The sequence below is a fragment of the Ambystoma mexicanum genome, chromosome 2p, assembly GCF_040938575.1.
Source record: "Ambystoma mexicanum isolate Mex_15411 chromosome 2p, UKY_AmexF1_1, whole genome shotgun sequence".
In the NCBI taxonomy this organism is placed as follows: Eukaryota; Metazoa; Chordata; class Amphibia; order Caudata; family Ambystomatidae; genus Ambystoma; species Ambystoma mexicanum.
The window spans coordinates 519,100,231-519,244,409 of NC_090923.1; positions in this window are offsets into that span (position 1 = coordinate 519,100,231).

The window sequence follows — 144,179 nt, forward strand, 5'->3', positions numbered from 1 at the left end:
AAGGGGGGGAGGGGATTGCCAGAGAAAAGTGATTACATTGTTTGGTTGAAATCATATTGAGTATTTTCTGTACTGCATTCATTGAATATTGCATCCACCTGAGCTTACATAAAGCATTCTGTACCACCTTCTTCTTTTGTTCCTATTCACCTGTGTGCTATCTTATCCATTTCATGTCAACTCCTTATTGATTATAGAGAAGTGTGTTAGTGCCAGATTCTCCGTTGTTAATCTTTATCATATCAGATTAAGTGTGCTATTCAATTATTAATTTATTATAAGGTGTGATATATACATCTCTTGTTTAAATTATCAAATAAACCTTTTAACTTGCAAAACAGAACTACTTCTTGGCTCAGTGGGGTCAGGGGGATTCCAAGAGAAGGGTGTTATATAGGGGTAGTCATCCAGAACGCATGAACTGGACATAAAGATATATCAATAAGGGTTTTCATTCAGTATTATCGACTAGGCGTTGACTTAGCTGTAGTGTTGAATTGAATCCTCTTACAAAGTGGGGGCTCGTGCCGGACGTTTGGGTTAGAATACCACTTGTGCAGCTTAATACAGTGTGCTAACTGACGGGATACATACATCCAGTCGGATCACCACACTGCATCACGCTGTGAAGCATTCCTCAAAAGGGACACTCCAAGAAAAGTTCTGTTCTGCAAAAATAAAATACTAACTTCTGTAAGTCAGGACAGAGACCAATCTCTAGAATGACGACCTTAGTAGACATGAAAATAGCCAGAGAGCACTTCTTACATAAGTTATTTGTGAGAGGTGAATGGGCTGAGCAGGGCCAGGAGGCCTGGTTGCAGGCCATCACGCGACAGGCCACTGAAACAGGGTCAGACTTATGGAGAGATCAGGGTCCATTACATGTGGCCCTGAGTGAACTATATATGGCTCCTAAGGCCAAAGATGAACACGACAAGATTGTTAGGATAGCGGCATATTTATATTTATATATGGGAGCCATACAGAATAAATGTGCTGAAGGCCATGATCTGGCAAAAAGGCAACAGATGGCGTTAGAGAAGGCCCAATCTGATCTGGACTCTTCTGAGCAAAGGCTGCACAGAAGCCAGGAGTCAGAAAATGAGACCAGACAGTACATCACTAAAATAAAGGAGGATATGGATGTGCTGCAAAAGGAAAAGTCAGAACAGGATACCAGATTTCGGGCCTTGCAGAAGGAACACCAAGAAGGTTTGGACTCCCTACTGCAAAGCCAGAAAAAGCTGGAGCAACAACTGGACTTCAACAGGGTATGTGCTGAGCAGGTAGTCACCCTGCAAGGCCACCTAGATAGGGAAAAGGCAGAAAGCAATAAACTGATTCTGAAAGACCTGGATACCCAGGCAGAGTTTGTTGAAGAGCGCCGGAAAGCTGGTGCCCTTCAAAGGCAGAGGGAAGACCTGGCAGCACAGATGCAGGCTCTCAGTCAGGAAAGAGATACTTAAGGCCTGGAAGTCTGCCACTTAAAAAAGGAAATTGAAGAAAATCACCTGGCCCTCCAGGGGCTGGGTGACCTCCAAAAAGAAAACCAGAACTTGGTAGAGCACACCAGAAGGGTGGAAGATGCTCTGGCAAGAAAGGAGCAGGCCGGTAGGGATGGGACTCAGGAGGTAAACCTCCTGCAGCAAAGACTGGCCCAGTTCTCCAGGACCAACCAGGAAGCACAGAGGGAAAATGAGGCCCTCTGTCAACACAATGATAGTCTCCAACAACAGGTAGCGATGCAGGAGAGACTGATAGAGTCTAGTAAGGCCTTGACTGATGAACTGAAAGCACAAATGCAGGCTCTTGCATTGCAACAGGGAGCAGGGGCGGATAGAGATGAGGTCCGCTGGGAAAGAGAGACTCCTGACCATAACCTCAGGAGCCCTAACACCAGGGGCCTTCATCTCTCCCAGTCCCTGGACTCTACCACCCCCATGTCCCCTGGCGCACATGAGCACAGGGCCACAGGGATGGCAGATTACTATCCAGCTAAAAGTATGGGGCTCATAGGCCAGTACCACTCAGGAATGGAGGGGTGGGCATCCGGGTATGGGCACCCAAGTACAGTACAGTTCAGTGGGGAACCCCAGGAGAGTAGGCCCATTAAGGGCATCCTGAAAACCTCTGCCCAGTTAGGTCAGTGGAGGGGGTACCCATCAAATCCTGGCAGCAAGGAGGAATCTGAAGACTCCTCTGAACTGCGCAGGACACAGGAGACCAAGTCCCCACATTCTGCCAGCCATTCCCAGGCTCGCAGAATCCGGGAAAACCTGGAAGAACAGACAGGAACCTGTGGGAGCAGTGCCTCCGAGTCAGAGGATGAATGGACAAGAGTTACCCGAACCAAAAAGGCCAATAAGGCAAAAAGGGCCTTGCTTAAGGACCCCTTAAAGCAGATTAAGGCGATCAGGAGCGTCATCACGCCTTACCATAAGAACGCTAAGTATTCTGTTTGGGAGCACTTAGAGTTGTTTGAGCAAATGATGGAGACTTTCCATTTGAAGGACAGCCAAAGCTGTATTCAATATGTAAAGTGGACCTTCTCCCCGGAATACTCCAGTTTCTTTGCGGGGCTGGAGGACCAAAATCATTTAAGATGGTCCACCTATAAGGCGGCCATCTTGAAACATTTTTCCATTCATAGAAATCCTCAAGAGGCTTGCAAGGCAGCCTACAATTTGCAATGTGGGGAGGATCAGGCCCCACAAGAATTTGTGCAAGAACTGAAACGTGCTTTTGCGCAGACCACCAGAAGGGTGCGCACAGACAGTAGAGAATTCATCAATACATTTTTTCATGCCTTGCCCAAATACATAATGACCCAGCTCGTGAGGGATTTTCACGAGAAAAGATTTTTAGACTGGGTCATTGAACAGGCAACCCGGATCTATGAGGTGCAGAAACGGGTAGATAGCAAAAATAATGCTCAGAAAAACCCCAAAGCCAACAGCACCCCTGCTGCTGCCAAGGTGGCAGAGGTAAAGGTCACCCCCGTTTTAGAGTTGGAGATGGGGGGGCCTAAAAACCTACCTGCACCTAATAATGCTAGGCCCAGAAGGTCCTCGGGCCAGTCACAGACAGGGAGCCAGGGAGGCAGCCCCACAAATGGGGTCCCTCGCTCTCCTGATTATGTAAGTCCCCGTTACAAGGGAAATCGACCCATCCTGGGTTATGTGTGGACTCCTCCAGCCCAAGGGGGGGGATCCAGCCAAGCACCTAACCCAGGGAACTTCCCTCCTAACTTCCCACAGGAGGGCAGAAATTCTCCAAACCCTGGGCAGAACTTTTTCCCCAGGTATCCACCCAATTTCCAGCCCCAAAATCCTCCACCCTTCTTTCCCCAATTCCCTGAGCCCAGACCACGGAATCCGGGAGAGGGGAGGCCAAGGGTGGAGGGGTACCCAAATCTTCCCAACCCGGGGTATTACCAGAGGAGGGACAGCTACCCTTCCCAGGAGCAGCCCAGGGGAGAAAACAGGGCCCCGTATCAGCCTGAGCGGGTTTCCCAGTTAGAGCGCCAGGTTCAAAACATGGCGCGGGATCTGGGTCACATACTGAGGGCTCAGCAGAACCCTCAGATGGGCGTGCCGGCGCAGAATGCACCCAACTCTGGACCTGGTGCTCCAGAACAATGACGGGGGCAGCACCCCGATAACTCACCGGTTCCCAGGGAGGAGGCACAAAGGGAAGGGGGGTGTAAAGCCTTGGAGGAAGCTTCCTTCCTCACTTGTAAACAGCCCCTGGAAACCCAGGAACCGGAAACAAAATCTCTTGCCCCTGAAAGACTGCCTCCTAAGGAGCAGAGGGGGGGTAGGAGAAACAAAAGACCCAAACAGACTCAGTTTGAGGAGGAGGTACAGATCTTCCAATTTGAGGGAGAGGGATCCTCAGAGGATCCTGAGAAAAGGATCTTCTCCTTCAGAGAGGGGGGAACTCCTTCCAAAGAAAAATGGGTCCCTAGGAATGCAAATCCAGACTGGGGAGATGTGGAGACTGAGCTACCGCCGCCCACCATCTCCTCCCAGAACCAACAGCAAGAAAATCCCCGGGTTCAAACCCATACTGGGGACTGCCTCCAAAAAGGGGGGGCGGCCCAGAACTGGAACCAGGAGAACCCACAATGGCTCTGATCTCCAGTTGCCAAATTTTTCTTTCAGATTCCCAAGACTCTCCACAAAATTCTGCCCAAATCTCTTCGCTAGCAATGTCCAAAACCAGAAAGTTAGCCCACCAGTTGTCCAAAAATGTACATTACCTGTGCCCCCTTGAGGAGAAGGAGGGAAGATATTATGCCCCGGTACAAGTACAGGGGCATGGTACAATCTCGGCACTGGTGGACACTGGATCTCAAGCTACCCTTCTGTCCAGAAGGGCCTTTGACGAACTGAATGCAGGAAGGGGAGAGAATTACCAAATTCCTCTCACCTCTCTTCCGGGACAACTACAGAACTTTGACGGGAAGGAAATTCCCGTTGAGGGGACTGCAGACTTGGACATTAAAATTGGGCGACATAAGTTGAAACACCCGGTCATAGTTGTGACCCCGGAGGGCACCCCTTGTTTACTAGGGAATGACCTCCTGAGAAGGTTGTCACCCCTAATAGATTGTGTAAACAAGGTCCTCTGGACCCAGACTAGCCGACCAATAAAATTAAAACAGAGTGTCAACCATGTTAGTTTAAACGGCACATGCCACATGGTTGAACAAAAATCTGACCAAGTAGAATTTCACTTCCAGAACAACCAGATTCCAGACGTGACAGTAATAGCAGTAGGACAACAGACTAGTGATGGGGGGTCCTCTCTATTTCTGAAAATCAACCTTCCTTCCAGTTTAAGGTGGTATTCCACGCTGGAAGGAAACACTCTGAAATTCTATACCAATCCACAATCTGAAACTCCTACTCCTATAGTCCAGAAAGATGTGAAATCAGCTCAGAGCCTGGCTGATATTCAGCAAATTGGAGAGCAGTTGTTCATCCCTGTTCAGTTAAATGATGGGAAGGACTCTGTTCTCGCTCGAGTGTGGGTGAACAATGGTAAGAGCTTCATCAGCGAAGCCATGTTTCGCCAACTCCCAAAAGATCCAGCCATTCCCACCTTCAAACTGATAGACAAATGGGAAATGGACCTGGAAGCACCTAATTCCAAACATCTCCTGCCAAGCAGGTGTATGCTCAAAATCTCCATTGGCAACAAGAGCATAGTCCACAATTGTTGGGTCGTGCGAGACGTCACTGCCGCCTTTTACTTAGGCAGTGACATTCTCAATCGCTTTGCCATTAGTTTGGACCTAATCAACTTCAAAGCTTTGTCCCGATTAGCGGATAATCCCATGGGCTTTGATGATCCAGAAAAAGCATTTAGGTCAGCTCAATTGCTACCTTATGCAGTTGAAATTCAGATCAAAGAGGAAGTCACCATCCCAGAAAGGACCCGACAATTCTCCCTGGAAGTGAAAGTTAAAAGAAGACAAGAGTTGAAAAACCCTGATGCTTACATACATCTAAATGCTTCTCTCCAACAGCAAGGGTTGGGGGTAAACCCAACTCCATTAGTCAACATAGAACATGACACCATTCCAATAGAGGTGGATAACAGCGACTTAAAGAGTATTACTCTAGCCGCAGGCACCATTATTGGAATGGCGGTTGATGACCAACATTTCTCCATTGATCTTGAAAATGAACTGTTAGGGCCAATCCCCAAGGACTGCTTTGACAGTGACAGTGATGACAACACAACACCAGACAGGATTTTTACCCGGCATGGGGGGAACTTCCTGGTGTACACTTCCTGCCCCTATGGTAAGGAAGATGTGACTTGTGACTTCAGGAGGGATGAGGTGATTTTCCAAGTCCATGAGGGCTGCCTTTCCCACCTGAAGCCTCCAGTCCAAATCAGCACTCTGACCAGGGACTTCTCCACCCAGCTGGAGGAGGCCGCTGAAATAGCCAAACCAGAAGTCTTTCCAGGCTTCAGGCAGATGGTGGAAGAGAGAGTCAACCTAGCTGATGCCTGTGTGACTCTGGAACAAAAGCAAAAGTTGAAACAAGTTTTCTTGGATTTCCAAGATCTCTTTGCGATAGACTCATATGACTGTGGGCGCACTGACATCCACACAACAACAATCCCCACGGACCCTGGCATGACTCCAGTGTTTGTGAAGCAATATCGCTTGCCTCTCGCATCAATGGAGTCCCTTATTGAAATAATTAAGAACCTTGAGTCCCGGGGAATAATCCGTCCCATCCACAGCACCTTCAATAATCCGGTGCTGGGAATATTAAAGCCAAACGGCCAGTGGAGACTCTGTGCCGACCTCAGGGAGCTCAACAAACGGGTCCATACTTCCCGATGGCCTCTTCCCTACATTGACCAAGGGCTGGCCCAGATTCAGGGGTCACAGGTATTCACTGCAATAGACCTGACCAATGGATACTGGACCGTGTCTGTCAGCAGGGAGGACCAATACAAACTGGCTTTTACCTTTGGGGGCCAACAGTATACATGGACCCGGACGCCCTTCGGATACCTTAACTCCGGTAATGAGTTCAATATTTTCCTACATAAGGCCATGCCCGACCTGGGTGCAAGGGGTAACCTGGCTTATGTAGATGATGTCCTCATCAAAAGTTCATCTGTGGAGGAACACATAGCGGAGATCCGTTATGTTCTGACCCAGTTGAGAGCCGCCGGAGCAAAACTTTCCTTTCAGAAAGCACAGTGGTGTAGAACCCGTGTTATTTTCTTGGGGCATGAGATTACTCCTCAGGGTCTCTGTCCCCAGGAAAAGAAAGTGGAAGCACTTCAGAAACTGAAAGACCCCACAACTCTGCGGGAACTAAGGAGCCTCCTTGGACTGACTAATTACAGCAGAAAGTTCATTGAGGGCTACGCAGAGATCACCAGACCCCTGATTCATCTCCTGAAGGGGGGGGTCAAGTGGGAATGGGGTCCAGAACAAGCCGAGACAGTAAAACAACTCAAAAGAAGCCTCTCACAAGCGCCTTGCCTGGCTTACCCTGTCAGAAACAAGGAGTTCTTCCTGGAGACGGGGTTCTCTAATACGTGCTTGACGGCAGTATTATACCAAAAGCATGACAAGGTCAATAAAGTAATCTCATATGCGAGCAAAACTTTATCCTCTGTGGAGGAGAAATTCAACGATTGTGAGAAGGCACTCCTGGCGACGGTGTGGGCATTGAAGAATTACCGCCCGTTTATCCAGGGGGAGCACATCATAGTGGAGACTCCACACCAGCCTCTGCAATATCTCCAAAGTGACAGAATCCGGGCCGGAAATGTGAGTAATTCCCGAATTACTTCCTGGATTCTGTCAATGCAAGGCTTTCCTGTGGAAGTCAGATATGGCCAAAACAAGAAGAGTCCCCTCGCGCAAGGTCTGGCTGACTTGCATGATTGTGCCAGAGAAAACTGTCTCGAGGACGAGAGTCTAAAAATAAAGGACAACACGGAGGCATACCTTAATTCCCCACACAAAGTCTTTGAAGAGGACAAGTGTGAGGGAATGCCCACTGTCTATGTGGATGGATGCTCTTACCATGTTGACAACAACGGGGAGAAAGAACTGGTGGCTGGCGTAGGGAATGCATGGGTGAATGAGTCCCCAGAACCCTCCGCTGGATACAAAATTGGTCCCCGAAGTAGTCAGGTGGCAGAATTGATGGCTGTGCATCAGGCCATCCTCACTGCTGTCCAGCATCAACTCCACGAACTGGTCATAATCACAGATTCGGATTATGTACGGAACGGGTTCGTGGAGCACCTGGTTAATTGGAAAACCAGAGGCATGTTATGTGCTAACAACAAACCCTTGAAACATGGGAAGTTGATCCAAAACATTGATGATCTGGTCACCTCGAATGAGATGACCATCTATTGGAAAAAGATCAAGGGTCATTCCAAAGTAGAGGGACCAGACAAAACTGGAAATGACTTAGCTGATCAGCTGGCCAAAACCGGGGCCATCCAAGGGGATCTAATTGAGATTGAGTCCCTATTGGGGGAAATCCAGGTCACTGCTATCACTAGGTCCCAGACAAATGTCACAACGACCTTTCAATCGCCCAATGGGGTAAGGAGACCCCTGATGCTGATTTGATTACAGCTCAGAAGGGGGATCCCATAATTGGTAAATTTTACCAACACCTTGAGGACCCTGAGAACTTTCCCCTGATGGATACCGATTACATTGGGAAAGAGGACCTAAGAGTGTTGATGAAATGTCCAAAAATGTTCCGGATCCAAGACGGTTTGTTGGTAAGGAAATCCAAAGCTGGCCACGATCAGTGGGTGGTTCCTACCTCATTCCGAAGCCTGATGTTAAGTCACGCCCATGATGCGGCCACCGCCGGTCATAGGGGGTTTCACACAACATTGGAAATCTTAAGAGAGGTTGCATACTGGCCACACATGGGGCAGGACCTCGACCAATACTTGAAGGGGTGTCTTGTGTGTGCACAGTTTCAGCCATCATCCCTCACGCACCGCGCGCCTCTCCAAAAGAGGGGGATGACACTGCCATGGTCAGATTTACAAATCGACTTTGTAGGCCCTGTGATTCGCTCTGCTAGGGGGAATAAGTACATGTTAACTGTGACATGCTTGTTTACCAAGTGGGTGGAATGTCTCCCAGCCCCAAATTGCAAGGCAGAAACCGCAGCTGCCCTGATGATTAACCACATCTTTTCCCGTTTTGGTCTACCTCAAAGGATTGAGTCAGACAGGGGTAGCCACTTCACCAGTGAAGTAATGACAAAGATGTGGGAGATACTGGGGGTCAAAAGGAAGTTGCATATTGCTTACAGGCCAGCTTCTTCTGGGGCAGTAGAGAGATATAACCGGACAATTGTGAGCATATTAAAGAAGTTTGTGGCAGATTCTGGGCCAAGTTGGGATATCCGATTACCTCTGGTCCTAATGGCTATCAGATCTACCCCTTCATCTGCAACCAAAATGTCACCATTTGAGTTGATGACTGGACGCAAGATGGTGCTTCCCCAGCATTTGCTCTACAGGACCCAAGAGCAGACACTGATAAATGCCTCCACAACTCATGAGTATGTGGAGAATTTAAGGAAACACCTTCAACATGCTTTTGCTTACGCTCAGCGGAATCTAGAAATATCGGCTGATAGCACGAAGACCCACTATGACCTGAAAACTTCCAGGAAGGAATATCAGGTGGGAGACCGGGTCTATCTATACAACTTCCAAAGGAACCAGGCCAAGCAGCGCAAATTTTTGCCTACATGGAAAGGACCCTTTGAGATCATCGACAAGATCTCCCCTGTGGCCTACAAAATCCACATCCCCAAAGGCGGTTCGGCAGAGGGGGAAGACAAGTGGGTCCACATAAACCAGTTGAAATGTTGTCATCCCAGGCACACTCTGCAACAACTGGAGGAATCCTCTGGAATCCTAGCGGGTACTGTCTCAGACTAATTCAGTTCCAATCTTAAAACATACCACATCTAGTCTCTAAAATATTGTGATTTGCATGAAACTGTCTCTTAGTTATACTGTTTTTCTTTTTTCAAAAAAGAATGTAATGTTTCGTTATGATGAAATGCATATGCTGCCCCACTATCTCAACAGTGGTGGAAAAACGTCTATGAGTAGGTATTGCCGCTCCTTCTTTGTCGTCCTAGGAGAAAGAAGACCTTGAGACTGGCCAAGGAGGATGATCCGGAGACCGGGAACGAAGATCCAATGGGCCCAGTGGACCGCCCAATATTCACATCAGGACCGGCGAGGAGAACCCATCGATCAGTACCGGATGGAGAAGAAGATGCTGAACTGTGCCATCTACAGAGTAGGAAGAAGATTATGCGGACAGACCGGTGCGTGGGTCAAAACCCTTGTGCACGCGACTCCCCATCGACTCAAATGCAAAGTGCAGTCGCGTGGGGGGGCTTGTTGGGTGTCTTGACCCACGTGCAAGTAATCATGCTGCAACATTTGGTGCTGTGGGCTTAGAAAATTCAAGATGGCGGAAAACCCACATGTGCGCCGAAATCCAGGAAAGCTGCGCAGTTTGTGCGCCCACCAAAATGGTTGCCTCACTTGCCACCCACCAGTGCGAGAATGAAAGGCCGGGTTGCCATGAGGGAAATGGGTTACCAAAGGAAAAACAGTAGCGCCGGTTAGCTTCAAAGCGCTTTAAAACCACCATTGGACTACCCGCACAGTAGTCTGAAACCATTGGGAATGGCAATGCTGATTGCCAAATGCAACTTAGAATTGTGGGGAATTCATTTGTTAAATCCCAAAAATGGGTGCAGTACCAGTACTCACCACTATCCAAAAGCCGGCGTTTTAAAACCACCCTGTGTTTCTCTGAAGGCAGGCTCAAAATGCCTATTTTCAAACATTACAATATGTGCAAAATATTCACTGAACACCAGCAGACATTTGGCAGAATGGAGTTTTGTGTGCCTACAAAATCTGGGAAATGAAGAGCCCAGAACAATGCTTATAACAAAACTGGCTGAGCTATGGAGTCAGCAGTTTAAATTGCACTGGATTTAAAGACACTAAAATCGAAAATGTTTAGATTAAATGAGTGACCTATGTTTGGTGTCACATGCCTTTGTAACTGTTGAAATGTCATAGTTTTGCACTTAGAATCAGCATTCTAGCTGCATGTGTAAAATTGCAAGTTAATTTAAAAAGCAACAAAAAACATGACAGTTAGCTGAAAGTCTGGCTTAAGGAACTTGATTTTGCTTGACAACTACCCCCATCAGGAGTGAAACTTGAGTCACAGCTGTGTTCCCAGGACTATCTGCCTTTTTGCTGGCCACACTAAGAATATACCATCTATCTGATAATTGAATTACCTGTGCTCTGCAGGAGAGTGAACAATGCAACTCCCTTCACCCAGGCAGAGGGTTTATTGAGAGGATCATAAATGGCTTCCTCTTGAACAATGAGCCTTTCAGGACCCAAGCAAATCTTATATTGCAGGGGTCGTAAAAGTGGCTTACTCTTGGCAGAAACTGGGAGGGGGAGAAACTGGAGACAGAAGCTGGCTTGGCAGAACTGGATAAACCAGTATTTCTACCTTGTGCTGAGAGGAAACCACACCCCTTTGGAGCCAGAACATAACTTTAAAAAGATGGATCATTCATAGAGCGGACATGTGAAAATGTTATAAATGATACCATAATTCTTGTGATTTTTCTGCCCACAGTTTAAGAGGTTTTTAGAACCGGTGGTATGTTCAGGGGGGTGTCAGCGGAAAAGTGGATATTACTCTAAATGTATGCATGTTAAAAATCTGAAACTTCATCAGTTAATGTCCATACTCCCTGCGCACATGTATGTAAAGTTGGGTCAATGTCAGAAATTGAAAAATCAGTTAAAAAGTCAATTATGTGCCATTTCTGAATGCAAGCTCTTAGAAACAACAGATTTGGACAGAGACATGGCTAAATTCAGCCACACCATGTATATGTAATTTCAAGCAACTGTGTAACTGTGAAATATGTCTTTTGTTATCAAATATAGAATGTGTGCAATCTGACAGAGGAGTGTCCTATCTGCAAGCCATAAAACGACATCACTCTGACACAACTTAGCTTCGCCAATCAAGTGAGGAATGGAAATTTGACCAATGACAAGTGAGAGGGGCAAGTTTAGTTATGACCAACATACCCACCCACTCTCAAAACACATAAAAGCAGACAGACAGGACAGATAGGGACCTTCAATTCCATTTACTGCAACACGCTCTGCCGGACCATACAACATCCAGAGATCCAGACTTCAAATTCATCAACCTCCAGAAAGCCAAACTAGAGACTTCAATCTATCCAGAACTAAGAGACCAGACCAGAGAGCGAGCAGTTCCAGAGACCAGACGCTGTGCCCAGAGAGAGACCAGAGCCCAGTCTAAAACCCTGACCAGATCCGTGATGAGGCCCATTTAATTCAAGAATATAGTGTGAGTACCCAGCAGAACTGTGTAGAACCAATCTCTTAGTTTAAATTCATCTAATTCAATCTAATTAACCTAAGTAGAACTGCCTGATAGCTCCAAATCTGTCACCTGTCATTCTAGCTGCAAAATCTGTCACTTGTCATTTTGAGCTTTTAAAATTTCAAATCTGAAAAACGACCTTCACAAAATCGCTCATATCTCCGCGACCGTTTGTCTTAGAGACTTGCAGTAACTTTCATTTGGAAGCCGAGATCCTAGGCTTTCCTAGGACCCCAAAACGATAGAGATAGTCCTTGTGGTTCCTCTGTAATAGCGCTCGGCGCATCCGCGAATTTTGCCGCGATTTGCAAATTTCTTCACGTGTAAAAAGACAGCAGTTTTGCTTTTCCTTGCCAAAAACTTCGTTTACCTGCTAGTTACTACTAAAGCATTGTTAAGGTGATCCTGAATTCATAGAGAGTAGCTATCACTCACCCTGAACCTCTGAAAGGGAATTAAAAGCATTTAGCATATTTTTCAATTCATTGCCAGCACATATAAAGCATTTTGCCTGTGTTTTCAAAACTCCTATCTGTTTTCTGTAGTGTAAGCTTGCTGGGGTGAACTGAATTACAGTTGATTGCATTTCTGAGAACTGTGTGATTCCTTCCATTTCCTTGCATTGCATCAAGGGGGGGAGGGGATTGCCAGAGAAAAGTGATTACATTGTTTGGTTGAAATCATATTGAGTATTTTCTGTACTGCATTCATTGAATATTGCATCCACCTGAGCTTACATAAAGCATTCTGTACCACCTTCTTCTTTTGTTCCTATTCACCTGTGTGCTATCTTATCCATTTCATGTCAACTCCTTATTGATTATAGAGAAGTGTGTTAGTGCCAGATTCTCCGTTGTTAATCTTTATCATATCAGATTAAGTGTGCTATTCAATTATTAATTTATTATAAGGTGTGATATATACATCTCTTGTTTAAATTATCAAATAAACCTTTTAACTTGCAAAACAGAACTACTTCTTGGCTCAGTGGGGTCAGGGGGATGCCAAGAGAGGGGTGTTATATAGGGGTAGTCATCCAGAACGCATGAACTGGACATAAAGATATATCAATAAGGGTTTTCATTCAGTATTATCGACTAGGCGTTGACTTAGCTGTAGTGTTGAATTGAATCCTCTTACACCTTCTGCCTTCAATCATGCCACTATCATCCCTATATTGAAGAAGCCTTCTGCTAATCCTATTCTCGCTTCAAACTTTTGCCCAATCTCACTTCTACTTTTTTTCTCTAAAATGCTTGAACGCTTAGTCTATTCTCAGCTCTCAACCTTTGTCACTACCCACTCTCTCCTTCCCCCTTCTCAATCTGGCTTCCGCCCCAAACACTCCACTGAGTCTGCTCTTACCTTTGTCCTTAACTCTCTCCTTACTGCTCGCTATTCTAAGAAATCCTCTATCCTCATCCTCCTTGACCTCTATGCTGCATTCGACACTGTCGATCACCCCTTACTTCTCAATACTCTTTCCTCTGTTGGTGGCAAAGGTTCTGTCCTTAATTGGCTCTCCTCTTACCTCTCCCACCATACTTTTTCCGTTTCTTGGGGCGGACGAACGTCTACTACCTTCCCTCTTGATTATGACGTTCCCCAAGGCTCTGTTCGTGGACCCTTCTCATTCTCTCTTTACACTTCACTCCTTGCCCCTATCATATTCTCCTTCGGGATTTCTCACCATTTTTATGCCGATGACACCCAGCTGTTTCTTTCCTTCTCTTCCTTCACGTCTGACCTACATCTCAATCTCTCTGCCTGTCTTACTTCCATTAAGAACTGGATGTCATCTCAGTATTTCTCTCTTAACACTGACAAGACTGAAGTTTTATTCTTCCCTTCTAACACACTTCCTCCTCCCTCTCCTTCTATTCTATTTCCCCCTTCTAATCTTCCTATTTCCAACCATGCTTGTAATCTTGGCATTTACTTTGACTCTTCCCTCTCCTTTACTCATCATATCTCCTTCACCTCTCGGGCATGTCGTTACCATCTCTTTAACATCCATAAAACCCATCCATCTCTCACCTTTCATGCTACTAAACTTTTAATTTCCTCCCTAATTTGTTCTCGCCTCTTCTATTGTTCTTCTCTCTTCTTAGGTCTCCCAGCTTCCCATCTTGCCCCTCTCAAATCCCTTTACCACTCCACCATCCGCACCTTCTGTCTTCTCTTCCCTCACGACTCCATCTCCAACGGTTATAGGTGAAAGGATCGAATTAAAAGGATCGAATGACAAAAGGGTCGAATCAAAAGGACCGAAAACAAAAGGATCGAAAAAAAAAATATATATTTTTTTACATTTTTTGGGGGGGGAGTCCCCCAACACCCGTTTTTGTGTTTAAAACCACTTTTCTTACCTATACGGAACCCCCAAAAAATATATATAATTTAAAAAGAAAATTTGACCCTTTTGTTTTCGGTCTTATTGCATCGACTCTATTGCATTCGATCCTTTTGTAGTCGAAACTTTAACCGGACACCATCTCCAACTCCCTTTCTCACTTAGGTTGGCTTCCTTTCCACTCCCAACTTAAATGTCACTTCCTTTGTCTTGTCTGCAAACCTCTTCACGACCTTGCTCCTCCTTACCTCTCCTCTCTTCTCTCATTCTACACCCCCTCTCGCTGTCTTCGTTCTGCTGATCTCTTCTTACTCTCGGTCTCCCCTCCCCCTTGTGCCTCCTCTCGTTTCTGCTCTTTTCAGCTCCTTGCCCCCTTACACTGGAACTCCCTACCTTTTTCTATCTGCTCTTCTCTCACCTATTCCTCCTTCAGCTCCTCATTGAAATCACTCCTTCATTCCCCTCCCTGACATCCTTCCCCCTCTCACCCTTCTCTCCCTTCCTCTAGTACCCTTTTTTTTCTTCTCTTTATCTTTTCCCTTCTCTTCTAAATTCTCCTTCCTCCTACTATTCACTTTATTCACTATTTTCTCTCCCTCTTCCCTCCTTCCCCACCCCCTTCCTCTCCTTTCCTCTTTTCTCATGCAAATTGTTCTACATGCCGATGTTCTGCTTTGATTCATGTTTACTGTTATTGCTTCTACTGTTCCATGTTTAATGTGTTCTTGTTGTTAACCGTAAAGTGCCTTGGATTAAGGAGCTATATAAAAAAATAAATACAAATACAAATACATTGTTTCAGTATGCTCTCACATGCTATCAGATTAAACATGCCCTCAAATGTGTCGGATTTGTTACCTGTGACTCAACCGCTTAGATATTTCTGGGACTGATATGTAAACGCCCCGAAAGTTTGACTCCCGTTTTTGATGAGCTCTCTAATGCTCTTGAGCTATTGTTCTGGGGTTTTGCAGAACGTCCTCAGGACTGCAGACTTCATTTTGGAATAGATAGGCCTCTCCTCAAGAGTCAATGGAATAACGACTTCAATTCCAACTTTCAGTTGATGGCTCATTAGTGCTTCCTTACACAACTCCTCTTCTTCCTCCAGCTTCCTCCAGCTTTTTGAACCCTCCTCATATGGTTGGACTAGGTCATTGGGGAAGTGGGGCCTAGGTTTTCCTTGGGAGCCACCTCTGGAAACACTACCCTCCCCACTAGAAGTGTTGCTGGTTTCCTCCCAAAAGAAATGTCTCCCTGCCACCTGTGCTGCTCCAACTGGTGGTCGGCATTTCTTTAGCCTTTGTGGCTAGTGCCCCAGGCCCATTTTACCTCCTGGTCCTCCTGCACCGACAAAGGCAACCCCTTGCCTCCCCAGCACCCAGAGTCCAGCACACCCTAACCCACTAACCCAAACCCCCACCCCATCCCTCACTTACCTACTCTCAATGGTTTCTGACCCATTATCCTTAAAGACACTCCCTTTACTGTTTTCAATGGTGAACCCCTTTCCTTGCCACAACAAACGAAAAACTATTAGCACCCTCAATGAAAACCCTGCAGTGCTAACTGCAATGCTGCCCACACTTCGGGAGGATAGGGTAGTAACACCATGTAGCCCGTGCTGAAGCCACTACGTACCCCCAAACATGTTGTAATGTGTGTCTGAAAATGAGCTAAAACATGGCACTGGTGCGTGGCCATTTTAGACATTCACTTCCAAGCTGAAAGTCTATGTTTCTGTGAGCTTAGTTAGAAGGCAGCCATGAGTTCTTCAATGGTTGCAATATTATATTATGAAGCAGATGAGCTTACTATGAAGGATAGTTGTTGTATTGTTCGCTCAAGGATGGGCCAAGAGGGGAGACAGCAATGTGCAGGTGCATTGATAAGGGGTGCTGGGAACAAGTGCACGAGAGACGAGCCAGGTTTTTCCCCTACTGTCTTGATTTTTCCGCTCTTTGCCTCCCATGTTTGCTGTCTGTCCCACAGCCAGGGACAGTATTCAATTTATGAGGGGTGGGATTTATCCCCCTTAAGAAAAGAGGTATCCCGATGAGGAGACAGAGAATTAGAATTCTGGGTAATGAAGTCCCGCTGAGAGGGTTAGACGCTCCGCTCCAGACCCCGTTAGTACTTGTGATCTCTCTGTCTACCTGCCTCAGGACTGGGTATTGTTGTTGTGGCTCAGATGAAGTTGTCTCCTGCAACTGCACTAACGTTAATATTTATCCTTTGTAGCTATCCTTGTTTATGTGCCTATCTATAACCAATTGCATTTATCCCATAGTTATCTGTGTGCTTATGGATTATGAATAAAGGGGCCTGTAATGATCCCATTATATTTCAACCCTTGCTCTCAGTGTGCTTCGTTGCCTTTCTGAGTCCAAAAACTTTTGGTCCATGTAATAAGGTGAGTACTTCTGAGGTCATTACATGTGTACGAAAAGAAAAACACATGTGGGCAGTCACTATAGACATAGCAATAGCCTATATACACTCTAACATTCCTTTGCCTTTGCAGATCTTGAACAAACTCAGAAGGACCCATTTCACAGTCTTGATGGAAGTCAAAAAGTATGGGAAGAAACTAGGGCAAAGATTATTATGAAAATATGACTTACTAACTGTGAACACATTATGCTGATGTGTCTAGGCTTAAATTATACTCATCCAGTGGGAGCCATTTAAAATATGATCTGAAAATATTCACAGAATTTTGCCTACAATTCAGCACATCCTGCATTAAAAGGACTCGCCACATCCTCCAATTCCACAACAAACTTGTAGCAGTATTTGAGAGCCTGTCGTATCGTATCATGTTTTTCTAATAGGAAATGTCAATACAATACCAAGTATTAAGTCAATAATATGGAATTGCAATAAAATACAATGCAAATACAATGTTGCATATCATGCAAATGCGGACAACACGCTAGTCTATATTAAGGCCAATGACCTAGATTTTAATTTGGATCATCTTGCTGCAATTCTAAATGAGGTGGGAACCTGGATGTTGGATAATGAAGGACTTGCCACATCCACCAATTCCACAAATAACTTGAAGTGGTATTTGAGAGCCTGCCTTATCATGTTTTTTTTAATAGGGAGTGTTAATACAATATCATGTGTTAAGTCGATAATATGGAATGGCAATACAATACAATGCAAATACAATGTTGCGTACCATGCATATGCGGACAACACGCAAGTCTATATTAAGTCCAATGTGGGATGTATTGACCCACTTTTGCACTGCTATGCTGCATCATTCTGATATGATGGTGCCAGAAACAGAAAAATGGGTGAAAAACCCTTGTGCGTACCAAAACCCCTGAAAATTGTGCTTTTCAACGCACAAAGAGATGGCTGCCCAATCTGCCACGCATGTTATCAGTGGTGGAGCAGAGCTCTCACTACTGAAATGTGTCACTGCGCCCCACAACAATTGAAAGTGGAGTGCAGAGGAAAAAGCAGTGCTTTGCTAAATGAAACTTCAAATCTTGCTTTAAAATCACCTTTTCTTTGCTGTTGAAACTTCAGAATGCTGTTACAGAACACCTTCAAATATTCAAAATTCCTGCTGGGTGCTACAATTCACTTAGATTAAGAAACCATTGTGAATTTACAAGGTCCTGAAAAGCTGAGAGCATAAAGAGATTTCCACAGCAAAAGTGGCCTGCCTGTGGATCGGTCAAAAATCTCTGTGCAGCAGAGGGCTGCTGTGATGACAGCTGGCAGGGGCCTGCCTGATTAAAATTTAACATGTATAAACTGAAAATCGAATGTTTGCAATCTAAGAGACCTGTTACTGATAGTAACCCATATTGTGCTTGTTTGATCCCATGGTTTAAAATCTTGAATGAGAACTCCAGCTGTATTTGATACAACAAGTTTGTTTTGTGCTAAGGAAAAGGCCACAGAATTTAACAGTTAATTTAAACCTGGCTGAAGCTTCAGAACTTGAATAACAGGTTTTTCTCACAGAAAGAAAGTCTTTCCCCCCAGCAGGAAATCACGGAGAAGTATTAATTACAGGGTAGGAAAGAACCTGGTCTGTAAGTCTAGAAATTACCCTACCAAAGCATAGATGGTATATTCAGTTGGCCGTTAACCAATCACATCATATGCCCTACATCGCCAATAACAGAATCGTCAGTATAACCATAGAGCGTCCATTTTGTCTTTAGATCTGCCATTTGCTTTCCTTGCCTTTCTGTTCAAATGCTTTGCAAAATGTATTTTATTTCATTCTGCTCTAACGCAAAGCAAGGCCACAAGTTACATATTGAGAGTCCGGCCCAGACAGAGATGCCAAGCAGTACAGAAATATATTGTTTTCCGCCTTCACAAGCCCTTGAAGGCGAGCAGAGAGGCATTTAATCACCAAGCCAGGTGCCAGCCGGTCTCACGGAAACTGCAGAAACAGGCCATTAAAGGCATGAATTATACTTTTCTAGCGGCCCTCCTATTAGATCAGGCTGACCCCTAGTTCACGAATAGAAACTAGACAATAGCATGCTTTGGAATGTGTCTCTCCTATGAACACAGTTTGTTCCCTAAACAAGGGCTTTATGTTCTCCATAACAAAGAATCATGTCTGCTCACTGCAAATTGCAACTGTTGCTAAACAAAGTAATATAGATTAAGAAATACCGTGTCATATTTTTCAAAATTGTCAATCAACGAACCCTAACTCAAGAAGATACATTATGGGCGGTTTTGATGTGTCACAAACAGATTGTACGATTGTCTTTTTGTATATATGTTACTGTTGAACAATACTCACTCTATTGTGTCTCACGAGGTCTGGGTGACACATGTTGCGAGACGTGAGACCCGGTCGGCTGACTGAGAATATTTGCTTCGCAATAAACCCTAGATTTTGGGAATTGAACCTTGTGTCTGTCGTATCAGTTCATGTATGGTGATTGTGCCTTATTTCCTTGTGCGAGGGTCTTCAGGGCCTAGCAGGTCTACAGAGGCAAGAGGAACAATGACAAGCTGCAGCTCAGGAAATTCAAAGTGTGAAGACAGTCGTAAATGGCCTCTGCAAGGAACGAACATGAGGGATGTCTCCTGGGCTTCCCGGGAGAGACCGGGGGTGGAGCCAAACAACCATTTGTTGATTAACCAGGACAAAGAACACATTTTAAAAAGACTGATAACTTTCTATTTAGAATTGTGAAAAATATAAAAATAACACAGTTGTTAATTTAATTTCTAGAGGCATGGGTGAAGAGGCGCCAGAACTATGAGACATGTTCTGGACAGCAATGGCAAGAAATGTGATTTTACGCAAAATGTATTTCTGCTAGAATTGTGAAACTTTATACACTTATTCCTATGTTAAACACACACACTTGTAGAAAATTAGTTATAAATTGGACATTGTGTTCCTAGTGAAAAGGGCAAAATTCTGTGAAAAGCGGAGATAAGCTCCCACAGCTACGGGGTTTTGAGGAATAACTGTTATGTAAAATATGTAATCTGTATATGTGATTTTTATAGAGGTTGCAAATGTGGAAATATGCATTTTGCCAAAAGTAGATTTTGTGTTCTAGGGGCTAGGGGTAGATTCTCAGCCTCATAAAATCACACCATAAAAATGACACTCTGTTTCTCTCCTCCTGTCAAGGCAGAGAGTAGACTTTGACCCAATCACCTTTCAAAGGGGCAAGCTTAGGCTAAACTGGCACACACGCCCCCGTTACGATGTCATTTTATAGCATAAATAGAGACAGCTCACCACTCATAAGGACAGACAGATTCACTCACTATCCTGATGCTGGCGGAGCACCCTGCTGCTGAACTCTACATCTTCCTTGCTCCAGACTCCAGAAACTTGGCAAAGAAAAAAGGCTATTGCATAGCTGAACCATTCTCAGCTAGGCCTAAAATTTCAGAACAGAACCCCACAAGCCTAACGGGAAGCAACATAATATAGCTGGGCTATGCTGTTACTGCTTTCCTATGAAAATAAATATCCTCAGAACGAAGAAGGGCAGATCCGATCCAGTCCTGTGCCGTGCTTTGACGAGAGCACCTTGCTGACCCTGTCCAGTCCTGTGCCATGCTGTGACCAGAACGTCTTGCTGACCCTGCTGAGTCCGATGTGCCCAGCTGTTTTACCTGAACCAGATCCAAATCCCTGACCAGAACTGACAGTCCCATTTAAAAACTTAGCTAGTGAGTATAAATAGGAATAATTGTGTCACTAGCATATCTACTTGCATAGTCTTATCCCTATCTTAAACCCATCCTATCTTGTATTCAGAACCTGTATTGTTAAAACTATCTTTGCGCTGATCCTTTCTCATCTGAAGAAGGCAAGTTTCCTTAGCAGGCAGTCACCCTGATCAAGTGACTGTGTTTCTCTGTGGTATTCATTTTGTTCATAGTCATCCTCTAGTGTAAGAAAACCATTTGTCATTTTAAAAGCGCGTTCCGGTTTTCCATTCTTGCGCCTATCTCGAAAAAACAACCTGTCTTAAACATCTGTAACTCCCTCAGTTTTTGTGATTGAAACAAAATTTCAACTTGTAGCTAACATCCACAGCTTTCCATCGCACCTAAAACCGCATTCTAAATCAATGCGATTCTCCCGTTATCGCGAATATCGCAAAGTGAAAAGTTTGCCGCAAATTTTCATTGTGGGAAACTTGTACACGTGTAAAACAGCTTTTAATTGCTTCCGACTTGAATTTTAAGATATCAAGTGTTTTCTTGGGATTAAATCATTGATTGTGTTTGTGTGCAACTATCCAAAGTGGCTCCCATAAGAATTTATAACAATTTCAGCAATTTTGACTATATTTGGTGTTTTTGCCCAGTCCATCCTAAAGATAAATTTAAAAGTCATTCTGACAGCTTGACAGTCAATTCTGATTTCTCTTGTGTTTGAAAGGGGGAAAGTGGGATTGATATTCTGTATGAATTCCTCCATTCCTGAATACCTTCTCTCTCCTCCTATCTCTTTACATTCCAATTGGGGGTTGAGGGGTGTGCAGGGGGAACCTCTAACCACAGTGCTATCTGATCTGAACCCACACAAAAGTATTTCTGTGCTGAATTGTGTTGCTCACTACTTACTCCTTGTGTATTAAAGAGATTATTCAGTATTACCTCACCTCATTGTTGATCATTGTGTACCTCTTAAGACATATTGTGATTACATTTTAAATACATAAATAAATATTTACCTTTGCAAACCAGCCTGATTTCTGGTTCAGTGTGACGGGGGTTCCAGGAGAAGGTATATCGTTCAGAATAAAGAACTTTTAGACAAAATTAAATAAGGATTTCTGTTGCGCACTACATGCTAGGCGTTGATTTGGGTGTGTGCCGGATTGAAATCACTTACACCAATGACCTAGATTTTAATTTGGATCATCTTGCTGCGATACTAAATGAGCTGGGATCCTGGATGTTGGATATTGTGCTGCAGCTAAACCCAAACAAGACAGATATTATTTTATTTGATCCTAAATGTAAAATTGAAGAAATAAAACGTTTCCATCAGGCCCCCATAATATTCAGCATTCCTATGAGCATTGTCCCTAAAAAAGGTTTTATAATGTATTATTTTTATTCCCGGCACGACCACAGCCATGATGCTCAAATAAATTGCTTAATTCAAAAATGTATTATTGTAATCCCCTATCTGTAGGTATACACACATTTAAAATTGAAAAATCTCAAACAATTAACAATGCAGCCATTTGGCTTATTTTTCAGCTTCACAGGCAGGGTTCAATCACCATTTTTCTCAAATCCCTTCACTGGCACCTTGTGAAGCAAAGGATTAAGTTTAAGATGTTATGTTTGACGTTTAAATTCCTTGATGGCATGGTCCTACTCTATCTCCAAAACAAGATCCTTTGCTACAATATTGAGAGATTTTTAAGTTCAAAGAACAAAAACATATTTATGGTGACTAAGTCCGGAAATGCAGCTAGACGTGATCATAGATTTGCAGTGGTCGCTCCTAGATTGCAAAAAGCTTTACCACAATTAATTGAAAAGATAGAAAACTTTCTTCAGTTTTGGAAGGCGTTAAAAACCTGCCTTTTCTGCTGATTTCCTCCGCCAACCGTGATAATTAAGATGGAGCAAAACACCTTGAAGAAGTTAATTCTGCCTGTGGCATGTTACAAATGACCATTACAATGTCATGTGGGATATGGTAGACCTCTGCATGCAAGAACAGTATTTTAATAATTATATACACCTCAGCGGGGAAGGCCCTGGACCTGCAGGGCATTGTAAACGGGATTGCTTGTTTAAATCCTTCACACAATCCTTTATAGAAGTAATGTCCTGGGGGTCCTCTTCCCATCCCATCAAGCATCTGGCATCTATTAACACTTCTCAGAGACAGTGACAGAGACAAAAGGAAATCAGGCACCTGAGAGATTTTTTCAGCATTCTTTATTAAGTGTAGATACATGACACACTCTGGAAAAACACTCAGCAACACTTTGCTTTCAACATGCATATATAGGCTATTTGGATTGTGCAGCATCCGTATGCAAGTGAATACCTTGGTTAGAGTATGTTTCTGATAGGTCCTCTTAGCCAGAGAAAAATTCTCCCTTCACTATGATTCGATGGCTTATCTGATGCCCACTAAGCCCACATTAGCATAGTTAGCATACACTATTTTCTCTGACTCACAAAGCTGATAAGCTTATTTTTAGACTTTGATGGACACATTATGACAGTTCTCAACTCCTGCCAAAAACCCCTTCATTACATCAATGTCTACCCCTTATCTGATTTACGAGGTCCTGCCAAGTTAGCGTCTTATACTGTGGAAAAATAGAGATACTGTATTATATGGTGCCAATTAATACAGCTGATCTTGCAAAATAGTCTGCAGAAAGCATATTGTGCCCTTTGCATTATGAATATTGTCTGCTTTTCCTGCCAAGTTCCATTTTTGTCTAGCAGACCCAATTATCTCACTGTGAGATGCTGCCAAAGTCTATCTCTAATGTATCAACCTCTGTTTCTTGTCAGCATGAGTCAAGGTTTACCACACCTGGCTTAAACCTGGACACCATTTTCTGCTTGAGTTATCCATTTTGAAATGTATTCATTCTTCAGGGAGCTATTATTATATATATAAGAATTTCTCACTTTGTATCCATCATTCATTATATATCCTTATGCATCTATGGTATGTGTGTGATATTTAAAGCACCCTTCACTTCCTGGGTCATTCTAACCCAAATATAAGCAGCGTCATGTACACTTTTACCTTAAATAAAGGCACTATAATCCTGATTTCTGCAATAATAGAACCATTTCATCTGTCTATAATGTTATCTATAATCAGTTAAGGGGGGAGGGGTTGGCACTTTCTATACAGTAATATTTATTTTATTTCTAGCATTGGTGGAAGGGGATTTAAAACAAGCATTGGCAATGCTAACTGTTTGGGCATGGCTGTACGTATCGGAATGCATTTGCCAGGCACTAACGTAGCAGTATTTACTTTTACTTTACTTTAAATTATGTTTACCGTGCAACCCAGAAAGACCCGGAGGCATATGGGCGTTGGAGGAGAAAATCCTGCCAAGAATGAAACAAGACATACAACATAGAACGAATATCCCTCCACCGGGCAGTGCCTGAAATCCAGGTGGGACAGTACTAGTTATATCTCAGGATTAATTAAAGAGAGAAGGCATTCAGTTTCTTCTTGAAAATACTTAAGGATTTTACACTTCTGAGATCTGGCAGGAAAGAGTTCGAAAATCTGGGTGCTGCTATACAAAGTGCACATTTATTGACTTGGGATTACTTTGCTCTTAGAAAAACAAGCATTTTGGTGTTGACTGGTCTCAAATGTTTGACAATGAGCTTCTTAATTAACGTTTCTGCCAGTCATTGTCGGTTCAAACCCTCCAGGCATTTATACACTATTGTTAGCAGTCGGAAATGTATTCTAGCATCCACAGGGAGCTAGTGTAAGCCCTTCTCAGCCTTTGAGACATGTTCAGGTTTGTTCAACCCTACTATAGCTCTAATAGCACTGTTTTTTATGACTTGGAGTCTTGCGATTTCACCTTTGTTGACGCCTGTCAGAAGGTTACTACAATAATCTACCTGAGAGCCTTGGGAAAGATGTGGACAAATGTGGGAGAGTAGTCTGATATAATAAGATGTTGTTGCCACAAGGCTGTTAATTTGCGCTTTCATATTTAGGTACTGATTAAGGAATACTCCTTTATATCTTCTGTTTCGTAGCGACTTTAAACTCTGCTTTTTCAAACTAGAGGTATTCACCTCTCCATTTTAATATTCTGGGACTAGTCCCAATGATCATGAATTCCATTTTCTCATTATTTAATTCAAGCCAACTTTCCCTCATCCAGTGCTGAATTAGATCATACATCTTGTTGATAGCAAGCGTATCATCCCTATGATTCCAAGTTAAAGGGACGATGGGCTGCATATCGTCTGCATAGTTGGAGAAACATATGTCCTTGCTTTCTAACATTTGGAAAAAGGGGGCAGTAAACATTTTGCATGAATAGGGTGACAAACATGCTCCCGGAGGCACGCCATATGGCAGTGGGGCTGGAATAGCCTCCCTGATGGCACTACAGAACCTAATGGATCTATTCTCCAGAAAGGAGTGTACCTAGGCTACCGCATCCTTACTGAAATTCACCACTTCCTCTCTGTAACAATAGTGGGTGTTCCACCAAATCAAAAGTAGCTGGTAGGTCCAATGCATTCAGCAACATTGTTTCACCGTTGCTAATGTTATGCATGAATTTAGTCTAGAAGGGAAAATTCAGTAATAAAGCCCAGTCTGAAACCTGACTGACACTGCTTTGTCAAGAGGTCTATTATTTGCTGATAGGGCACCCTATTAACTTGCTATTGATGGTAGCAGATGCAAAATAGTGGCAGTAAATGGGCATCTAATAGCAATGCCTGACAAATGCCTAATACCTATATACAAGCCAAAGCTGTTGGACAGTGAAGAACAAGCATAGTGCTTATAAAACAGAGTGGCTGATACCAAACATGGTTAAGACATGTTTATTACACCAGTAGCGTGTTTACAACTCCATTTAAGTAATTAACCTTCAGAAGATGGGTTTGAAAAAACAATGGCAGGCGCGAGTGCAAAGTTTGATGGTATGGGTTAATTAAAGTGAGCTCAACGAGTTCCCTTGAGGAGTTGTTTTGGGTGTGGAGGGGCAGGAACTGAGTGGGAACGGCCATAGGGATTAACATGGATAATGGCAGGCAATGGGTGGGCAAATAACCGAACAAAACCTGCAAGCGTTGTGTCCCTCCTCATATGCCATCTCTCCCAATCTGCACATTAATGCAATAGTTTTGGCTTAAAACACCACCTAGTTGCCCAAACTAAAAAGAATGCCTTGCTGCACATTGGGGGCTTGCTATCCCCATAGAACATGCAATAATGAAGTGAAACATGCTGCACTGAGCCCCCTGAAGTGTCTTCCACGCTATATCTTTTTTTTTTAAATGCCTCGATTATTTTTTCAGCTGAATCACCCATTTCAAGTGATTTGTCTAAACTCATATCACAAAGTCATTTCATGTTAACCATAAACAGTTGCACCATGTATATGATCGCTGCATACTGTTTAGTATAGATTACTCGTATTATGTATTATGTATTTTTCTCTGTCATGTACCATAACTTGGAATTCTTTTGTATTGTAACTAAGAAATTGCATATTTTTGTAGCACCCAGATACTCCTGGGTGAGGAGCGCTTTACCAATAAATAAACAAACAAACCAGGTCATTTCAATAGAGGAGATTCCTAAGAATATGTGATCCTATCATACTTTGATCAGGTTTTAGCAATGCACAGTTGCAGTGGCAGAACATTTCTGAAGGCATCTTTTTAAGAATCATACTATTACAAATATGGTCGTCTGATGACGTATTCTACCATTTTAAATGTGTTATAACCTTGTCATTGTAGTTGTCATCCTACATAGAACATAAACACAAAGCCACCTTTCCCCTGACGACTGAACTTACTTTATAGCATAGTTGTCAAAATAGGCGCTTCTCTATTCCCACACAGGAACTGGAACACCACCTAGTGGAGAACACTGCGGCTCTCCAGATGTTTTGGACTACGACTACCATGAGCTATCATCCTTGACTCTGCCTCTTGGACTAACGGGCTCTGTGATCCAAAACATTGGGCAAGTGAAAGACTGCAGACCTCTTCATTGAAGTATGCACCCTGTAATAATTTGATATAATGCTACTTTTCATGCATGTGAATTTGAATATGCATTCTATTTAAAATCCACTCTTCCTTTGCTATAGCTCTTTCTCCGGTGCTTTCATTTCTGTTATACATAATACATGGCTATAATGGGTCATTAAGTTAGAAAAGGAAACGGAAAAAATAATAAACCAATTAAAATTAATCTACAGGAATTGATGCTTAAACAGTAAAGAATGTACAGCTATATTGGAAAAACCCATGTAGAATTAAAATGGGTAAACACAAACATGAAGAGGCCTAACTAATGGGCCTGATTTACAAAACCACTTTTGAATGGGAACACCCAATTGAAAAGGGCTTTGTAAGCAGGCGCACTGTCTAATTAGATAACATTGGAAAGTGTCTATGTAATTTAGTCGTTATGAATGAGGCGTAAGCTCAGGGTGAACCTAGACAGCATGTCAGCAAAGAGTAAGAAGGTAATGCGGTCAAGTTTAGCCCAAAGGGAACAATAACACATTTTTAAAAAGTAATCAGTCACAGTTGTGCTACAAAATGTTAATGGCTTCATGTGAACTCTCTGGGCCTGATTCATGGAAGTGTTTTATAATGGCGCAATCCCATAGGAGAACCTTCTGTGAATCAGGGCCTCTGTCTGTTCTGGAATCCTTTTGCATAGGTTCATTCTTTTCTGGTACTGCCACAAGAAATGTCCGGGTGTGATTAATTTTCCTCGTTCCATTTCCACGCCTAATCTATACATGCAATCGTTTCGCTATTGCTCCTTGCTGTGTAAGCAGAGGACGTTTTCACGTCAGTCGTTATAAAAGACATCGTCAGACCTTTCTTAGCGTTCCTTGAAGCCAGTCTTGCTGTCCGCACAGGCCACTTTCAGTTAGTGCTTCATCATTTGAATTTACTCTCAGACTCGGACTGACCAATGGGGCAATAGGGAAATGCCCGAACCAAAAACACAAAATGCTAGCATGGGCCAGGTTAAGTTGCTGTTTCCATAGGAAGAGCACTTTTTGGGCGGCTTATACCTCCGCTCTCCCTGGACGGATCCTCACCAACCTTTACAGAAAAAATATATAGCCCACTTTGAATGTTTTTGCAAAGTTTGGTGAGGGTTGGTCCAGGGGGGGCAAAGTTATGAGGGGGTCCCAAAATGTCTTTTTTTCCCATAGACTGAATGGGGAAAAAACTTTGCTCACGCCTACATCCCAAACCGCTGGACGGATGTTCCCCAAATTTGGACCAGGAGCAGCGGCTTGGTCCCAAAAGCGTGGTGAAAATCTGTCCAGTAGTTTTTTTTTAAATGACCAAAAAGTAGGTCACAAAAAATGAATGATATCTATGTTCAGTCCGCGGACACACTTCCCTGTTCGCTCCACGGACTGGGTCCTGATTGGCTGGACGATGCTCGCTGATTGAGTGGTTGAGAGCGTGTGGTACATCAGATTTTCTGGGCATGCCCGCCATCTTGTATCCGTGGACATCCGCGGACAGCGCAGTGAAACTTGGTGGAAAAATACTATTTAGTCAAGTGTGTTGTCGTGTAAGACTGTTTGGGGAGGGTGGGGGAGTAAGAGATGGGTCAAATGTTGTATTTATTTAGGTGGCAGGCACCCCTGTTGGGTTCGTTCTGACCGCGGACAGCAGCGCTGTCCTTAATGTCCGTAGTTCATGAAAATGGGGTGTCCTAAGGACACGGTACCGGTCAGTACAGTTTGCATGCAAGTCGAAACTGTTCTAAGAGTACATCAAGTGTTCTACGATGTTCGTAAATAAACAAAATGGGGGTGTCCTGAGGAAGTACGCCTGTCAGTATTGTTCGTAGACAAGTTGAAACTGTTCTAAGAACACACGCAGTGTCCTGAAATGTTCGTAAATAAACTAAATGGGGGTGTCCTGAGGACGCTATTCCTGTCCGTATTGTTTGTAGGGAAGTTTAAACTGTTCTAAGAACACATCAAGTGTCCTGGGATGTTTGTAAATAAACAAAATGGGGGTGTCCTGAATATGCTACGCTTGTCCGTATTGTTCGTGGGCAAGTTGAAACTGTTCTAAGAACACACGCGGTGTCCTGAAATGTTCGTAAATAAACGAAATGGGGGTGTCCTGAGGACACTATACCTGTCCGTACTGTTCGTAGGCAAGTTGAAACTGTTCGAAGAACACATCAAGTGTCCTGGGATGTTCGTAAATAAACAAAATGGGGGTGTCCTGAGGTAGCTACGCTTGTCCGTATTGTTCGTAGGCAAGTTGAAACTGTTCTAAGAACACATGCAGTGTCCTGAAATGTTTGTAAACAAACAAAATGGGGGTGTCCTGAGGACACTATACCTGTCCGTACTGTTCGTAGGCAAGTTGAAACTGTTCTAAGAACACATCAAGTGTCCTGGTATGTTCATAAATAAAGAAAATAGGGGTGTCCTGAGGACACTATGCCTGTCCGTATTGTTCGTAAGCAAGTTGAAACTGTTCTAAGAACACATGCGGTGTCCTCAAACGTTTGTTAATAAACAAATGGGAATGACCTAAGGACACTATACCTGTCCGTACTGTTCGTGGGCAAGTTAAAACTATTCTAAGAACATTCATATTGTTCGCGGACATAAAAAGTGCCCATATGGCATAGTTAAAATGTTTGATTCCATGGGTGGGATCTATGGGTGTGATATGCGGCAGTGGTTGCGGCCAGGGCCTAGAGTCTTGGCTGCATGGCCGTACTCTAGGCCCTGGCTGCAACCACCGCAGCATATCATACCCATAGTTTCTTATAACTTCCGCACCCAAGACCAAATTTATAAGCAATGAAGTTATAAGCTACTATGGGTGTGATATGCTGTGGTGGTTGTGGGCAGGGCCTATAGTCTTCTAAGAACACATCAAGTGTCCTGGAATGTTCGTAAATAAACAAAATGGGGGTGTCCTGAGGACGCTATGCCTGTCCTTATTGTTCGTAAGCAAGTTGAAATTGTTCTAAGAACACATCAAGTGTCCTGGGATGTTTGTAAATAAACAAAACAGGGGTGTCCTGAGGACACTATGCCTGTCCGTATTGTTCGTAAGCAAGTTGAAACTGTTCTAAGAACACACGCGATGTTCTGAAATGTTCGTTAATAAATGAAATGGAAATGACCTAAGGACACTATACTTGTCCGTACTGTTCGTAGGCAAGTCGAAACTGTTCTAAGAACACTCATATTGTTCGCGGACATAAAAAGTGCCGATATGGCATAGTTAAAATGTTGGATTCTATGGGTGTGATCTATGGGTGTGATATGCTGCGGTGGTTGTGGCCAGGGCCTATAGTCTTGGGTGCATGGCCAAGACCAAATTTATAAGCACCGAAGTTATAAGCCACTATGGGTGTGATACACTGCAGAGGTTGTACTTATTATAATATACTTACTGTTCGGTTTGGTAACTGGAGTACATATATTCCTTGTCAATTTCTTTGATAAAAAAAAAGATCATGTTAGTGTTGGTACTTTGTAACAAATTATAACATTGAATAATAGACATTTTTTTATTTATTTTGACCCTCATATTTAGTAGATTACAAACCAGTGTACTGTGCAATTTGCCCAGTTTTTGTGTTTGTTGCTAAAATCATTGGGTCTGTGAAAAAAAAAGTCCATGACGGATTAAAAAAAAAACTTTTTTTTTATGCTACAGTCTATTTGTTTGTTTTCAGTGTTCACTTGTTTCTGGCTCTGTTGGCTTGTTGCAGATTTTTGGAGCAGTTAGATACCTGTTGGCATATTATAACTGTCTATTTTTTGTTATAATGTAGTGGTATTGATTTATCTGTTTGCCTATTGCAAAATCTTGTGGCAGTTAAATACCAGTTGCTATATTCTAAATATGTTTTGTTATAATGTAGTGGTAAAGTTTTATATGTTTGGTTATTGCAAAATATTGGGGCAGTTAGATACCAGTTGGCGTATTCTAACTGTTTATTTTTCGATATAATTTAGTGGTATTCATTTATCTGTTTAGTTGTTATAGAATCTTGGGGCAGTTAGATAGCTGTTGGTATATTCTAACAGTTTATAGTTTTTTAATTGAAGTTTTGTTAATGTTTAAGTACAGATTAGTTATTAAATGTTGGTTTTAAGAAGATTAAATAAGCATTTGTAACATTTGCTGGTAATCTCTGCTTTAGAGTAATGGTACTATCATTACATTCGAACCATCCACATTTTTTTTTATATATATGCAGTGTAGTGACCTGCATTGGTTGTGGCTCCTGTGTGGTAGATTATACCTATTGTGAAAGTTTTCTTACCAAGTGATACTTGACCATGTGTGAATCCAGTCAGCTTGCAGTTGTTTTTGGTCCCATCTGCATTGTAACGTAGAAGCATCAGTATTACGTATTTACTATGTGTTTGTATTAGTAAGGTGGAGCGATTCTCCGAATTGCAGATAGTACATAGTCTACCATGGTTTGCATTTTGCACAATTTGCTGAAATGGAACGGATTCACAATTAGGTATGGATACATACACAAAGCGCTCATTAGGGATTTCTTCCTGTGTCACATTGTTGCAGAGAGTGCATGTATGTTTCGACATGTATGAAATCTGCAAGATTTCATTTATAGGTATGTTTTTGTTTTCCAGTACTTGAAGTACGTACATTAGAAATTCTTGTGGATTTTCCTGTGAGTTTATAGTGAATTTCACCATTCCAGCACAGTAGTCCAATTGTTGTCTTATTCCATGAATACTATACGTGTTGTCAGGATTGTTTGTTGCATTTCTATGAAGTACTAACATTTGCAAACACAATTGGTCTGTACTGTGAAGGTAAATGTTATCAACATATGGTGGTTATTGAAAAGAGAATATTCATTGCTACATTTGCGTAGCAACTTACACAAGTTATATTTGAAAATTTAAATGGACCAGATAGGTCTGTGCCCAAGTCATTTTTTCGGAATGTGTGTTGTTTCTTTGAAGAAGTACCCGAGTTACTTTGAGTAATAGGTTCTTCTTTGGTTGTGGTAATTGATGAGTTATTAGCTTTTTTTACTCTCTTTGGAGGTTTTGCAGTGACATCCTGTTGCATTTCTGTTTGAATTAGTTTTCTTTTACAACGTTTTACTTTTTGTGGAACAGGATATGTTTTTAGATGGGGGGTGTATAGTGAACGCCGGCTATACACGCCGGCGCTAATAGCCCTACCGCCAAACCCCCCGGCGCTATTAGCGCCGGATCACAGGTTTGGTTGAAGGGTTATTGCCCATTCCCCATTGGGCCCATTCGGGAATTCCTCATTCCTTATTGGGCCCAATGGGGAAAATTTGCGCTACTACCGCCGGCGGATTTCCCGCCGGCGGTTATCACGCTGAAAATCAGCAATTTTGCTGCGGATTTCCCCCCAGCTCAGAGCTAGCAGGACATCCCCCAAAGCCATGATCTGGCGGACCCTTAAATGCGGCGGTAATAGCGCTACTGCCACATTTAAGGGTTACCGCCAGACTCCTAATGAGGCCCTTTGTCTAGGGTAAGACCTTGTGATTTATGAATGGTGACTGCGTATGCAAGAGTTAGAGAAAATTGTTCTCTGCATACATACATGTCTTTGAAGAGAAGGAATCGAGCTGTTGAGCGTCCTATCCTTTTCACTTCTGAAAGTTTGTCAAAGAGAATATTGACAAACTGAATGTTGTTGTCATGTATGTATGTTTGAAAGCCAACAACTGTACCCAGTGCTCCATTAACTACTCCTTGATCCATGTCAAGGTTACGTTTAAGCATTACTCTACAATTTAAGGATAATTTTAATATTTTTTCCAACCCAGCTGTGTTTTCTAAACTATTTAGTCTTGTTGTGGCTTGCTCACACATGGGTAGTGTCATACCATGTATGTCTAGTTTATCTTTGGTGCTAATTTCCATTATTGGTTGCATTTCTTTATTTAACATTGTTTCATTGAATTTGAAACAGCCTGCAAGAGTTGGCATTAAGGCCATACAATTGACATTTTTGTGCGCTAATTGTTCCATAACATCAGTAGCACATGCATTATCGCCATAAAGTGCATGAATGTGCCGGGTTTTCAACATTGCTTGTGCTTCTTGAGATAGTATACCAACTCTAATACTTTTTAAGATTTTGGCATAAGTGAGATCTGCAGATTGCCGCATGTTTTCTGTTAATTCTCTGTATTGGAAATGTTGCCAAAGGTTGACATTTCCTATGCTGCCAACAGTTTTACGGCAGAGTTTGTGTCCTAAGGTTTTAAAAATAGATTCACCTTTCACTGGTGTCAATTGATGAAGATCTCCGAAAACAATAATGTGTTTTCCTCCAAAGAGCTCTTCATAGTTTGTTTTCAGTACTTCTTGTAATCTCAGGTGAATCAAAGCCAACATTAGGTTGGAGCCCATGCTCATTTCATCTATTAGTAGCATTTTCATTTGTTTCAACACTCTGCGTAGTTTCATTGCAGCTTCTGTAGAAAGTTTGTAATAGTCTAATTTGTTTTGGTGTTCTACTGGCAGGAGTAGTAACCGGTGTAAAGTGACGCCACCTATGTTGTAAGCAGCTATACCTGTGGGGGCAGTGGCAACAGCAGACAGTTTGTTGTTTGCCACTTGTTGAAGGAACTTGCTGATGATTTTGATTAAGAATGTTTTGCCTGAACCAGCTTCACCACTGACGTACCGTAGTATAGGTTTGTAATTTTGGCAGCTGCATTCTTTATTTTCATGTTGTACACCATGTGCAATTTCTTTTGTTACTTCTTGAAAAATACTACGCTGCTCATTGTTTAGTTTTGATTGTAGTATAGTTAAGTCTTCTTTATCTTCATACTTACACATGGTGTTTTCTACTTCTGTCATAGCTAATTCTGCCTCATTTGCTATTAGTGGCTGTCCCAGTGGTTCTTGGCTTCCTGTTACAGAAAGTTAACTACTGTCAGGAGTGTCCTTATCTAGTTGGGCCTGGAGTTCTTCTTCGTGTTGCTGTTAATTGTGCAACATTCTTTTGTAGTGTGTAAAGTTTACATCGGTTATAGTGCTTTCATTTGCTTTGAAAGCGTCTTCGTAGGAGTCATAGTAATCTAGTATTTATTCTTCTTTTCTCCATGGTTTAAATAGTTGTAGCAGGGACATGTAATATAGTTCTTTATGTTGAGGAGTCTTTAATGACAATTTGTTATGATTAATTAAACTTGGTTTGGTGAGTTTTACTAAGCTGCGTTCACAATTTGTCACGCTGTATCTACCTTTTATTTCATCAGGTTTTATATTATTTTTGTATGTGAAGTTTTTGGGCTGTCGTACAGACACATGGTTTCCAAAGTGGTACTTCTGTTTGGGTAGTATGTGTCCAGCAAATTGTTTTTCAAAATGTCTTGGCTGTTGGGATAATTTTTGGCTATTGTTTCTATGTCGTCGTATGATTTGAGAACTCTTTTTCTAGATTTAGCAGGACCAAGACTTAGCCATACTATATTTTCAGATTTTCCATACAAAGCAGTAACGGTTAAACGATCTGCTGCTTCATAGGAGCCGCATTTTCTATGGTAGAGCATTTTTATGCCCAAGCTGTACAAATTCTGAGACAGTGTTTTGTCTGATGACAGGTCATTCCAGAGGTCTTGAAGCACTGTTTTTTCTGCTTTGGTTAAGTATGCTGTAACATATGGTGCAACTGCAGTGGAATTGTCTGCAATGTACTGCACATCTATGTTTGCATTCAATAAGGGGGCAATGATTGCATTGTAATCATTGATATATTTTGCTTCTTCTGTTCTTTTTATGTAATATGTATTTTTAGGCGATTTACCTTTAACACTAACAGGGTAATTCATAGAATTTCGCACAAAAGTGGCGCACGCGGCTGGCGCACAGTGTCATAGTGCGATACACTGCGCCAGCTGCGTGCGATAAAATCAATTTCATCGCACAGCATATTCATAGATTTTAGCCTCTAAAACCAGCCGTGGCGCAGAGTGGCGCACCGACCCTGCAGCAGCGCCAGTTACGCCCCCAAGAACGCCCTCGCGCAAGGAAAATCCATCAAAATCCCCAATTCATCGCAAATGTCTGTGCTAACCCTGGACCAGTTTACTGGGCTGCCAAACAGCAAACGCCAAGCGAGGTACGTGTATTACTGGGCTGCGCAGGAAGTTTCACACGCGATTGGCCCTGTGCGAGCAGGGTACGTGTATAACTGGGGAGCGTGGGAAGTTTCACATGCGATTTCAGCAGGGTACGTGTATTACTGGGATGCGTGGGAAGTTTCACACGCAATTTCAGCAGGGTACGTGTATTACTGTGGTGCGCGGGAAGTTTTACACGCGATTGGCCCTGTGCGAGTGGGATACGTGTATTACTGGGGTGCGTGGGAAGTTTCACACACGATTGGACCTGTGCGAGCGGGGTACGTGTATTACTGGGGTGCGCGGGAAGTTTCACACACGATTGGACATGTGCGAGCGGGGTACGTGTATTACTTGGGTGCGCGGAAAGTCTCACACGCGATTGGCCCTGTGCGAGCGGGGTACGTGTATTACTGGGGTGCGCGGGAAGTTTCACACGCGATTTCAGCTGGGTACGTATATTACTGGGTGCGCGGGAAGTTTCACACGCGATTGGCCCTGTGCGAGCGGGGTACGTGTATTACTGGGGTGCGCGGGAAGGATCACACGCGAATTCAGCAGGGTACGTGTCTTTCAGGGGTGCGCGGGAAGTTCCACACGTGATTGTCCTGGGTGCGTGTGTTCCAGGGGTGTGCGGGAAGTCTCACACGCAAATTCAGCAGGGTACGTGTATTTCACGGGTGCGCAGGGAGTACTACACGTGATTTGGCCGTGTGGGTCCTCCCAGGTGTTCCCTCTACAACACCCTCCACGGCCCCTGCAGGCAGCCCACGCCACAGGGGACTACCCTGCACCCCTGCTCATGTCCCGCAGGCAGCCCATCCTCCATGGGCATGCCCCCCAGCCAAGCCACATGTCACCTTGCACTACTGACCAACAACGCATGTCTCCCAGAACCCCCTACCCCCCAGCACTGTGGGGCACCTGCCAGCAGGCCCCCACTCATGTCCAATAGATGTCCCCCTGCCCCCCACCCCCCAGCATTCAGGGGCACCCTCCACCAGGCCCCCACACATGTCTCCCTGCACCCCCACCCCCCAGCATCCAGGGGCACCCTCCACAAGGCCCCCACTCATGTCCAACTAATGTCTCCCTGCACCCCCAACCCCCAGCATCCAGGGGCAACCTCCACCAGGCCCCCACTCATGTCCAACTCATGTCCCCCTGCACCCCCACCCCCCAGCACTGTGGGGCACCCTCCACCAGGCCCCCACTCATGTCCAACTTATGTCTCCCAGCACCCCCACCCCCCAGCAGTGCAGGGCACCCTCCGCCATGCCCCCACACATGTCTCCCAGCACCCCCGCCCCCCAGCATCCAGGGGCACACTCCACCAGGCCCCCACACATGTCTCCCAGCACCCCCACCCACCAGGAGTGCAGGTCCCCCTCCACCAGGCCCCCACACATGTCTCCCAGCACCCCCACCCCCCAGCATCCAGTGGCACCCTCCACCAGGCCCCCACTCATGTCCCCCTGCACCTCCACCCCCCAGCAGTCAGGGGCACCCTCCACCAGGCCCCCACTCATGTCTCCCAGCACCCCCACCCCCCAGCATCCAGGGGCACCCTCCACCAGGCCCCCACTCATGTCCAACTCATGTCCCCCTGCACCCCCACCCCCAGCATCCAGGGGCACCCTCCACCAGGCCCCCACTCATGTCCAACTCATGTCCCCCTACACCCACACACCCCAGCAGTCAGGGGCACAGTCCACCAGGCCCCCACTCATGTCCCCCTGCACCTCCACCCCCCAGCAGTCAGGGGCACCCTCCACCATGCCCGCACACATGTCTCCCAGCACCCCCACCCCCCAGCATCCAGGGGCACCCTCCACCAGGCCCCCACTCATGTCCAACTCATGTCCCCCTGCACCCCCACCCCCAGCATCCAGGGGCACCCTCCACCAGGCCCCACTCATGTCCAACTCATGTCCCCCTACACCCCCACACCCCAGCAGTCAGGGGCACAGTCCACCAGGCCCCCACTCATGTCTCCCAGCACCACCACCCCACAGCAGTGCAGGGCACCCTCCACCATGCCCCCACACATGTCTCCCAGCACCCCCACCCCCGAACATCCAGGGGCACACTCCACCAGGCCCCCACACATGTCTCCCAGCACCCCCACCCCCCAGCAGTGCAGGGCACCCTCCATCAGGCCCCCACACATGTCTCCCAGCACCCCCACCCCCCAGCATCCAGTGGCACCCTCCACCAGGCCCCCACACATGTCTCCCAACACCCCCACCACCCAGCAGTGCAGGGCAGCCTCCACCAGGCCCCCACACATGTCTCCCTGCACCCCCACCCCCCAGCATCCAGGGGCACCCTCCACCAGGCCCCCACTCATGTCCAACTCATGTCCCCCTGCACCCCCTGTTAGGCGGAAACCTGTGCAGTTCCCTCTGGGACCACTGCAAAAGATTTAGGACTACAGGCGTTGGCGGTGAACCCACTTGGTAGCAGTCTGCACCACACAGATTCACGTGGTAGCTGTAGCTGAGCAGTCAGACTTCTCTCAAGAAAAGTTGAGCAGTATGTGGAGTATACAAAATATGGCAATTCTTCACAGCAAGACAAGCAAACACGCAACAAGGCTTAGTGTAAAGATATTAAGGTATTTATTTATAACAGAATGTCTATGAAAAACACTAAGGCAAATCACGGCAAACAAATCAAACACAATTATTCTACGGAATAGACGATCAATCCCCCTAGCAATATCGACAACTCTAGGTTCTACTGGTACCACTTATTTTCAGACAGAGGTGTATACCTCAACCCAGATGACACTCGAATATTAGTTAGGACGGGAGAGAAAAAGATAGGCAGGTTACGAAATCAACACAGTTCGATCCTATCGGATAAAATGCAAGGCAGGAAGGCAAGAATCACAATAGATCGTAAAGTTCAGAGGCCAGGCCCACTCGGAGAGAGGCAAGGCGCGATGTCCCAAAAAGTCTCTAGTGGAGATGCATTCAAGTCTGTATTGCAAATTGTTAACGGTGGATTGAACCAGTTCAGAACAAAGAATGAGAAAAGCTTGGAGACGACCCAACGGAACGGAGAGGATTAAGACACCTCACTCGAACCGATCGAAAGGGAAGCCAGGCGGACACGGTACCTTGTTGTGGAGGGCAGCTCCGGCGGGGGCAGTTGTTCCTGGTGGTGGATGCACGTTGGTTCTTTGCCAAGAGTAGAGATGATCTCGTCGTCGAAGAAAATGAAGTCCAGTGCACCACCAGGTAAGAGACCAGCCGCGGAGTGCTCCGTCACAAGGCACCACCTTTTGGTCGCGGTTCAGGGCTAGTGGCTATCCGGTTGCCGAGGTGCTTCTGCACGGGCAATTCGACCACCGCGTCCTGAGGCAAATAAAAAGCAAAGGGGACTGGTTGTTCCCACCAGTCAGGGGAAGAGACTCTCCGTCAGGGAGATCTCCTCTGTCGTCGGGAAGTGGTGAGTCGGTTCCGCAGGGCTCCACCGGAGGTGTCGTTGTGCAGGTCGGCTCAGCGTTACCCTCGTCGGATTCTTAGGTCCTGTGGCGACTTCTGAAGATCCAGTCCCAAAAGCCCTGCTTTTATGCAGAAAACCCCCATTCATTCAGCCTAGCTGTCAATCAACACATTCTAAGTGGTGAGCGGGAAGGCTCACCACCTGGGCCAATCACTCCAGAGTGCGAGGCAACTCGGTCCAGGGTGCCTAAACCCCCTCCCACACCCCTGTGGTAAACCAGACAGAATGGCACCACTTTGGGGGGGTCTCTGTACAGAGCCCGCCAAAAGTGGAACAAAGGGCTCGACCTTTGGTTTAGGAGTCACAGAGACGAACACAGACGCCATTTTACAAACCGAGTTCTGGCAGAAAAATACCACTCGATAAACCTATTTAAGATAAGTAGATCGGTGGTACGTCAGAGATTAATGAGAAAAAGTATCAATCTCCAACAATGGGACGAGTCCCATAGGGTTATGTTCAGGGACGAACATAACAAGTAGTTTCCACTGCCACCAGCCAAAACTCGACGAGGGGGGACGGGACAGTGCCCCCTCGAGTAACAGATCCATGAGTAATCGAATTACCCCTACTAGTACGTCCACAATAAGATGGTTTGTACTAGTTCTGTTAGTAAATTTAGGTCTAGTAAAGCCAATGGTGACTTTACATGCCCGGGGAGACAGTAGTCAGTCCCCGGGTATGGAGTCTATGGTGGGGGACCCGCTAGGGCGCCCCCGTGTTACGGCACGTAGGGTGCGGTGTAACACACATAGAAAAACATATGAGACCCTATGGAGTAAAAGACCCCATAGCCCATCGAACACATTGACATTTCAAAAGGAATTACACACATACATGTCCAAGAGTGGGAGAAAAGAGTCTCACTCTTGGCAGGATGGAAAAAACAAACTCCAGAAATCCAGCAAAGCTGCTGGGGGACTCACTAGGTTAGGAAATTCAGCCTAAACAGAGAATTCTCCCTAACACTCGCCCCCCCCAGACTAAGGGACAGGAGGATTTAATCCACTCCTGGATGAATCTCATACCTCTAGTCGATGACATACATCCTAGAGAGACCATCAGCATTTTGGTGGTGACACCCTGACCTGTGCTCAATGGTGAAATCAACCCCTTGCAGGCAGATCGACCATCTCAGTAGTTTTGGGTTTTCCCCTTTTATTGCATTAACCATCTCAAGGGTTGGTGGTCAGTCTGAATGACGAAAGTAGAACCATACAAGTACGGCCTAAACTTCTTCAGAGCCCACACGATAGCAAAGCACTCTCTTTCGATTGTTGCCCACCTTGTTTCAGGATCCTTCAGCTTGCGGCTGATGAAGCAAACGGGGTGCTCCCTACCTTTCCCATCCAGTTGACTGAGTACGGCACCTATTCCTACATTTGAAGCATCTGTCTGCACAATGAAGTGTTGGCGGTAATCAGGAGCTCTGAGTACTGGGGCTTGGCAAAGAGCCTTTTTCAGGTTTTCAAAAGCCTGATTGCACTCCTCGTTCCATTTAACCTTTTTAGGAAATTTGGGCGAGGAGATGACATTCAGTGGAGAAGCTATGGTCCCATATTTCTCTATGAAATTCCTGTAATACCCAGTGAGGCCTAGGAAGGCTCTCACCTGGGTTTGAGTAGTCGGTGTTGTCCAATTTTGCACAGCTTCAATCTTACTGAGCAAAGGCCTTATTTCTCCACCGCCTGCCTCATGCCCAAGATAGACTACCTTACTCTGTCCAATTTGGCATTTGCTTGCCTTTATGGTCAGATTGGCTCGTCCAAGAGCCTGCAAAACATCTCTCAGGTGGGTTACATGTTCTTCCCAGGAATTGCTGAACACTGCAATGTCATCCAAGTATGCCATGCAGAAGTCCTCCATCCCATTTAGAACCTGGTTTACCATCCGTTGAAACGTAGCAGGTGCATTCTTCAGTCTGAAAGGCATTACCTTAAACTGGTATAAGCCAACAGGGGTAGAAAATGCAGTTTTTTCCTTGGCATGGTCTGTCAGGGCTATTTGCCAATAGCCTGACATCAAGTCAAATGTGCTGAGGAACTTGGCGGCGCCAAGTGTATCCACCAACTCATCTGTTCTTGGCAAAGGGTGGGCATCAGTCTTGGTGACTGCATTAAGAGCTCTATAGTCCACGCAGAATCTAAGCTCTTTAGATCCGGCCTTTGGTACTAACACAACTGGGCTAGACCATGGACTAGTAGAGGGCTCTATTACCCCGAGATCGAGCATCTTGCTGATCTCACCTTTGATGTGGGTTTGTATGTTTTCTGACATGCGGTATCCTCTGCTTTTGACTGGCAGACAGTCACCAGTGAGTATGTCGTGCTGGCCCCAAGGGGTCAAGCCTGGTGAAAGCGAGAACAGGGAGGCAAACTGATTCAACATAGATTTGCACTCTTCTTGTTGCTCGGGTATCAGATTGGAGGAGAGTTTCACTCCTTCAATTTGTTCATCTAAAGGTAAGCCTCGAGGAGATCCGGAAGAGCTTCACTCGCTTCTTTTTCCTCGGATGACGCTAGAAGCAACGCTCCTACATCAGGTCGCGAGACATACGCTTTAAATCGGTTGGTGTGAAAGACTGTCGGAGCCTCCTTGGGATTGCCCAAGTCCACCAGATAGTTAACCTCTCCGAGTTTACCCACTACTCGGTAGGGTCCCATCCACTTATCCTGCAAGGCCCTCTGCCTTGTGGGGATCATAACGAGAACGAGCTGGTCTTGAGCGAACTCAACCATGTTAGCCTTTTGATCGTGCCAGTGCTTGACCAATGCTTGTCCAGCTTTCAAGTTATCGCTTGCTTCCGTCATCATGTGCGACATTTTCCTCCCGAGACCTATGACGTAGTCAGTCACTCTGACTGGCTTGGGGGAAGGAGCACTCTCCAACCCCTCCTTAATCAGGGTCAATGGACCTCTGACGGGATGACCATAGAGTAGTTCGAAGGGAGAGTAACCTACTCCCTCCTGAGGGACTTCTCTATAAGCAAAGAGAAGGCATGGCAGTAGAAGGTCCCACTTACGCTTAAGGGGTTCCTCTAAAGCACCTATCATGCTCTTCATGGTTCGGTTGAACTGTTCTACCAACCCATTGGTTTGTGGGTGGTAAGCTGTTGAGAACTTGTAAGTAACTCCACAGGTTTTCCACATGGCTTTCATGTAGTGGGACATAAAGTTTGACCCCCTGTCAGAGATTACTTTCTTAGGAAACCCGACCCTAGTAAAAATACCAAGGAGGGCCTTAACCACAGCCGGAGCTGTAACAGTCCTCATAGGAATGGTCTCAGGATACCTAGTAGCATGGTCTACTACAACAAGTATAAACCTGTTGCCTGAGGAGGTTGGAGGATCAAGGGGACCAATGATGTCAATCCCTACTCTCTCAAATGGGACTCCCACAACTGGGAGAGGCACTAACGGTGCCACATTCTTGGATCCAACCTTACCAGAGATCTGGCAGGTGTGGCAGCTCCTGCAGTGTTTTTCTACTTCGGCCCCCATCTTTGGCCAATAGAAGTAGAGCGAGAGCCTTTCCTTAGTCTTCTTGAAACTCAAGTGACCAGCCAAAGGAATCTCGTGGGCTAGCTGCAAGAACTGTGGTCTGTTCTCTTGGGGTACTACAAGTCGTTCGTAGTCTCCAGGTGCAGACTCGGTCGGTTCACTGTTGAAGAGGCCATCTTCCCAGTGCAACCTGTATTTCCCAGGCTCTTGCCCTTCAGCCTGAGCTTCTGCCTGGTGGCGAAGACCTTCCAGAGTTGGACATTCTCTCTGTCCCTTACTGAAGTCTGCCCTGTTGGGTCCACCTTCTGCCAGTAAATACTGCAGCTCAGGATGGTCAACAGGATCCAGATCTTCAATGAGTTCCTGGCCTTCCATTAGCTCTTCCTCAGAGTCTAATTCTACCACACAGGGTTGTACCTCCCTCTCAGCCTCGGCTGGAGGTGGAGTTACGGGTGTAACTTTGGACAACCGAGGGGAAGTCCGTGTTGGCTGCACTGGAATGCTGGCTGCGGGTTTTGGGATAGAAGTCTTAGGTTTCCCTTTCGCTTCTGATTTCTTGGAGACAGCGGCCGACAATTCCAGTGGAGCAGGAGTGATATCTTTCTTCATCATATCCTGGAGAGTTCCGCGCATGGTCCTCTCTCTTGCGGGTCTGGTTAGCTCCTGTAACCGTTTACTAGGAGGTCTGGGAGTATGCGATACAACTCCGACAGTTTTCAAATCGTTACCCAACAGTACGCGTCCTGGTACCTCACTCTGTATGCCGACAGGTATCTTCACAGTCATGTTGTTACACTGGATGAGAACTGGTAATTGGGGAAGCATCTGCACAGGCCCTCCAGCTAACTTGGTGAGGCGTTTTGGTGCCTTAGCAACATCCTCGGCCTGAAAAAACGATTTATCCACCACAGTTATGCTGGCCCCAGTGTCCCTAATGGCAGGAGTCTCCTGACCATTCACCTGGACACTGTCCTTATAATACTCTTTAGTATTATCGGGGATAGAATTATAGACATCTAAATTCTGTTGTTCCCACAACCGCAGAGATACTAAAGAAACGCTGGCTGAGACTCCAATGGGTTCGTCAGCTAGCAGTAGAAAGTTTCCACTTGCCATTTGGACTTCCTCCTCTGGAGCGAAGGCTAAGGAGAGAAGCTGGACCCCTGAAGGTTTACCCTTACATCTGGGATCTCCTTTCACGTGATCAGTCGAGCCACAAACAAAGCATTTACCGAATGCTTTCTGGAATGATGGCTTGTTCTGACCTCCTTCCTGTTTGGCACCAGAAGACACACTATTCTGCTGTGGTTTTCCCGGTGGCTTACCCTTCTGGTTTTGTTTGGGGCCCTCTTTGGAATGTGAGTTATTCGAATTCTCTTTTGAGTCTTTTTTAGGCTGTTTTCCCTCATCCTTTTTCTGAGTTGCCCCAGAATCCTTATGAGTAGCCCTGTTGGCAACCCACAAGTCAGCAGCCTTAGCTAGCTCCCTGGAATCCAATTCCTTCGAATCAGGCAAGTGCTGTCTGAGCTCAGGAGAACAGGCATCATAAATAGACTCCAACATAAAAAGATTTCCCATACCCTCATAAGTGTTCACTTTGTAACCCTTAATCCATCCCTCTAAGTTTTTCAACCCTTCACTCACCCAGGTAGCCCAAGGGGTACCATCATGCTTTTTGAGGGTTCTAAACCTCTAAGATAATGGGAAGGGGTCTTCCCAAATCTAGCTATTAAAGCTAGTTTCACACTTTCGTAATCCGTCTTATCCGCCTCCCCCAACTCCATTACCACATCAGTCGCAACCGGAGAGAGCCTAAAGAACAACCAGTGGAGCAACGCATTCCCTGTGATGTCCTGGAGCCCATGATTGTATTCAAACAGTTTCAACCAATCCAACACATCCAATCTCGGTTCATACATACCCACTAATTCCTTCGGCATCCGGGGTCTTTTGGGACTGGAGCTCCTAGAGGAACCAGAGGAGAGAGAAGCATTTTCCATAGACAACTTTTTCATCTCTAACTCGTGATTAAGTTCTATTTCCCTGAGTCTTAACTCAGCTTGCTTCTGCTCAGCCTGGGCATTCATCCGTCTGAACTCGAGCTCTTGGTTTCATTCAGATTGAGCCAAGAACCATTTATATTCTAGTTCGAGCTTCATTTTTTCAAGTTCAAAATAAGCAGGGTTACTTGTGGAACCTGGTATGGGCCCCGAAGGCACAGCTGGTAAGGCAGGTAGAGGAGCAGGGGAGACAGTTTCGTTAGCCTCTCCGTCCTCGTCAGCCTCTTCATCGCTATCATCAGAATCACGATTCAGATCAACACCATTACTGTTTTCTACATTTGCTGGAGAGATTGGTTCCTCTGAACGAGTACCCAGACTTTGGTTCGCCAGCAATCTCTCGATTAGTTCTAACTTCTTGCCTCTTACAGGAAGATTCTCTTGCCTACAGCGAGCTCGCAGACTCTCAGTATTTTCACTTGACAAAGACTCTTCACTGTAAGTTTCCATCGTAGACATGTTTTTTGAAAGTTGCTTTTTGTGCAAAGTTTTGTGGTTAGTTATCCTACAGTGTCGAAAAGCACTCTAAACTGTATACTCGATAGAAATCCCACCGCTGTACACCAGTGTTAGGCGGAAACCTGTGCAGTTCCCTCTGGGACCACTGCAAAAGATTTAGGACTACAGGCGTTGGCGGTGAACCCACTTGGTAGCAGTCTGCACCACACAGATTCACGTGGTAGCTGTGGCTGAGCAGTCAGACTTCTCTCAAGAAAAGTTGAGCAGTATGTGGAGTATACAAAATAGGGCAATTCTTCACAGCAAGACAAGCAAACACGCAACGAGGCTTAGTGTAAAGTTATTAAGGTATTTATTTATAACAGAATGTCTATGAAAAACACTAAGGCAAATCACGGCAAACAAATCAAACACAATTACTCTACGGAGTAGACGATCAATCCCCCTAGCAATATCGACAACTCTAGGTTCTACTGGTACCACTTATTTTCACATAGAGGTGTATACCTCAACCCAGATGACACTCGAATATTAGTTAGGACGGGAGAGAAAAAGATAGGCAGGTTACGAAATCAATACAGTTCGATCCTATTGGATAAAATGCAAGGCAGGAAGGCAAGAATCACAATAGATCGTAAAGTTCAGAGGCCAGGCCCAATCGGAGAGAGGCAAGGCGCGATGTCCCAAAAAGTCTCTAGTGGAGATGCATTAAAGTCTGTATTGCAAATTGTTATTGGTGGATTGAACCAGTTCAGAACAAAGAATGAGAAAAGCTTGGAGGCGACCCAACGGAACGGAGAGGATTAAGACACCTCACTCGACCCGATCGAAAGGGAAGCCAGGCGGACACGGTACCTTGTTGTGGAGGGCAGCTCCGGCGGGGGCAGTTGTTCCTGGTGGTGGATGCACGTTGGTTCTTTGCCAAAAGTAGAGATGATCTCGTCGTCGAAGAAAATGAAGTCCGGTGCACCACCATGGAAGAGACCAGCCGCGGAGTGCTCCGTCACAAGGCACAACCTTTTGGTCGCGGTTCAGGGCTAGTGGCTATCCGGTTGCCGAGGTGCTTCTGCACGGGCAATTCAACCACCGCGTCCTGAGGCGAATAAAAAGCAAAGGGGACTGGTTGTTCCCACCAGTCAGGGGAAGAGACTCTCCGGCAGGGAGATCTCCTCTGTCGTCGGGAAGTGGTGAGTCGGTTCCGCAGGGTGTAACGCTCACCTGATTCTCGCAGAGGCGCCGGTCTTGACTGGGCAACTACCGTATCTTCAAAGGTGATGTGTAGCACCCGGTTGGCTCTTTGGGCTGGACCTGTGTGCACTGTATGCCTGACTTCAAGAGTGAGATGTCTGCAGATAGAAAATATGGGATTAATGAACTGGGGTTATTGGGGTGTCCCTATCTCTTCCTTTTTTGCTCTCCTGTAGACCCCCAAAGGTTAACGCTCTCACCTTAGGTAAGTGAATGCCGAGCTCTCCATCTGCCTCGGGGCAGGGTGCTGTAACCAGTTTCTTCACTGGGTAGGTAGCGCAGGCCTCTTGACTTCAGAGGACTGCTGTCCGTCGTTTACTGCACGAACGGTAAGTTTCGAGTAATTCTATTGTCTTTAAAGTCTTAAGTAATGATGTCTCTTGTTTTGCAGGGTTCCGGCGATGGCGGATGACGGGCTGAAGTGAGTTGAAGATGGAGTCCGTGTGATGAATAGAAGCGCCTGGAAGCACGTAAGTAAGCGCTTGTTGCCTGCTTCACGATGCGCTCTAACTGTCTTTTATTTTGCAGGTACGAGTTCGGAGCGGCTGCAGGGTGCCGGAATACCCACTGGGTTAGATGTGGAAAGGAGTAATGGCACGTGAGTATTAAAGTTCCCCAATGTCTTTAAACGCACCTTGTTTTGTCTTTCAGATGCGGGATGCAGCGCCGAAGGCCTCCGGAGCGTGCGAAGAGTTGGTAAGCTTTTGTCTTTCAGATGCCGGAATGCAGTGTGAAGACCTCCGGAGCGCACGAAGAGTAGGTAAGCCTTTGTCTTTCAGATGGCGGAATGCTAACCTGTTCTTTCTTGTCTTTATAGGTGTTGCTGAAGACTGGATTCAGGATGGTAAGCCTTTTTTCCTTAGGCCCAGGATCCGATGCAGAAGACACGATGAGCGTTCTGCTGCAGAGGATGCAGAATAACGCAAAGCAAGATTCATCCACCGGGTGTGGTTTAAATAGCCTCCTGTAGTGCTTAGGTGTCTCCTTCCACAGCCACGCCTAGGTAAGAAAAGAGTTCCTGCCTTCCAGAAGAGTTCCAGTGTTCTGAATCTAGGGAGTGGCTCCTGCCCCACCCAACAGGAAAAGTAGTTCCAAACAGAAGAGGATCAGAGGCTCAACTGGCAGGCAAGTAAGGAGCATGGTCTGCTGCAGGTAAGTCCACCCAAGCATTATGAGCCCGGCGCTTCCAGCGCTGGGACTGGGCATATTTATGAGCCTGGTGCCACTGGCGCCAGGACTGGGTCCAAAAGGTCCCAATTGGGACTGGTTGGCACTCGGAACCTGGGTTATGGATCTGCTTCCAAGGGAGTTGGGAAAACCCTGACCTTTTGGAAGCAGAGATCATGACACAGGGTTCCACCGGAGGTGTCGTCGTGCAGGTCGGCTCAGCGTTACCCTCGTTGGATTCTTAGGTCCTGTGGCGACTTCTGAAGATCCAGTCCCAAAAGCCCTGCTTTTATGCAGAAAACCCCCATTCATTTAACTTAGCTGTCAATCAACACATTCTAAGTGGTGAGCGGGAAGGCTCACCACCTGGGCCAATCACTCCAGAGTGCGACCGGAGTTGGCAAGGCAACTCGGTCCAGGGTGCCTAAACCCCCTCCCACGCCCCTGTGGTAACCCAGACAGAATGGCACCACTTTGGAGGGTCTCTGTACAGAGCCCGCCAAAGTGGAACAAAGGGCTCGACCTTTGGTTTAGAAGTCACAGAGACGAACACAGACGCCATTTTACAAACCGAGTTCTGGCAGAAAAATACCACTCGATAAACCTATTTAAGATAAGTAGATTGGTGGTACATCAGAGATTAATGAGAAAAAGTATCAATCTCCAACAATGGGACGAGTCCCATAGGGTTATGTTCAGGGACGAACATAAAAAGTAGTTTCCACTGCCACGAGCCAAAACTCGACGAGGGGGGACGGGACAGTGCCCCCTCGAGTAACAGATCCAGGAGTAATCGAATTACCCCTACTAGTACGTCCACAATAAGATGGTTTGTACTAGTTCTGTTAGTAAATTTAGGTCTAGTAAAGCCAATGGTGACTTTACATGCCCGGGGAGACAGTAGTCAGTCCCCGGGTATGGAGTCTATGGTGGGGGACGCGCTAGGGCGCCCCCGTGTTACGGCATGTAGGGTGCGGTGTAACACACATAGAAAAACATATGAGACCCTATGGAGTAAAAGACCCCATAGCCCATCGAACACATTGACATTTCAAAAGGAATTACACACATACATGTCCAAGAGTGGGAGAAAAGAGTCTCACTCTTGGCAGGATGGAAAAAACAAACTCCAGAAATCCAGCAAAGCTGCTGGGGGACTCACTAGGTTAGGAAATTCAGCCTAAACAGAGAATTCTCCCTAACACCCCCACCCCCCAGCACTGTGGGGCACCCTCCACCAGGCCCCCACTCATGTCCAACTCATGTCTCCCAGCACCCCCACACCCCACCCCCCAGCACTGTGGGGCACCCTCCACCAGGCCCCCACTCATGTCCAACTCATGTCTCCCAGCACCCCCACACCCCAGCAGTGCAGGGCACCGTCCACCATGCCCCCACACATGTCTCCCAGCACCCCCACCCCCCAGTGCAGGGCACCCTCCACCAGGCCCCCACACATGTCTCCCAGCACCCCCAACCCCCAGCATCCAGGGGCACCCTCCACCAGGCCCCCACACATGTCTCCCAGCACTCCCACCCCCCAGCAGTGCAGGGCACCCTCCACCAGACCCCCACACATGTGTCCCAGCACCCCCACCCCCCAGCAGTCCAGGGCACTCTACACCAGGACCCCACACATGTCCAAATCATGTCCCCCTGCACCCCCACCCCCCAGCACTCTGGGGCACCCTCCATCAGGCCCCCACTCATGTCCAACTCATGTCTCCCACCACCCCCACCCCCCAGCAGTGCAGGGCACCCTCCACCATGCCCCCACACATGTCTCCCTGCACCCCTGCCCCCCAGCATCCAGGGGCACCCTCCACCAGGCCTCCACTCATGTCCAACTCATGTCCCCCTGCACCCCCACCCCCCAGCACTGTGGGGCACCCTCCACCAGGCACCCACTCATGCCCAACTCATGTCTCCCAGCACCCCCACCCCCCAGAAGTACAGGGCACCCTCCACCATTCCCCCACACATGTCTCCCAGCACCCTCACCCCCCAGCATCCAGGGGCACACTCCACCAGGCCCCCACACATGTCTCCCAGCACCCCCACCCTCCAGCAGTGCAGGTCACCCTCCACCAGGCCCCCACACATGTCTCCCAGCACCCCCCCCCCAGCATCCAGGGGCACCCTCCACCAGGCCCCCACTCATGTCCCCCTGTACCCCCACCCCCCAGCAGTCGGGGGCACCCTCCACCAGGCCCCCACACATGTCTCCCAGCACCCCCACCCCCCAGCAGTGCAGGTCACCCTCCACCAGGCCCCCACACATGGCTCCCAGCACCCCATCCCCCAGCATCCAGGGGCACCCTCCACCAGGCCCCCACTCATGTCTAACTCTTGTCCCCCTGCACCCCACCCCCCAGCATCCAGAGGCATCCTCCACCAGGCCCCCACTCATGTCTAACTCATGTCCCCCTGCACCCCCACACCCCAGCAGTCAGGGGCACCGTCCACCAGGCCCCCACTCATGTCTCCCAGCACCCCCACCTCCCAGCAGTGCAGGGCACCCTCCACCATGCCCCCACACATGTCTCCCAGCACCCCCACCCCCCAGCATCCAGGGGCACCCTCCACCAGGCCCCCACTCATGTCCCCCTGCACCCCCACCCCCCAGCACTGTGGGGCACCCTCCACCAGGCCCCCACTCATGTCTCCCAGCTCCCCCACCCCCCAACACTGTGGGGCACCCTCCACCAGGCCCCCACTCATGTCTCCCAGCACCCCCACCCCCCAGCAGTGCAGGGACACCTGCCAGCAGGACCCACTCATGTCCCCCTGCACCACCACCCCCCAGCACTGTGGGACACCTGCCACCAGGCCCCCACTCATGTCCTCCTGAACCCCCACCCCCCAGCACTGTGGGGCACCCTCCACCAGGCCCCCACTCATGTCTCCCAGCACCCCCGCCTCCCAGCAGTGCAGGACACCTGCCAGCAGGCCCCCATACATGTCCCCCCAACACCTCATGACGATCCATAATCAAGGCCCCCATGCCCACTCAATACACTGCCTACACCACCCCAATCCGAACACACCACCAGGTATGACATCCACCCGACAAAGAAATCACCAGCACATGATGCATCCCAAATGGCTAGTCTGACATCAACGCATATCCGTCAAACCCACACAATGACAGCATGTGAATGATAGAACACACATTGTGACATGCATGAAACCAAAGAGAGAATACCACACATTGAAGTACCAAATTATAATGTATTAAACAGGCAATGAAATGGAACAGAAGAAAATGGAAATAATAAATGAAATCCAGCATGTCCAATAAATGAAAAAGATGCATGAAATCCAAATGAAAGGCAATCCAAAAGCAAGTCTCAAAAGTGTCAGTCTGAGAAAATAAATCCAAGGTTCCAAAACAAGAAAAAACCATTGATCCATGTGAAAAAAAAACAAATCCAAATCCATTGTCAAACTATGTACAAGGTGAACATCCGGGGTCCATGTGCCCAATCTTTTAAATGAAACCTATAAAATAAAATACTACCTAATGAAGAACTATATACAAGAAGTTGGGGCATTGTCCAAGCGCCCCAAAACAAAACAAAACCAAAAGGAAACTTAACACTAAAGAACTATTTACAAGGGCAACGGGCTAGTCCGACAGCTCACTTCTGGATGTTCCGGGCCAGGGCATCATCGAACTCCTGCTCAATGTCCCGGAAGCGGTCCTCCTCCATGGCCCCGAGGGTCCGCAGGGCCGACGACATGTTCTCCTCCAACTCTCTGTGGATTGCCTCGAGGCACTCGGCCCGCCTCAGAGCCCTCCACATGGAGTACTCCGCCCTGACCATCGTGAGCCGTGCCTCTTCCGCCCGCTGCCTCTCCGCATCTATGGCATGGCCCAATCGCTGCCACACGGAAGACACTTCCCGTCCTGGGTCCTTCTGCCCTCCGGCCGATGCCTGCCCCTCCGATGTCGAAGGCCCCGAGCCATCATGGCTCCCACCTCGTTGCTGCTGCTGCTGTGCCTGTGCCCTGGCTCCTGCTGCCTGCACATTTTCCACCGGCTGGGGTGCAGTCGTTGATGTGGCCACCCCTGCTGGATGTCCAGCTCCCGACTGTGGCAGGGATGTGTCCTCCATCAGCCTGGCCGCACGGTCAGAGGCAGCTCCACAGGGCACCCAGGTGACAAATGGGTGGAAAGATGGCACGGAGAACGACTGGCGCATAGGGTGTTCAGTTGAGGAGGGGGTCGGAACAAGCTCCAGCAAACGGAGGAATCCGGCCTGGGTGACCTGTCCCAGTAGGCCGACGCGGTCAACGAGCCATTCGAGATGACGTGCAGTCTCCTTATGAAAAGACTGCAGGTCACCTTACGTGGCCCGTTGACACAACGCCACACCATTCAGGACAGGCTCAACCCGTACCTGGATAGCCACGTCCGCAGGCAGAGGAAGGCCAGTAGTTGTAAGCTCATCCCCTGCCTGAAAACGGGTCTGGACGTAGGCATCGCTCCTGGTGCAAGATGATGCAGTGACAGGATCAGGGACAGGATTACACATAGGCACCTCCGCGGCGGCCTGTGCTGCCTCCTGTCCCTGGTCCTGCACTGCACCACTAGCACCAGTGGAATCACCACCTCCAGACCCCGTCTCTGTCGCTTGCACGGCCTCGTCCTCCACCAAACCCCCCACCAACCTGGATGACGCCGTGCCATATTCCCCCGTTGGGCCCTGTGGGGTTCCAGCTGCCCCTTCTGCTGCCGAGGAGTCCAACTCCGACCTCCGCCTCTTGGACCTCCCCCCGGCAGCTGCGGCCTGGGATGCGGCACCGGACTCCTCACTCCCCGACGAGATGACAACCTGGGAGGGGAGCCGGGCCTTGCGTCTCCGGCTGGCGGTGCAATCCCTGCTGCTGTGCTCCACAGCACCTTCTCCACCTCTTCATCAGTTGATGCTACAGACAGGGAGAAAGAAAACACAGGCATCAGGGCACTGTACAATGGACACATACACACATGACAGTTGTACATGAGTGGCATTTGGAAACCTCAGACATGGCATCACAATCGCCAACACACATGTCATTTCAACTCGCACACATGAGCCATACACAGCCATATTGCAACAGCCAGCACCATCCATACACATACAACAGCATGAGCAGGCAAAGGTGGGCCAGACATCACATGAAACACAGGGAGTGCACTACACATGCACACACACCACCACACTTGCATGCATGTGTACACCTCTGCCAACTGTCGCAGTGTTCAGATTGGCATCCATGTCACATCTGCCAATCAGGCTTCCACATCCCGCTGTCACATGCATCCATGTTGCATCACTGTTGCACCCTTGTCAAATACACACACATGCACATGTACACAGTGCTGAAACATGCAGCTGAAACCAACATCCATGTGTGACATCGCGAACATGCCTACTTACATACACATTCATCCAAACATGTGTGGCCACACATCTGCATTTGGCATGCAAGCCTACACACACAAGCACCATCCAAGTCTCACATATGAGAGCCCTCACATGTGTTGGCCTCACGGCCCTGTACACCCCCCCCATATTTGGCCCCATAAAAACACATGTGCAACCTGCACACTACTGGCACACCACCACACGCACAGCTTACAATCATGATGCATGTACACTTACCGCTCGACTCCAGACGGGTCTGCCTCTCAAGGACCTGGACGTGGAGCGCTGGGGATATGCGTTCCAGGACCCTCATCTGATCGTCCGACAAGTGGCCCCGGCGCCCCTTAGCATCCGCTGCCTTCAAGAGGCGCTGGGCCTTGTTGAGGGTCCTGGACCTGAAGTCCTCCCAGCGCTTCTTGACATGATGGAATAGTCGGACTGCCACCCCCTCCGCGTTGATGGCAGTCACGATGTCCGTCCAGATCCGAGTCCGTACTTCCTTGTTGGCGCGCAAACTTCCGAAGAGGGCATCATACTGCCCCAGGACTTGCTCCACCAGGACACCAACTTCGGTGGCAGTGAAGCTGGTGCCCCTCTGCCTCTCTGGCCGGGGGTTGCCAGCGGTGCCAGATGTTGCAGTGCCCAACATGACAACCCCAGAGGCAAGAGTGGGTGGGCAACAGGGTCCTGGGGCTGGTCTGTGGAGCGATGGAATCCCAGTCGGGAGTCTTCGGTTCCAGCAGGGGTGGTCAAAGCAACATCACCCCTGGCTGATGTGCAGGCAGCAAATGGCAGGGCACGTGGGCAGTAGGCAATCAGGCAGCAGCAGATGGCAGGTGGGAGCATGCTCGGGGCTCTGGGGGCAGTAATTCGGCCTTCTGGACAGGAGCGTGGTCTTCCTTGTGCTTACGCGTGGCCAGCTTGATACGGAGTGATTTGGCACGTGTAAATCCAGCTCGTCTGCGTGTAATTCGAGGAAAGGGCCTTAGCGCGTAAGCGCGTCAGCACACGTACGCGAATTCATTGGTCCAAAGGCCCCCAGCGTGTAGGCGCGTCTATGGCGTTACGCGCACATGCGTTTTTCATGGCACGTAGAAAAAATAAGCATGTCAAAGTGTCATAGCGTGCAATTGGTGGAAAGGGCCTCAGCGCGTATGCGCGTCTGTGATGTGCGTGCGCGGGCGTTTCCCTGTACACGGGTGCATGTTACACGTCCAATGACTCCACATCAGAGTGTCAGCTCGTGTAATTGGACGATAGGGCCTTAGCGCGTACATGCGGAAGTGACGCTGGACGTGTGAACATGTTTAAAAGGTATGTGTAGAACGCCATTTCCTTGTACGTGCTTTTCGTGGAGAGTGAGTGGGTGAAATCTGTACTTCTTGTCGGTTCACACGCGATTTACTTCACGGCGTTCCAAGTTCGTACTCCCTGTTACCTCTGACAGCTTTTTCTCTTTTTGTCTTTTTCCTGGGCCTGTTTCCTCAAACAGCGTTCACTTCTTCTGTTGTCCTGTCGCCTCAGACAGCATACAATTCTTCTTTTGGCGGGGGTGTTGCCAACGCGCACACGCTCGTATTTTTCACGTGGTTTTCCTGGCAGACGGTGAGTCGCGCACGTATTTAACATCTGTGCTTGCTCCGTGTGTTGCGTACCCCTTCAGAGGTCAGTCTAGGCTGCGTGTGACACGCATACGTTCATTTTTGTGTTTCTGGGTGCCACAGCGTAGTGCAGGTTTATTTTTACATGCACGTGGTCTAGGAGGGGTCGCATGCACATTATCTCCCTTTTTTGGGGTGCCTGTGCGTTGCGTGACCCGTCATCTTCCCCCAGGGGTCACATACAGCCTTGCTAGAGCACTAGGGTACGAATTCCATCTAGTACCCTTTGACCCCCAATTGCCCAGGACAATAGTTTACTGCAACTCCCATATGCACAACAACATCAGTGCCATGGTTGGGAGGCAAGCACGCGGTAAGGGTGGCAAAGGTGGCCGAGCCTCAAGAGGTGGCCGTGGGGGATACGGTCAGGGACATGGCCGGGACTTGCAGGGTGCCCCTAGCCCCCCATGTGTGGGTGACCAGTCAGGGACACCCATGCCCCCCCCGGTTGAGGGTAATGTGGCTGACACCATCCCTGCTCAGCCCTTGTTGGACCAGCCCATTGTGGCACCATACCTGGCACAGGGTGACTCCATGGCTGACTTCCAGGTCAGCAGGTCTAGGCCACGTGTGGCTGTGCACGTTGGTGTCACCAGGCCACGTGGATCAGGGGCAGCTATGTCATCTGCTTCCCCGAGTAGGCAGGGTGGGGAGGCTGCAGGGGCAGCTGCGGCTCCATCCACCCCAGCTTTGAATCTCCCAGCCAGGACAGTGTCGGTCCCAGTCCATCCTGCTGACGTTCCCCCTGTTATATCACACTTCAGCTAATGCCTGCACCAAGTCCCATGGTGAGTGTTCATTCCCACACTCCTAGTCCACAGTCCACCGGGGCTCCTGCCCCTAGTGTCCAGAGCAGCGTAGGACACTCAGGATCCCCACCACCTTCCAAGCGGAAGAGGAAGAATGCTCGTCCAGTACAGGCTGAGGCCCTAGACACGGCTACACAGTCCGGCCCACCAAGGAAACCCAGCTTCAATCAGGCCGAACTTGATGCACTTGTGGAGTATGTGTCCGCACATGACAGTGAAATGGTGATTACTGCAGGATGCAAGACCACACCTGCACAACGTCACGCACACTGGCAGACCATCGCAGACATCATAAGTGCCCTTGGATTCATGAGGCGCACAGCTAATGATTGCTACAAGCGCTGGAATGACCTGAAGCGAAGGGCAAAGAAAAAGCTGGCCTCAAGTCATGCCGCAACTCTAGTGACTGGAAGTGGGTCTCCAGCAGAGGACATTGAACTCACTCCACATGAGTATGTTGCTGGGACCTACGTCACGGAGGAACAGATCCAAGGCGTGGGAGACCTGCCAGATTACGAGGCATTGTCCGGTGAGTGCACATGCATGTGTGTGTCATCCATGTGCATGGTGTGTGTGTGAGGGCTTCTGATTGAGTGCCAGGTGAGGGTGTGTGTGCCTGAGTGGTTTGGGTCACCCATGTGCTTCATGCAATACATTCTGCGCACCAGGATTTTGGTATTGCAGTATCCCTTTTGGCAACAGTAGACATTCAGCCCAACCTCACGCCAGTTGCCCTTGAAGTGTCATCTTGCCACAAGAAAGTTGCGTATTATTCTGTGTTCATTCAGGCTGATTGTTAGCATTCCACCACTTTCACTAGGCATTTCTCAGTCCTATTGTCACATGTGTGACATGGCTATGGTACATGCCATCTGTGTGATGGCATGTGTCATGTATGTGTATTGGACATGCCAATCACAGGCCAATGTGTGATGGCACTGCTAGCCAGCATGCAGCAAATGTGTTGGTCTTCCATCTTGGTGTCATCAATGTGTGCCATTTGCCTCCCCTTCATACGCAGTGACGGTGCATGCATGGGAGGGTTATAGTCATGTGGGACATGTGTCAATGAAGTACTGTTTCTGTTGCTTCTCAGGCCTAATTGTGTGCCATGGTGCTAATGCCTGTTCCCATTTCTTTTCTTTCATGTCTTTGCAGGGGATGACGCACTTGATACTGCTGGGGTTGTGGAGATGGTGCAGACCCAGGAGGGGTCTCAGGCCCGACCGGGCACCAGTGAGGGACGTGGTATGGTGGTGGGTGAGAACCCACACTTGCTTCAGACCATTATCTCAAGGGGTGTCTCTGGGTGCACCTCCCCCGAGCTCTATTCAGGTGTCGATTCGGATGATGAGACCTATGTGCAGTCGCAGGTAAGTGTTTCTGGGAAGGATTCTGTACTGTCCAACCCACCTGCACGAGGGGTAGAACCCTCAATGGGGATGTCAGTGTTGGTAGGTCCGCCTTTGGTGGTTACGGATGCAGGGTCACACTCCGCAACATCGGATCCTGTTCCTGGGCCAGCAGATCAGAGGGGGAATGCAGTCCTGCAGCCTCAGCCAGTGCCGGCACAGCAAGGCGCAGTTCGCCTTGCCCCAGACAGGTGTGGTTCCCTGCCGACGCGGTGGCCGTACGCCACCTGGCAACACCGCATGGGAGCAATCCATATACGGTATGGCAAACCAACAGGCAGCATCATCTGAGATGATGGCTCAGGCCATGGATAGGGTGGCCACTTCCATTGTCCCCCAAGAAAGGCTGATGGAACAACTACAACAGGCAACAGACTCCATTTGCCAGTCACACAGGGAGGACATGTTGGCGTCCAACAGGGACAGACGGGCGGCAATGGAGACTCTGCGGGAAGCCATTTCTATTGAGTCCCAGGGCCACAGGGAAGCCCTGAGGGTGGAACTCCATCAGCTCAGGGTGACTCTTGTTGAGCTTGAGGCTTCAACTGACACGAGGACAGAACAGCAGCTGGAGCGGCTCACACGTACGCTCTCAGCTGAGATGCAGGCAACTAGGGAGGCGGTCCGGGCATCCCGTGAGTTGTTGCATCTGGACCTCCGCACGATTATCCTCCAGAACCAGACCTTCCACACCCACATGCTTGCTACCGTGGAGGACCAGACTAGGGCTTTGCGTGGGCTGCCTCCCATAGTGCCACCACCTCCTGATGCAGCTGCAGAGGGTGAGGAGAGCGACAGCAGCGAATCTCTCACAATAGGGAAGCCGTGCAGGCCATGAGCCCATGGAGGTGTTTTTTTTTTGCAAGATCCATACAGGTGGGTTTTGGTGTGCACCCTGTCCTCGGACCTCCTGGGTGACCTCCCCCACCCCCCTGGACCATTCATGGCCATTTTTGATTTTTGATTTTTGATTTTTGATTTTTGATTTTTGAATTTTGATTTTTGATTTGTGATTTTTGTTGACAGTGTGTTGCCTTGTGTGGCTAACGTGGGCATACGCTGTATTGTGGCTGGGCACATGCAGGCTTGTCCTGAATTTGGGTTAGATGCTTGGGTTTGTGTGACACATACCCCTCCTGCTTCCCGTTTCCATGGGCTTGCAAAGGGTGTGCCCAAGTGACATTGACTTACACAGTGACGTTAGACTCCCATTTGATGTGTGGGCAGTCTGTAGTCAATACTGTGAACACATTCCTAGTGCCTATTGTTGTTGTATTGTACACTGCATGGTGTATTGATATGTGCCTCTGCATCCATCTCATCCTCCTAATTTGCAGGTCCATTTCTCATGTCTTCACAAGGCGGTCTACTTTGGAAATGGAGTCCATGTTGTAAGCAGTGCACCTACACTTTTGGTGTGCACCCTGTCCTCGGACCTTCTGGGTGACCTCCCCCACCCCCCTGGACCATTCATGGCCATTTTTGATTTTTGATTTTTGATTTTTGATTTTTGAATTTTGATTTTTGATTTGTGATTTTTGTTGACAGTGTGTTGCCTTGTGTGGCTAATGTGGGCATACGCTGTATTGTGGCTGGGCACATGCAGGCTTGTCCTGAATTTGGGTTAGATGCTTGGGTTTGTGTGACACATACCCCTCCTGCTTCCCGTTTCCATGGGCTTGCAAAGGGTGTGCCCAAGTGACATTGACTTACACAGTGACGTTAGACTCCCATTTGATGTGTGGGCAGTCTGTAGTCAATACTGTGAACACATTCCTAGTGCCTATTGTTGTTGTATTGTACACTGCATGGTGTATTGATATGTGCCTCTGCATCCATCTCATCCTCCTAATTTGCAGGTCCATTTCTCATGTCTTCACAAGGCGGTCTACTTTGGAAATGGTGTCCATGTTGTAAGCAGTGCACCTACACTTTTGCGTGATGCTAACACTGTACAGTTGGAAGTGTTCGAAGTGCTGGCATTATCAGGTGGTGAGACTACCAATGTTTAAAATCCGTACTGTCATGTTTATGGTAGGTTGGAGGTTGTGTAGGTGATTAGTATTATTGCTAAATATTTGGTAATGTGTGTTGTTGGTCCTGCATTACTGTGAGCATTTCATGTGTGGCCAGTTTCCATTAGGGACACTGTAGTTTGTGACACTTGTGTCATGTTGTGGGGATTAATTTGTTTGCTCTCACATAGCATGCAATGCCATGGTGTGTTTTGTGGCGGTGCCGGGGAGGGGTTGGGTGACATGGCACTGTTCTCATGTTGTATTTTGCAAGTGGGTATTCATTTTCGCAGCATAGAAGTGTGTCTTTTGATGACACTGCATTGGTGGTGTTTGTGTAGGTAGGGATGCACACATTGTGACACTTCCAGGTGAACAATCTCAGGCTGCTATGGTTCTGACAGTTGACTGTCCCTTAATTCATCAGAATTGTCAGATTGAGTCATCATTGATTGTCAGATGGTATGTGCCAGGGCTGTGTGCACTCCACAGGGGTGTGATTTCTATGTGAAGTAATTAGCCACCAGCTGCGTACGGGCTGCCTCACCCCGTGCCCTTTCCCCTCCTATGCGCAGTGGGCGTGCATGTGGTTGGGGATGTGGGGGCACCGACATGTCCACAGCCAGTCCCCTGCGTGTTGCAACATTGTGCAGGACACATGCTGCCACTATGATCCTGCACACTACTGGGGGAGCGTATAACAGCTGCCCGCCAGAACGGTCAAGGGAGGGAAAGTGTGACTTGAGCACTCCGAATGTGCGCTCCACTATGCCCCGGGTTGCAATATGGGCTGTGTTGTATCTTTCCTCGGGAGGCGTGATGGGGTTCCGAATTGGCGTCATCATGTGGGTGCTCAGAGGGTAGGCACTGTCCCCTGGGGAGGTGGTGATGGGGATCATTAGTGGGGCAGTGACATTACTCTGTATCTGTCATGCATGCGTGTGCTGTGGCATTTATACTCACCAGGCAGCCATGCATCGCCATGCCGCCCAGCTTCCATGTCCCGGTTTAGGGTTGACATCCTGTAAATGAAGCTGTCGTGGGTGGACCCTGGATAGTTGGCATATACTGAGGTGATGATTCCCTTGGCATCACATACTACCTTGACGTTGATGGAATGCCAGTGCTTGCAGTTTCTATAGATGTGCTCAGATGCCCTGGGGGGACGTAGAGCCACATGGGTGCAATCAATGGCACCTAGCACTTTGGGGAATTGTGCCACCCTGTAGAAATCCTGGCTGACAGCCTGCCTTTCTGCAGGTGTTCTGGGCAGGTATATGTGCCTGCGGACTGATGGGCGTGCAGTGATGATGGCCAACACCTGGTGTAGGCACCATGACTGCGTGGCCTGTGACCGCCCCCCACTATGGCACTTGTCCGCTGAAATGATCCGGTAGCCAAGAACTGCAGTACATTGAGGACCTTCTCCAGGGGGCTCAGTGCTTGGGAGCACAGGGTGGGTGATGTGAGGTCATTCTCCCACTCACTGACCAGGTCGAGTATTATGTGAGGAGGAAACCTGTACCTCCCATACACCTGGTCATCAGGTATACCAAAAAGGCTGGTCCTGGGTGTGAAGATTCTGACCCTGACTATCCTCCTCCTCCTCCTGCGGTATCCCACGGCCACTGCTGCTGGGAACGGTACATTCATCCTGGCGTCTGAGCTTGTTTTTTGTTTGCGCACACGTTTATGCTGCGCGGGACGTGCGCCTGCTTCATGCTGGCGTACGTGTTTCCGGATTGGACCTTTTTTTTTGGCGCGTTGTAGGCGACCGTGTAAATCTTCCCGCCCACCCCAGGAATACACGTAACACGCTCTCCCAGGCCCAGTCACATGTGGAAGTTCACCCGAACCCGTATTACACGTACCCTGCTGATATCACGTGTGGAAGTTCACGCAGACCCATAATACACGTACCCTGATGAAATCGCGTGTAAGACTACCCGCGCACCCCTGAAATACACGTACCCAGGCAAATCGCACTGCTGGGGGGTGGTGGTGCAGGGACACATGAGTGTGGGCCTGGTGGAGGGTGCCCCTGACTGCTGGGGGGTGGGGGTGCTGGGAGACATGAGTTGGACATGAGTGGGGCCTGGTGGAGGGTGCCCCTGACTGCTGGGGGGTGGGAGTGCTGGGAGACATGAGTTGGACATGAGTGGGGCCTGGTGGAGGGTGCCCCTGACTGCTGGGAGGTGTGGGGGGTGGGACACATGAGTGGGGGCCTAGTGGAGAGTGCCCCTGGATGCTGGGGGGTGCGGGGAGACATGAGTGGGGGCCTGGTGGAAGGTGCCCCTGGATGCTGGGGGGTGGGGGTGCAGGGAGACATGTGTGGGGGCATGGTGGAGGGTGCCTGCACTGCTGGGGGGTCGGGGTGCTGGGAGACATGAGTGGGGGCCTGGTGGACGGTGCCCCAGACTGCTGGGGTGTGGGGGTGCAGGGGGACATGAGTTGGACATGAGTGGGGCCTGGTGGAGGGTGCCCCTGACTGCTGGGGGGTGGGGGTGCTGGGAGACATGAGTGGGGGCCTGGTGGAGGGAGCCCCTGGATGCTGGGGGGTGGGGGTGCAGGGGGACATGAGTTGGACATGAGTGGGGCCTGGTGGAGGGTGCCCCTGGATTCTGGGGTGTGGGGGTGCAGGGAGACATGAGTGGGGGCCTGGTGGAGGGTGCCCCTGGATGCTGGGGGGTGGGGGTGCAGGGAGACATAAGTGGGGGCCTGGTGGAGGGTGCCCCTGGATGCTGGCGGGTGGGGGTGCTGGGAGACATGAGTGGGGGCCTGGTGGAGGGTGCCCCTGGATGCTGGGGGGTGGGGGTGCTGGGAGAAATGAGTGGGTGCCTGGTGGAGGGTGCCCCTGGATGCTGGGGGGTGGGGGTGCTGGGAGACATGAGTGGGGGCCTGGTGGAGGGTGCCCTTGACTGCTGGGGGTGGGGGTGCAGGGGGACATGAGTTGGACATGATTGGGGCCTGGTGGAGGGTGCCCCTGGATGCTGGGGGGTGGGGGTGGGGGTGCAGGGAGACATGAGTGGGGGCCTGGTGGAGGGTGCCCCTGGATGCTGGGGGGTGGGGGTGCAGGGAGACATGAGTGGGGGCTGGTGGAGGGTGCCCCTGAATGCTGGGGGGTGAGGGTGCTGGGAGACATGAGTGGGGGTCTGGTGGAGGGTGCCCCTGACTGCTGTGGGGTGGGGGTGCAGGGGGACATGAGTTGGACATGTGTGGGGCCTGGTGGAGGGTGCCCCTGGATGCTGGGGGGTGGGGGTGCAGGGAGACATGAGTGGGGGCCTGGTGGAGGGTGCCCCTGGATGCTGGGGGGTGGGGGTGCTGGGAGACATGAGTGGGGGCCTGGTGGAGGGTGCCCCTGACTGCTGGGGGGCGGGGGGGGGTGGGAGACATGAGTGTGGGCCTGGTGGAGGGTGCCCCTGGATGCTGGGGGGTGGGAGTGCAGGGAGACATGAGTGGGGGCCTGGTGGAGGGTGCCCCTGAATGCTGGGGGGTTTGGGTGCTGGGAGACATGAGTGGGGGCCTGGTGGAGGGTGCCCCTGGATGCTGGGGGATGGGGGTGCAGGGAGACATGAGTGGGGGCCTGGTGGAGGGTGCCCCTGGATGCTGGGGGGTGGGGGTGCTGGGAGACATGTGTGGGGGCATGGTGGAGGGTGCCCTGCACTGCTGGGGGGTGGGGGTGCTGGGAGACGTGTGGGGGCATGGTGGAGGGTGCCCTGCACTGCTGGGGGGCGGGGGTCCAGGGAGACATGTGTGGGGGCATGGTGGAGGGTGCCCTGCACTGCACTGCTGGGGTGTGGGGGTGCCGGGGGACATGAGTTGGACATGAGTGGGGCCTGGTGGAGGGTGCCCCTGACTGCTGGGGGGTGGGGGTGCTGGGAGACATGTGTGGGGGCATGGTGGAGGGTGCCCTGCACTGCTGGGGGGTGGGGGTCCAGGGGGACATGAGCTGGACATGAGTGGGGCCTGGTGAAGGGTGCCCCTGGATGCTGGGGGGTGGGGGTGCAGGGAGACATGAGTGGGGGCCTGGTGGAGGGTGCCCCTGGATGCTGGGGGGTGGGGGTGCTGGGAGACATGAGTGGGGGCCTGGTGGAGGGTGCCCCTGGATGCTTGAGGGTGGGGTTGCAGGGAGACATGAGTGGGGGCCTGGTGGAGGGTGCCCCTGGATGCAGGGGGGTGGGGGTGCTGGGAGACATGTGTGGGGGCATGGTGGAGGGTGCCCTGCACTGCTGGGGGGTGGAGGTGCTGGGAGACATGAGTGGGGGCCTGGTGGACGGTCCCCCTGACTACTGGGGTGTGAGGGTGCAGGGGGACATGAGTTGGACATGAGTGGTGCCTGGTGGAGGGTGCCCCTGACTTCTGGGGGTGGGGGTGCTGGGAGACATGTGTGGGGGCATGGTGGAGGGTGCCCCTGACTGCTGGGGGGTGGGGGTACATGGGGACATGAGTTGGACATGAGTGGGGCCTGGTGGAGGGTGCCCCTGGATGCTGGGGGGTGGGGGTGCAGGGAGACATGAGTGGGGGCCTGGTGGAGGGTGCCCCTGGATGCTGGGGGGTGGCGGTGCTGGGAGACATGAGTGGGGGTCTGGTGGAGGGTGCCCCTGGATGCTGGGGGGTGGGGGTGCTGAGAGACATGTGTGGGGCATGGTGGAGGGTGCCCTGCACTGCTGGGGGGTGGGGGTGCTGGGAGACATGAGTGGGGGCCTGGTGGACGGTGCCCCTGACTGCTGGGGTGTGGGGGTGCAGGGGGACGTGAGTTGGACATGAGTGGGGCCTGGTGGAGGGTGCCCCTGACTGCTGGGGGGTGGGGGTGCTGGGAGACATGAGTGGGGGCCTGGTGGAGGGTGCCCCTGGATGCTGGCGGGTAGGGGTGCTGGGAGACATGCGTTGGTGGGCAGTAGTGCAAGGTGACATGTGGGTTGGCTGGGGGGCATGGCCATGGTGGATGGGCTGCCTGCGGGATATGTGCAGGGGTGCAGGGTAGTCCCCTGTGGTGTGGCCGCCTGCAGGGGCCGTGGAGGGTGTAGAGGAAACAGCTGGGAGGACCCACACGGCCAATTCACGTGTAGGACTCCCCGGCACCCCTGAAATACACGTAGGCTGATGGATTCGCGTGTGGAAATTCCAGCGCACCCGGAGTACACGTACCCTGCTGAAATCGCGTGTGGAACTTCACGCGCACACCAAAATACACGTACCCTACAAATTTGCGTGTGAAACTTCCCACGCACCTTGGAATACACGTACCCTGCTGAAATCGCGTGTGAAACTTCACGCACACCCCGAAATACACATACCACGGACAATCGCGTGTGGAACTTCCCGCGCACCCCGAAATACACGTACCCTGGCCAATCGCGTGTGGAACTTCCCACGCATCCCGAAATACATGCACACGCTATTTTTCACACAGCCGGTGTCCGTGTTTGTCGTTACCCCTTTGCACCTCATTTGTCCTAGAGGGCCACAGTATGGATCATTCATCATAGCTGTATATAGGTGCTCTTTGTAAGCACACATTTTGGCGCACATTTATTTCAGGCGCAGGGACGCTACCGCCAGCTTTCTTGTGGCAGACTTGTTTGGCCCTGTGCGCGTCTTTGACCGTGCGCTGGTTTGCCCTATTCGATTCCATGAATACGAGTTGTAGGTGAGCGTGTGGGCGTTCTGCGCACTTGCCTCCTGTACTTCCCCGTGACTCCCATATTTTCACGCGTTGTTCCCCATTCCGAGTGTTACACCCCGTGTTCCGCCTACTTTTGTAATGAGCGCCGCGCTATGTGCGATTTCGCTGTGGGCAAGGCGCACGCTGTTGGATGACCTGTGCGCCGGCGTGCGCCGCGCACTTTTTCAGCGCACATCTAATATTTTTCTTGCGCACGGACTTCCATGAATCGATGTGTGCTGGCTTCCCTGCGATTTTCGCACTTGCACTGCGATTCGCACGTTTTGGCACCTCTGCGCCGGAATTTAAGGCGCACATTAATTCCATGAATCGGCCTGTATGTCTAACTGAAGACATGAAGTTGTTCACTTGACCTGTTTTTGTAACCTGTCTAGGGAAACCAAAGCAGCATTTGGTGTAGTATTTCTCTCTGTTTTTGTATTTGCGACGACAATATTTGCCACATTTGTATCTTTGAAATTGTAAAATTTGTGCATGAAAATCACTATTTGTTGCTTTGAGGGGAGGAACAGTTTTATTACAAATAAAGTGTAGCATAGCAATGAAGCGATGGTGAAAATATCTTGAAATATTAACATGATCTAGAGAACAAAGTTCTCCAGGTGTTTGTATATCTATGTTTGTTTTGTTTTTGTTTGATATGCGTAGGAAATCATGTAAATCTTTCCATGCCTATTCTGCACAACTTAATGTAACAAACCAAGTGGGTGGGCCAAGGTTTCTTATCATACAACGTACATCTCCATGACGTCGGAACGAGTACTCTTTAGTACCACGCATTTGTAATACTTGATTGTAAAACCTCATCTTTTTTTTTCTTGCACTTTTTGTAATAATTGCGTAGCTGATATATTTTGGAATTGGGTTCCTGATTTTAATGTGTGTGTAACTCCGTAACATAGAGTTGCTAGTTCACTTTCAAAGAGTAGGTGGAATATGTATTCGACATTTTGTCTAAATCTTGGATCTTCAGAATACATCCATAATGAGCGGTATTCTGATGCTGTTATTTGAATAGGTCTATCATCGTACCTTCCTCCTTTGCCAGTAGGAAAGAGTAGAGGAAAAGCACGTGCTTCTATACTTTTTTCCAATATGCTGATTGGTGATCCTTTCGTTTGTCGCATTTGATACGTTTCTAGTGCATCTTCAATGGTGTCATTCGAGTGCAATGGATGAATTGTATAATGGTCTAAAATATTGGATACTGTAGCAGGATCTAGAAGCTCAAATTGACCAGTTTCTGGTGACTCTTGAATTATTTCAGTGGTTTCCTTCAAGTTTTCTTCAATATTCATTTCTTTGTAGTATCCATTATTGTCTTTTAGATATTGCAAGACTTGTCTAACTTTATGTAAGTCTACCAGTTGTTGCCATTTATTTTTGTCTTTTGTAGGTACACCATTTACTAAGATAATTAAAGATTGCTTTATTGGACGTTGCACTCCCAGAGTGTGCACATTTTGTTTTAGATCTAATGGTACATACACTACTTTGCCACAAATGCCTTTCACCAATTCAGAGGGAGGTAATTTTGCTGTTTTTGGTTGAAGGCGTATTATTGCTTGAAAGGGGTGCACTGTTTGAATTATGATGCTCTCATATAAATTGAGTTGGTGTAGGGGTTTTGGTAGTGGGAATAATTCCAAATTATTTGTGATAGCACGTGAAGGAGTTTGGTTGTCAAGTTTTATAGTGCAGTAACTGCAAAGTATTAAGGGGCCAGTTATTTCGTATTTGTTTTCTGCTATAAGGTAGAGAGCTAATTCAAACCATTTAGAATCTTCATTGTCTTCTATTGTGTATGTTTGGTCTACAGTTTTTGTGTTACTTTTATAAAAAGTTCTGCGGCAACACACATACACATGATTTGGTACTTCAGCAGATCTACTTTTACATTTCATTATGTTTTTTGTATGTGTGTAGTAGAAGGTTGCTATGTGTAGAATTGTTGCTAGTCTGTTGTAAAGCTATTGCATTTTGTAAGTGGCTCTCACTTCCAAAATATTTTTTCTGGATATAGTCGATTTCTTCGTGTAGGTCTTTGGCTGTACAATGTAGAAGAATGTTATTTAAATTGGCTAGTGCTAAAGCAGGACTTTTAGCATAGTACAGTTTATAGACTAGATTTCTTATAGTTGAATGATGTGTTGATATCATTTCGATATGATGGAAGGTGGTTTTGCAAATAGGTCCTGAAATGCAGGCTAATGAATGTCCTTGTAGTCCTGTGTATTTGCACAGGTATCCATATTTTGCAGTAGTTTCATTTTGATGTTTTCTTTGCCTTTCACACACTGATTGAGGAATTGGCATAAAGACTTGAAAGATTTTTTGGGAATGTTACACACAGACGTGCATGGCCATTTGTATACTGGACGTTCTGGTTCAGTCGAGTGGAGAGGTAATTCTGAGTTTTCTGGGGATATTTTTGTAAGCAGTATTTCTTGTTCCATTATGGTATTATTAACTTTTTCATAACCTCGTCCACTGCTAAGTATGGCAATTTTATTTGTTTGCTTTTGTTTGTATGCTTCTTCATTAAAATAAGGTTCTGTGCTTGTGGTGTGACTCCATTCACCTCCACAGATATTTAAGAAGTTATTTTTGTTGACATTTCGTTTATTGAGATGTCTTTTTTGTACTTTAGTCATTAGTTTTGTTAGTGTTTTCTTTTTGTTTAACAGTAAGGATTGCACTGTCTATGAAAGCTTCTAAGTTTAATTTTCTACGGTAGGTTTTAAGGGTTGTGCATGATTTCTCTCCTGTTTTTATAAGATTTTGAAGGACTCTGTGGCGGAACATTTTTTCTAAAATACTTTTTTTGGTATGCTTACTTGGCACTTTATCAATATTTATAGGAGCAGTTTTATCAGTAGTGGTAGCTGAATTCTTGTTAATTGTTTTCTGTTTCGTTTTGCATTTTGATAGAGGAGGCAAAGTTTCTGTACTTGAAGCTTGTTTTGTTTCGCTAAATGACTGTGGCCCTCATTACGACCCTGGCGGAATTCGGAAAACGATGGCGGAAATGCAATACCGCCATCGAATAGCGCTCGGTGCGACTATGACCCGTCACCGCAAAGTACGATGCCATTAGCGACACCGTAGTGAACGCCAACGCTAACTGCACCAAGCACGCGCGCGCGCGCCATGCCAAACCGTAAACACCACCATGGCGCAACGGTACGCCAATTCCGACCCCAGCGGACATGTACCTAACGCCATCAAGCATGGCGGAATGCACCATTCCGCCATGGTGAGAAGTACGGCATCGCGAATCAACCGTAAACGGCCCCACTGACTGCCCGTACACCGCTCCCTGCCCACAAAGTACAACTCCCCGTAGGTGCAACGAAGCCACAATGCAACCAGTGAAATGCACAAGTCACCCATGCATGCCAACGAACAAATGAACCTCAAGAGGGGCCAATGGGAGCTGCAGGGCACAGATGGCACGAATACAGAAGCCATCCCAATGGACATGACCACAGTCCCCCACCAAGAAACGCACGCAAACACAGGCACCTGTGACCAGCAATATTCAGAAAATCACAACATTCCACCAGTCCACCTGGCTGACCGGCATCTGTCACACAAAACCCAATCCCCCGCCCCTGAGCATGACAAATTCAAACTGTCATATTGGCAGCCCCCATCCCTGACCTCACGGGCTTCGTAGGCAAACGCGCCCAGTACGGGACCACGCAACAAAACTCCAAAGCTGGAACCCAATGCAGATCCCCTCACAATACATCGCTCCCCAAATAGGAATATGCCACATCACTTGCAAAGAAGAACGCTACACGGCCCATATCAGAATAGAATTTTAATGCACATCAATATCACCAAGCCCATACAGCCATCAGGCCATGAACTCCAAAACACATTTCACCATTGTGGGCTGCATCCACAAGAAATGACCAGCCACTACTTGTGTGACGCCCTGTTCCCTCATGGTACACAGAGCCACATTCACGTACGAAAAGGCAACATGGAAGCGCACAGAACCGCAGGGCCGTCCCAATGGGGAGGCACTAGTCCAGCTGAAAGGCCGAAATGTTGCTCCGAGCCACCAGTACTGCGTAAGGGCATGTGGCCCATTGGCGATCGTCCCATAAGATCGTAATGCTGCTCCACTGATTAACACGAAGCAGCAGGTGTCGGGAGTAAAACCCATCTGCAGGAGTGGCATACAGATGGCAGTGGCAAAAGGGGAGGAGATACCTGTCAACCAAAAGAAAAGAAACAGAATAGAATGGCCATCAGAACTACATTCGAACAACTCACTTCAATGATCACACTAGATCCACAGCCATATGCATGCAAGCCCACTCCAAAGGATCATCACCACCCCAAAACCACTTGCGAATCATAACTATCTATATCGAGGTGAAAACACCATCACAAACGAGTGTACCTGTGCATGCGTCTGTGAAAACAGAATCCTTCAGATGGGATTGGTAACGTGCATGGACACAAGTGTCTGAAGGCGCGTCGAGACAGGGAGGGCTCAACAAGGCCAGATAGACGATGGTCCCACTATGGCAGCCCTGCATCACATAGCGCAGGGGGGGCGGACAGATCCCAAGAAGCCCTGTACATGGCAAACTCTGTATCAAATCACCTGCCCATGCATCCATTCATCATTCCCTCATCCCGTAATGAAAACGCCTGAATATTTACTCACATAACATTAGAAATATCCATTGAGTCTGTGCGTTATGCAGCCTGCAAAATCCACAGTGCCCCAGCACGTAATTCCAGTCTAGTGAAGTAACATGTATTTGGGAACGTCCTGCCTTATCGTCCACTACGCAATTGCGCATCCCATACTATTCATATCAATCATAGCATTCTCGCCATGGCCCCTGTCCCAAGGACATTGAACAATAGAACGTTATATTTGCAGTCAGACCTGTGGGCATCTCCTCGCCGCTAGCTGAAAACCGAAAGCGCCGCCCTTCGAATTCCTCATTTGCAACATCACGTCGAAGAGGCATCTGTGGCCGTTTGAAAACACTAATTAATCCATCGAGTGCGGCTGTGTGTGAAAATGGCAACTGCCTTCACCCACGAATGGGACGCCCCGCCCGTCGTTGCAACTCGGTACAGTGATGAATGAGGGCCCACCGTTACTCGAGTACTACGTTCCACTGACCCTTCACAACTCTGTTCGCGACTGCACAGATAGTATGTGAAACAATGGGACCACAGCAGAATGAACATATCAACCAATGTTACACGGCCATCGGGTACAAATACAAGATTGCAATAGCAAGATGCCATTCCACGAATTGCAGCGTTGTGCGCGGGACGTGCTCGGCCAAAGGGGAGAGCAGTTTGCACAGGTGGAATGAATCACCACAGGTGGAGGCCATTCAGCCTGGAAACACATAAATTGCACAGCCAGTCTCCTCCCACAACCACACCAAAATGCTACCGGCAGGACTCGCGATGTTGGCCCTGGGGGACCTGATAGCACTGCAAGTACTCCAACTCCAAGAAGAAGACGAACACCAACTACAACCGGCCGCACGGAGGAGACGCAGGAGGAGGAGGAGGCCAAGGCAGGGCCAGCAAGGGCCGCCAGCACAGCCACTACCACCACGCAGGCAGCCCGCAATCCCACGCCTCAGAGCCCATCCGTTCAACCTCACTGATGAGCAGATCCACACCCTCTACCGTCTGGACCGGGACACCATAACCGCCATTGTGGACATGACACAGGCTGACCTTGTCAGCATGATAGATAGCCCAACCGCCATCCCACCCCTACTGAAGGTGGTGTCTGTACTCCACTTCCTGGCCACAGGCACCTACCAGCACACAGTCGGACAGTTGCATGGCATTTCTCAGCCACTGTTCTCACGGACACTATTGCAAGTGCTCGATGCCCTCCTGAAGCACGCAGACGACTACATCTCCCTACCACGCTCGGAGCTGGAAATTACCAACACAAAAGTGGGATTCCATGCACTTGCCGGCATACCGGGTTGCATTGGTGCCATCGACTGCACCCATGTGGAATTGGTCGTCCCACATGCCATGGAGGCCCAGTACCGCAACCGAAAACAATTTCATTCTCTGAATGTACAAATGGTGTGTGACTCCAACAGGATCATTACACATTGTTGTGCCCGATTCCCTGGATCAACCCATGATTCTATGGTCTTGAGGAACTCTACAATACCACGCTACATGGAGCGACACGCAGGGAACAGATCCTGGCTACTCGGTGAGTCTCATTTCATGCATGATGATATGGGGTATGTGATTCGGCAATGACCTGGCAGGAAGGGGGCGGGGGGGGTGTGCGTACGTAGCAATGGCATTCCACATCATACGTTTATCGTCCACATACAGGTGATGCTGGATATCCACTGAAGAGATGGCTCCTTACACCACTCCGGAACCCACAGAACCAGCATGAGGAGGACTACAACCATGCCCACTCACGTACCCGTGTAGTCATTGAACAGGCATTCGGCCTACTGAAGGGTCGTTTCCGCTGCCTCAGCAGGTCTGGCGGGGCACTCCTGTACCGCCATGAGAAGGTTGCAAAGATGGTCATGGCATGTGTCATGCTCCACAACATGTGCGTACGTAGAAATGTGCCCATGCCCCCTGACGCAGAACTGCAAGCACCTGAAGATGGTCATGATGAGGGTGGGGATGTGGCAGCACCTCAAGGAGTCTGCGAGGCACCAGAGGCCCGTGACATTCGTCAGCATCTCATTGATGTATGCTTCTAGCACTCACGCCTGGTGGCTGATACATGGACACGGGACTCGTGGCACTGTGTGTGTCTGGGACATGCACAATATGGACTGTACGCCTATGATGGCCTAGTACACAAAGATCAATGTCCACACATCTCATTGGTTGATCGTGCACTTTTTATGGCATATGTGATATCATGTTGTACACCCTATCGACCCGCCACCCAAGTGAGCCCAACACACCCCCTCCACCCTCCCACCTCCCCCCCGAACACCAGTGTCCAAAGATGCTCATCGTCAGTGGGCAGTCGCTATTGCAAGCCCCCTCTGCGGGTATCAGGGGCACCCCTGCCTGTGGAGCGCAGGTTCCTCCCAGATCTACGTTGGGGGCTGCCCTGGACGGAACTTGCAACGGATGATGTCTCTGCCTGCTCACGTCCATGCATGTCCCTAAGGGTTTGCGAGAGCTCAGTGAGCACACGGCGCACTGCGGCAAGTTCACCACATACGTCTTTGGACGTCGCATGCAGTTCCCCCCTCAGGCTCTCGGTGCTTCTCTCCATTTGGACTCTCAGGCTCTCGGTGCTACTCTCCATTTGTGCCCTTAGTGTCTCTGTACCTCTCTCCATTTCTGCCCTAAGTGTCTCAGTTGATGTTTCTATGTCTGCCTTAGTGCCCCCACATTCATCGGCATGGTCCTTGAGGAGCGTGGCCAGTTGCTGCTGTTGCACTATTAACTGGTCGAGGGACTGTTGCCTCTGCTGGGCCATGGCCATTTGCGGGGGTGTCACAGAGGGGCTGTTGTCCTCATGTTGCCCTGCCACAGGGCTTGTGGGGGATGGCCAGTCGTCGTCTTGTGGGTGCCCCTGCGTGGTATCCTCATGTAGTACGGGATGGGACAGACAGGGGGATTGGGACAGGTCATGGATGGATCTGACTTCGACATCCCCGTCTTCTGTGTCGGAGCATGCTGCCATCAATGGGGTGTCACCTATGGTGCTGCTACCACCGGAGGCAGTGCCTTCTGTGGCATCCGTTGGGGGGACCTGTGGTGGTGGTGTTGTGGGCATGCTGGCTGCTGGGGTGCCTGTTGATGTTCCCTCCTCTGTGCTGCCACCTGATTTGTGCTGCTGCCGTGTCTTGATGCGTGCAGCTGAGGTGGAGGGTCTTTGGCCGTTGGTCTTGGCCCTCTTTGCAGGTGTGCTGGTAGGGGTGTCCTGCAGCTCGTCGTTTGGATCGGACCCTGTGGTGGAGTAAAGGAGGGCGAGGGTTATTGGTGGGTCTGTGGGAATTGGAATGGCATTGTATCACATGCATTGGGGTGGTACCTGAGGGTGATTTGGGTCGGGGCCTTGGAGGTGCTTCCATTTGTGTGTGGAGTGAGGGTGCAGTTGTTTGGCAGCCTGCAGTTAGGGTGTGCCTGCTGCACGTGTAGTGCGTGTTTTAGGGGTTTTTAATTATTTATGTATTTATTGTGGGTTTTAACGTGCGCTATCAGGATGATGTGTGTGGACGTTCTCCTGGACATGTGTTTCTGTTGCACTATGGGGACACATGGTGCTTCACATGGATGGACTTTGTGGTTTTGGCATTGTTTCATTAGGCCAACCTACCTGATTCTTCGGATGTCTGCACTCCTTTCTCCATCCCTCCGACTCCCTCTATGCTCTCCATTCCGATGGTGGAGGCACAGATTTCTTCCCAGGGGGTCAGCTTGATGGGTGATTCCGACCCTCCCCCGGTGGCTGTGGCAATGTTGCGGTTGGCAGAGAGTATGCTGCGGACGCGTATCCGCAGGTCGTCCCATCGCTTACGGCATTGCTGTGGGGTGCGGGGTGCGGTCCCCACCGCACTTACCCGCTGTGCCACCAGAGCCCATATGGCCTTCTTGTTTGCGAGTGCCGTCCTGGTCATTTGCGTGGAGAAGACGACGGCAGCATTCTCCTGGAGGGTCTCTGTTAGCACGGTGAGTTCCTCACGGGAGAAGTGGACCTGCCGCTTGCGGTCGCACGCTTTCTTCGCTACTTTTCCCATTTTTCTTGGTTTCGCTAGGGTGGATGACGGGTTGGGTTGTGTCTCAGGGTAGTGATTTTAGTGGTTGTGTGGTTTTAGTGGTTTTATAGGTGTACGGCGGGTTGTTTCCCGTTCCGGGCCCGTGTTTTAACTTCCGTTTCCGTATATTTCCGGTCACCGTACTTTACGGTAGGCGCACACTGCGGTGTCCGCTGTGATGGGTGGCGGTATTGCACCTAGGGCGCCGTACGGCGGCGGTGTGGGCCGTTTTGGGTTCATTTCCGCCATCGCGGACTTTGCACTTCCGCCATGCCGTGGTGCTCGTGCCCGATGGGTCGGAATGGGCCGCACTTTGCTCCTTCTTGCAATGGCGGAAACGCTATTTACGCTGTGGCGGTCCGGTCAGTCACTTTCCGCCAGGGTCGTAATGAGGGCCTGTATTAGCTGTTTTGTTTGAACTTTTTGTACAAATTCTGCTAGAGATGGATGCTTATTTTGGACACTTCTATTTTCATTTGCTATACTTTTGCGTTGCTTTCTATGGACTTGCTTTTGGGTAGCCATTCTTTGGGGTCTGTTAAAAAAATAAATGTATAGCATGTTTTTTTTGAAGTGCAGCGCCACTGCATGGGTTTGGTGCATTGATATAATGTGGTACAGCAAGACATGTGTTATTGAGCATTTTTATGCAGCGCCACTGCATGGGTTTGGTGCATTGCTATGATGCAGTTGTTTCAAGCTATGTGTTGCCAGTGTAACATGGACATATAAGTAAGGGCAGGTTATTCAGTCAAAAACGATTTTACATATAAAATGCAAATACATTTTTCACAGTTAAAAGCACACATCTGTACCTTCAAAATGCACACCATTTCTTACCTGAAATGCCTATGTTGCAAGAGACATATTTGGTAATTAACAAACTAATCTCACTAACAAGACTAATAATTATAACTCATTAATAAAAGAATGTGTCTTCACTGCAAAATGAGGCCTACTCTGAATCAGTTTTAAACACACATTCAAGTTGTTTTTTTTCTTTTGCCTTTCTGTGCTCTGTCCACAGTAACTGCAGGAAGCAAAGACTTCGAATAAGCAGGAAATCAGTTTGGTTACAGTTGCAACTGTATAAGCCAAGCCATTGTGTGCAGAGGGTGGTTAGGGCATGATAGAATTTTATTGGTTAGGATCCTTTGGTAGGAGGGAACCAGAGTTTTTTTTTTGTTTAATCTCGAGGAAGGAGCTAGGGAGACGATCTTGACACAGCTCGAAGAAGGAGGGGATTGACAGCTGGGGATGCCTGATTCCTAAAGCAGATTCAACTTGGTTGCAGAGACTGGCTTTTCCAGTCAACAAGTCCCAGTTTGAGTGACAGCAGATGCTTGTCCTTGCTGGGTGAATCCCTTCAGAAGGCGACCAGCCAAAGAAGTTACACACTGAATAAGCCTGGTAATTATCTCGCTGGGGTGTGGGGGCTGAGTGTGTACGAAAATATTCAGTCAGTGTAGGAAAGGAGATTCCTGTGCTTTACCCACGTGTTTAATGTTACAAATTGAATTCTTGTCTCTGCCACTTTCTTTTCAGTGTATCACAAATAATGCTGTTACTGTACTATTTAATTTATTTCTGTAAAGAGTGAGATCGTGTTTAAATGCAACTTTTATAATACACAAAAATATCCGAAAGCAGACGGGTGGTGTGTTTTATATTTACCAATACAGTGCTGATGATGTGGGGAGATGTTTAGACAGTGCAATTGTCATTTTCAAGGTAGCTAAAATAAGATTTGGCTGCAGCCATTCAGTATGAGCAAATGTCATTCAGTATGAGCAATTATAAATAACTGTGTGTGTTATAGTCTTTTTTGCTGAAGGTACATGAGTCAGCAAAAATAGACACCCGGGACATAGTTCACTACCGTATATAAGTTAGTGAAAAATACCACATGATAGCTAGCTGCCGTAGATAAGACAGTGAGAAATTGCCCATGGTGGCACACTAAAAGTGAAAATGTGATGTTCTTGTAATGCAAGCCTGAGGTCTCTATGGTGATTACACAAAAACAAAAATAAGGGGTTCTGGATATTGGGGCCACAAATCATACAAGGGAATTATGCTCACCAAAATACCACCAACCATGCATACCAACCATGCATACCAACCACACATGTCTGTGTACTGAAATAATGCATATCCACTGTAATATAATTATACATAACCCAATCTGAATACAAGGAGTGATTGTTGCTAAATTATTTTTGGCGGTAAGAAAATACCGACAGGCCCCAAAATCTACACAAAATACCCAACAGTTAGCAAGCAGTGCACGGATGTCCAAGCGAGCGCTCTACTGTAACGCTCACCTGATTCCCGTAGAGGCGCCGGTCTTGACTGGGTGTATACCGTATCTTCAAAGGTGATGTGTAACACACGGCTGGCTCTTTGGGCTGGACCTCTGTGCACTGTATGTCTGGCTCGAAGGGTAAGATGTCTGCAGATAGAAAATGTGGGATTAATGAACTGGGTTATTGAATGTCTCTCTCTTCTTCCCTTTCTCTACTCCTGTAGAACCCCAAAGGTTAACGCTCTCACCTTAGGTAAGTGAACGCCGTGCTCTCCATCTGCCTCGAGGCAGGGTGCTGTAACCAGTTTCTTCACTGGATAAGGGGAGCAGGCCTCTTGACTTCAGAGGACTGCTGTCTGTCGTTTACTGCACGAACGGTAAGTTTCGAGTAATTCTAATGTCTTTAAAGTCTTTAGTAATGATGTCTCTTGTTTTGCAGGGTTCCGGCGATGGCGGATGGCGGGCTGAAGTGAGTTGAAGATGGAGCCCGTGTGATGAATAGAAGCGCCTGGAAGCACGTAAGTAAGCGCTTGTTGCCTGCTTCATGATGCGCTCTAACTGTCTTTTTATTTTGCAGGTACAAGTTCGGGGCGGCTGCAGGGTGCCAGAATACCCACTGGGTTAGATGTGGAAAGGAGTAATGGCACGTGAGTATTAAAGTTCCCCAATGTCTTTAAACGCACCTTGTTTTGTCTTTCAGATGCGGGATGCAGCGCCGAAGGCCTCCGGAGCGTGCGAAGAGTTGGTAAGCTTTTGTCTTTCAGATGCCGGAATGCAGTGTGAAGACCTCCGGAGCGCACGAAGAGTAGGTAAGCCTTTGTCTTTCAGATGCCGGAATGCAGCGCGAGGCGTTGGTGACAGCCGATGGACCAGGTAAGTGAAGAGCTGTCACTGAAGACCGTAATGCTAACCTGTTCTTTCTTGTCTTTATAGGTGTTGCTGAAGACTGGATTCAGAATGGTAAGCCTTTTTCCTTAGGCCCAGGATCAGATGCAGAAGACACGATGAGCATTCTGCTGCTGAGGATGCAGAATAACGCAAAGCAAGATTCATCCATCGGGTGTGGTTTAAATAGCCTCCTGTAGTGCTTAGGTGTCTCCTTCCACAGCCACGCCTAGGTAAGAAAAGAGTTCCTGCTTTCCAGAAGAGTTCCAGTGTTCTGTATCTAGGGAGTGGCTCCTGCCCCACCCAACAGGAAAAGTAGTTCCAAACAGAAGAGGATCAGAGACTCAACTGGCAGGCAAGTAAGCAGCATGGTCTGCTGCAGGTAAGTCCATCCAAGCATGATGAGCCCGGCGCTTCCAGCGCTGGGACTGGGCATATTTATGAGCCTGGTGCCACTGGCGCCAGGACTGGGTCCAAAAGGTCCCAATTGGGACTGGTTGGCACTCGGAACCTGGGTTATGGATCTGCTTCCAAGGGTGTTGGGAAAACCCTGACCTTTTGGAAGCAAAGATCATGACAGTACCCCCCCTCAAGGCCCCTCCCAAACCGGGCTTCTCCGGGGGTTTTGGCTTGTCAGGAAATGTTCGGTGAAATCTTTTGATTAGGCGAGGAGCGTGGACATATTCAGCAGGTTCCCAGGATCTCTCTTGGGGGCCGCAGCCTTTCCAGTCAATTAGGTAGAATACTTTAGATTTGGAGATCTTGGAGTCCAGAATGCTTTTGACTTCAAACTCGAGTTCTCCATCAACTAGGATAGGTTTTGGAGATTTGGTTAGTCGGGTTTGAGGTTGCACGGGTTTTAATAGAGAGACGTGGAAGACCGGATGTATCTTCATGTGCGGGGGCAAGTCCAACTTGACCGCTACTGGGTTTACTATGGTAGTGATGGAATAGGGACCAAGGTATCTTGGGTTGAATGTGCATGGCCCTTTTAGAGGTAGATATTTGGTGGATAACCAGACTTGATCCCCTACTTGATATTGAGGGGCTTCCTTCCGATGTTAATCTGCTCCTTTCTTGTATTGTTCTTTAGCCCTTTGAAGGTGAGAAACAGCTTCCTTAAAGGATTGGGTGATTGTAGAATGCAGGTAGTCTACTGCTGGTGTTTCAAGATCTTGGAGGGGATCCAACTCCGAGGTTCGAGGGTGACTGCCGTACAAAAGAAAAAACGGGGTTTTCCCAGTTCCCGAATGGACAGAGTTATTGTAGGCATATTCGGCTATCCAAAGGATGTCTTTCCAAGTTTTTTCAGTTTGTCGCAGCATGCATCGTAAATACTGTTACAGAGTTTGATTGGTCCTCTCGGTTTGTCCGTCGGTCTGAGGGTGGTGACTGGTCGATAGTCTCACATCAATTTGAGCCGACCGACAGCAACTTCGCCAAAAATGAGAAATAAATTGACTACCTCGATCCGAAAATAGAACCGAAGGAAAACCGTGCAGTCGGATGATGTTTTCAAGAAATTCTCGGGCCAGAGTTGCTGCTGTTGGCAAGCCTTTGAGCGGAATGAAATGCGCCATCTTGGAGAATAAGTCCACGATTACTAGAATCGTATTGTATCCGGAGCATGGAGGTAGATCGGTGATGAAGTCCATAGAAAGCGTATGCCAAGGGCGAGGTGGGATGTCAATAGGGCGTAAGAGGCCTGCTGGTCTTTCCTTTTGACTCTTGTTTTGGGCGCATACTCCACAGGACTTTATAAAGTCTCTGATATCTTTTTTCCAAGACGGCCACCAGAAGTAGCGCTTGATCTTTTCTGAGGTCTTGGCCATACCGGGATGTCCTTCCATTAAAGAATCGTGATAACAAGAGATTACTTTTTTCTGTAAATCTGTGCTGGGTAGGTATAATCGTTCTTGGAAATACAATAAGTTGTCCTTTACTGCAAAGTCCTTTCCCTGCAGATGCCAATTCTGTATGTCTGCTGGAGTTACAAGTTGCCTGGCTTTATCCTTAACTTCCTCTATGGATTCTGTGGCGATTACACCCAGAATTCTTTGTTCGGGAATGATTGGTACAGGTTTAGGGTTGATCAAGTGTTCTTCCACTCCCATCCGAGAAAGGGCATCAGCTTTACCGTTTTTTGTACCAGGTCGATAGGTAATTATGAAGTCAAACTCGGCAAAGAATAATGCCCAACGGAGTTGTCTCGAGGATTGGGCTTTTGCGGTTTTCAAATATTGCAGGTTTCGGTGATCCGTAATCACAGTAACGGTGTGTCGGGCCCCCAGCAGATAATGCCGCCAAGCCTTAAAGGCAGACTTGATAGCCAGAAGTTCCTTGTCAGTAATCGTGTAATTGATTTCAGGAGGCGAGAATTTGCGGGACCAAAATGCCACGGGATGCAACTGATTGGTTACCGGGTCCTTTTGTGATAGAACTGCCCCCATGGCAAGGCTTGAAGCATCAGTTTCCACGATGTAGGGGAGTTCGGGGCGAGGGTGTTTTAAGATTGGTGCAGAGATAAATTTAGTCTTCAAATCCTGGAAAGCTTGTTCCGCCTCGGTAGACCATTCAAAACGTTTGTTTTTCTTTAACAAGGCAGTGATGGGCTGGACTATTCGAGAGAATTCGGGGATAAACCTGCGGTAAAAGTTAGCGAAGCCTAACATGCTTTGCACACCTTTTACGGAGGATGGTGATGGCCATTTGAGAACTGCATCGACCTTCTTTGAATCCATACGCACTCCGCCAGGTGATAATATGAATCCCAAGAATTCAACTTCAGTCACGTTGAAAACACATTTTTCCAACTTAGCGAAAAGTTTGTGTTGACACAATCTTTCGAGGACCATTTTTATGTGTTTCCGATGTTCAGATTCCGATGAAGAATAAACGAGGATGTCGTCAATGTAAACAACAACACACACATCTATGAGCTCACTGAGGACATCGTTCATAAAATATTGAAAGGCGGCCGGGGCATTACAAAGTCCGAAGGGCATGACCTGATATTCAAATAGCCCATACTTGGTGCGGAAGGCCGTCTTCCATTCATCGCCCTCTTTTACTCGTACCAAGTGGTAAGCTCCTCTAAGATCCAGCTTTGTATATATGCATGCTTTTCTGACTTGGTCCAGGAGTTCAGGGATCAAAGGTAACGGATATCTATTCTTAACGGTGATCTGGTTCAGGGAGCGATAATCTATACAAGTTCTAAGGTCTCCTTCCTTTTTTGGAACGAAGAACAAAGCTGAAGAAGCAGGGGACTTGGAAGGACGAATAAACCCATTTGCCAGGTATTGATCCAGGTATTGTCGAAGGTGAAGGTTCTCAGGCTCGGTGAGGGCATAAATTCTACTACAAGGAGGAGTATATCCAGGTATCAGGTCGATCTGGCAGTCATAAGACCTATGAGGAGGTAGAGAGTTAGCCTGATCCTTCCGGAAAACATCTTGGTATTCTAGGTATTCGGGAGGTAACTGGGGAGTCTCTGAAGAAATTGCTGCCAGTGCAACACCAGGTGGAGGGTGACAAGTAGAGACACATTCTGGAAACTGGACCGTTCTTGCTCGCCAATCGATCAGAGGATTGTGTTTCTCTAACCAAGGTATTCCTAGAATAATCTGAAACTGAGGGGCCTTGATTACATCGAACACGATCTTCTCATGGTGTCCATCTTGACTTACTAGCGTCACTTCTTGAGTGGTATGCGTTACTGGCCCGGAGGCTATCTCCGTACCATCCACCGTAGTAATGACGTCCTTTACAGCCTTGGGACAAAGAGTTAGATTCATCCTCAAAACCATTTCATGATCCACATAATTGCCGATGGCACCGCTGTCGACGTAAGCTTCAATTGCATGTAATCGATCCGGATTATCAGGGCTAATGAGGACCATAGGTATCACGAAATGCGAGGTCACGGAACTGGTTTTCACGCTCAGCAAGAGGACCTCTATTCTTGTCGGGCGAGGTTGTTTCCCTGCTCAGAGTTTGTAACTTTGGTAACTGCAGCTCCTACTGCCTTCTTGGCAGGTTTCACCGGACAGTCTCGAAGAAAGTGCCCTGAGTTTCCGCAATAGAGGTATAATTGCAACTGTTTTCTCCTTTCCTGCTCCTTTTGTGTTAGAGGACCTATCAGACCCCCTATTTGCATGGGTTCCCCGGAGTCTACTCCTTTGGAAGGAGTTGGCGGTTTGGAAAATACTCGAGCAACAAACTTGGAACGATCGGCCTTCCTGTTCTGCAGTCTGTGAACTATTTGAACGACTAAGTCTATATAGTCCGAACAATCTTGTGGGGGATTCACTACTTGGGCTAACACATCTTTGAGCTCTCCGCGTAGACCTCTATAAAACAGCGTAATCCTTTTGTCCTCAGGCCAGTGAGTTTCCACTACCAGTCTGTTGAAAGACGCAATATAAGCCAAAAGGTCTTGATTACCTTGTCGCAACGAAAGAAGCTCATTGTCCAAGGCCTGCCCCTGTGAATGTCTTGCGAACAGTTTTTCCATGCTGAGCTGAAAAGCTTGAAAATCATGGAGGACCGTATCATCTTGATTTACTAGAGGGATCGACCAGTCTGCCGCATTGCCACTAAGGTACGAAAGCACGAAAGCTACTTTAGCTTGATCAGTTGGAAAGGCTGCTGGCCGGCATAAGAAATGCAACCGGCACTGATTGATAAATACTGCAAACCTCTTTGGGTCACCAGAAAATCGTTCGGGCGGAGCCAGAGGTACATTCCCAGGTAGGTTGATCTGCACTGGATTCATAGAGGATTTAGAAGGAAGATTTCCCCCAGATGCGGGTAACGGGGTCTGTCCGGCTTGTGACTGTAGCAATTGTCTAGCGAGATCATCTGTTCGCTCCTTGGAAATAATCAGTTCCCTTCTTAGAGCGTTCGTTTCCTGACGGGCTGCATGCACTTCTGCCCTTAGTTCCCCAAGTAACTGGGCTAGCTGGTCGGTATCCGAGGTTTCCATAGCGCCTGGACGGGAGTTTTGTGGTAGGCTTTGCGTTCTGTAACGCTCACCTGATTCCTGTAGAGGCGCCGGTCTTTACTGGGCGTATACCGTATCTTCAAAGGTGATGTGTAACACACGGCTGGCTCTTTGGGCTAGACCTCTGTGCACTGTATGTCTGGCTCGAAGGGTAAGATGTCTGCAGATAGAAAATGTGGGATTAATGAACTGGGTTATTGAATGTCTCTCTCTTCTTCCCTTTCTCTTCTCCTGTAGAACCCCAAAGGTTAACGCTCTCACCTTAGGTAAGTGAACGCCGTGCTCTCCATCTGCCTCGAGGCAGGGTGCTGTAACCAGTTTCTTCACTGGATAAGGGGAGCAGGCCTCTTGACTTCAGAGGACTGCTGTCCGTCGTTTACTGCACGAACGGTAAGTTTCGAGTAATTCTAATGTCTTTAAAGTCTTTAGTAATGATGTCTCTTGTTTTGCAGGGTTCCGGCGATGGCGGATGGCGGGCTGAAGTGAGTTGAAGATGGAGCCCGTGTGATGAATAGAAGCGCCTGGAAGCACGTAAGTAAGCGCTTGTTGCCTGCTTCACGATGCGCTCTAACTGTCTTTTTATTTTGCAGGTACAAGTTCGGGGCGGCTGCAGGGTGCCGGAATACCCACTGGGTTAGATGTGGAAAGGAGTAATGGCACGTGAGTATTAAAGTTCCCCAATGTCTTTAAACGCACCTTGTTTTGTCTTTCAGATGCGGGATGCAGCGCCGAAGGCCTCCGGAGCGTGCGAAGAGTTGGTAAGCTTTTGTCTTTCAGATGCCGGAATGCAGTGTGAAGACCTCCGGAGCGCACGAAGAGTAGGTAAGCCTTTGTCTTTCAGATGCCGGAATGCAACGCGAGGCGTTGGTGACAGCCGATGGACCAGGTAAGTGAAGAGCTGTCACTGAAGACCGTAATGCTAACCTGTTCTTTCTTGTCTTTATAGGTGTTGCTGAAGACTGGATTCAGAATGGTAAGCCTTTTTCCTTAGGCCCAGGATCAGATGCAGAAGACACGATGAGCGTTCTGCTGCTGAGGATGCAGAATAACGCAAAGCAAGATTCATCCATCGGGTGTGGTTTAAATAGCCTCCTGTAGTGCTTAGGTGTCTCCTTCCACAGCCACGCCTAGGTAAGAAAAGAGTTCCTGCTTTCCAGAATAGTTCCAGTGTTCTGAATCTAGGGAGTGGCTCCTGCCCCACCCAACAGGAAAAGTAGTTCCAAACAGAAGAGGATCAGAGATTCAACTGGCAGGCAAGTAAGCAGCATGGTCTGCTGCAGGTAAGTCCACCCAAGCATTATGAGCCCGGCGCTTCCAGCGCTGGGACTGGGCATATTAATGAGCCTGGTGCCACTGGCGCCAGGACTGGGTCCAAAAGGTCCCAATTGGGTCTGGTTGGCACTCGGAACCTGGGTTATGGATCTGCTTCCAAGGGAGTTGGGAAAACCCTGACCTTTTGGAAGCAGAGATCATGACATCTACTCGCTGTGCCACTTGACCGGCTACAGTGAAGTGGCACAGCGAGTAGAGTGCTTGATCGGCTACAGACCGGTTAAATTATTTCTATTAACCCACCCTGTGTCATCTGCCTTTTTCAGAGCCCTCTAAACGACAGGGGATCAATTCGGCGGTGATAGTGCGCGGTAGAAAACAATATGCCACATTGAACGAACAAGTACAACTTGACCGGGCTTTAATGCCACGCTATTGTTATTATATTCCCGTATAAAATAATCTAAAGGGTTACTTACATTATAATTGCATTTTCCATTGTCCAAGTGTAGTGCAGTCCCAAAATACGACTCTGCGTGTGCCAACGATCTTTCTCAAAGTGATATAATATACAAAAGTGGTTTTGTTTCAGAAATTTCATCTTTATTGTGTCTTACGTTTTTGCTAGACTTCTTCAAAAGAAGTCTTTCAGCAAAATCTCTGTCTGTCAAGGTAAAAAAATAGAACCTTATACTGGGAGTCGTGGGCCTCTCCGGGCCGCGAGAAAAAAATGGAAGCAGCTGACCTTCACTGTGAACGAGCATAAATGCTTACTTTGCAACATTCTGTGTAAAGCCATCTGTGAGAACTTGCTGTTTACACTACATCTTTGTATATTGTTTGCGTGCTAATAAAAAAAGTTTGTTTAAGGGACATTATGGTTCCAAGTAAAGCCGAAAAACCCCTGATTTTCACCAGTTATGGTAAGCTAAGCAACCATAACTCGCGCCACCACCGTGCACTGCTAAGTCTAACACCCAGGACATCAAAAATGACAACGCAAATGTCATTGATGAGATCACTGATGACATCACATGTGCATTTACTTTTCATGAAATTTGTGTACTAGGGATTTTTATTATAATGTTGCGAAAAAAGTGTCAAGGATCATTGCAATAATTATCATACCGTAATTAGTGCTTTGAACGATGCATTGATATAAATAGCATTGTATTATGGGGTTCTATCAAGTATACTGTGCTACTAATGGAGAAACATAGCATTGTGTGCAGCGTACAAGATGAAAGGATAATAATTTGTAATGTTAATATGTTGAATAATTAAATGATAATTGTCCTGAAATGTTCGAAATAAACAAAATGGGGGTGTTCTGAGGACGTTCTTCATATTGTGTGACTGCTTAGCTGTATGCAATGAGAGAATGGCACAGAGAGTAAATTGGAAATGGTTGAAGGGCTGTCGAAGAGTTATGCGGTCCGTGGACACTGCGGCCGTCCGTGGACAGGGCGTGCTACATCCAGGGTTTTCCAGCAAATCCAACATGGAAAGAAGACTGTACGGATTAGCCAATCAGATGTCGAGGTTGTGGATTTGTGTTGAAAGAGACTGTGTGTGGTGAAGATGGCAGAAGAAGAGAAAGTCAGGGTGCTTGGAGATATGTTTGTGCATGGTTTACAACAGTACGCTCGATGCAGGCATGTTGAAAAGAACTTTGATGTGAAAGGAGTGGAGGTGGTGTGGAGCACTCTGCCTGATTGCAATGTACAGGGAATTGTACAAGTTTGTGAGGATATGGCCACGATGAACAGTCCGCATGTGGTAGTTTTGCACTATGGTGCTTTCCATTTGGGCAACGTCAGTGCCCCTACTTTGTTGGCTGATTTGGAACGCTTGGTTCAAGCCGTAATGAAGATCCTTCCAAATGCGAAAGTAATTTTTTCTGGATTACTTCCTAGGGCAATATGGGACAATAGTTCAGTTTTTTGGCCTCAGCAAAACATTGCTAGGTGTGTCATCAACCGAGGCATGTGTGCCTTCATGCTTAGAACTGGTATGTTCTTCTGTAATAATGAGATTATTGATGCCAGTAATACTGTTAATTTTAAAGAAGATGGCATCTCTTCATCTTTTACGGGAAATGCCTTTTATTTTGGAATGTAAGGGTTGCTTTGGAGAAGGTTATGTGAAGATTTTAGGAGTAAAGTAAGAAAAAAAACAAGAAAAAAAAATACAAAATAACAGGTGTCTGTCAAGCATCTGTAAACAAAACAAAAAAAAGGCTCTTTTCAGAGCCAACTTCAAAGGGGAAATGGGGCACACTATTTAAATTTACATTCACCACGCTTAGATTCTCGATATGTCCGCGGACTTGGCAGTAGTCCGCGGACATCAAAATCACTACGTGGGGGTTCAGTATGTTCTATGTTACATGTATATGAAGTGAGGGATATTATGGTTAACTTGTGCTACTAAAAACCTATGAAATTCAGTGAAAAAACTTTGTTAAAGGGACGTTATGGTTAAGTTGCGCTATGAAAAACCTATGAAATTCAGTGAAAAAACGTTGTTAAAGGGACGTTATGGTTAAGTTGCGCTACTAAAAACCTATGAAATTCAGTGAAAAAACTTTGTTAAAGGGACGTTATGGTTAAATTGCACTACGAAAAACCTATGAAATTCAGTAAAAAAAGTTGTTAAAGGGACGTTATGGTTCAAGGAAAAACCGAAAAACCCCTGATATTAGGCAGTTATGGTAAGATAAGCAACCATAACTCGCGCCACCGTGAACTGCTAACACTAACACCCAGGACATCATAGATGACATCACAAATGTCATTGATGACATCACTGATGACATCACATGTCTGGCTCTCCATTTTTTCTCTTTACTGACATATCTAGGCCACATAGTTTTCTTCAGTAACAGTCAGGAAGTAAAAATTGAAAAGGTACTATATTTGTAGACTTAGGGTCAAGTCACATCATATGAAACATATACATAGCGGAAGACACAGGCTTGAAAGAGAGCAATCCTTTCTGTGCATGAAGATAATCATTAGGGTTATCAGCACTTTCTCATAATTATATTTTCACTACTCTACCTTCCCTGTATATGATCATATCTGTATACATTGTACTCACTCTCCTTTCCTTTGGGTGCAGTCACATCATGTGACACACATGCATATGGTAAATAGCAGCTTTGAAACAGAGCAGTAGTTTCTCTGCATAAAGACAATCAGTTAGGTTATGAACTCTTTCTGCTACTACTTCTGCTTTTTTGTTTACTTCACTGTCCCTGTATATACTCATATTTGTAAGTGTTGTTGTCTCTTTGTGTTTTGTCTGTAATCATTATGTATTAAGTGGGTTTTATTATCTACGTATTACATGTTTCACAGTACGCAAAACTCTAATAAGAAAGCAGTTATCATTTCACTATTCAACATGACAAAATTATAAATATTGCACCTTCATCATGTATGCTGCACACACTGCCTATGTTTCTGCATGAGTAGCTTAGTATACTGTATAAAACTTCATAACAGAATGCTATTTATATCAATGCATTGCTTAATGCACTAATTAGCTCATGATATTTATCCCAATGATCCTTGACAGTTTTTGGTAAGCATTATAAGAATCCCTTGTACAGAATTTTCATGAAAAGTAAATGCATATGTGATGTCATCAGTGATGTCATCAATGACATTTGTGATGTCATCTTTGATGTCCTGGGTGTTAGTGTTAGCAGTGCACGGTGGCGCGAGTTATGGTTGCTTATCTTACCATAACTGCTGAATTTCAGGGGGTTTTCGGTTTTACTTTGAACCATAACGTCCCTTTAACAATGTTTTTTACTGAATTTCATAGGTTTTTCGTTGTGAAACTTAACCATAACGTCCCTTTAATAAAGTGTTTTCACTGAATATATATATATATATATATATACTTTAATTAACAAATTAACATACCAGTATGCAAAAACTGTACTATGAAAACAAAACACTAACAAAACCCACCCATGTGAAAAGAATCCAGAACATACATTATGCACATACCAGACCTTCAGTGGGCAGGTGGTAGCGCTCCAGTGCCCTGAGTTAGCATGGCACATCAAGGGTTCTAGGGGCCTTGGTGGATGGCATTGCAGGACTGAGCTGATTCTGGTATCTCCAGACATTTCTGCTTCTTAGAGGGAAGAGATTATCTACCCAGTGGTGTTAAGTGTAAAATGGTTAAGACATTCAATTTTAACTCATGAATGCCTGGATCTTTTTTTTTGAGATCCTGGGAGCAAATGGAAATCACATCCTGATATAACCTTGCATTGGGGTTGACCCCATCTAGAGTGTTTTAAAGAATTGCTGAACCCATATTTTAGAACTGGAGAAGCTGACAATACTCATAGCAGCAGAAACGCTCCGTTTGCATGCAACATTTATTTGCCAACATGAACCTGAGCACATGAACCTGTCTCGGGAGGATAGCTCAGGGGCAACGTGCTGCCTTGGAAGCAAGACAACACAGAGCAACACAGTTTCAATCCCCGAGTCCACGCTAAGATACCTCTGGATATTAAGCGAGTTATAAATAACTTATCATATCATGTCATATCATATCACAGGTGTCAAGCCAAGCCAGATTGTAAAGTGGGAAAAGACAAATTCCTGACAAGTCTACTTATTCTAAAAGAAAGACTATGGTATCCAATATTTACCAACTACATTATTCCAAACTGAGAGTGCTTTCATGAAACAGGCCCAAACTGGATACTACTACATGTTACAAATCAGATTTCAGTGCGTGCATTCTACCAGCAAACCAACCCACCTCCACCTAAACCCCCACTCAACCAGCCAGCTGGGGGAATCCCTCACAACAAAAAAACACCTGAACCATTCGCATTTAGGAATGTAACAATTCCTTAAGTCCTCCTTATCATGAGGCATACCCAAGCCATCTCTATGCAAAGAAGACATCTGCCCAGCCAACATAGTCACAGACTGTGCTACTGCCCTATCACCTTTTGTCACCTCCTTCATTAACGCATCCTTTACCACCAGCACCGTCCCTCTCACTCTCTCACCCTTAAGGAAGCCTGGGTTTGGCCTCTACTAAAAAAACCTACCCTTGACCCAGACTCCCCAAATAACTACCGCCCAATTACGACCGTGGTATTCCTGTTGAAAATCTTGAACAAGGCCGCTTATCTACAGATCCAGGCCTACCTAGAAACGCACAAAATGGAAAATGGCAATCTGGCTTCCGCCCTCGGCACGGCACTGAGTCAACCCTACTTGACCTCAAGAACCAGTTACTAGAAGCCATGGACAAAGGCAATTCATCACTCCTCCTACTCCTAGATCTCTCGGCAGCCTTTGACTTGGTTTACCACAAGATAGTATGTAAACATCTTACGGACACAGCCCACGTCTCCCAAGAAGCCACTGCCTAGATCACATCCTTCCTGGATGGTCGAGCCATGAGAGTCTTTTTAGACCAGGCATCTGCCTCTCCATCTCCCATTGGATGTGGAGTCCCACAGGGTTCGTGCACCTCCCCCACCCTATACAATCTATTCATTCTCCCTTTATTCAGCGACCTAGAAGACTTCGGCATAACTTTTACCAACTATGCCGATGACACCCAAATTCCTCTCCCGCTAACAGGGAACTATGAGCAAGATCTCAAAACCCTCCAAGACACATATGCACGCATACAGGCCTGTATGGCTGCCAATGGCTTATGTCTAAATGGGGAAAAAACAGAAATACTACTGGTAGGACCCAAAGAATCCCTAAATAAACTGGACAGAAAATACAGCACTTTCAGCATTGAGAATACTATCATTACCAGACTAATGTGAAGGAACTTTTGGGTCAATACCACTTTATGCCTCCGCGACCTGGGTAATTGCAAAAATTTGCGCTGTTGCATTGCTGTGTCATAGAACGGAGACTTTGAGTTCCTCGACTCCGTTTGTTAAACTCAAAAAACAAGCTGCTGTGACTGCACTATATTACTGCACCAGAATAAAATAAGGCTGAATCCAGGTAGGGTTATGTGATAGGAAGGTTTAATTAAAGGGCAATTTAATTAAACCTTCCTACTATCATTACCACCACTGCCACAGTGAAAACCCTTGGGGTCCACCTTGACTCCACCCTATCAATGGATAGGCAAGTCAGCGCCATATCAACATCAGCAGCACTCACAGCTAAAATCATAAACGCAGTGAAACCCTACCTATCACCAGAGAACTGCCTCAACATCGCGAAAGCCACCATCGGTGCAAAATTGGATTATTGCAACATCCTACTCCTAGGCACCTCCGCTAATAATATCAGCAAATTGCAAACTGCAGAAAACAACGCCCTTAGAGCTGCCCTTAGCATTTTCAAGAGAGAGCACATCTCCAAGGCAAGAAAAGATGTCCATTGGCTCCCAGTCAAAGAACGCATAACCTTCAAGGCCCCCACAATCACGCACAGATGCCTTGCCTAGACCGCCCCAGCCTACCTAGCTGAAAGAATACACCAGGCTCAGCCCCACAGACCAATACGCGATCATTACTCACACAGACTCGCAGTCCCAACATTCAACAAAGCCAAAGCTGGCGGAACCAGCTTTGATGTACTAGCTCCCAAAGCATGGAACTCCCTTCTGCTGAACTTAAGAAAGGAAGAATCCCTCACAACCTTCAGAAAAGCTCTAAAAACAACGTTTTTTAAATAAACCATACCATTACTGCACTTCACCCATCATTGTTCCTCTGTAACCTCGGAACAACTGTTTACTCTGTCATTTTAATATCTGTCTCCTCTGTAACAAATGTCACAACATGCTTCAAGTGAATATTCTGTAACAGTGCCATAATGCCTCTGGATCGCTGAGCGCTTTATATGTATGCTTGCAAAGTAGGTAATATGTTGTTTTAGCACCCTTGGTGGGTGCAGCAGTCAATCAGCTTGCTCCGGTCGACATCTTCCAATGCAAGCCCAGGATTGGAGCAACCCGAGTGATCACCACACCAGGTGCTGCTGTTTTCCCTCCTCCCCTTCCTCTCACCCCCAAATCTAGTCCCTCAACACCCCCTTCCATCTACTTACCTTAAATGGGCGCCTCCACCCAGGCCATATGCCTAACTTCCTGATCATTGCATGGAAATGAAAGAGGGGCTCTGAGCGGACCCCTGCCTTCCATTTCCATGGCAACCCTGACTCTCGCCGGCCCTGCTGAAGGAAGCAGTGCGGCCAGGCTATGTTTTTTAACATTGCTATTAACACCTCAATGCTAATAGCATTGGCATTGGCTTGGGGTGCTAATAGCAATAATCCGGCATTTCACTGGCTTCACAGGCCCAGTAACTGCCCCAGGGTCTGTAAGCTAGGCCCAGGCTGTTACAGGCCGGCAAAGCCTGCAGAACAAAGGATTATTGCTTTATTCTTCACATTTCCAGGTATTTGGATCATCTCTTCTGAGTGACTCTGTCCTGATCATATGATCTCTTACCTGGCTTCTACAGACTCTGTTGATACCTTGCCTGCTCCTTTAACTATATGTTTTCTTGTGCTTCTGGCACCTCTTTATCCCCCTGCACCACTGGTGCTTGCAACCAAAAGTGAAGACAAGGTCTTCCTCAGTTGGCTTTATCCAACCTGTTATTTATGTATTCAGGCAGCATTCTTGTTTTTTATATTCAAAATGCATTTGACAGCTTTCATTTTTGGTCAAAGACAGAATAGGGTTCTGTACAAAAATGAAAATGAATGACAAATAACAATCCCCACCTGACATTAGGGCCCCACCTGTGGCCTGGGCTAATACATTGGGATCCAGGCCCACATGAGTCTGTACTGCGGATGAGATCTGGCTTCACAGCAAAAGTAGTTCACAAACTATTTGGCCATGATCATTCCTTGAAATCAGACCAGATTGATTTACTAAGAGTGTTAAAAAATCAGAGAACAAGCCCATTTGAGATCAAAGAGATGGGGCAATAGAGTGTATGAAGTTGTAAGATTTAAAATATATGAGGATGACTTATAAAAACATATTCATCTTGAAATATTGGGGAACTAGACCAGCATAAAAGGTGCCATGTTAAAATGTTCTATTGAATGGGGAAGTATTTCCTTTACCTCAAATTCTCAAAATCAGGGATTGTCATGCCAAGCAACTCAAACTGAAACCAATAAAATTGAATAACATATTGCATTGGTTGTAGTGCCTCCTCTGACTCAAACATTATTTCAAAAACATGGTTATTGTATTTGATGCAGTATTTTCCTTCTCTCCAAACATCAATATGGTGGCCTCTGAAATCAGCTCTGTTCAAGGAATGTTTGCCAGTATGTTGGGAACCTTCAATACGGGCGGTGGACCAAGTACCACCTGATCCTCTCTGATCTCGTAGCAGCAAGCTAATATTAATCCTATGGTCTTCCCCACCCGCCACCAGATTGCACTTTTCCGGCTACTTGGACTACTGCAGGACCAATATTCCTTTTAAGGCTTTCCTCTATTGTTATTGTCATACAAATGTATCCAAAAGAAATATATTCTTTCGGCATTGTACAGTTGTTGTTTGACAGCCCTACCCTGTTTTTATCCTCCACCCTACCACAGTGCTTTGAAATGGCACTATTGTAATATGGTGCATTATACATCTTCAATAAGATGAACGAAATGTAAAATAAAGGAACAAATGTCAAGCTATTGACTCTACAAACAATCCACACAAACTTGTCTAATAATGGTCTGGGAAACCCCAGTTTAAGGGGACATGGTAGGCTGGCAAAACCCAGATTTAGAAATGGAAATAGTCAAGGTAAATGCCAAATCCCGCTTTATTAAAAATGCACATAAAGCAGGCGCAGCACACAAGCAAAATATTTGTGAGCTCCCACACTCTTATGGCATGATGGTTTAAAAACCGAAAATATGCCATTATTTACGTCCACTTACAATTTTGGCTACAAAAACATATGGGGTACGTAATTGGTTAAGGGAACTGTATACATATGGAAGCTACATGGGTTAGTCCTTTCATTGATTATACTTCTATCTGATGGCTCCAACTGAGACCACCTCTAAATTGATAATAGAGAATATACATCATCTTTAGGGTAGCTCATTGTGTACTGCAACATACATTGGGTGACACAACTTTAAAAGTTTCTATTGGTTGGCACCCATATTACCAACCTTGGACAACTGACAAGCCATCAACACATGAGCCAGAAATGGGAGTAGGGTGGAGGCACCCAGAAACCAATTCCCTCTAATTACATAAGACACTATTCCTTATCCCTAGGCCACGGGTCAGAGGCTTATTTTGTATTTGAGCTTTCTAGGCAACTTGTTTCTGAAAAAATGTAAAAGTCGATGCAGGTGCTTGTCTGTGCTTGGTCCTCATGAACAGACACTTTTCTTGAATTACAAGCCACGTGTGAGGGGACCATGTTCCAATTTATGTTACCCTTTATTTCATTTGATTTTAGATAATATGAAAGCAAGTGTTATTACCTTTCTAACCACTAGGGACTTGGTTGGTCCATTCCTTCTGATATTTTAACTTATAATTAGTCAGCACCCAGTCTTCAAAGGCTGGTTGTTCTTTGATTAACTAAGAAAAATATGCCTGTGCCTTGGGAATTATTATTTCATGTTCTTTCCTGAACCATCCAAAACCTCCCCAATTTGTCAGAAATCTTGGAAAGGGGCTTGCAGCTCCTGCCTGCCCCCTGCATGGATCTGTAGTTCAGTGAATTCAGCAGTTCTGAGTGTCATGAAGATTCAAAAGCCTCTTATTCATTTTAATGTGTGCTGCGACTTCCAATTTAATAAAGATGGCTGCCTTTTACTATGGCGTTTCTATGTTAGTAAACTATATACATAGATCGTCCATGATGCATTTCAGCTTATACATTACTTATGTTATGTTCTTTGTCTCTTAATGGTTGCAAGGCATATTCTTCATGCATAAATGTATGTTTAACTTAAGGTTTGTGTTTCTTCATAGTGAGTGCTTGCTTGCTTCATGTTTATTGCATGCACGTGTGGCAGTTAACAGTTCATTTTCTCATTCTAGCCATCTTTGGTTAGATCATGCCCATTTCTTCCTGTATCTGTCTGGGATAATACTGGTCTGGTCGCCTTAATTTATAGTGTTTCTCATCCATGTGATATGGGGTGGGGGAGCGGCCATTGCTATGAATGACTTATTCTTCTGTTTGTCCACATTCCCACTCTGGTCGAGTCCTCAACCACACCCCTTTTGGGGCCCTTCCCCCAGTTTGGTATTTTGGGAGTCCACATATTGATCACCCCACTCAGTTTACCTGCACACCTTATGTGCTCATCCATGCTCCAGGTCATATAGCAGCACTCCCCATCTGATTTGCAAAATACCCAGCATCCAATGTAATTGTGCGGGTCAGGGGGATTTTGATCCTGGAGGTGTAATAGGGCTTTTTTTTACTTTGGCATTGACTGCGTCATCTCTTTGAGTAGATTCACGGGACAGAGAATTTAGGTCTATTGCTATTTCCATTCCAACTGCTCCTTTGGCATCCTTTTTATACCCAACTAGTTCTATTCTTAGGACACAGAAGGCCAGTAGTCTGAATACTACTATAGCAATTAGTATCTTGCATGCATTAACCAACCAGGAGGGTATCCAAGAGAACAGACAATCCCACCAGTCATCATTTTCAGGTTCACCCATCTCCTCTACCATGTTTGTGTGTAATTCTGTTAAGGAGGCTATTGCCTCTGTAAGGGTCAAGTTCTCCCCATCGTGGGCAGGTATGTTTGTGCAGCAAGAATGTCCAATTTGTGCGCACTCGCCATTCTCCATGGCCATTATTAAATCAAGGACATACCTATTCTGGAGGGTCATGCACCTAATGGCTCTTACCTCTTCCCTTATGGCATTAAAGCCATTCACAGTTCCATTAATTGTTTGCATCAACTACCATCTTCTTATTTGCAGCCATTTTGCATTTGTGGATGCCTGCAAACTGGGATTAAAGAGGGAAGTGAAGAACACTGCCATTCGGTGGAACAATTTATGCTCATCTGGTATGTCATTCTAGACATCTATTGACTTTGCCAACAAATAGTTTTCCCTTTTACTGAATTCAAGGGTAAGGGACCTTGTCTTCCTTAAGTGAGCATTCACCTGGGGAAATCACCAATTTTAAATCACTTTGGGGCACCACCAGAGATGGTGTTCTCAATTGTACTATAGAACATAGGCCTCCCCAATCTGAAGGCAGTTGCATGTATGCTCTGTCAGTACAAGCTCAATAGTGGTCCATCAGCACTGATGTTCCTGTTTTCATGCCTTGTAGATCAAAAATGGGTTTGCTCACGGTTTCCTTTACAACATTTACATCATTTATTGAACCATTATTTCAGAATCATAGAGGGCAGTTGCATGTATGCTTTGGCAGCACAAGCTCAATAGTGGTCCATGAGCACTGATTTCCTGTTTTCATGCCTGGTAGGTCAAAAATGGGGTTGCCCCCGGTGTTCTTTATAACATTTATTGTACCATTATTTCAGAATTATAGAGTGTCGTAGCCTCCGCCCTCATTATGAACCCATTTGGGTAGTTTTGAGATTTCGGGCCATAGGTTGAGACATAAATAGTTTGCATTTTGCACTATTTGTTTCGGATGCTATACATCTTAACACTGTGTGCTGTGTTTTGGCCTTTATCTTCATTTTCATCTCTTGTATGTAGTTATCTTCCTGTGTGAATTTCATGTTGTTTACTCATTCTAGTGAATCACTCTGGAATTGCCCCCTAGCCATACACAGTGCAAGTTGTGTATGGCAGGTTGCTGTGTGTTCGGGTACCTCCATTGCTATACAAATCTGGGATGTGCTCATGGCATAAGGGATAAGAAAGCATACATAACAGATCTCATCAGTTGTCTCTCTCCCTACTTGGGTCATGTCCTGATACCATAAATTATTACTGACTTGGCAGAATTGGTCATACACGATTTCATGTCATTAAAGTCATTCATCAAACTATCTTCAAGCCTTTTGATTTGCATGGTAACCGCAGGAAATTCTGGGGTGGTCATTTCATGTATCATAATGATAAGAGTCACATTGCTATAGATGGGTCTGAATACATTATAAAGGACCAACTCTCTTAATGCAATAAAAATGATAAAATAGCCACTGCAAAATGTAAACAATGCTGCTAGAAGCAGTATAGCCAGCGTGTCCACTCTTTGTAAATGTCCACGTGCAGTAATTTCTCTATGAGCCAAAAGTGAATATTGAACAAAATTAAAAGTCACATTCTTCTCCTACAGAAAGCCTTTTCACATTTCTTCAAAATGTCAATGTTCACAGGAAAAACTGTATTAATATAGCAATAAAAATTATTTAAAAAATAAAACACATTTGGGATCTTTTAAAAGGGCAGCCAGAGTTGCGTTTCTAAATTTTAAAGCAGGTGGGTTTGGAGAGTAGGGTTTGGTGAGGAAATATTTAGTGTATATACTTTTCTTCTCATAAAAGTGCTACTCTTTGTTGTGTGCAGGCATACATTTTAGGAATAATAACTTTTGTTGTTATTTAGAAACAAACAAACACTGTCCTACTTCTTCTGACTGTTGGTTGGCTCGGCTGGAAGACCCTGTTTTAATCTGTGTCATCTCTTCTTCACCTTTGGATTCAGGGAGTTGCAGCAGAGGAGTCTCTCCTTCGTAGGGTTTGATGTCACCAAGGTGCAACCAAGCACATCTTCCTTGCAATTTCATGGCTTTTGGCATCACCTCCTCAACTACAAATGGGCCCTCATATGTGGCTTGTGCCAGCACAGCCCAAAGTTCTTAATGAACACTTTGTCTCCTTTATAAAACAATAAGGGTTTCAAAATTCTTGCTGGATCAATTTGTTCATTGTCTTCATCAGTCTATTTCAACTGCTGTGCGCAAATTTGTTGAGACATAAAAACAAGACTTGCTGTCATAGCAGCCAAATAATCATGCATTTAATTTCCAACTACATTGGACACATTATGGGCATCCATTTGGACTTCAGTGGGAGGAGCAAGAGGTACACGCATACAACATCCCACCACCAACTTGTGAGTATTCAGGTGATGGTCTGAGCTGGGCTGCTTACGTATTGCAAATAAGTCTATGGGTAGGCAATGGAGCAATCCTTTTTTCAGGATTATTTTTGGTTTGGAAATGCATTCTTTGCAGAGGCCGTTGAGGCACTCACAGATACCATTTATTTGAGGGTGATTAGTGGAGGAAAACGTGTGCTTAATACACAATACAGGATTGTGATGTGGCCGAAGACTTAATTTGCAAAATGTGTTCCATAGTCAGACTAGAGCACTTTGCACACTCCCCTTCTCAGGAACCTCAACGCACATGTGGCATCAGGATGTGTTCATGGACCGGCCTCGATCCTTCAGGAAAAAGGACACATGACTACTAACATATATCTGTAGCCATTACATCCTTTGAGCATATCTGCATAGTCAATATGCAAATGCTGGAAGAGTCCAGTATGATAGGGTATTGCTTTTTTCACTGTTCGCAGCATGTGGCCCGCTGTATACTGCTGGCAGGTCAAGCAGTTTACAATAAAAGTGGCAACATGCTCTGCCAGATAGGGCACACATAATTCCTCTGGATAAAGGCAGCAAGACACTTGTTTTTTATGAGCTGTGTAGTGTAGTTGATCGAATGCGGCTTTAAGTAATCCCAGGGGTATAACTGGCTTCCCAGTGCTGTCCTGCTGTCACATTGAATCTGTGGGGGACAATGAGGACCCCTTTCTCTTTCACAATTATTTTTCCTGTGGTGGGACTTGTTACTATATCTCAGTATTCTGGGCTGTGGGTAGTACATTCAAGCCTTCTTTCATTACCATGTTTTGTGCTTGTGTGTGTGTATTTGGTGCAGAATCGAATTCTGATATTTCAGGACAATCTGCTGCTCTTTTCGCTTCTAGGTCAGTGGCTTGGTTGCCATGGGAAACCAAATCTACACCTTCAGTGTGGGCTGCTCACTTCTCCACTGTGATGGCTGATTGGAGTTGTAGTGTGTTTTTTTGTCTGTCTGATAGTGGTGCAAGTTGCACGGGTGTGTCTTCTGTTCATAAGAAGCCACACCTCTTCCACCGTCACAGACCTGCATGTGCTGTTGACATCATGTTGGTGGGGTCAGAATACACTGTTACTGCCTCTTTCTCGTGTGTTTCAAGTGCCAAAATGAGCGCTACCAATTCTGCTGCTTGTGCCAAGATATGCAAAGGCAATCTCACACTTGCGACTGTCTCAAAGTTGGCCCTCTGTCTTACTTTTAGCACTGTGGCCATGTGCCTTTCACCCATCGTCTGATCAATTGACAATGATCCATCAATGAAGAGGACATACCCCCTCCTGGGGCATTTACTTTTACATGTGGTATTTCATTAAAGTGTCCAGTATACTTGGTGCAATCGTGCACGTAGTCCCCTTCTTCTACTTGGTCTGTTATGAATCTTGATGGGTTCACTACTGTGCACCTGACAATTTTGATAGCTGGATGTGATATAATTACCTCATAACCAGAGGCTTTCTGTGTGGTTAATGTTATTTTATATTTTTCAAGGATAGCAAACAGGGCATGCTCTACATATAAAGTTACTGTGCAACCTATTGCAATACTGGCAGACTTTTCAATTGCAAAGGCTGATGTCACCATTGCTTGTTAAATGAGATAATGTCCTCTCATTACTGGATCTAGGATCCCACTGTAAAATGCTAGTGGTTTGTGTCCCAGGCTAATGTTCTGTGCAAGGACTACTGTCATTACTACTCCATTTGAATGAGAGAATAAGAAAAACTCTGCACTAGAATCAGGAATCCCTAACACGGGTGTTGTTGTCTTATTGTCATTTTCCACTCATCAAAGGCCTCTATCATTTCACCTGTTCAGGATATGTCACTGTTATCCTTCTGTGCTTCCTTTAGTCCTTTTAAGATGGGTCTGACATGTGTACTGTAGTCAAGGACCCATGCCCTGCAGTAATTGCAAAGGCCCAACAACTGCTGCATTTCCCTCACTTCTGCTCTCTGAGGGGTCACTTTTCTTCCTTCCTGAGATATTAACTGACCTATATACAGGACTTATTTCTGGCAATATTGTAATTTCTTCTTGTCTACTTTGTATCCCTTCCCTGCCCAGATTGTCATCAGCTGTATTGAGTCTTTCCTGCACTGTTCCTCCATTTCACTGTACAACAAAATGTCATCTACATATTGTATCACTTTGTATCACTTTGCTGTCAAGGTGCATGTTTGCTAGGTTCATCTAGAGCACTCGATTAAAGATTGAGGGGACTCATGGTACTCCCGAGGAAGCCTAGTATGTTTCCACTTGGTCCTGCAATAGGAAAACAAAGTCAGTCTTAAACTCTTCATGAAGGGGGATTGAGAAGAATGCATGTTTTAGATCAATCACAGTGAAATACTGAGCTTTGGATGGGATATTGCATAGTATTGTGGCTGGGTTTGTGACCAATGGGAACTCTGCTTCAACAATATTGTTTAGAGGCTGTGCATTCTGGATAAATCTCCACGCCCCACGTCAATTTTTCTACTGGCCACACTGCTGTGTTACATGGGGATTCATATAGCACGAATACCCATTGTTGCACTAGAGTGGAAATGGTATCATGAATACCATAATTTACTTCTCACCTTCGGTAAAATAGCTCCTAGTTTCAATTTATTTTTGACTGCTCCTACTCCTTTCAATAATCCAACATCATATGGACTTCTGGTCCACAATGTGCTTGGCACCTCTGCCTAATATTCCTGGAGAAAGGACAGTATATTTTTTACCAATGACATTCTCTGTATCACTTTTCTGTTCTCAATTTTTAGCTGCAGGGAAAGCTTATGTCAAACACTACCTCGTCATCTGAGTCATCATCTGTAAACAAGTCTTCATCTTCCAAATCAGTCAATCTGTGTCCCTCATAAAAAGTTATCACTGTCCTCCAGTTTATTCCCTCATCTTCAATCCTGTGTAGAATCACCCTGTATTCCCTTACTATTGCTGCTTCTAGCTCTATTGTTATCACTTGCCCTTCTTCCTCATCTATAGGCACCTCAGGTGTGAACAAAATCTATGTGTGTAGTCATAACATTCTGGGCCTCATCACTAGTTGGGCGGGAATGCCAGCGGTATTACCGCTGGTGGTATTAGCCCTACCACCAAACCCCTGGCGCTATTAGCACCTGATCACGGGTTTGGCGGTAATGGAATTCCCCATTCCCCACTGAGCCCATTCGGGAATGCCCCATTCCCCATTGGGCTCAACGGGGAATTTTCACGCTCTTACCGCCGGCGGATTTCCCACCGCCGGTAATAGCGTGAATTTATGGCGAATTTCCCCCCAGCTCAGACCTGGGGAGAAATACGCCGAAGCCCTGATTTGGCGGACCCTTAAATCCGACGGTAATAGTGCGATCGCCAGATTTAAGGGTTACCGCCAAACTCGTGATGAGGCCATAAGTCTCTTATTCTTGGAGCCATGCTACCAGTATGTGTACTTCATAAAGGAATATTTCCGGGGCTAATTGTATGCCTCTTTGCGCTTTCTGGCCATTAAATACTAATATGAACTCTTGTACATTTATATAATGAATCCCAGAAGTAGACCATATTATTCCTTGGTCAGTGAAGGATATCGTCATGTTCAATTTGCTCATAAAATCTCTCCGTAATAAATTGACTGCTGTTTTGCGGGAGTACTATAATGGCAATGCCTAACATTGGTAACACAGGACCTGGTTGCCCCCATATCAACAGGGAAGGAAAATGTTTTGTCACAGATGCCTATCCCCACTCTGGTTCCTCTTGTGGGTCTGGCGTAACTGATAGGATGGAACACCTCAAGTCTTTCTGTAAGCTGTCCTATTGTGGTTATAAGTTAATTCCTGTGCCAGTGTAAGGCCCCTCCCATGACTTTCCCTTTCCCTATTCTTGGTGTGAGTATCTGGAACAATGCGTTTGCATTCCATGATGTCCTTTCGAGTGAACTCCTTTCCATCAAACTCTCACGGCCTCCCGTGCCTTGACTATCCATCTTATTTACAGGCTCCCAGGTCCAACATCTTCATTCGAGGATGATGTCACACAACTCCTCACCTGGAACACTGAACCAGGCTCCCAAATCATGTTGCTCAGAGACCTCAATCTAGGTTTCAATGACGCTAACGATGACAATGCCTCAGCCTTAGCCAACAGCATCACTGCATTAGGCTTTTTCACATTGCATCACTAACCTCACTCACAATAAAGACATAACCTTGGATTGGTTGGCAAATCTTAACTGTGATACCAAGATCCTATCTAATACACCCTGCCCATGGTCTGACCATCAGGTTATCACCTTTACCAGCAGCAGAACCCCCTCCCAGACTCCTTGACAATCCGAGCACCTTCTGCCCTCAAGAAAAATAAACGGAACATTAAAGCCAAGAAATGACTGCCATTAATGCCTCCTATTACTAATTACACAAACCATCCTAGCTCAGACCCATTTGCAATGGTAGAGCTTTAATATCAAACCCTACAAAATGCTATAGATAAAGTAGCACCCCTAAGTATGTGCAAAGCCAAGCTACTTGCCCAGCTGAATACAAGGTACACTGCCAACCTTAAAACCATGAGTGGCATCAAAAGAGCAGCAGAAGCCAATCGGAAAAAGTACCCAACCACATCGAATAAAGAGAGCTTCACTACTGCCTCTAACAAATAAAAAATAGATATCCTCCAAACCAAAAGTACCTCATTCAACAAAAGAATTAAGAATGCCTACTCTGGTACTAAAGAGCTATTCGCTATTTTTCGAGAACTAGAATCACCCGTTCCACATCAAGAAACTTGCCTTTAAGACTCAACCTGGTGAACAAATATTCAAAAAGTCCTTCTGAACGAAATGTCTCTACTACAAACTAAAATTGAAGTAAATAAGTCTAGCCTGTCACCCAACTTTCAATTCCTGGACCCAATTGATACTACTCTGAAACCTAACACACAATTCGATTGTGCCCTTGTTTCCATAACTGAAGTAAAAAAAATAATCTTGAGTCTCAAACTGTCCAGATACCAAGGAGACATCTGCCTAGCCTTAGTCATCAAAGAGTCGGTGGGGGAGCTTTCTCCATTTATCACTTCCCTGATGAATGCCTCCTACAAAACAAGCACTGTCCTGTCCAACCTTAAAGATGCCTGTGTCCTTCTGCTACTTAAAACCTATGCTAGATCCTAACTGCCCTACTAACTATCGACACATAACAACAATACCATTCTTACTCAAAATCCTGGACAGGGCTGCCTACTTGCAAATACAAAACCAATTAGAATCCAACAACCTCTTGGGCCTTCGCCAGTCAGGTTTCAGACCGGGTCACAGCACTAAATCAGCTCTAATAGACCTAACAATTCTAATGCACGAGCTTCGATACAACGACAACCTAGCGCTCCTCTTCTTACTACATTATTCAGCAGCCTTCGACCTGGCCAATCACAAAGTTCTTTGCAAACATCTTACCTCGGGGCCTTCTTCTTTTCTAAAACTTCACAATAGATACAATACTTCCTCTCCAATAGAACCATGAGGGTATTTGCCACGACGGCAGCTGCTGAGCCTGCCCGAGTCTCGTGTGGAGTTCCACAAGGTTCTTTTGTTTCTCCTACACTATGAGGCCGATTCATGGAATTAATGTGCGCTGAAATTTTCAGCGCAAGCATGCGAAAGCGTGCGAATTGCAGTGCCAGTGCGAAAATCGCAGCAAAACATTTTTTTGCATGGCACACGCTGGCGCACACGTCTCCAAACAGCGTGCGCTAAGCGCACAGCAAAATCGCACATAGCGTGGCGCACACAACAAAAGTAGGAGGAACAGGGGGCGTGACAAGTGGAATGGGGAACAACTCGTGAAAATGTGGGCGTCACGGGGGAAGTACAGGAGGCAAGTGCGCGGAACGCCCACACACACGTTCAAAACACGTATTAATGGAATCGAACGGGGCTAACGCGTGCGCCAAAAAAGACACACTAATCCGGAAACACGTACGCCAGCAGGAAGCAGGCGTACGTGGACCCGTGCAGCATAAAAGTGCGCGCAAACAACAAACAAGCACAGACGCCAGGATGAATATACCGTTCCTAGCAGCAGTGGTCGTGGGATACGGCAGGAGGAGGAGGAAGATAGTCAGGCCCACAATTTTTACACCCAGAACCAGCCTTTTTGGGATGCCTGATGACTAGGTGTATGGGAGGTACAGGTTTCCACCTCACATAATACTCGACCTGGTTAGTGAGTGGGAAGATGACCTCACATCACCCACCCTGTGCTCCCAAGCACTCAGCCCCTGCATAAGGTCCTCAATGTACTGCACTTCTTGGCCACTGGATCATTTCAACGGACAACTGCTATAGTGGGGGGGTGTCACAGGCCACGCAGTCACGCTGCCTACACCAGGTCTTGGCCATCATGACTGCACGCCCATCAGTCCGCAGGCACATATACTTGCCCAGAACACCTGCAGAAAGTCAGACTGTCGTCCAGGATTTTTACGGGGTGGCAAACTTCCCCAAAGTGCTAGGTGCCATTGACTGCACCCATGTGGCTCTATGTCCCCCCAGGGCATCAGAGCACATCTACAGAAACCGCAAGCACTGGCATTCTATCAACGTCCAGGTAGTATGTGATGCCAAGGGAATCATCACCTCAGTATATGCCAACTATCCAGGGATCACCCACGACAGTTTTACTTACAGAATGTCAACCCTAAACCGGGACCTAGAAGCTGGGCAGCATGGCGATACATGGCTGCTTGGTGAGTATAAATGCCACAGCACATGCATGCATGTCAGATACTGAGTAATGTCACAACCCCACTAATGATACCCATCACCACCGCCCCAGGGGACAGTGCCTAGCCTCTGAGCACCCACATGATGACGCCAATTCGGAGCCCCACCACGCCACCCGAGGTAAGATACAACACAGCCCACATTGCAACCCGGGGCATACTGGAGCGCACATTCGGAGTGCTCAAGTCACGCTTTCGCTCCCTTGACCGTTCTGGCGGGCAGCTGTTATACGCTCCCCCAGTAGTGTGCAGGATCATAGTGGCAGCATGTGTCCTGCACAACGTTGCAACACGCCAGGGCCTGCCCGTGGACATGGTGGTGCCCCCACATCCCCAACCACATGCACGCCTGTTGCGCATGGGAGGGGAAAGGGCACGGGGTGAGGCAGCCCGTACGAAGCTGGTGGCTAATTACTTCACCTAAAATCACAACCCTTATGGAGTGCACACAGCCCTGGCACATACCAGCTGACAATCCATGATTATGACATAAGGGACAGTCAACTGTCACAACCATACCAGCCTGAAATTGGTCACCTGGAAGTGTTATATTGTGTGCATCCCTACCTACACAAACACCACCAATGCTGTGTCATCAAAAGACACACTTCTATGCTGCAAAAATCATTACCCTCTTGCAAAATACAACATGACAACAGTGCCATGTCACCCAACCCCTCCCCAACACCGCCACTCAACACACCATGGCATGCCATGCTATGTGAGAGCAAACAAAGAAATCCCCAAAACATGACACAAGTGTCAAAGTACAGTGTCCTTAATGGAAACTGCCTACACACAATATGCCTCCAGTAATGTAGAACTAACAACACACATGACCAAATACTTACCAAAAATACAATGCAGCTACACAACCTCAAACATAGCATAAACATGACAGTACTAAGTTAAAGTAGTGGTAGTCTTACAACCTGATCATGCCAGCACATCGGCCACTTCCAACTGTACAGTGCTGCTGCCACGCAAATGTCCAAGTGCACTGCTTACAACATGAACTCCATCTCCAAAGTAGACGGCCTTGTGAAGACATGAGGAATTAACCTGCAAATTAGGCGAAAGACATGGATGCACAAGCACATAGCAAGCAGTGTACAATTCAACAACAATATCCACTAGGAATGTATACACAGTATTGACTACAGACTGCCCACACAGCTCATGAGAGTCCTACGTCACTGTGTAAGTCAATGTCACTTGGGCACACCCTTTGAAAGCCCATGGAAACGGGAAGCAGGAGGGGTGTGTGTCTCACAAACCCAAGCATCTAACCCAAACTCAGGACAATCCTGCATGTGCCCAGCCGGAATACAGTGGATGCCCACGGGAGCCACACAAGGCAACACACTGCAAAAAAAAAATCAAAAATCAAAAATGGCCATGTGCGGCCCGGGGGGGGGGGGGGGGTCCGAGGACAGGGTGCGCACCAACACCCACCTGTGTGGATGTTGGGAAAAAAAACACCTCCGTGGGCTCATGGCCTGCACGCCTATGCCAATGTGGGAGAACTGCGGCTGTCGCTCTCATCACCCTATGCTGCTGCCACAGGAGGTGGTGGTGCTATGGGAGGCAGCCCACGCAAAGCCCTGGTATGGTCCTCCATGGCAGCAAGCATGCGGGTGTGGAAGGTCTCGTTCTGGAGGATTATAGTGCAGAGATCCCCATGCAGCACCTGACGTGATGCCCGGATCTCCTCCCGAGTTGCCTGCATCTCAGCTGAGAGCGAACGTGTGAGCTGCTCCAGCTGCTGTTCTGTCCTCAAGTTAGTGGAAGCCTCAAGGTCAACAAGAGTATCCCTGAGGTGATGGAGTTCTACCCTGAGGGCTTCCCTGTGGCCCTGGGACTCTATTGATATCGATTGGCGTAGAGTCTCCAGTGCCGCCCATCTGTCCCTGTTGGACGCCAACATGTCCTCCCTGTGTGAGTGGCAAATGAAATCTGTTGCCTGCTGTAGTAGCTCCATCTGCCTTTCAGGGGGGACAATGGAAGTGGCCACCCTCTCCATTGCTTGAGCCATCATCTCAACTGATGCTGCCTGTTGGGTTGCCATACCGTAAATGGATTGTTCCCATGCGGTATTGCCTGGTGGCGTACGGCCACCACATCGGCAGGCAGCATACCTGTTTGGCGCAAGGCGATCTGCGCCTTGCTGTGCCGGCACTACCTGAGGCTGCAGGACTGCATTCCCCCTCTGATCTGCTGGCCCAGGAACAGGATCAGATGTTGTGGAGTGTGACCCTGCATCCGTAACCGCCAAAGGTGGACTTACCAACACTGACATCCCCATAGAGGGTTCTACCCCTGGTACAGGTGGGTTGGACAGAACAGAATTCCTGCCAAGAACACTTACCTGCGACGCCACATAGGTCTCATCATCCGAATCAGCACCTGAAAAGAGGTCTGGGGAGGTGCACCCAGAGGCACCCCTCCACAGAATGCTCTGCAGCAAGATTGGGTTCTCACCCACCACCACACCACGTCCCCCACTGGTGCCCGGTCGTGCCTGAGATTCCTCCTAGGTCTGCACCATCCCCTCAACCTCAACAGCATCAAGTGCGTCATCCCCTGCAAAAACATGAAAGACAAAAAATGGAAACAGGCATTAGCACCATAGCACACAAATAGGCCTGACAAGCTACATAACCAGTACATGATTTACACATGTCCCACATGACTATAACCCTCCCATGCATGTACTGTCACTGAGTTTGAAGGGGAGGCAAAAGGCAGACACTGATGACACCAACATGGAAGAGCAACACATTTGCAGCATGCTGGGTAGCACTGCCATCACACATTGGCCTGTGAGTGGAATGTCCAATACACATACATGACACATGCCATCACACAGATGGCATGTACCATAGCCATGGTACATTCCACAAGTACATACATATGTCAGTGAATGAATACTGTCAGCCATCCATGTGAGATGGACATGATGAGATGAAAAATGCTACATAGTGTGACAAAATAGTCATGTGCCACACACTGCAACACATCCAGTGTACAAAAATACAGTGATTGCAGGCCGATGTACACATCAATGATTTGTCACTTCAACATGACAGGAAACAACTATCATGTTCCACATTCAAACAGGCCCCAAAACTTCCTGTGATCAGGCCAATACTCAATTAGCCTAAATGATCAAATCATTCATCTAACAAGGTAACACAGGTGGTTCAATGTGGGGTTCATCAATGATAGAAGCATGTCACAAATGTGACAATAGGGCTGAGGAATGCATAGCAAAAGTGGGAGAATTGAAACAATCAGCCTGAACGAACACTGAAAAATACAAACAATGTTGTTGCAAGATGCCACTTCAAGGGCAACTGCCGTAATGTTGAGCCAAATTACTAATGTGGGCAGAAGAGATACTGTCACACCCAAATCCAAGGCCGCTAAATGTTTTGGATGAAGCACATGGGTGACCCATACCACTCAGGCACACACACCCTCACCTTGCACTCAATCAGAACCTGTCACCCAAACAACATACACATGCATGGGCACTCACCGGACAATGCATCATAATCAGGTAGTCCTCCCACACCTTGGATCTGTTCCTCTGTGACGAAGGCCCCAGCAACAGACTCATGTTCAGTGAGTTTGTTGTCCTCTTGTGGAGACCCACCGCCAGTCACCAGAGTAGCGGCATGATTTGAGGCCAGCTTATTCTTTGCTCTGCGTTTCAGGTCATTCCACCGCTTGTAGCAATCATCAGCTGAGTGCCTCAAAAATCCAAGGGCACTTATGCGGTCGGTGATGGTCTGCCAGTGTGCCTTACTTTGACCATGTGTGGTCTTGCACCCTGCATTCACCAGCATTTCGTGGCTATGTGCCAACACATAGCCCACAAGTGTATCAATTTCCGGATCATTGAAGCAAGCCTGTCGTGCCAGAGCACCCTTCTTCCTCTTCTTTAAAGGTGGAGCAGAGTCAGAGTGGCTTACGCCTCTCTGGTCAGTAGGGGCAGAATCACCGGTGGACTGGGTAGTAGGAGTGTGGGAATGCACAATGACCATAGGTCTTGATGCAGGCATTGGTTGCAGGGTAATGTTTGCAGGGGGAACGTCAGTTTGATGGACTGGGACTGACACTGTCCCGGCTGGGAGAGTCAGAGCTGGGGCGGATGGAGCTGCAGCTGCCCCTGCAGCCTCCCCACCCTGCGTACTTGGGGCAGCAGATGACATAGCTGCCCCAGATCCACGTGGATTGGTGACAACAACTTGCACCGCCACACGTGGCCTAGACTTGCTGACCTGGAAGTCAGCCAGGGAGTCATCCTGCGCCAGGTCAGGTGCCACAATGGGCTGGTCCAACAGGGGCTGAGCTTGGATGGTGTCAGCCACGTTTCCCTCAACCATGGGGGGGGCATGGGTGTCCCTGATTGTTCCTCCACACATGGGGGCATAGGGGCACCCTGCAAATCCCAGCCACCTTTGCCTCCCTTACCACTTGGTCGCCTCCCAACCATGGCACTGATGTTGTTGTGCGTATGGGAGTTCAGGTAAACTATTGTCCTGGGCGATTCGGGGTCAAAGGGGTAGGATACCAGATGGAATTCGTACCCTAGTGCTCTAACAAGGCTGTCTGTGACCCCTGGGGGAAGATGATTGGTCACGCAACGCACAGGCAGCCCAAAATCAAAAATAAACGTGTACGCAACCCTTCGTAGACCACGTGCGTGAAAAAATGAACCCGCACTACACTGTGGCACCCAGAAACACACAAAAAAGCGTACGCGTAATACACGCAGCCTACAATGACCTCTGAAGGGGAATGCAACACACGGGGCAAGCACAGTTGCTAAGTACGTGCGGAACTCACCGTCTGCCTGGAAAAAGAATGTGAAAAATACGAGCGTGTGTGCGTTGGCAACACCTCCGCCAAAAGAAGAATTGTACGCTGTCTGAGGAGACAGGACAAAAGGAGAAGTGAACTCTGTTTGAGGAAACAGGCCCAACAAAAAATCAGAAAAGATCTGTCAGAGGTAACAGGGAGTACGAACTAGAAATGCTGTGAAGTAATCGCGTGTAAACCGACAAGAAGTACAGATTTCACCCACTCGCTCTCCACAAAAAGCACGTACAAGGAAATGGTGTCCTACACGCAGCTTTTAAACCGGCCCACACGTACACGTCAGAGACGCGTGTATGTGGGCGCTTTCATTCAATTACACGCGATGACACTCGGACGTGCAGTTTTTCCACGTATGCTCTGTCATCACGTGCTATGAGGAAAACACCCGCGCGCGTAATGTAACTTACACGCTTACGCGCTAAGGGCCTTTGGTCCAATGGAATCGAGTGTGTGTGCTGACGCGCTTACGCGCTAAGGGCCTGTCCTCGAATTACACGCTTACGTGCACATTTTTCACGTGCCAAATCACTCCGTATCAAGCTGGCCATGCATACACACACGGAAGACCATGCTCCTGCCCTGAAGGCCATTTTCCTGCCCCCCAGAGCCCCGAGCATGATCCCACCTGCCATCTGCTGCTGCCTGACTGCCTGCTGCTCACATGCCCTCCTATTTGGTGCCTGCACATCAGCCATCTGCAGGGGTCCAGTTGCTGTGTCCACCCCTGCTGGAACAGAAGACTCCCGACTGGGATACCATCGCTCCACAGCCCAGCCCCAGGACCCAGTTGCCCAACCACACCTGCCTCGGGGGTCGCCATGTCGGGGCAAACACCATCTGAGACCACTGATGACCCCCAGCCAGAGGGGCAGAGGGCCACCAGCTTCAGTCAGAAGGAAGTTAGTGTCCTGGTGGAGCATGTCCCTGGGGCATTATGATGCCCTCTTCGGAACATCACATGCCAACAAGGAAGGATGGGATGGGATCTGGGACGACTTTGTGGTTGCCATCAACGTGGAGGGGGTGGTAACCCTCAACATCAAGCAAGTCAAGAAGCGCTGGGAGGACTTGAGGTCCAGGACCCTCATAAAGGCCCGGCGCCTCATGGAGGGGGGCCGGGGCAGCATGAGTACCATCCAGATGAGGGTCCTGGAACGCATAGGCACAGCGCTCCACGCCCAGATCCTTCGGAGGCAGACCCATTCGGAGTTGGGCGGTAAGTGGCCAAGCATTGCTGTGTGAGACAGGGCATGTTGCAGGGTGCTGGTTGTATGATACTTGCCTGTATGTGTGACATAGGCCATGTACGTATGTGTGTGTGCAGGGACATCATGGTCATGCATGTGAGACCAGTAATGTGTGAACCACATGGTTGGTGCATGTGTTACAATGCAACATGTGAAGCAGCATGCGGAATGCACACATTAATGCATGCCTGTCTCTGTTATTGGACATGGATGGGGTGTGAGAGATGGGTGCTGCTGTCATGGACATGTATGGTGTCCATGTCTGTGCGTCTGACTTGCATGTCTGTGACTTGTAAATGCCATGGATGCATGACACATGCCTGTGACAATGTTCAGATTCACTGATGCAGCCTACTCATCCTTAATACATTTGGCCTCATTACGACCCTGGCGGAGTGGGTTTACGCCAGCGTTATTCGCGGCGGACCCGTCCGCCCTACTACGAGTTCCCGTAGCGCCATGGAGCCGTTTTCCGCCTGGTTTTTCCGGGCGGAGAAATCCATGGCGCTACGGGACCTTGTTGTTAATTTCGCCACCGTATTTTACGGTGGCGTAATTAACGCCTTCCCCACTCCCATTATACCCTATGGGGCAAAAATGGGAATGGGGAAGGGTAAAATGGGGAATGGGGATTTACCGCCCCGCCAAGGTCGGAATGGGGCGGTAAATCCGCCAACCCCCATGGCGCTATCGGCAGCTTTCCGCCGTGCTCCATGGTGCATTTTGCACCGCGATTTCCGCCAGGGTCGTAATGAGGGCCATTGTGTCTGGGGTGTACGAGGCCAGATGGATGAAACTACGGTGAAGTGTGTGCATGTGATAGGCATGACCCATGATGCATGTGAGTTTCAAACCAGCATTGTATGTTTCAAGAGTCCCTTGGACATGTATGCTAATGTTCATAGCATGCGCCATGCCTGTTACTGCATGTGCTTTGCCTGTACTGACCCATGTGTTGTGTAGGGACATGATGGGTGTGATGTTTGACAGTGCCGCTCATCTGCTATTGCTTCCTGTCTTGGGGACCATTGTACAGTACCCTGATGCTTGTGTTCTATGTCTCCCTCTACGCAGCGGCAAGTGATCAAGAGGGCAGAGACGGCGCTGTGCCGGCGACGCAATGCCCAGTCACCCTCACAGCATTTACCATCGTCCGGGAGTGAGGGGACTGGTGCTGCGTCTGCCATTACGGCTGCAGCGGAAGGGGTGGGTGAGTCCCCACAGGGGCTTGCAAAGGCAGAAGATGGTGTGAAGCCATCCAGGTTGGTAGTTTCCACAGAGGAGGAGGAGGCCGCTACTGAGCCGCACCTGGGGCCTGGTGGGGGTGGTACCACTGGTGCAAGTGGTGCAGTCCAGGGGCAGGAGGCGGAACAGGTCATCGCGGAGGGCCTGTGCATGTTGCTGTCCCTGACACTGTGACTGCACCACCATGCACCAGCGGGGTTGCCCCATCCCAGGCCCATCCGCAGGTAGGGGGGATGTCCATGTCATCTGACACTCCTCTACCTGTAGACGAGGGGACCCCTGGCCGTATGGAGAAGGTCCTGATTGGTGTTGCGTTGCGCACACGTGACATTCGTGATGAAGTGCGTGCTTCCGGGGGAGCACGCGTGTTATCACGAAAAGCAGCGTGCCAATGTGGCCCAGTTGGGAGTGTCCATGGTCGGGGGTTTTGTACATGTGTCGGCCACTCTGGTGGCCCTCTCTTCCTCTGTGGAAACTATGCACCAGTCATTCTCCATGCCATCTTCCGGCCCGGATGCCACCAGGGACCCCTGTTGACCTGCCCTGACCAACGCAGCCAGCTCGGTGGGGATCCCATCCCTGCCACAGTCAGGAGTCGGAGGTCCAGCAAGGATGGACACCACAGCAACTGGACACCAGCAGATGGAGGATGTGCCGGCATCATCGAGCAGGGCACGTGCACGACGGCGTCGGTGGATTCCATCAGCCTGGATGCCATCGTGCCGGCAGAGGCAGTTGCATCGGAGGCAGCGGCAGGCTCAACGTGGGAGGCATCATGGCTCGGGGCCATCTACATCAGAGGGGCAGGCATCGGCCGGAGGGCAGGAGGACCCTGGAATGGGAGTGTCTTCTGTGTGGCAGTGGTTGGGCCAGCAGATAGGTGCGGAATGGCGGCGGGCGGAGGAGGCACGGCTCACAATGGTCAGGGCGGAGAACTCCATGCGCAGCACGCTGAGGCGGGCTGAGTGCCTCGAGGGAATTCGCAGGGAGTTGGAGGTTGACATGGCGTTATCCCTGCGAGACCTCGGGGCCAGAGAACAGGCCCGCCTCCAAGACATTGAACAGGAGTTTGATGATGCCCTGGCCCATGACATTAACAAGTGAGCCGTTGGACTTGCCCGCCGCCATTGTATATATTTCATTAGTGTGAAGTTTAATTTCTTTTTTCTTTCATTTGGGGCGCATGGACTATGCCCCACATTTTTGTATATAGTTAGTAATTAGGTAGGTTTCATTATAGGTTTCATTTATGTTATTGGGCTCATGGACCCTGGATTTGCTATTTGTACATAGTTTTACAGTGGATTTTTCTCCTTCATCTTTATTTTTCTTCACCATGGAGCAATGGATATTACGCTTTTCTTTCCCTTTGGATTTGCTTTGTTGGACGGTGACTTTGGACACATTTTCATTTGGATTCATTTGGATTCTCATTTTATTTATTTATCATTTTTTGGGACATGCTGCATTTTGATTATTATTGGCATTATTGTGTGTTTTTATTTAATTCCCTTCATTTTGACTTGAATACATTTTTGTTTCTTACTTCAATGTGTGGTCTTCTCTCATTGGTTTCATGCATGTCACAATGTGGGTTTTCTCAGTCATGTGTTGCCATTGTATGGGTCTGACAGACTTGTACTCATGCACATACTGCTTATTTGTGATCTATCATGTAATGGGGATTTCAATTTGGAGTGGATGTAAAGCTTGGTTGGGTGTTTGGACTGGGGTGGCATGGGGTGGGATTTGTGTGGCCATAAGAGCCAGGGATCTGGATTGTGATGACGTGTTGGCGGGGGACATGTGTCGGGGCCTGCTGGCAGGTGCCTGTCAATGATGGGGGGTGGGGAGCCTGAGGGACATGTGTCGGGGCCTGCTGGCAGGTGCCTGTCAATGATGGGGGTGTGGGGGGGCTGGGGGACATGTGTCGGGGCCTGCTGGCAGGTGCCCCTGACTGCTGGGGGGGTGGGGGTGCAGGGGGTCATGAGTGGGGGCCTGCTGGCAGGTGCCCCTGACTGCTGGGGGTGGGGGTGCAAGGGGACATGTGTGGGACATGAGTGGGGGTTTGCTTGCAGGTGCCCCTGCACTGCTTGGGGGTGAGAGTTCAGGGGGACATGAGTGGGGGCCTGCTGGCAGGTGCCCCTGCACTGCTGGGGGTTCGGGGTGCAGGGGGTCAAGAGTGGGGGCCTGCTGGCAGGTGCCCCTGACTGCTGGGGGGTGGGGGTGCAAGGGGTCATGAGTGGGGGCCTGCTGGCAGGTGCCCCTGCACTGCTGGGGGGTGGGGTAAGTGTATTTCAGGGGTGCGTGGGAAGTTTTACACACGATTTCAGCAGGGTACGTGTATGGCACTCTCCCCTACCTGCGGACGGGCCTGGGACAGGGCCTCCCTGCTGGTGCATGCTAGTGCAGTCACAGGGTCAGGGACAGCGACATTCACAGGCCCCTCCGCGGTGACCTGTGCTGCCTCCTGCCCCTGGCCCTGACCGCACCACTTGCACCAGTGGTACTACCCCCACCAGGCCCCATGTGCGGCTCAGTAGCGGGCTCCTCCTCCACTGTGGAGACCAGCAACCTGGATGTCTCCACACCGTCTTCCGCCATTGGAAGTCCCTGTGGGGGCTCACCCGGCCCTTCCGCCACAGCCGTGTGGCAGACGCAGCACCAGCCCCCTCGGTCCCGGATGATGGTAATTCCTGGGAGGGTGGCTGGGCCTTGCATCGCCGCCCAGTGGAGGCATCCCCACCGCTTGGCTCCACAGCACCGTCTCCGCCCTCTTCTTCACTTGACGCTGCATAGAGGGAGACATAGAACACAAGCATCAGGGTACAGTACAAAATACCCTAGACAGGAAGCAATAACACATGAGTGGCACTGTCAAATGTCACTTCCATCCTGTCATTCCACAACCCATGGGTCAATGCACACAACACACATGCAGAAACAGTCCCGGCGCCTGCAATCAACATCAAAATCCATGTAGAAGCGCCCCTGTAAACCAAGATGTTGCCTTCAAAGTCACATGCAGCCATGGCGTTTCAAAGTCACACACACACTTCTCTGGCACACACACACACACGTGCACCATACAAGTACATGACATCAGCACCCATTCCGCACCACCCCTTCATGTCCAGGAACAGAGACAGCCATGCTTTCATGTGTACATTCCGCATAGAGCTCCCCATGTTGCATTTAAACACATGCACCAACCATGTGGTTCACACATTACTAGTCTCACATCCATGACCATGATGTCCCTGCACACACATATCCATACATGGCCTATGTCACACATACAGGCAAGCATCAGACTAGCAGCAGACTGCAACATGCCCTGTCTCACACAGAAATGCTTGGCCACTTACCGCTGAACTCCGGACGGGCTGCCTCCGAAGGATCTGGGCGTGGAGCGCTGGGCCTACGCGTTCCAGGACCCTCATCTGGATGTTACTCATGCGTGCCCGGCCCCCATCCGCGAGGCGCCGGGCCTTGTGGAGGGTCCTGGACCTGAAGTCGTCCCAGCGCTTCTTGACATGCTTGATGTTGCCTGTTGCCACCCCCTCCGCGTTGATGGCAACCACTACGTCGTCCCAGATCCTCTCCCGTCCTTACTTGTTGGCGCGTGATGTTCCGAAGAGGGCATCATAATGCCCTAGGACATGCTCCACCAGGACACCAACTTCAGTGGCAGTGAAGCTGGTGGCCCTCTGCCTCTCTGGCTGGGGGTTGCCAGTTGTGCCAGATGGAGATATGCCCCGACATGGCAACCCCAGAGGCAGGAGTGGGTGGGCAACTGGGTCCTGGGGCTGGGCTGTGGAGCGATGGTATCCCAGTCGGGAGTCTTCTGTTCCAGCAGGGGTGGACACAGCAACTGGACCCCTGCAGATGCCTGATGTGCAGGCACCAAATAGCAGGGCATGTGGTCAGCAGACAGTCAGGCAGCAGCAGATGGCAGGTGGGAGCGTGCTCAGGGATCTGGGGGGCAGGAAAATGGCCATCAGGGCAGGAGCGTGGTCTTCCGTGTGTGTATGCGTGGCCAGCTTGATACGGAGTGATTTGGCACGTGAAAAATGTGCACGTCAGCGTGTAATTCGAGGATAGGCCCTTAGCGCGTAAGCGGGTCAGCACACGTACATGATTTCATTGGACCAAAGGCCCTTTGCGTGTAAGCACCTCTGTGACGTGTCATGCAAGGGCGTTGCCCTTTCACGTGTCAAACTTCACGCGAACCCCAGGAATACACGTACCCCACTCGCACAGGGACCTTTCGCATGTAAAACTTCCCGCGAACCCCAGTTAAACACGTACCCTGCTGAAATGGCGTGTGAGACTTCCCGCGAACCCCATAATACACGTACCATGCTCGCCCACGGCCCTTTTGCCCGTCAAACTTCCCGTGAACCCCAGTTATACACGTTCCCTGCTGAAATGATGTGTGAGACTTCCCGCGAACCCCATAATAAACATGCCCTGCTAAAATCGCGTGTGAGTCTTCCCGCGAACCCCGTAATACACGTACCCCGCTCGCACAGGGTCCTTTCGCGTTTCAAACTTCACGCGAACCCCAGGAATACACGTACCCCACTCGCGCAGGCCCTTTCGCGTTTGAAACTTCACGCGCACCCCAGTAATACACGTTCCCCGCTTGGCTTTGCTGTTTGGCAGCCCTGTAAACTGGTCCAGGGTTAGCGCGGCCCTTTGCGCTGAATTGGGGATTTTGATGGCTTCTCCTTGCGCGAGGGCGTTCTTGGGGGCGTAACTGAGCTGCTGCTGGGTCGCTGCACCACTCTGCGCCACGGCTGGTTTTGGAGGCTAAAATCCATGAATAAGCTGTGCGCAGAAATCGATTTTAGCGCACGCGGCAGGCACAGACATTCGCATGCGCACACTGTGCGCCAGCCGCGTGCGCCAGTTTTGTGCGAAATTCTATGAATAACCCTGTATATAACATCTTTACTAAGCCACTTTCTGAGCACTTGGATAACCTGGGTGTCACCTACATGAACTATGCGGACGACACCCAAATCCTCATCCCCATCACAGATTTGTATGATGACACTGGCTCAAAACTACTAAATGAAATCCATACAGGTCTGGATGGTTATCCATGGCCTATGTCTTAATGATGATAAAACAGAGTTACTCCTTATCGGTTCGCAAAATCGCTTGAATAAACTAGATGACCAATTTAAATCCTTCAACATTGATAGCATCACCATTAAAGTATCAAAAGAAGTGAAAACCTTAGTTGTATACCTTGCCTCTTCCCTTACGCTAACCAGACAAATGAATGCAACAGCAGCTGTGGCTGCTTACACTTCAAAACTTATCAATGCCTGCAGACCGTTCCTTTCAACAGTCAGCTGTATCACCTTGGCCAGAGCCCTCATTATCCAGACTGGACTAGTGTAATGCCTTGTACATCGGCATAAACAGTCGTAACCTGAAAAAACTCCAGGTGAGAAAAAACAATGCTTTAAGAGCAGCCCTGAACCTCCCTAGAGAAAATCACATTACCTTGGCAAGACGGAATGCTCATTGGCTCCCAGTGCAGGATAGATTCTCTTTGAAAACCCTATCACTAACACATAAGTGCCTCTCGAACTCAGCTCCCAAATATCTAACAAACAAATTCAGAAAAAAAAACAACCAAATAGACCTACTCGGTTCACCCAAGCACCTCTGGTAATGATTCTGATATACAAACTTCAAAAAGCAGGGGGCAACATTTTCCCGGTGTTAGCAGCCAAACTTTGGAACTCCTTGCTGTTGGCATTAAGAGCTGAAGCGTCCTTTTGGACCTTTCGAAAAAATTTGAACACATGGCTCTTCACGCATGTGCAGTAATGTAATATCGCTTTTTGTCTTCCACAATCACAGGTGTTATTTAAAGTTGACTGTTTACTGCAAACTAACTGCTATGTATCACTATCGCAAGCCCACATTACACACCTGCTTTTTGACTAAAATGTAAATGTACTGTTATGTAATGTCTTTGCTCATTGTAACATCTCTGTAATATTCAATAATTGTGCCTAGATACCTCTGGGTTAGGTGTGCTATATGAATGCATAAATAAATCAATAAAATTGTATTTTGTTGTACGGGTGTGTGTGGCTGCATCAGTATTTACTGTGTTTGCTTTGGGGCTTGATGTGCTTGCAATGGTGCTTGTTGCTTTTCAATTGGCCTTACATGTATCAAGCTATCAAGCTGCATCAACTGATGTTTGGAAAAAATAGTGATTGAAAGTAACTCTTCTTCTGCTTGCGGGCGATTCAATACCAGCATGCACTAAAAACCCTGAACACTGAAACAGTTTATTGCAAGAGAAACAATTTGATCAGCAAAAAAGAATAAACAACAAAATTGTTCTTTGTCTTGGGAAAGACAAACTTGTAGGGTACCTTGAATTGCCTATATTGGAAGCAGATGCCAAAGGCATTCTAGTGGCAGCAGCATGTGAAGATGGTGATAAAAACACTTCAGACAGGAAATGCAATCATCTAGTAGATTTGTAAAATTACATGGCACCCAGTTACCATGCAGGAAGATCAAGTTGTCCCGCCCAATTCTGGAGAAAGGTTGCCTGGTGTCCAGCACCTCAAGTTATCATAGGAAATTGACATGTTTGAAGAATGTTCTTTCTCTACCAAAAGACATTCTAACAAGAGTGGAAGGTGATTTGGCTCATGGCCTTATGTATGAGTATGTTAGATGAGGGTATGCACTAAAATTGATGAATCGCCATCAGTCTCGTCGAAGATAAGTTCCCTAAAGAGGAGGCATAGATCATTCCACAGTAAAAAGGGAACGGAGGATCTAACTAAGGAAATAGGACAGTTGGTACAACAGGCACCATCAACTGAATATCTTGAAACCACTTCTCATCAAGCATCCAGTTATAGATCCCAAAGTCTCCAATACAAACAGGGCAGGTAAGACATTACCTCGCAATATCTTCTCCATCACATTCACGACACAGCCCAAAAGCTTGTAAGTGCACAGGGCAGCTAACTCTTGGTTTTTGAACTTTCTCCTACTCAGATAGCACACATAAATGCACCCAGTCCACTGACAAATGTTTCTATGATTGGTCCAGCAAGAAGAAACTATGCTGACATACTTCATGAGATGGTTAAAGAAGCTCATAAGAGAAGAACGAGATCCAAGAGAAGTGCTAGGGAGGATGATCATGAGCTAAATGATTACCTGGTCAGTGCAGCACATTTGGGAAATAACATTTGGTATCAACATATAAAGGAAGTGGGAAGGAGACCTCAAAGGACCAAGCTTTGTATGTGCACTCCTTCCTTATAGCCAGGGAAAGTCTAAGATCTTCATAGCTATTGAAATAGACGTCCAGACAGCACATTGTTTATCACACATAGCACTCTGCCATACGAGAGACCAGTTCATGGGTGAAGATGCCTATCTCAAATGGGCACCTGAATGGACAGATCCAGATGAAGATGATTATATCCAAGATACAAAGACAAGGGCCTCATCACGAGTTGGGCGGTAGCCCTGGCTCTATTAGCGCTGGGGCTATTAGCGCTACCGCCCAACCCTCCGGTGCTATTAGCGCTGGATTCTGGGTTTGGCAGAATGGTTGGTTCCCATTCCCCATTGGGCCCATTTGGGAATTCCTCATTCCCCATTGGGCCCAATGGGGAATTTTCACGCTATTACCGCCAGCGGTAATAGCACCAGAAATTAGCAAATTTGCAGCAGATTTGCCCCCAGCTCAGAGCTGGGGCGAAATCCACCAATGCCATGATCTGGCAGACCCTTAAATGCAGTGGTAATAGTGCTACCGCCGTATTTAAGGGTTACCGCCAGACTTGTGATGAGGCCCTAAGAATCTTGTGATTAGGTATGAAAAGCCTGGAGTAAAAGGAGCTGAAGTTAGATGAGAAGTAAATAAAAAACTTGAGAGTCCAGGAAAATCTGCAGAAGAAATTCGTAGATGGAAAAACAGGGGCCAGATGCAGATTTGAGGATCAGTGTTATCACCAGATGGTTGGGAAGAAAGAGTGGTTCATCTGCCGAGCCTGGGTGATCATTGGTTGTTACAAACCAGTTACTGACATTGTGCAAAATGGATGTAAACCATTATGGCCAAGACCTACTAAGCTACTGACCTTTGTTGAAGACAGAGGAGGACCGATACAAATAGTGCCTTTGGAGAGTGCAAAGCTGTGCTTCAGAAACAATGGCACAAGAAAAGTTGGAGAGAATAAGAACTGTGGTTGTTTCTTTGATGTACCAGGAATGAAAATTGGGAAGTCAGTAATCATGGATAATTATTGGGCTTGTGAATCCAAAGCATATATGAAGCTGCCCAAAGATTGGGGAAAACGATGTTCACTGGTGAATGTTCATGTTCCTGCATTGGTTATTCCTAAAAGTGATTTGAATCTTGACAGTTTCCTAAAAGCAGATGCTCACCTGAGAAATAAGAGATCTGTAGAGCTGATAAATCGAATGAAGAGGGAGAACTATTTCTCTTCCAAGTCAATAGAAGCCTTTGACTCTATTCCGTATGAACATAGACTGTTCAATGAGACTTCGTCAGTATTCTTGATGATTTTTATGCCGAGAATCCAGGTTGGAACAAACACCAAATGGCTGCAGATTACCAGATGGTAATTGCTGCAGAGGATCAACATGACCATAAAGGGATTCAATGCTAGCAGAAAAGAGCTGAGAGCCATAAGACCGATTACTCTTCAGAATAGAAATGTCTTGAACATGGTCACAGCTATGGATGGATGTGTTTGTGCAAAAAATGGAGAATCATGTTGCACATTCATACCTTCTCACGATTATGAAAATGGCACCTTGACAGAGGCCATAAAAATGCTAACGAAGCTACACATCCAGATGATAGATGAATTAGAAGACATTGCTGGTGACAGCTGGTTAGGATCACTTTATTCTTGGGTTTCACAATGGATGGCAGATATGTTCAAGTACCTTGAAACCCTGATCATTTTAGTGTTTCTTGGATTCTGTGTGATAAAGATAATATTCACATAGTGCAAGAAGACAGCAAATAAAGCTATAGGGATGAAAATCATGAACGATGTTGAGCCAGGATGGAAGGCCAGAGATCTGACAGATGAAGAGATCAGAAACTTTGTGAAGGCCAGTATCCATGCACCTGAGGGAACAAAGTTCCTGTATCCAAAGGACCATAAGAAGTATGTGGGAATGTGGATCTTTTGCAGTCCAAGTGGACAGTGCATGCTCATGACTTGGAACAAGGATGAAAACACGTTAGGGACTGTTCAGGGTGTCAATCTGAAGACCTCCCTCGTTAACATTTTCACACAATAAAGTCTTCATTTTTTATGATTTTTTTGTAATTTTTATTGGCACGAAATGTGGCCCTTGTCTAACTTGCCCTTCAACCATGCTAAACTATACCCTTGTGTGTTACTTGCCCTACTTTGCGCTGATTACTTCGCTTATCTAGGGTTAGGGGATAGTAGAGCAGAAACTTGCCCTAACACTAACCTTCTACCACATTCAGAGAGAACGGTATAATTGTTCTAATAGATTTAATAGGCACATGCCATAACCATCAGGGCATGTGTCGTCCACCTTGCAAATGAAGAAGTTCATAGATTTTATTAGTTTTCTTTGTTCGGCAGAAAAAATATAAAAAATATGAAAATCTGTTAGATTTTTATAAAAAAACAGGGTGTTATCCCCTTTCAAAAAGAAACTGTTCAGTTGGTGTCTGTGCATCAGGTGAAAGACACACGACTAAACAAGACTGCTGTCAGATATTTCTAGACAGATTTGTAGTTCTTAGCATGCAAAATAGGACCTAAACACATTGCATGTTGGGAGGGGTAATACCTGGTACTAGTGGCGTGGGGCTGACAAGCAGCAGAGAAACAAGGAGAATAGTATATCGATTTCAATTCCTACACTTAGCAGTGTGGCGCTGACAAACAGAAGAAAAACAAGAAGACTTCTCAATTGGAGTCTGTGTCTACTCTACACCATATACCAAATAATTGCAAAGCAATATTGTTAAGTGGAAAAAAATCGAAAATAGTTTTATATAGGGAGTTGTGTCTCTAGCACAGCGTTGACACAGAAAAATAATGTAAGAATAGCTGTATGCCACGAGTTGTGCACTTAATAATCCATAGTGAATCTGATGAAAAACAGAGAGGGCCAATTTATGTGCTATGGTCAAACACTTCTACAATGTATACAAGCTTTTAGGCGCAAGGATTTTGTCAAGTGAACCACGACACGGAGATCGAATGTCTTGTGATGATCCTAACAGAGACAGAAGCCTGAACAAGAAATGCAGCCATTCTAGAAACAAAGTGCCACTTGGCACTGGCCACAGCCCAGGAGCTTAAATTTGTATTGATAGCAAGGGAGACCACAGAGGTAGCAAGGGAGACGAATTCAACTAAAAAACACAATCTAAAATGTTTAAACTGAAAATTTATGAAGCACTCGAGTCCTCACGGTGCTTTCACTAAGCAGAACTAGAAATACAGAAGATACATGGAAAATGATTGGAATTTTGTCCATGCTATAGCTGGTCTTGCCTCTGGCATCAGTCCCTTCTGCACATTGACAACCGTTATTGGCTGACAACATTTCTGAGATAATTGTTGGTTGTGAAATGCTGTCCAGCAGGTACTAGTACGGTAGCGGCACAGGAAAAGTGAATTTGACAAGTGACAGGACAGAAGTAGCCAAAGTACATTGACCCACGCATCAAGACTATAGCATATTTGATGTAAAAAATCAAGATTTAGGTATTTATTTGTATAAGGTGTTTAAGTGTGCACCAGGTTGGACTGGGCGTTTCTTTCACCCAAAACCAAATTATCGAAAATTGTGGGCCTTATTGCTCTTTGTGGAGAATTCCAAATCTCCAATACATACCTCGCTGTTGGGAGGCAGATGAATACGTCATCCATAGCTTTTTGTCCCGACCCTGACTCAATACTGCAAAGGTGAGAAACGTTACTCACTGAGACAACCATACCGCCCTTATCCCAGACAGGTACAGTAGGACATGAAGACAATTTAAACTGAAGATGGTGAAAGCATTCAAACTAACATTGCAACAGTAACAGCACATACATTAGGAAAACATGCACTCCACATGAAGAACACGTAAACTAGGTAATATATGCATTTATTCATGATATATGATGTGGCATTTTTAACTTGCCTATACACAAGTGTTTCAAGGTGCAACGAGTCAAGGGAGGGGGAACAGAGTGAAGACAGAGACAGCGATCTTACTAGGCCAGGTGACATTGAGATAGTGCAAGTGCAGGGGAGGGGGAAGGGGAGAAGAGCAGGGGAAAGGGGGAGGGGGCAGTGCAGTACATATGATAACTGTAAAAAATAAATAAATAATATAAATGAGACAATAAATTAAAAGTGCGGCCAGCTGATGGCAAGTGCAGGGGCAGACATCAGGTGTCAAGTGCTTGTAGGGGCTGTAGGGATACAAAAACAGGTCCCGAGTGCAGGGTTTCCATGGGGGCAGTGCAGGTGTGCAACTGGCAGAGAGGGGACCTAGGCCCAAGATCAAAGGGTAGCAAGGTAAACCAGTGCAATTTCAATTTCACTACAACAACACCAGGAGGTATGAGGGAATTGAACCACAAGCAATCCCTCACCAAAGGTTACCAGCCTTTCAATAACATACAAAACAATGCTTGTGGATAAGCAAAAAAGTAAAACAACTCTGTTGCAAGACGGAAGACTCCAATTGAACCAACAGTCAGTCAAAGGTCAATATAAGCAAAGTAGTTTTATACAAATATATATTTTATTATTTTATACAAAAAATCATTAAAACCTGCAAAATCCAAGTTTTGTTCAAGCAATCGATAAATATATACAGTACTGTAAAACAGTGTATCAAAACAGGTAGTACACATGGGGATAATAAATGCTAATCCCAAGTGTTATTTTGTCAGAAATAGTGTCTTGTGATGTGCAAAATCTTCACATATCCACTCAAACATTCCATTCGTACTCAATGATTCCAAATCATCCTATTACATAAAACATTGAAAAAGACCCAACATGTTTCTTTCCTAAATCGAGATTGTACCTGATCCGAGGAAATTCTTCAGGGGCTACCTCCCTTTTATCAAAAACAACACTCTTTGGCCTAAACGCAAAAAAAACATACAATGTTATGGAATATTCAAATGGAAATATAAAGATGTAGTTTTCTGTCATTCAAGCATCAGCGTCATTTAAATTTCAACCAGGAGAGCAGCAAGGGAGCAGAGGAGAGAAAGCAGAAGCATAGAGGAAGGTTTTGAGGTGCTTCCGGAACTGGAGATGGTTCTCCTGAGGTTTCAGAGAGGCAGGGAGGCTATTCCAGAAGGAGGCCCCAGCAGAGGAAAGTGATCTACCATCAACGTGTTGCCTGGACTAGCGACTGACCCTGAGGGAGTTGGAGGTGGATGAGAGAAGAGTTTAAGATATTTAGGGAGAGAGAGTTGAAGGTATTGAGGCCCCAGGGCCCATAAGGCCTTATGGACAATGCAGAGGGCTTTGAACTTAATCCTCACCGCCACAGGAAGCCAGTGCAGCGATTTCAGTCCTGGAGAGATACGATCCAAGGGCTTGAGGCCAAGGACAAGTCTCGCAGTCCTGTTTTGGATGAGTTGCAGACGGCAGAGAGTAGAAGCTGGCAGATTTAAAAAAGAGTGCTGCTGCAGAAGTCCTGCATGGAGAGAACCAGAGCTCTGGAGGCAGTGAGCTTCTGGGGGAAGGAGAGGAAAGGAATAATACCTCTGAGGAGGTGCAGCTGATAGTCTGACTTCTTAGGGATGTCAGAGATGTGAGGAGAGAAGGAGAGTGTGGAGTCAAAGATGACCCCTAGGTTTTGAGCCTCACAGGTGGGAGCAGGAAGAGGGCCAAGAGAGGCCGGACAAAGAGTGACAGTAAAGGAAGGAGCAGGTGCGCTGATGAGGAGAATCTCAGTTTTACTGGCATTAAGACAGAGATTGTTGGTGGCACACCACTCCTGGATAGCAGACAGACAGTCAGAGATGAGAGGTGGCGGAAGGGAGCCTGAAAATGAGTTGAGTGTCATCCGCATAGCACTGAAAGTTGGGGCAGAGAGCGGTAATGCGGTGGGCAAGAAGTGCCAGGTATTGGTTGAACAGCCAGGGAGAGGGGTTAGACCCCTGGGGAAAACCACAGGTAGAGTTAGGGATAGAGGAGAGGAAGGACCCAAGTTGGACCTGGGAGGGACGATCAGAGAGGAAATAAGTCAGCCAAGCCCAGGCCTGATTGGTGATACCCAGGTTATCACAGGGACGGTTGAGCAGGATGGCATTGTTGACCATGTCAAAGGCAGAAGAGAGATCAAGTGCGATGAGGACACAGGGGGTGTTGGAATCAAGGTTGGAGAGCAGGTCTTCATGGATGTTCAGGAGAGCAGTTTCCATGCTTCTGGCAGCTCTGAAGCCAGACTGAAGGTCATGGAGACAACCAACAGATTCGGTGTGAAGATTAAGCTGGGAGATGCATTTCCAGGAGTTTACCCAGGAAAGGGGTGATGGAGATAGGGAGATAGGGCGATAGTTGGCAGGGCAGGAAGGGTCGCCAGAGGGTTTCTTAGAAAGAGGGTGCACAAGGGAGTGCTTCAGGGTGGAAGGGGAGACTCCAGTGGTGAAGGAGTGGTTGCAGAAGTCAGCCAGAGCAGGAGCCAGGGTGTCAATGTGATCCTTGATGGTTTTGGAGGAACAGGGGTGACTCTGTTTTGTCGAGACTTTCATAGATTGGACTTGTCTGGAAACCTTGTCTGGGGAGAACAGGGGAAAGGCAGAGAAGGAGGGAGGAGAGGTGGCTGAAGATGGGCCAGGGGTAGAGGGGTGGGGGTGGAGAGAAAGAGAGAGAGGACGGGATGAATTTTAGAGATGAAATGATAAGCCAGGGCTGTGCAGAGGGCCTGGGAAGGGACAGAAGAGGTAGAGACGGCAGCAGGATTGGCCAGCTTCTTGCAGATTTTAAAGAGTTTGGCTGAGTTGTTAGATGCTGCAGAGATGTTCCAAAATTGAACCATTGTGATCAAGTGGCTCGTCCTCTTCCCTGCAATCAGCAATGACCAACATTCGTTCAACTCCTGCTTTGGAAAGTCAGAAAATAAATGGCTGAAATATTTGGTCCGTCTCTCCGTGAGGGCTCAGCAGGTAATAACCCAGTGCTTTAATGATCCCACTACAGAGGAGACCTTACAAAAACAACAGTTGTTGCTTTCTGAGAGATCATGCATGGCTCTGATTTCATTTGTTGGATGTAAATTCATAAGGATCTGCAGGAATTGTTCTCAGATTTTTTATTATCCGGAAGTTGTTTTAAATCTTCGCAAATGGTATCCAGTTTATGAGCATCCCGTGCAATATGGGCACCTGATTGGTATCTGCCCGCAGTCTCCAGGGTGTTGATCCAATCAAGTTTTCTCAGTTTGGTCTTAATCCACATGGGGTTACTTAATAGGACCTCGAGCGAGACTCAAACCTCTTCCAAAGAAGAGAACATTTTTCACCTCCATTTCTGCTGCGTTGAATTTTGGGCTGCTGTGAGTTCTTTGCGTAGCATATCTATACTTTCTGGCCGTGCCAATCCAAAACATTTCCAAAAGAAGCTGCAGCTGTTCCACAGGATGATTGATTTCAGTGAAGAAAGGCCAAACTCCTGCTGTATGGTTTGGATAGGCGTGGATAGCGGGAGTTATAAGACTTTCTTTCAAAAAAGGCCTTCCAACAAGGACCAGATCTTTTCCGGAATGCTTGGCATTGCCCCCAACCCATAAGTTATCATTGGGACGACTTTTGATCTGTAAAAAGTCTGTACCAGCACGATGAAAAATCACCCATACTTTTGGACCAGGGCCCGGGCTTGACTAGACAAGGCCATAGTTGTTGCTCTCAGGCAGGGGGCCATTTCTGGCCTCTGAAACTGTGTCACTAAGCCAAACCCCCAGGTACTTGAATGAGCTCACCTGCTCGAGGGGGTTGACCATCCAGAGTCCAGGAGTGGGCATTTTTACCTCTGTTGGAGTTCCCGAAAGTGAAGATCTTGGTCTTCAACTTATTAATTTCCAAACCAATGGAATCAATGAAAGACTGCAAGTTGTTAAGTTGCTGTTGAAGCCCCACTGGTGTTTGATCCACCAGGACTATATTGTTGGCATAAATCAATCTAGGCATTCGGTCGCTGACCCCTGATTTTGCACACCAAGTGTGGAAATGGTCCAGGATGATACAATTTTCCGATGAAGGGCGATTCAACAATAATTTTTTCGGATTATCCCCATCCCTCTTTTTAAAGATTGGGACCACAATCAACCTCTTCCATGAGCTTGGCATCCTCTGTAATGTAAACTGAGATTATGTTATGACATCATTGATGACATGTTTATAGTACTTAAGCAATTATTTTTATTAACACGTGACAAGATTTCAATGTTTGTATGCAGTTATGGCTTTGTTTTAATGATAATAAAGCTGGGTTTTGCCGTGCACTTTGTCTACTCCATCACTGTGTGTGGTTTGGACTGACTCTAATTCTTCTGGGTCTGTTTGTTATTGTAATTGTAATTGTTTTTTTGTAAAGCCCTTATACACAAGTAAAGTGCTTCAAAGCGCTTCAAGGCGGGAAGGGAACAAGGGAGTACAGTTGTCATTTTTAGGCCTTGAAGATACCGACAATAGCTAGCATACTATGCCAGAGGCATATCTACTAGGGAAGTGCTTGACAAAAACAGAGAAATGGGGAGGGGAGGAGCATACAGATCAATAAACTAAAGTACTGGCCTGGCAACATTTCAGACTGCTTGGTAGTTGGTCATCCAATGCGCCTATGCATGATTATTTCAAGCATGACCAGGCTGGGGAGGGGAGATAGGGGAGGACTGCACAGTCAGACTTGTAAGGCCTAGTAAATTCAAGGTCAAGGTCCTGCAAGTGCGCAGAACAGGAAGTGTGAGGAAGGGTGAGGGGGACAAGTGTGCCCAGTCCAGCAGGGGCCTGGGTTGAGTGCAGAGTGGTTGCCCCTCTCATGGAGCATAATGCAGTAGTTCCAGCTAGAGCGCAGAGTCCCAGACGCGAGTGCAGGACTGGCAGGGGAGCCTGGGACCTGTGGGGCACTGGAGGTGCACAAGGTGACCAGTCAGCTAACTGAGCAGGTTGGGGAAGAGAAGGAAGGAGGGAAAGAAGCAAAGAGAATAGAGGTTAGCAGAGGAGAGGGAGAGAGAGGAAGAGAAGAGGTCAGTCTTCAGGAGTTTTCCAGAGGGAGGCAACCGCAGAGGATAAGGTTACACCCTCACATCTCTGTTTGGAAAAACGGCTCACCCGCAGAGAGTTGGAGGAGGCAGAGTGGAGGGCTCTAGAAGGAGTGTATTTGGGAAGAGAAAGTTGTAGATAGTAAGGGACCCTTAGATGATGAGATCACCTTTACATTGCTACTTTACAACAAGCGCATTTCGTCACTGTTCTTTGATGACTTGTCTTGGTGGCCAGCCCTCATAGTTTATTTGCTCATGGTTTGGGCTCCCTATGACCATAATGTGCAGTTACAGTCTTTCCAGTATTGTTGCATGTGTAGCCACTAGACTCTAATGGCAACCCCCATTCAATGAAGGACAATGCTTGCAAATGGTAGCCCTTGTTCTAAGGGCAAAGAGGTGTTATACCAGCATTGTTATTTACTCACAGGACAAGGCAACAGAGGGTGTGTTTTGGCACTGAATTGCTTCAAATGTTGTGCTGTGTTTCATGACAATAATGGTTTATGTAGAGTTCATGCTTTAACCACTGTAGTGACCGCTTGGTGTTAAAGCAAAGAACCCTCAGTAGCAATAGGGTCGGACTGGGCCATAAAATTGTCTCACGCACCAATGAAAAAGTGGCCAACCATTGTAAATGGCTATTCATTCTTTTTGTGACAGTGTTGGAATAGTAACTATGGTTTTTTTTTGATAAAATGTGATGCAAATTGTGTATTTTAAAGAATATTTTTAAGCAACGCTTGTCAAAACTACTAGCCGCAAAGTGAATTAACTTATCAAACTGGCCCAAATTAGCCAGAAAAGTGGCCCACTTTGACCAAAGAAACTGGCCTAACCCAGCATCTTTTGTTTTTGGTTCGGCCCTGGGCCTATTGCCCTTTAGGGCAGTCGATCCTGATTAGCAATGTGGTGAGGAAGTGGGGTCAAACTTTAGAGTAAGAGTTATGTTTTACTTGTACCCACTAAAAGTGTTGACAACTTAAAGAAAATAAAGCAACCGTGCTACAAAGGCAGCACTTCAAAAACAAAATTGTGTGGACAGTATATTATTCCACATATAAAAATAAGACAAGGTATCCAGGTTTCCCTTTCTTTTCCTAACAACCAAACGAGGTGAGGGCTGCACCTTAATCCTAACCTGTGATCTTGCCGCAACATCAACAACCAAGAAAACCTTTACCAGAGCTCAGCAGGGCAGGTTCCAACCTAGAGCCCGTGTTCTTTTTCCACGGCTTAACCGTTGTATTTGGGTGCTTTTGCAGGGGTTTGCAGGTGAATAAGAGGCAGAGGATATATTTGAGTACTGTGACAAATCTCACAATTTCGTCACTGCTTCCGAACGAGGAGCCCCTTCCCATGAGGCTAGGGTGGTGCGACAAATACCTGATAGTCCCGCTGGGTGGGGTACTCAGCGGTTGCATCTCATCAGAGTGGAATCCCCCTCTCGGACCAGTGACAACCACATCGGGAGAACGAAGTATTTGCACCAAACACGTGACATGGGTAACCCTTTCCAGACATACTGCACCTTTCCTTCCTCTCCTCATTCCTCTTCAAACCTAGCCGCATACCCTATGTACCTTGCTAAAGCATTACAGCTAGAGACTACTGAGACGAGGAGGAGTCTTAGTGAATTTACCAAATCAACACTTACTTACTCCTGAGACTAGGAGTCAATGCGGGGCAATACCGAGAGACCATTGGAACCACTTTCATCACTCTAGTGGTTCACGAATAGTGATTGGAGTGAACAAGATAATCCCCAACTAAGGACTTGAAAAGATTTTAAGCCATACCTGCAGGAACCACGAAAGCTAGGAAGAACCTGACATGCAGCCAAACGTAAGGCGATAGAGTCCTGGGGTGGTCCAGGACGTGAGGACCACGCTGCCCAACAGCGTACCAAAACTCCAGCCATCCCAGAGGTACAGTGACCGTGAAAGTGCAAAGGCATCTGCTCCCCAAAATGGTGAAGCCAGCACACTCACAGCACGGAAAGTTACTGGAATGCCACGAACAAGCCCAGCTGCCTCAATGGAGCCAGCACTCATGTAAGCCATGCCACAAGGTATGCAGGGAGCAAAAAAGGTCTCTGAAACTTCGTAGGAGGTGGTTGCAAAGCTAGGAAAGAAGGGTCTGTGACCCTAACAAGGTGGGAGGAGAGCAAGAATGTATATGGACTTGTACTTAGGCTTGGCAGGAGAGGAAACCAAGTCTACAAAACGGAAGGCTAGAATACGAATACAGAGTCTGGACAAGGGGAATTGGAAGGCAGTGGGAAGTCCACACAGTACTTGGCAGGTAAGTGAGCCAATTCTGTCTGGCCCACTATATACTGGTAAGAACATCCAGGCAATTCTTCTAGTTCGCAGTGCTTGGTGAGAGGGAACCAGGTCTGCACCCAAGGGTCAGGGACCCATTACAGTTTGGAAAATAACATCCAGGCAATGCTTCCTTGTCACAGCACATGGTGAGAGGGAACCAGGACTGCAGTCAAGGCTTAAGGAAACCATTATAGTATGGGAAATGTCCAGGTGGTTCTTCTTCATCACAGTAGCTGGCCAGAGGAGGCTAAAGCTGCTAACCAGGGCCTAGGACACAAAGGAACTAGGAGAAGCAAGTCATTTCTACAACAGCCAAGGAGTGACTGAAATCACATTGGAAAATCTTATCAGGATAAGGATAAGAACTGCCTTCTGCCCAGGACGCAGGGGAAAGGGAGTCATTCCTCTGGATCAAGAAGACATTGCCTTTGATTTAGTTAGCTTAGTGTGTGAGGAACAGAGTTAGGATTTTGACACTGGACATTGGGACTTTTACTCTGGACATTCTGACACTAGTTATTTCTGTTGAGGCAGGGACCACTGAGATAGGGTTTTCTTTCCTTTTTACCATTGAATAAATGTGTGTAGCCAAAACCATGACCCCTCCGTGTCAGAGTCTTACTTCTGCACTCTTACAGTAGTCAAGCAGGCTTTCATGATACAGAGGTGTGGGTGGGTGTGGAACTATTGTCCTCCTACCTCAAATCTGAAAGGTGGAGGCATAGTTGTGTAGCATATCTGGTATGGTGATGGACAATTTCTTCTCCTACCACAGATGCTGCTGCTACCTGTTCATGATGGCACTGGTGTTGCTGGGGATGGGATTAGTTATGATGGCAATGGAGGTGCTGATGATGGGAGCGGGAAAGAGGGCAGGGATGGAGAAAGAAAAGAATGCAGGAGAAAGTGTTGTTTCATGGGAGCATACAGGCATGGTAAATCAGGAAAGTAAGGAAGAGCATGCCGGAATGCTGGAGAAGGAAAAGGAAGAGGAGCATGCTCATATCAGAACATGGATCAGCATGTCGGATGCAACATTTGAATGTTTCAAGTCTGTTCTCTCAGATATATCACAAAAACTAAAGCTTGATCCTTTCCTCTCCAACTCATGCCTCATTTCTTGTAGGATTCTGCAGGGACTCCCACCGTCTCCTTCGTCAATATCTACATTAAGCCCCAGATGCATGTCAGAGTAACTAACCCCGTAAAGCCTGGAATACCTCACCATCTGCATAGGTGAAGATAAGAAATGGACCTTAATTAAATCCAGTGAAAACTGAGATATTGCTTATGGGCCCAAGGCACTTGTTGAAAGAACCACTGAGAACCCACACACCCCATTTAATCTTTGGATTGCCTTTCACTTATTCTTGGAGTAATCTAGCAATCTGGTCTAGATCTAAATTAACAAATTAGCATTGTTGTGAAGGACTCCTATTTCAGGTTGTACTTGTTAAAGCAGATCTTACCATTCCTCTTTCTTTTTGTTATGGATATTGAATGTTCACTTTATGGATGTTTTTTCCATATTCAATGTTCCTTCTACACCTACATGCCAAGATCCGGCTTTGATGCACTAAATATGCATGAGTGGTTGTTGAGGTAGAAAGGGAGGATGGGCATTCAGGAGTGATGGTGGAAGCAGAAAGGGAAGAGGAGAATGCAGATGAAAGGGTAGTGCTAGTATCGCTGGGATTCTTATTATCTCTATCTCACAGAGCCTTTACTCCACCTCTAGTTTATATCCTAGACCCCCCCAGTAGGAGCTGTGGTAGGAATAGAAGTAGAGGAACACAGATCCCTGTCACCATGTATCAGAAGAGAGAGTAGGCAACAAACCCCTGCAGTTGGTAGCTACTGTTGCTCATCCACACATGACTGATTTATTAATTTCACATGTATTTTATTGATGGTCCACTTCCCAAATCTTCTACTAACCCCTTTCATTATCAAAACATGCACCGCATGCAGTATGTCAATATGCAGTACTCCAAATAGATGCCCCACACATAGTACATATGCTGAAATGCTTCTCGGTTGATTTTCAATAATGAACACTCAATGTATGTGCTTACACTCACATGCATAGTGCAATTCTTTCTATTATGGGAAATAAGAAATAAAGAAACATAGCCACTAGTATTGTAACTACACATAACCCACTCAATATGCAAAATGTTATATTTGAATGTACAGCTTTCACTGTCATTGCATCTATGTCTACTCAAGACCGACAATGTCAGAAGCATATTAGCTACTTCAAAAGTAACTGCTACCTCATTAAGTCGCAATAGGCAACCTGATGAATTGTTCTCAAAACCTCTCCTCTTACCAAATGTGTTATTAAAAGGGGGTGACGCAGGTCCTAATACCCACTAATGTCCTCAGAGGTTTGGGAGAACCTTTCAAAATCACCATGGTCTCAGTAAAAAACATCAAACAGGGTAAAAATGCCTTAAAAGGGTTAGTGTCAATTGAAGTTGACCATGATGCAAACAAAAATTATGAATAGAATATGTTCATAGCTGATTGTCATAGGTAAACATGTTTCTCTATGCAGCTCAGTCAAAAATAGTAGTTCTTCTCAAAATGCAAGAAGAAAAGTATGTTTGAGATGCTGGGGTCCAGAAACGCAATTTCAGATTCCTCAAAATCTATGGCGAAAAAAGCAGGGCTGATCCCCCCTCCTATCTCTATAGATTTGCATGGAAAGAGTGGATCAAGTCTGCGCCTTGGTCCTCCAGTGTCTGCCTCCAGCCTTCAGTCTTGTCTAGTCAAGATATATGAACAGCTCTTTCTGACTGCCCCCACCAGAGGACTGCTTCTTTTATCATCAGAGCCTTGTTTGCATAAACTGTCTTCTTGCCTCTGTAGCCAGAAGCTGAGACCTTTGCTTGAAGGCCGTAGCTTGAAGTTAAAGTACATCATTTGTCAACCATCCCCCTCACATCACGTCTAGCCCATACCATTGCACTCCATTTGATCCTTTAGAACTTTTTATATTGTTACAGAGAAAATTCAGAAATGTTTACTAAAACAAATATAAGAAATAGAGCACATCCCACACCATCAGAGTACAGCCCAAAAGCATTGCGATTGCAGAGTACCTATTTGTTCCAAAACAATAGATTAGTCTGGCTCACTGTCCAGACTTTCAAAGTGGATGCAGTGAATGTTTCCCTATTATAGGTTTAGTAGGTGACTGTGTATTACAAATAAACCCAAATCTCAGTGTTTTCTGTGTAAATATAATGCAGGCACTACACCAGTGAAAAAACAGTGGGTTACCCTAGACCTTGTCCCACCACTGTACACCACATTTTTAGAATGGATTTCTAAACTCTGGCCTGGTGGACAGATGTTTAGGAGGCCACCCTTGTGGGATAACAGGGATATCTTCTGGGAGCTGAAGCCATACCAATCTAGGCAACGTGGAGAGTGTGTCAAGGCTTAGGGGATCATTCAACATTTTCCAGTGCAGGAAAAGTGCTGTTAATTATATTAAAGCCACTCTTCCTGCACCCCAAAACTACAGGTAATACCAGAAATCCCCTGTAGGACTCCATGTAATGAGGAAGGACCGCCATTGCTGCCACCTGCAATGTCCCAGTATACCGGGATAACAGGTGCTGGTAACAGAATGTCAATTATCCCACTGGAATTACTGGCTGGATACCGGCAAACTGATAATTACCCCCTGACTCTCAGGAGCTGTGAGTGGAGTCAGAGGCCCACAATGAGTCCACACAGTGAAACACAAAAAATTATACTTAGAAGGTTAGTTATAAAATATACTATAATAAGCCAAGGACAACACATGGAATATGAATAAATGTAGGTAAAGTATCACACAACACTATCTACCATAGAACACATATATAGTCACATTTGTTAGTGATGTTATGAATCAGGATTAAAACTCGGACACAGGGGCATTGTGATGGTTGCTATAGACTTTTCTTAAAGTAAAAATAGGGTTAAAGAAAGACCTATCTTCCCCTACCACTGCAAGGGATTTCCCTGCCTTAATGAAACTAATGTCAGTGTCAGAATGTACAAAAATAAAGAGTTCTCCGTCCTGTGTCCAAAATCGTAACTGGACCCTTATATGCTCATTTCAAAATAATGTGCAAAGGAGTATGGTCTTTCAAGTAGCCATCTGCAGCTTTTTCCAATGTTTCAACACAAAGTTCCAAAAGGTGCAAGGGGTTCCTTTTGCTTCCCGTTGATTGACACAAGGTATTCAACTTTCCAACCCAACGGGTATGGTTCCCTTCCCCTGGGGTTCACACTTTCAAGAGGCTCTCTTTCCTCTTCCTCAATCACACAGTCTATTTGTAATTAGGTGCGGGACCCAGACTTGCAATTACATTACCTGGTGTACCCTCTTGCCAGGACTTTTACAACATTCACTTTAGGATTGGGTGTGGGTACCAGACTCGCAACAGGTTGCCTGGTATACTCTCCTGTGGGGCTTCCTCCACACACAACAATTCACTTCATTCAGGGACTGTTTCTTTGACCCATTTTAATTTATCTAGTTTTCTAATGCACTCGACATCGCAGCTTCCTTGCTCAGGTATGCCCTGTGAATGTCATTGCCTCTGCTTGCCACGCAGTATATGCTGCATAGTGTCCTGGTGTGCCACATGCCCTTTCTGGGCTGACTGGTGTCACCTGGCTACCTCTGCATTCTGTGTTGTCTTCAGCCTCTCCAGCGGGGCACCTCCTCCTTCTGCTGGTGTCCCACCTGCTCTCTGAAACTCTCTGTGCCTCTCCTCTCTGCAGTATCTCCTGCTGCAGACTTCCATGCAGCATACTTTCTCCCTTTCTGCTTCTCGGGACGGCGCCGGTATGAGCTCCTCTTCTCCCTGCTGTAGCTGGCATCCTTCTTGCTTCCCGACCCGCATCGGGTATAGTGGAACTCCATCTTCTTTGCGGTGCTGGGATTTTAAATGTCCCAGCACCTATCGGATCCGTCCAACCATTAGAGTGCATTTCTAGTTCTGCAGCTTTATTGCTCAGCATTACTCTTGTGCTCCTCCTTTGTAAAAATCATTAGAAAGAGCCTGCTATGAGTGTAAATAAGTTGTACTGGATCTATACCACAATATGCCATATAGGTTTGGGATTTCAGTGGGATGTCATACCCTGAATGGAAAGGGGGATACCATGTTCCTGCCAGTGAGTCTCCTTCCTTCCCATGAGGGTTGTCTCCCCCATATGGTCCTCCCGCAGGCAGCCACTCTCATGGTCGGAATCAGGTAGCAGTTGGCCTTCCCTGGCCATATGGGGAGAGAGTTCCCCCAGAGAGGGAGTGAGGAAATCACTAGATTCATCACTTCCCTTTCCCCTAGTAAGTCAGGAAAATGTTTAATATTGTCAGTCAGATTTGATTATTTCTGATCCTTCAGTAAAATGACAGGCAGTGTTTGTACAAACCAAAACCAAAGTGTATATCACCATAATTAAGAAAAAAAAGGGAGAAAAAAAACCTTCAATGTCGTTTTTTCATGCAGTAACAACCCTAAGCTCATCCAATTTCAGTTACTTATACAAACACATTCTCAAATAAAATGTTGAAATCAATTCTCATATGACTCACTGGAGTATCACTAAGACAAGTGCGTAACATCCTAATTCTATGAAGCATCAATATGATATTTATATTGGCATATGAGGAGGATACAGTTATCAGGACATCACTAGAAACACTAGTAAATACAATATTGGATACATTTTCAATGTGTTTCTGTCAAAACAATATTTAAAGGATTTTCTGCTTTCTAAGAGTACCATAGCCTTGTAACCAAGGAATGTTTAAGTCTAATGATATTAGAAGCATGTCTGACATTTTTCCAAAGCGTGCACCATAGGCTGAAACGTGTTACCCTCAGGTCTAGCGGTCTAAGCAAGGAATGTTTAAGTCTAATGATATTAGAAGCATGTCTGACATTTTTCCAAAGCGTGCATCATAGGCTGAAACGTGTTACGCTCAGGTCTAACGGTCTAAGCACTGGCTTTGCATTTTCATATCTGCCATAAGCATTTTAGCTGTATCATTCCATTAATGCACTTGTGTGCCTTTTCTATGAGCGTACACATATGGGATGTTTATTCTCCCACTGATTCCAATGCCTAAACTGTTAGGAAAGATTTCATAATTGTCTGTAATTTTCCCTCCATGTGTCAACCCCCAAACTTTTTGCTGCTGTTTTACACCATGATCTAAACTTTGCCAGAGAAGTGCAGCCTTCCGCCGCACTCCTCTGGGCTTTTGCTCAATTCTTATGGGGAAACTGACATGCCCTTAAGACAGTCAGTACTGGGAGACTTTGTTTCCCTTAGTCCTTTCCTCATGTTGCAGCTTTTGTGTAACATGAAACAAGAGTGCATTGTAACTTACTTTACCGTGCTCTTGGGTCTCTAGTCATTCTAAAGGCCCTAGAAACTCTCGCTGGACTTATTATGAACTGTGCAAGTGTGTCAAGGACAGGACTGGTGGCAGCTATCGTTTCTCTTGTGTTTTTAACCTTTTTTTGCCATGTTATCCGTGCTTACCACGTTTGGCACAAATGTGTGGCCTGGCTCCAAAATGGCCATGCCACAAGGTTCTTTGTCCTGTCCCCTGACCGACTTGCCCCTTCACCTTCTCTAGGTCGAGCCGACCCGGGTTAGTCCTTATTTGGTCCTGCACTTTCACGCGAAACCCAAAGCTTTCGCAGGTTTCTGCATGCCTTGTGTGCATGCCTCCAGTATGTGGGCTGGGATGTCTTTTCCCAATACACATCCTGGGTGCCTGAGAGTCTGGAGTGTCCTGAGTGCCTGGGACCACCATGGTCTGTGATAGGTCCACGTATGGTGTGAGTGTTTGTGAGCAGATCTCCCATTGGGTCCTCTCCGTTTTGGCGCAAAGGGACATTTGGATAGGAGGAGGCTGAAAACACCACTACCATGTCGATCTCCTGAGTTCACACTGAACCAGGGATAAGGAGCCAAGTATCCTGCAACAAGAAGCTGAGTCGAGGAACCGCTGGTGACCCGCTGAAGGTTTGGCACCCAGAACTGCTGTCGTCCTGCGAGACCCCTCTGCATCTGATCATCCTAGAAGGTCTGCAAAGGCGCTTCGACCCATTGGAATAGTGGGATCAACTATTCCATCAAACCCTGCAAGTAAGCCTCTTCGGAAGTGTCCCTGTGCCAACCAGTGGGCTGACCAGCTTACGCAGGACGCTCTGCTCTGTCACCGCCGCCGTTGAGGGGATCCCTCGAAACTTGATCTACTGCTTGGTCTGCGTCCACGGCACCCTCACACTGAATTTCGTTCACTTGGCATTCCCAGGTCTGAAGTGAGACGAGTGTGCCCGGACCAGAGTAAATGCGGTTGCCGTGTTGCCCTGCTGCGGTAACAACCTGTGCACGTCCGCTGCATTTGGGACTCCCTCGACCCTGCATCCTGCTACACAGAATCTACACGGTCTGATCATTGCAGCTGAACCTGCCAGCAACGTGAACTGAACTGGAGAAGTCTGGGTCTGCCTGCGTCGGGGACTGGTGAGTAGTCCATACCCCAATCGGTGGCCCCTCACGCAGGAGCCCGTTTCTTTTCTACTGCTGTTGTGAAATAGCGACTCTATCCCACACTCTCACCCTGCCTCTGCCCACAAGTGGAGGCCTTGCTGTCCTGCATCGCTTCATTCACCTTCCTGAACTGCCTGAGACCCTTGAAGAGACCCTACTTTATCCATTGGCACCAGCGCATGCAGGTGCTTTTGAGCATAAGGCTCCTCTCTTCGTAGGGCTCGTACTTCCTCCTAGTTAGGTATATTTCTGATGTCAAACTGGGTCTAATGATTATTTGCACTACCTGTCTTCTTCCCCATCTAGATGGTCTACATATTACGTGCTCATAACTCCTTAGACCCCTCGGTCTTGTATATATATATATTGTATTGATGGTGATGTGTTGGTTTACTTTCGTATTATTGTGATTCTTTGCTTTGGTCGATGTTACAAAGGCCTTGTAATAAATGTGTCTATATTTTTCATATAACACCTGTCTGGAGTAATTTGTAAGTGTCCTTGCTTTGTGTGCTCATTGAGGTCTTTCAGTCACTCTCACCACTCTTGAGACATAGGGCCTCATTACACGGACGGCGGTAAGGGTTAACGGTCACCGTTAATGGCAACGGTGACCGTTAACCCTTACCGCCGTACTACGAGGTCCCTTTGCGGGTTGGAGTATTTAACGCCTGCTTCTTGCAGGCGTTAAAATCCAACCCGCTAAGGGACCTCGGAGCTAATTACGGCACCGCAAAATTGCGGTGGCGTAATTAGCGCCTTCCCCATTTCCATAGAGCCCTATGGGGCAGAAATGGGAATGGGGAAGGGCAATGGCGGAAAGGGGATTTACCGCCCCTCCAACCATGGAATGGGGCGGTAAATCCCCTTTCCGCCAAGGCGGTGCCAGTATTTTACCGGCATGAGCCATGGCGCTAATAGCGCCATGGCTCACCACCTACCGTGTAATGAGGCCCATAGTCTTGACCGCTGCCATCGCTAGCTTGGCCTTCTGAACCTCTCAGAAATCCATCTTAACATAAACATGCCATCCTGAGTCTGTGCCATGAATTGTGTGTCCTTCCCTAATAACGCACGAAATACAAGGGTTAACACTTTGAGGCTCATTTTTGTCTCCTGCGTATTTCGACATAGTTGACTCGTTACATTCGCACTTTAACGTACATGAATCTTTGCTGCTGAAGTTTCTTCATTTGCACTGTGGAGTGCAAAAGGGGAGGGTAAAGAGGTGGCATACATTGTCACGCACAGCCCTTTTGCACATCGCTCTGCTAATTGACAAAATGTATCCTGCCATGTACACTTGGCAGTCAGCATTTACAATGGATCCCACCTGCTTGTTGCTGGTGTAAAAAGCCAGTGGACTCCAAAGGAATCCACAGCATTTGCACCAGCATGAAAATCCATGTCAACACAAATGTTCTAGCATTTGTATGGCAACGCGGGAAGGAGTGATGGAAACGTAAGTTACATTCCAGCCCTTTTGTCCACCATACAAATAAATGAAAATGAGTTGTGATGTGAATGAATGGTGTAAAAGCCTTACGCAAGGCATTGATGCCATTCATTTACAATGGGACCCATTCAAAATTAGTTGTTTGAGTGGTCATTTTAAACTGGAGTGCAAGATTTAAGCCTAAAAGCCAGGTGTAATGTGTTTACACTTTCATTTTGCACTCTTCCTCCTTTCCGTCCCTTACAAGGTGTAGGAGAGGCGTGAAGTTTGCATCTCTGCTGTGCTTTCCTCCTACGTCTTGAAGACCACCACATTGTACGAGTGCATGAGATTTTCATGAAGGCACATAGCAATGGGTTCCTGTTAAATCAACCTCAGATTAGCAAGCAGATTCCATAAAACTCCATTAGTAAATGCCGCCTGCCAAGCATTTTCTTTTTTACAAAGCGAATGGCGAATTGCAAAGGCGATTTCACGTGGTTTTACACTTTTGTAAATGTTTACAATAGCATGCCGCGACCCAACAGCCGCTAAGTCCCAGGAGGATAGCTCAGCAGCAACGTGCTCACCTTGGAAGCAAGACGACACGAAGCAACACAGTTTCGATCCCCGGGTCCACGCTTAGAAACCTCTGGGTATTTAAGCGCGTTATGAATACGCAACTAAGACAAACAACTACGCAACTAAAAACAAAGAATTCCTGTAACAGCGCCTCGATGCCCGCGGGCTGTGTGAGCACTTTAAAAATGCAAAGAAATAAAATTAAAATAAAATAAATAAGTGGTAACGTTGGCAGTCCCCTGAATGCAATTACCATTTTTTTTATCAAGGACCTGTTTTATCTATTAGTTCCTCTCCTGCACGCCCTACAACGTCATGCTACCTCAGCCTTTCAGCCTAATTTTATATAAAGTCTAAATTGCATGCAGAGGACCACCGACTTTATCACGTATATGCTGTGCCGTCCCTCCATCCAATTTTGAATGTCCATGAGACAGAGGAAAATTAAAGAAGAAAATTAAAGAGTAATAATGAGGCAAACTCTTATTTTCTCTTTCATTTTCCTCTCCGTCTCTTGGACAAGTAAACGCTGCCAGCAAATTACGATTTGGAAGCAGTGCTCACTAATGGATTCCTATGGCAACTCCCTGGCTTGAACTGGTGCAACACAAATGTGGATTCCACAGGAATCCATTAGTTTTACACCTGCGTGAAAATCTCATAAACTGAAATGCTCGCTCAAGACAGAGGAGGAGAGCACGCTGAGATCTTATCACCACTCCCTGACTCTTCTCAGTCCTGCATCAGCATGAAAATGGCCATTGGAAATGGAGGCATACATGCATTACACTCGCATTTACGGCTCCAGTTCCCTCTCCTATCCCATTAAAACAATTAGGAACTTTTTTGTCTTCTGTTGGTGTCATTTGGATAAAACATTGAATCTGTTGTAATTTTACGAAAATTATGTTATGAATTTGAAATTGAACAAAAAAGTGAACTGCTTTGGACATGTCACCGAAAAGATGAGTTTGTGATGCGTCACTCCACAGAGGAACCACTAGCAAGGAATTTAATACTGCTCAACACAGGTGCACTTTCCAAGAAATGTATGTTGAGTGAAAGAACGGCTGCTCGGGTTGCAATTACACTGGTATTACAATGTTGTGGACATTTTCGAGCAGGCGCCGTCACGCACGACATTGTTGTCAGTGCACAATGGAAGTTTTGGAAAACCCGCGCATATCTACACGCATCAAAATGTGTATATACAACATTCTTGGGCACTTTCTCTACAAATGGAATGAAAAAATGAGATGACACACATATTTAACTTCACATTCAACCCTTCATGCTGCGCCACGCATCCTGTCATCTAACAAATACCATAACAGCGACACCTCGGGCACCTGCCAAGAGCCACCTGGAGCATGTTTTCAGAAGACAGTTTCTACCCAGTCAAACGTTACAAACCAAAAGACCTTCTGTCTTGTGCTTTCTAATAGCAGCAAAACCACTTGATGGAATTAGAAATGGGTGACACAAATAGGGCTATTTATCTTAGAATCCCATGACTACAGAGAGGTATCCGGATGCATGGTGAACGTCTAGTAATGTTCTTGTTAAAAGTGGTGGTATTGTTTTCTTTAACCGACAAGTGTCTTCCCCCAAATCTAATCTCAAAATTCCAAAAGTAATGTCCTCATCACACTAGCCTTTGTTTATTTATCGTTTTCATGTGTCCCTTTTCTGCCTTTCCCATTATTCTAACTCTGTCCTTATTATCTTTCGCATCATCTAATATGTTGTTCTTTTTAAGAGATGTTCTTTTCTCTTTTGATGTTTTTTTCTGCATTCTTTTCTGGCCTTGATGGATGGGAATGGAGAAGTTACTCAAACATCAATAATCGAAATGACTCAGGTAGTTGGCAGAAAGATAACTGTTTTAATATCAATTATCTAAAACAGGAAGTACAACAGACATCAACGGATGTCTCAGCTTAAGGTCTCTCAATGCATCTTTAAAAAAAGCATTCTTTTATAGCAAAAAAATCGTCATTGATGACGTCAACCTATGTATTTACTAACATTATCCTACGTGGCAAACTACAAAAACCTAGTGGCTTTTGTGATAGGTTCTTAAAGAACATCTAAGCATACGATCCATAATCGTCTAAGAGAGTTAAGAAAAGTGATCGGTTTCTTAATATCAGGTGGGGCAACTAAGCCCTCCCCTTTAACAGGTCACTATGAAGGTCACTAAATACACAACATTACATTGGTTACACAAACTATAGAACCCTTAATCACGCAGCCCCCTACCATTGGTTGGCACTCTAACCTCTGTCAGTACTTTTCCACCTACATTAGCAGCACACAAGCTGGCCTTCCAGGTGCTGGTGAGCTAATCTTAACCATAGCTTCTCACCAATCAGCATATTCATCTATCATCACCTCAGTGGTCTGCTGTCAATTAAGGCTTTGAACTTGTCCTTGGGAGTGTTCTTTTGCTCTAGAGAATTCAGGGGAGTGAAGGCACGCTATGCCCTCATGCGTAGGTGTGGTCGTCATGTTTGTCCAACTTCATCTTTCCAGGTGACTGAAGACCACAAAATCGAGCTTCTGATGCATTTAAAATAAAATTGTCCAATAGACCTCTGACGTCTTCCTTGTTTTTGTCCATGCCTTTTGAACAGGAGTTTTGTTCTTTCCCACGATTTGTATCCAATGTCTGCTCACCCCAGCCTGATACGGCCTTGGCTTCTTGGGGCTCGTCCAGCCTTGCCTTTCTAAATTTCACTCCTGTTAATTTGTTTACTTGTTTTTAACTGCAACACACTGGAAAGGAGGCCTTCCTTCTCTGGTCCAGCTTTGCTATAATATGTAGTGGCGCATGCCCCAATCTATACACTATAAAGTTAGCCTCAAGAAAACATTGTCTGCTTGCGTTTCTTTGCATCTGTACACGTGTAAAATAACTTGATTTCTTTATCGTTTCTGTAGCATGTTTCTTCATCTTGATCCCAAGATGTCACTTGTCTTTGATACTTTCTTGATGCCTTATAGAATATCTTCACTCCCTTGTCTCTGCATCTCTTCTATGTACATCAGTTTGCTTCATGTGACATCAACATGCTGCTCTTTCATTCATTGTTCCTGCTTCTTCTGGGATTTCATTCAAATGGCCATAATGCTGTCTAGTATGCAAGTATGGCTTTCTCAATGGGAACCTTGCCTCCAGGACTCTCCTCGGTATCAGTATTTTCACTGGTACCGCACGTGTCTCACACTCTGGTTCCCAACATATTGGTAATATGGGTGACATGGTTGAGGTGGGGGTACTTGGCTCCTCCTCTACACTCCCCCCTCTGGGTGATTTATAGACCACTTTCCCATCATCCTTCATATCTAGACATCCTTGTCTGAATAAATACTTTTTGGGATCCATATCGTTATGACTCCCTTCAGACATCAGCTGATTTCACATGCTCATCCTTGTTCCAAGTCTTAGGCATGCACTTTCCACTTGGGCTGCAATAGCTCCACTTTCCCACATACTTCTTATGGTTCTCTGGATACAGGAAATTTGTTCCCTCAATTGCATGGATACTGGCCTTCACAAAGTCTCTGATTTCTTCATCTTTCAAGCCTCTGGCCTTCCATCTTGATTCAACACCGATCAGAATGTTCATCCCTATGGCTTTCTTTGCTGTCTTCTTGCATTGTGTGATTATTATCTTGATGGCACAGAATCCAAGCAACACCAACACGATCAGGGCTCCAACGAACTTGAACATGTCTGCCATCCATTGTCGAACCAAAGAAAAGAGCGATCCAAACTAACTGTTATCTGGACGTGTAGTTTTGTCAGCATTTCTATGGCCTCTGTCAAGGTGCCATTCTCGTCATCATGAGACGATATGAACGTGCAACATGATTCTCCGATTTTTGCACAAACACTTCCAGCGATAGCTGTAATCATGTCCAGGACGTATCTATTCTGAAGAGTCATCAGCCGTATGGCTGTCATCTCTTCTCTGATCGCATTGAATTCCTTTATGGTAGTGTTGATTGTCTGCAGCAATTCCTATCTGGTAATCTACAGCCATTTGGTATTTGCTCCAACCTGGATTCTCGGCATGAAGATCAATGTGAATACTGGCAAAATCTGGCTGAACAATCTTTGTTCATACAGGATGTAGTCAAAAGCATCTATTGGCTTGGCAGATAAATAGTTCTCCCTCTTCATTCGATTCATCAACTCCACAGATCTCCTCTTCCTTAGCTGAGCATCTGCTATAGGGAAACTGTCAAGGTTGAAATCACTGTTAGGAATCACCAATGCTGGAACATGGTGATCATACTCCGTCCCAATACTTTGGTAACTTCATATACGCTCTGAATCCACAAGCCCAATAGGGATGCATAATCACTGCTGTCCCAATGTTCATTCCTTGTGGCTCAAAGATTCAACCACAGTTCTGATTCTCTCCAACATTTCTTGTGCCATTATTTCTGAAGCACAGGTTTGCACTCTCCAAAGGCACTAGTTTAGCAAGTTTCAACCATAAAGGCTTACACAGCATTTGTGCATTCTCAATAGTTGGCTGGTAGTGACCCATTATTATCCAGTCTTTGCATATCACTACACCTTCTTCCCAACCAACTGTTGATAACACTGTTCCCCAAATGTGCATCTGTCCTGTTTTTTCTATTTGTGAATGTCTTCTGCAGATTTTCCTGAACTCTCTAGTCTTTGTTCACTTCCCTTCTGATTTCATCTCCTTTCACTCCAGGCTTTTTGTATCTGATCACCTGATTCTTAGTATGATCTCTTAGCCTTTTCTTTGTATCTTGGACATGGTCATCTTCATCTGGATCTGTCCATTCAGTTGCCCATTTGAGATAGGCTGTTCGACCCATGAACTGACCTCTTGTACGACGGAATGCCAGGTGCAATATGAAATGTGCAGTCAGGACATCTATTACAATAGCTATGAAGATCTTAGCCTTCCCCATGCTATAAGGCTGGAGTGCACACACAAAGCATTCCTCCTTTGAGGTCCTTCTTCCCACTCCTTTCATATGCTGATACCATTTGCTATTCACAAGTGTGCTCTACTATCCAAGTAATCATTTAGCTCATGATCATCCTCCCTAGCATTTCTCTTAGGGCTTGTTCTTTTCTTATGAGCCTCTTTAATTATATCATGAAACATTTCAGTATATTTCTTTCTTACTGGACCAATCATAGGAACATATGTCAGTGCACTGGGTGTTTTACATGTGCTACCTGTGTAGGTTCACTCCTAGACAATCTCTTCCTTAGTCTCTCTTTTCGAGTCTGTTTCCGATGCTCAAGAACAATCTTCACAACACTTTTTTTCTAAAGAACGATGTCTGGTGACATTCGTCATGGACCCAGGTAATTTTATGCCATCTACTGAAATAGGGATGATTACATAGGGTCTTGGTTGCTTAAAAAAATTAAGTTTAATCAGGCAACATTATGTAAATACTGGAAGCTGCTGAGTCTGCTCCACAAGTTCCCTCAATCAACTTCATCTGGATGACTATACGATGATGAACAAAAGTTCCCTGTGAAGACCACGAATTGGCCCTGTACCAAAAGACATGAAGATTCTTCTTCAACATGAAAAAAAGTACTTTAACCAGTAGATTTATGGATCTTCTCCTTCAAAAGTCTCATTCAGTTCTCAGTGTTCTCTCAGAGTAAAGGTCCACCTGCGTGATTATGTCTCTTAGTATTTCATTAAGTGCTGCATTATTCCTCGGATACCTCAACAACGTGCAGACATCAGTTTGTCTCCCAATAAGATGCAGACACTCCTCAATCAAATAATAGAACACTAAGCTGACTAATCTATGCACATTATCCGCAGATATGGGCATTTTATTTCCCCCACTGTACTCAGGAAGGTGAAGGATTTGCTCAATGATAGCTGCAAGCAAGCTCCTTATGATTGGACCCTTCTTAGGATCTTGCAGGAACAGATGAACGCTAGTAGTTCGCCCCACAAGCGCAGGGTATGCGTGCAGAATAAACAAGAAAACTGCAAGAATGATCCAGTAAACGTTGTCATTGGGCATCGCCTCAGGCACCTACAAAAATAAATGAATTGAGAAAGGAATCGGGGAACTGCTCCCTCTTGCAGTCGTCGAAAAGCAACTCCAAATCTAGCATGCTCTCCTTTATGATCAAGACGTAAACATGTCTCAGTCCAATGTCAACACACTCCTGTGGCTCAAGAACAAATAGCTTCCCTTAACTCCTTTTTTAGTGACTGAAAAGAGTGTCCCGACAATAAGCCACAGTCCAATATATTTGTTGTCTGTTTATTCAACAGCTTCTGCATCCTTCTTCTTCGTCATAGACCTGGTCTGCATGTGCTGTGGTTCTTCTCCGATGCTTGCTTCTGACAGGGGTGAGGGTGAGGGGGTTCTCCAGCATAGATTTTCACATCTCCGAGAAATATCAGGCGCGTCTGCCTGGGACCTTGACTGCAGAAGGTGTCACGTCCTCTACTATGAAGAGGCCGTTGAAATGCAGCACATGCCACTTGCTCGTGAAATTACAAATTAGGATCGAATCAGTGGGGAAAAGTTTGAGAAGACATAGTTTTTCAACTCCAGTTGTTATAGCATCTCCTTCTGTGTTCTGAGCTGCCCCACACCCCTCTCACTTGAGCTGATCTGAAATGACAGAGATACTTGAGGTCATCCATGTTAAGTAATCACGTAACTCCTTTCCTAACAATTCTGCTGTTGTCTGGGCATCACTTCTAGTTCAAGACAGA